General features: G+C 35.9%; 1 protein-coding gene across 1 annotated transcript; it reads right to left on the reverse strand.

Moving 5' to 3' along the window:
- Positions 1 to 6,022: 6,022 nt before the first annotated feature.
- On the reverse strand, positions 6,023 to 99,641 carry Pcdh17 (protocadherin 17). Its single transcript, XM_038310595.2, has 4 exons — positions 96,402 to 99,641; positions 66,992 to 67,050; positions 66,684 to 66,856; positions 6,023 to 10,714 (listed from the first exon to the last, which is right to left on the reverse strand). The coding sequence occupies exons 1-4, from the start codon at positions 98,967 to 98,969 to the stop codon at positions 10,032 to 10,034; spliced, it is 3,483 nt and encodes a 1,160-aa protein (XP_038166523.1). The 5' UTR covers positions 98,970 to 99,641; the 3' UTR covers positions 6,023 to 10,031.
- Positions 99,642 to 144,179: the final 44,538 nt, after the last annotated feature.

A 144,179-nucleotide genomic window follows, 5' to 3' on the forward strand; every position in this document is an offset into this window, starting at 1 on the left:
AAGTTCAAATTCATAAAATGTGCATTGGAACCGCCTACCCTGCGTTACAGATGGGTAAAACAGAGTGTGTGTCAAGAGAAATAAGACTTTTAAGAAACTGTTTGCAGTCACCTTCCCCTAACCTCATTTAGGATGTCAGTCTGACATTTTTTGGTATTTCATGTGTTACTTTGAAAGAACTAAAGTCAGTGCCTAGAAGATCAATAAACTCATTCATTCTGTGGCATCGGGCTTACACATGGTCACTAACTCCTGCTTGAGCAATGTCTTTGTCTGATCTCCATTTCATATCATCATGTTTTTGTATGTGGCTTCCACAAATCCCGATGGCAGAGACAGATTCAACACACACACACTCACACACACACACACACACACATGCACACACACACACACACACGCACACACACACTCACACAAACACACACACAAACACACACACACACACACACGCACGCACACACACACGCACACACACACACACACACTCACACACACACACACACTCTCGCAAAATGACTTTAGTCCTGAGGATAGAAATGGGTCAGAGCAACTGACCTTTAAGATTAGACCTTTGAGACAGTTCCCAAGGCAGATTCCTTACTTCACCTTTGAGAGTTGGGATTCTCTTCTGCCTTAGGGTGTGGGTTCTAAGCCCCTTTATCAGGATTGAAAACAACAAAAGCAACAGCTTTCTCACTCCCAGCCAATTGGCACTGATGAGAGTCAGAGATAAGAATGTCAGAGGGAGAAAGACACTGGCGCTGTCACTCATCAGAAGAGACGAAGCAGAGAAGTCCTTAGTCCTAAGGAATTTAAAATCGCTCAGACGCCTATCTAAACTCAGAATGAAAACACATTATCTAATTAACCTCAAGATCAAATATCTAAACCCCAGACTTGCTTGCTCTTCTTCTTTGAACTGCATCATTTTATATCATACACAGAATTTCTCAAACTGGGAATCATGGGGATTTGGGTATTTTCTTTTTCTCTCTGTAGATAGCCACCATGCACGTTTTATAATGTTTAACAACTCCTTCAGCTTCTACATATCACTATGATTTAATAACAAAACATTATCAGTGAACATTGTCAAACAACCTTAAGGGGGAAAATTGCCCCATTTTGAAATTACCATTGTATGTTCAATGATGTTCTACTTAAGACTGGAAATATGTATGTTAGTATATTCCTAGAATATGTATGCACTGTGATAGGCTACTTCTGTCTTCCTGAACAGGCTGGGATAACATCAGGAACAATTATTGGAATTATTCTAGCCAGCAGAATTCATACAGTGCATTCCAAGAGGTACTTAGAGAATCTAGAAATATTAAAAAGTCACCATCACCAATTCTGGAATGGAAGACTTCCATATCCTTGATTTTCACCTTCATTTTGCTTTCCAACGTATCAAAAATAATTACAGATTTGAAAGGAAGAATTATTTCTGGGAAGTTGGAAACACACATAAATACTCAGCTGAAGTCTTGAAACTGAGAATTTCAAGATTCAGCAGAGCTGGCGCTGCCTCTCGATATCTGGACCATACCCAAGTACAAGGTGCTATTAGGCAGCATCATATAAAGAATGGATCACCAGGCAGCAGCAAGCTGTCCTACTGTTATTTTCCCGAATTCACATTCAGCTTGGCAGGACTTCGGCAGAACTCTCCCAGCCAGTAATGCTAATTCAGGTGTCCTTACATCTCTTCACCTTTACAATAGACATTCTTGTGGCATCTCCTAAACTGCACATTTGGATCATCCTAACTTGATCTAACATGTCTCTCCAAACCCTTCTACCATCCATATCAGAAAATATCCTGACTTATTTTAACGGCTTTGTACACACCTGTTTCTATGTCCAAAATGCATTTCCTATACAGCTTTACTTGTCAGATTGCTGCCCCTTTCTTCAGTGCTCAGTTTAAATCCGCTTTCTCCAGGAAGCTGCTGCCCATCAGATTCCTTACCTGCCAGTGTTTCTGTTCCAATCTCTCTCTTTTCTACACACCAGTGACTCACATTTGTCACATAACACAAACACAACTACGACTTTTATAAATTTCTTAATTTCTCAGGCCATTGTAATTATATAGAGGCAGAAGCGGCATTCAGTTCATGTGTATCTGTCCCATTTTGCCCAAATATGCAAACCATGCTCCATAGATAAGTGCTGAGCTAATTGGAAATGCCATATTCTGCAAAAGAAGAAGCTATTTTTTTACACGCCCATTCATTCCCTTTCCTCTGGTTTATGATCAGAAAGTAACTTTTTACATTTAATCACAATTAAAAAGATGAAGTGTAAGTATAGTATTTGAATTATGGTAATGTTTAAGGAAGATGTGTAGGAAGAGCAATCATAACAGTCTCAGAGGATCTTTCCCTATCTCCCATCAATGTCAAACATTTAACTTCATGAGATCTTGATAAGAAGATTTCTCAAAATATAGGAACTGGTGATAATATAGTAAGATCATGCATTTTCTAGTGACTTATTCAGACTTCCAATGAAGAACTCAGCACCCCTACAGAAATTTTTTCTAAAAATTCCTATTCGTGACCTACTTTCACTTTGTGTACTTCGTGTTAGAAATCATTATGCATTTGTCAATCTTAACACTCCATGTGGGAGTTTAAAAAGGATTGCAAGTTTTCATATAGGCCTAGAAAATTAAAATGGAAAATTTTCACTTAATATAATCATAAGATAAGTCTTCAGTAGCTCCACAAATAATTTGCAGCATATGGACTTATAGAAGTTATTTTAATAAGTAGATGAGAAAGATAACATAGCATTTAGGTAACAGTTAGAGAAAGCTATGAAAAGAAGATAAAGTAAGATAATCCCTTAAAAGAGAGTTTACAAATTTTACAGGATGCTCATTTAATTTATCACAAGATGTAATTTGTATGAATCATATTTTTTTAAAAAATTAAAATTTCCAAACTCTCTTAACATAAACTTCTAGATGTAATAGACTTTAAAATGTAGGACTAAGGAAAAATAGCTTCAAAATATAATTTAATAATAGTTAGCTAATAAGTACCGAGCTACTTAACTGTCTAATGAAATTAAAGAATATCACATCTGATCCATTTTTATTTAGATTTTAAAAATATATAGCAATAAATTAGTGGTAGAGGGATATTAGTATAATTGGTCTTCTTGAGAATAAGATGGGGTTTCTGTGAGTTGTGTGGGAGATAATAAGTTGAAATTAATTTTAATTGATTAATTGAAATCAAATCAGCTTCACTTTTGATGAACTACAGTGAATTTGACTGTGACAGTATTGCTGTTTTTCTGTCTGACCTCTGAAGAGACCCATAGTATACTACACAGTCAGAGTGGAGGAAGAGAGTCAAGTTCAACTATGTTAAGCATCATTTAGCCATATCAAATTGCTTGACTTGTCCTTTATTTTATGCTCTTGAAATTATTAAATTCTCATCCATTTATATGTATGTATATACTTTTAATATTACTAAATCTTATAGAATCATTTCTGAGAAAACAATTAATGACCTTATTGGTTAGGCATATACAAATTTCATGATTTAACATAATTAAATGAACATCTGCATGATTGTTTCCAAGTGAATGCATACTAAATTCACCAGAAAACTGATTTTCTATCATTTGGGGCTGGGGAGAGATAATAACACAAAAGTTGTATAACACTTTTAAAGATGACAATTATCCAGTTATCAATATTTGGTCTGATGTCTTCTCCAATTGTATTCTAGGTCTAATTCTAGAAGAAGATGTCCATTTGTTCTGTAAATTCCATTTGGTAGCTGTAATATAGGATTTGGAAATAATTATAAATAATAGTGAAAGAAAGAGTGTAATATTAAGACAGACACAATTCAATAGTCTGCTCAAGCACTACCACCACACACACACACACACACACACACACACACACACACACACACACGCATGCACACACACACTCACCTTCCAGGACTGCCTGCAACTCATGAGTCTACTTCCTCAGTCTTCCAAATATTAGGGTGACAGACACACACCACCACATTTAAGACAAAAATGATGCCTATGACTCTCATAATGTGTGTTTCTTGTTTGTTTGTTTGTTTTATTTTCTTGGATACTGAAAGTGCCTTTTTCCTTTTCAAATTATTCACAGAAAGTTAGGAACTATTAACATAGTAGAGATATAGGAGTATTAAAAGGAAACTAATATTGGCAACATAATTTGAAAAAAAGGTTTCAGGTGATGACTATTTGGACAAGAAATGAAATGCTGCAAGATTTTAGAATTGAGAAAATCTGGACTGGCCACTCAAATTAGATACTTACTTCTAAGTGCAGGCCTCTTAGCTGCTTCCCCTTAGATGTGTTTTGCTGCTTTGGAGCTCCATGTGAATTAATTATATAAAGCTTTGTAACATAGAAAGTCTTCTAGAGCCAGAATTTCCCTATCTCAAATAAGTTTGTGCAATTATTTTGCTTGATGATCTGAGTGCCACAGTAAACCATGAAAGAAATAAGAATACTTTTCATGTAAACTGTCACAAATGCCAATTACTTCAACAAAATACAAGCTATGAAAAATGGACCAAAGCTCAAAATTTGTGTTTTACCTCTAAAAAAAATGCTGGAACAGAGTAAGTTCTGTGACTTTGTGGAGCTGTAAACTTCTAATATCTCATAGCAAAAATAGGTTATGTTGTTCAAAAATAACTGAAGTAATTTATTTTTTAAGCTAATGGGTGAAGAGTCAGCCTATGTGAGCCACAGTTTTCGCTGCCATCTTCATAGCTGTAATTTCTGAGACTGGCATTTCATGGACATATACTAAGAGCTTCCTGTAAGCTGTGCTCAAGATCTCCTCCTAATTGTGTCATAGCCAGAGAGGGCTCTTCTCCTGAATGATTCCATTCTCCCTCAACCTTCGTCATATGATTCACATAACAGAATTGTCATTGCCTTGATCTGCCCTTACACTTTAAAGCAATGAATGAAATTGGCCAACGGTGTTTGCTACTCCTATGAAAGAGCAAGTCATTTCCTACGTTCATAGGCATCACTAAGGTACAAACTGTAAGAATTCTGCATGCAAAATGTGGTTGCTTTGGAGTTTCTCTGAACCTTAGAACCCTTCTATAGCCATTAGCATCTAGCTTAATGTTCAAGGAAAGAAAATGTCCAACATATGAATGAAACAAAGTGTGGATAGGTAATTATTTAATCTGTGCTAATAATTTAAATTAATGCAATAAAAATTGTGGATGATGTCATAAAAACTAAAACAAAACTGCCTTTGAAGTTATTATGAAGATATTATGAAGATATTATGTGGGTGTGAATTTTAAAAGTTGTCACCTGATGTGAATTAGCAAGAATGCAGGGTGTCTGAGGTAATTCAGGAAAACCAGGAGTAATCCAATGAACTTTCTGAAGAACTGGGCAGATTAAAACTTTCCCAGTTGTTTTGATCACCTGATTGTAACCCAAGAATCACCTTGCAGCCACAGAGTAATATTGGCTCAGGCAAACACATGAATGAGTTCAACAAATGCTTACTGAAATGGTAAGAGGCTTATGATTTTAAAATGTTTAAATAAACGTACACTTCCTGTAAATGTTCTTACAAACAGATGCCTTGAACGTTCATATGAGACAGGGAGGAATTTTATGAAGTGCCTTTTAGCATAATTACGGGATATTATATCAAATTATTGTTACATCAAATGTAAATATGAGAGGTATAAGAATACATAGGTCATAGTTTCATGGTAATTATTTAACTAACTCACTTATCCAAGATATTTAAAAGAATATTAATTCATTTCTGTTAGAAACTAATGGCAGGCATTATTAAGTAACTTTTTAAATCTCCTTTTATGGGAAAGCCGATAATTAGCAAAGACAATTATAATACCATATTTGTTTTTCCAAAATAATTACGGTTAGGGTCCTTGGTGGTGTGCAGTGTAGAATACATCACTTATGTGTTAATGAATTCACAGGAAGGCAACACCACTATTAGTAATAGCTTTTTATTCAGAGTCCTCATTTTCCAGACAGGTCACATGAAACACAGCCATTAAACATTAGCGTTGCGATAAATCCATACAATGTATGCTGCTTTTTGTTGTCGCTGTCCTTGTTCACCAATCACTTGGTGCAGGAAGAACCTTATGAAGTGATGGGACTGATAAATGGAAATAGCTAACCTGCAAAACACGGGGGCCAGGAGAGTCAGACTTTAATCAGGTCTCATTCAATTAGGTTTCAAATCACCACAACTTGATAGCCAAAACTCTCGTGGAATTAATGCTCTGATAAATGCTGTCTCTTGTCAAAAGAATATAATTAGACAATAATGAGTAGGTACATATTATGCTGGTCCTTAGTCTATTTGTTGACCCCAGCAACTTCCACTCCATTAGACAACAAACAGCTTTTAACCTGGTTCTCATAAGCATACTGCTCATTACTACATGACTGTTTTGTGGTGCTTTTTTTTTTTAAAAATTTGAGCAGTGCCTACATCCTTAAAAAGAAAGCCATGTTTTATAATAATTCAGTTAATCTAGGGAAAGAAACAATCAATTTCTCACCCAGGAATTCAGTGAATCTATGGCACAGGTTCCAATTTTTGTCTGTTGTTTGCAATGGGGGTAAGTTTGTTGGTTAATGAAACAATGTGAAAACCTTCTTTGAGATTCCATAAGACATTGCTCTTAAATGTTTACTTTGATATGATATCACACTTATTCTTACTATTTTGAACTTTAATGAAAACATTTTCATTATTAACAGATGGCGAACGATTTCACTACTAAAGTTTTATTTGTAGTTCACCATTAAGCATTTTTTTTAGTATTTTGAGTCTTTTGCTAAATTTCCCAAAATGGAATTTTCCTCTACTTGAATAGCTCTAGAGACATAAAAGACATTATTTCTCATCTTATGTATGTACCCTTGCAAAGCATTCTAAATTCCAGAAACGTCTTCAACTCTACTGATTCTGTACCACCCATTAGAGACATTGTTCCCCAAATGCATGATTTTGGCATCGCAAAGGCTTCCTTGGAAGCCAAGCACCAGAGTTCTGTGATGAAGGCAGGTCTCAGGGAGATGAATAAAAGCAAGATTCCCTCAACTACAACAGTTCAGAGTCCTGACTCGAACTACCACCAACTTGTAAATAAATAATCACTACTAAATACAGAGAATGTATTAAACAGCTAACACTACTAAATCACTGGTGGCCGCTTCTCGCCAATCCCTCACATACTGGCACAACCAATTCTGAGACTCGCAGGGTGTTTCAGTGTCATCAGACACTACACATTGAACAACTGGTTACTTAGAATTAAGAAGTTTTAAAAAATAAACCTATTCTTTGTGTTGAATTCATTTGCACACTGCTTAGACTTTACTAAGTGGTTATCTGAATAGCGCGAGAGAGGCAAAGCTTGGAGAGACTAAAAGGGAAGCGTTTTCCATCATGGTTTTCAACTATCTATCAAGCTAAGTCATTTTGTAGTCTCCTGAAAGAAAAGTAATATCACAGAACAGAGACAACACACTATAGATACATAAATTGGCCAAAATATAGTGTCAATTGTGTTTTACATGTACAAGATCCGTTCTCTTCTAATTTAAACATGTATGGATAAGAGAAAGCAAGAGAAGAGCTGTGGAAAGGCTGTTACCAAGAACCAAGTGTGGTTCTCGAGAGAATAAGGCTGTTGGGAGTCACCCATTTTTACCCCCAAAGCAATTTTTGCGAGTGAGGTACTATCTACAACTTCCGTGAAATGATGGTAAGAGTTCCAGCAGATATTTTTTAATTCCAAAACTTAATTTAGTTCAATGTTTGTTTTACTTTTTCTTTTGTTTTTAGTTTAAGGATTCTATGACATTTATGCTGTTTCTACACTGGCTTGGTGGCCAGAAAAGAAGGCACAAAATTCTCTCCCAGTTTGTAAATAATCACTTTTTTTTTTCTGCTCCAGTGCACAAACAGCCTTTATTTAACTCAGCACCACGTTTTCCAAGGTATGGGCTCAAACTGTTTGCCATGAAGCTGTTAAATGCCAAAAACAAAATTTAAATGCTGAAGGAAAATGTCAATCAAGGCATTTCTCCATCTGCTACTACTTCTGTGAGTGCTAATTTTATTTTTCCCAATTCCTGAAATTAGAGTTGTCTTAGCTTAAGAAGTAAGTTGGAAACTTGCTAAATGTCATAAGAAAAGGTGCAACCAAGTGATGGAATAAAGGGTATTGTTCTCAAAGGACACCAACAAAAGGAGGCAGAATAACACGGAGATAAAGAAAAACAAATTTTGTTAAGACCAAGACCACTTAAAACACAGTACACAATGCATGTAACCAGTACTGGTACTACACATGCATTAAAACATTTGTCATGTTTAGTAATATGATGTACACATACACCTGAACCACTGAAGATACTTTTGAGAACCAAACAATTCTATGATATCTACATAGGCAGAAGCTTTATGTTATTGAAAACATCGTAAAGAATTTTCAGGTATTGGTACAAAATGTAGTTCTTGTTCTTGTGATTTATCATGACTTTAATCAAAGCTTCTACAAGGACTTGCACAGAACTATGACTGACATGTATTTTTTTTTTTTTTGGACCTTTCAGTTAGCGCCATCAGCTCACTCAAACACATTTTGAACAGAATTATGTACTGTAGTACTTGGTAGACTATACATTAAACAAGAGACTTTGCTCTGAGGCACTGCTTCCCACGCTCCATGGGGAAAAAAAGGAAGCAGGAAAAAACAAAACTCATAGAGTTCGACAGCTACCGAGGCAACACTTGCCATTTACAATATAAGCCCAAATATTTTTGCAACACAACTATATATTAATTTAATAAAATACACAATATAGCTCTTATACACTCAACAATTTGGCTCATATGCACGGAATCTGCAATAAATCAATAAAAATATGTCATTTGATGTAAACACATTGAATCTTCTTACATCTGCACATTTAAATGGTCATGTGATCTGTTATGTCTAATTTTTTCACTTTCCTGAGCTATTTTAGTGTCCAAAAATGAATTAAACATTTAAGTCATCTTAATTTTCTCTCAATATTACCACTCAATAATAGCCCATGATTCTGATTTGTTCAACTCTGAAACAAAATCACCACCATTTATGTCTTTGTTGGACACTAAAATGCTAAGTAGACATTTTTAAGTCTTCAAATTTCCTTCTTTAATGAAGTGAATAGGTCTGCATGTGTTCAGGACAACACGGACTATATCTTTTTACATTGAACTTTTATACGACATGAGGTGTCTTACAAATGACCAAGGTTTTTTTCGTTGTTGTATTTTTTTCTGTTTTGTTATTATTATTATATATATACTTTTGCTTTCTGACTAAGGATATGAAATGGTCTTTGTGTTTCTATGCTTGGCAGGTACTTTATACAGAAATGTTTACCACAAATATGTGTTAATGTTTGGTGTAGCTTGGACTACTGCAAGGTCTTTTCAGGACTTTCAGTAGAAGCCTATGATGTCAGCTAGAAACCCCCCACAGATAACAAATAAGACCCTGCTTTGTATGGGGTTTATAGGTAAACAGTTAAGTCAGCATCGATCTCGGAGGACAGTCTTAGAGCAATCAGAAATACTTTAAGTCTCACGCTGAATACCTTCCTAACAGATTGTCAAAAGGTAACTTGTCTCCTCATCCTCGTTTGTCTTCTCTCTCTCCTCCGTTTTCTTCACTCTCTCTTTTCTCGTTTCTCCTTAAGCGTCATTAATTCTGTCCTAATATATGTTTGGTCAAAACCATTGTTATTTCTGTAAAAGAAACAGCAGTGAAAAGAACATACTTGTGGGCACTTCAGATGTTCACTAAAAGCCTTAAAGCAGCACTGTTTCTGGTCCACCCCCGTAAAATGGGTTGTCACTTGGTGGGGGGGGGGGGTAATCATGTTTAAATCAACAGAAGAGACAAGAATCGCCAAGGCCCTTCCCCCCCTCACTTTCTCACAGTGACAGGGTCATTTCCCCGGCAGTCCTGCAAGAGCTTGTCAATCTCTCTCACAACTTCTTCTGCATCCACAGACTCTCTGCCCAGATCTCTGTTGGAGTGATCAAGCTGTTCCAGCACGGCTCCCATCTCGCTGGAATCCCTGCGGGCTCTGGAATGCACATCAGCAAAGACTCTCGCCATCTGATCAGAAGCCATGAAGGAAGAGTCTCTTGGTTGCTTACTGGGCGACAGATACTGACTGTCAGTAGGCAGGTAGGAACTGCTTGCTTCGGCTAGAGCCCCCGGTTTTGCTTCGCAGCCATCCAGGGAGCCTTTTGTGGAGGCGCAAGGCTCAATACATGCCTTGGTCGGGCTGTTAGATGCTGAAGGGACCTCTTGGAGGAGAGGGCTCAGGGCACGTTTGGCTTTTAAATAAGGTTTCACATTGGCAATGAGAATAGTGTGCTCTCGCTTGTCTTTTCCAAATGTACAAAAAGTCTTTTTTCCAGTGGGGTTCACAGTTTCATAAGTCTCAGTCTCAACATTAGCTTCAACTGTGGGTACAAAGAGATTTGTGCGGTAATCTGCGTTTTCAGCCTGATTGGCTGCAGGGAACTGTGGCATCCAACACCTATCAGAATGACCAAGCACTCGGCATTCATCTGTGCAGTTAATGCACTCTTCCGGTTCTGCAAAACAAAAAAAGAAAACAGCAAATCCAATCATTAGAGTTTCATTGACATTTCTACTTGAGGCTGTGATCAGCTCTCAGTGGGCTTGCTTGACCTCTGGTCTTTTAATTAAAAAGGAAAAGAAAACAATAATTAAAACATTTCAGGATGGTTGCATAAACCTGCTGGTTGAGACAATGGTTTTATTTAAGACTATTCTCCAGATATTAACGAATTCCCATAGCCTGGGAAGAAGTAAAAGGTAGCCACCGGAGAATGATTCTCTGTGGAATCACTGTAACCTAATCCCCTGGGGAGTTCAGTCTTTGTTCTATGTAACCTGTCCTGGAAACAGCAAATTTCAAAAAAGCGGGTCAGGAATCAATTTGTTAAATCAAATAACAGGTAAAAAGTGGATCACAAATTTCCATAAAAAGTGCTAAGTAACTTTTAAAATATTTCATCCTTATTTTACTTGTAATTGTTATTTTGGTGACAGTCATGAAATAAAAGGGTTGCTTTCTAAGCTGAGTTTTTCCCCACTGAGAGTGGAAAATGGAATTTTTTTTCTATCAGGCTGTGTTATGAATAAGCTTGTCAAAAGAGCACTTTCCTGTTTTATTATATATGCATGTGGATACTGTTATCAATTTCCTTTACTTTCGGGTTTTGTTTTTGCTGTAAGTAGGTGAAAATGGATTTACTCAAAAGGTGCAGTTCAGAATAATGACACTTGGTGATTTCCTACCCTAAGAAAATAATGTTTTCGGTAGGAAGTTGTACTTCTCTCTTTTGCCAGTATAGGTATGGAGAATTTATACAAAACATTATTTAATGATTACTATTTTAAAGATATGGAAGAGGAAACATGAAGTAAAATGCCTTGGTTGTGCTGGTAGCTATGAATGTCCTATTGACCCCAATATGTTTATCCTGTGTCAGTGAATGACGTTCTCTCAGTTGTTCTTTCCTCTGTGAGTGATTGCTTCCCTTTTGTTTAATGGTGCTGTTTAGATCAGGAACTTCTACTAGGACTAGAGGATATTTACAATTTACCTCTATGTGATGGGAGTAGAATTCCCTACACATTTAGCAGCCCTGGGGATTGCCTTTTAATTGATGCTAGATGATCCCTACAAATAAATGGTGTGTTCTGCAAGGAAAGAGAAGTCTACAAATAATACATTTGAAATAGGAAGCATCAAATTTAGAATGATTTGTAAGACAATATCTCAAAGTCACACAAAACATCTGATTTTATATTTAAAGCCCATGGAGAATGTCTTATCAATCAGCCAAAAAGACCCACGAACTATTTTACCACAAGAAATTTGAGCCATGAAATAATAGTTATTTTACCAAATATCAGAGTGACACCTTGACAAGACAAAATATTGTGATATTTCATAGCATGCATAATTTACACTTGTGAATTTTTAAAAAGTTATGTAGTCTGCTTGCATCTATTTTACCTTGCCATTTTTAAATAAATATTTTCCTTGGAATAAATGTGGTATTCCCTTTTAAACTTATTATGTAAAGCAGGCAAGAGTCTTGCGGAGTAGTCTGAATCATGAGCCAATAGAGAATACAGTCTCTGACTGGAAGCCTGCTAAGAGGAACATGAACCATGTGAGAATAACCTGGACCCCTAGAACATTGTGGAAAGCCTCATTATGAATTTAAATAAGAGTTCAGGTTACAATGTATTTTTAGTGTCTGAACGGTTCAGCATCAGATATTTTCATTACCTAATCTGAATGGCCATCATGACTTTGTTAATCTTTTGTTTCCTTTAGAGCCAGGCATTTTATCTTAAAATCATTTACAACTAATACACTCTTTTTGAAATTTGCCGACATGGTTCTAAATTTCAATATTGACTGGACTTCCATTTCAGCTTTTTAAATAACCAGCACTGAATGAAGTCAACATGGATTTAAGGTCAGAGAAAGAGAAAGACTAATGCAGATTTAAGAAAGCGTGAATCGACCCTGAATTTGAAACCACCATCCTAAAATGACTGTTTGTGCTTCCCCGCTGCACACCACAGCTTTGTACTTGACTCCTTTATGTCACATTCAGGGGAGCAGATTTCGAGTATTGATTATGATACACTACAAGCTATTCACCTTGTGATTAGACCGTAATTTTGACGCCAGCAGTTCACAGACAGTAAGGAAAATCGAATGGCATTTGTGTATAAACAGCAGAAACTATGAGCATAAAGTAAGCTATAACTGCCAAAGTTCCAGTAAGAATTTATGAATGGAATCTTCCTGAAAGAACAGAAGTAAACATTCAAATGGGTAGGCATTAAAGAGTCATCTTTATATTCATGGGATAATTAGCTAGAAAGAACTATTAGAAAAATTGAAACAACCAAAAGTAAAGAGAGAATGAATGGAAAAGAAGGATAGACGGAGGTAGAAAATGAGTGGCTCAGGAAGAATGCAGAGGAGTTAAGAAAGGAGAGCGTTAACAGTAGAGGTGGTAGAGGAATGTAAATAGGAAAGAGGTTCTTCTGCAGGTGTGCATTTGAAACACGGTTGCATCTTCTAGGAGGAGAGGGGCCACATGTTTCATCTATCATATATATTTTAAATCTCCTTCATAAATAAGCTGAGTGTGTGTGATAAAGAAATAATGCAAAGTCTTCTCTGGCGTTACAATTATAGAAGAAGAGAATCAATTTGTTCCCTGTGTCTTAAAAAAAAAATTCAAGGAAAGACATGTAGAAGACTAGAACTACAAAACTGGAGCGCGTGGAGAAGCACATCACCTTTATTGATATAGATTTGGTGTTTGTGTTTGTTAGTCAAGTAGAGAGGCCTTGGGCAAAAGCTCTCACAACAGAGTTGATCTGATCCAATTTACCTTCAAATTTGAGATTACCTAGAAATAATTCACGTTTATTGTCATCCTTACTTCAATACAACATGGCCAACCTTTAAAAGAAAGTGATCATTTTAAGTAAGACTGTAAAACCCTAGGGAAAAAAAAGATACATGTGACAGAAACTGTAGGATTTCAAAACCCAAACAAACAAAACCAAACAAAACCAAAACAAACAAAACAATTCTGAACATTAACAAATAATGAATATAGGTCACAGAGACTGATATCTTTCATATCTAATTCTAATTTAAGGAAACACCTATGAGAAAGAAGTGTCATTTACTTGGTACTAAGACTCATTTTTAGTTAAAGGTAGCGGTAGATGCTTGTAAACCATTCTGAATTTCAGGACAGTCTAGATTGGGACTCTGGACTGCATATATTCCAAGTGTGTGTGTGTGTGTGTGTGTGTGTGTGTGTGTGTGTGTGTGTGTGTAATATATTATAACTAGCACTAAGGAAGCTGAGGTAGGAAGATAGCCAGTTCAGTCTTTTAGCCTGGGCCACAAAGTAAGATCTTGTCAAATAGAAATAAAGGAAGGAAGGAAGGAAGGAAGGAAGGAAGGAAGGAAGGAAGGAAGGAAGGAAGGAAGGAAGGAAAAAAGGTAGATAAAATGTAAAGAATAATCAATACATACCATATTAATTAACAATTTTTCTGTATATTTGAGTGGGAAATCAGTGATGAGATCAATAACTTAACTATTTTTAACTTTATATTTTCATAACATGCACTTAGATCATTGGACTTTTATCAAGTTTAGTGAAAAGGACAGCATGATTTAGCCTTTATACTAAGAATTTAATCTTGGAATGTCAATACATTTTATTAGACATACTTAGCCATTCTGATGCTCAATGAAAGCTGTTGTCAACTACATGAACATTAAAACTAAAAGTCAAGACACTGGAGCAAGCAAGGGTCAACAAAGAAAAGTGAGCCATTGTCAGACACTTTTGTCAGGTGATTTTCTGGTATGCCACATTTGTGTGTGTGTGTGTGTGTGTGTGTGTGTGTGTGTGTGTTCATCCACTATAGAGGAAACCTATTGAACAATCAGCCAGAAAAAATTAATTCATGGTGTGTCTATCTCATTAGTCTTTTCTGTCTTGCTATCAGTCAGAAGCTTATCACAAATATAAAGTTTAAACTTATTCCCTGGTCTTTAGAGAACTACACAGTACACTTAAGAAAAAAAATACTTAGCAATTAACCTGTTACCACTTGGGGTAGTAGTAGAGGACATCAAAAAACTCCCTGCTCTTACTGTTACATTTACTTACTACCTCAAAATTTGCATTTTCTTTTATCTGAGAAAACATGTAGAGAATTTCCAGCATCAGAGTGTGCATATACTTCCAGTTCCCATTCTGATCTGCTTAGAAATACATACATATATTATACATATATTATATATTACATATTATATCAGGATATATATATATATTACATCAGTAATTATATATATATATATATATAATTACTGATGTAATAATAACCATGACACAGGAGTTCAGAAACATGTCTATAAATCAGGGTGTCAGTGAGGATGTTCTACACTGCTGTGGTTGTGGGGACAGATACTTAACACTCTTTTGTGTTTTGTGACTACCAACAAGATGTCTTTATTTCTGATTGTAAACAGCTTTAAATAGGAATAGTGCTCTTAATTACAGCAGTTGTTGGTAGTGTTTGTTAGAACATCTCAAAATAAGACTTGTTTCTTAGCAGATCACTCTTTGAATGGAAGTCCATTTTTATTTACCATTTACTCCTTTTATTTCTAATTTGCTTTATTTTACCAATGTAAGTTTCCATGACACGTACTAGCTGTCTGGAAAGTGGAATAAGCATTGATCTGTATTTCCAGATGGCATGGAACTCTTCAGATCAGTTCTATAGAATGTAAACACGGTGTGCATCTCATATTCTCACCTACTTGTATCCTTGACAAAAAAAAAAGCATTTGACTGAAAATCAGGACATACAACTTCATACATCAGCCTGCTGATTCCCTTTTCTATCTTCAGTACTTATATATAAATGCACATAGCAAGGTGTACATGCTTCTCTTCGAGCAAAATGCATTGCAATTTCTTCAAATATATTCTTACATATCTGAAAAAAATATCACTGCTAACTTAGGAATCTTGTTAGAATACAGTTCAACAAGCCTAATAAAGCAGGCTTTCTTTTCCTAAGTTGGCATGATTTGCAACATCCTGTGAACTGACACTCCTCTAACAGAAACAGGAGTTTTTTCTTCCGTTTTTGGCTATGCTATTATTCACTTACTTTCTTTTGCCATCTACAAATCCCTAGAGTTTGTGGCGATGATGTGAGTCATTACAAACAACAGGAATCTTAACAATTTATATGCATGCAAATTAATTCCAGTTATAACTTATGTGACCCCATTTACTAGAATATTTGATAAAAATAAACCTGGTTTCACTCTTCCTGCCTATGAATGGAATACGGATTTCACTTTCAATATTATTCTGAAGAATGTGAAGTAAAGATATGTTGCCTCCAAAACTATTATTTTCCCTTATAGTATAAAAAAAATAAATGTTCTGCTATTACAGCTGTATTAGATACAGGGTTTTGTTAACAAGGACTCACACAACTCAGTTGCTTTATTTTAGCCACTTTTTAATAAGCGTGGTGTGTTTATTATTCAAGGGAAGAGGAGAATAAAAATGGAAACCTGTCATGTGGGAAAACCAGTCACTTACTTAGCCAGACAATCTTTCACCCACTGCTCTGTGTTTCTCATATTTCTCCTTTGAGCACAAGGAGCTATATTGTTTACAGGTGGAGGTGAGATGTTATCTTGCTGTTTAGTTACCATGTAAGAGATAAAATACCCTGTTACAATATACTCATTTTGGAAGGTGCCTGTTCACACTGCAGTGATTTAATGGGGGGAAAGAATCCTTAATATTAAAAACAATGCATTTGGTTATTTTACTTATTTTATACTAATCATCTATCAATGTTAAGAATTTAGAAACGTGATTCACACAACAAACATACAATGAAAGGAGCACTCGTACTACATTGGAACACACAGTCCACTCAGCTTCCATACTTTATTTTAGTTGTGAGATGCCATTCTCTCTGCTTTAGGTAGGTAGAGAGCACATTGTGAAGAGGAGGTTATTATAATACCATTAAATAGTCAAACCATGGCAGCATTGAAGTACTAAACCTTAAGCGTGCACCTGCATTGCACAATGCTTCTAAATGTATTGCCACGGATGCGTTCAGACACCAGAAAACACTGGCCTATATTATTCAAGTGAATCCAATCACAGCTGGGTATTTGGAGCTGCTCTGAGCAGTAGCACTTACTATTCAATGCTTCTGCTCACCTTCGGGGATGTTTTTAAGCATCTCTGACCTCTTGGACATAATAAAATGGCTATCAGAGAGGCCCTTTTAGAATATATATTGATAATGCATAGCAAGTGCCCAGAGATGAAGAAAAGCTGAGATAAATTGAATTGAAATTTACGTGACGGAACAAGAATAAAACAATATAAGGAAATTTGATATTGAAGTCCTTGGTATATAAAACAATGAGATTCTAAACCACATGGTGGAAATTTATGGCACAAATATAAGTGTATCCCACGGCACCCTTCTCTGAAATTATCATTTAAAATTTAGTTGCCCTCCTCCCTTAGTCCTGTTATGTAGGCACAGCTATTACCTGGGGCACCAGCAGATGCTTGGATGTGAAGCCACAGCTAAATGGAACTGTCTCTTTCCTAACTGGCACCCTTAGGAGAACTGGCTCTCAGAGTTAGTACTGTACAGTGATACAGGTTTGCATACGCATTGAGAAAAGGACTTTTGCAGAATCATCAAAAGCAAATCAATGTAATCCCAGTGTTCCAGTATAGAGGTTCTGTGGGTGCTTCTTCAATTTCTTTGAAGATTGTTGTGCTTAATGATTCATTATGTATTAATGCAGTAAGCAACTACTTTGTGTCTAGGTATTATAACAGGTAGTGGTTTGTGGCAAATGAACCACTTTTAAATTCACAAGTTTGTGACATTTTAACTCAGCCCCAAGGAGCTTAAATTTCAAGAAAGCAAGCAGTAGCTTGGAATTCTGCAGAAAGGAAATGATTCATGAACAATTACATTTTGAACTATGTCATAGTAATGTCAAGGCGCAGATATCTGGAGAATGGTGTAGAGGATAATACCATGAAGGAATTTATACAAAAGATGCTATTTGATCTTCAATTCAAAGGATGAATAGTACTGAAATGGAGTTTAGGGAGAACGTGTTCCTGGTTTAAAAAAAAAGTGGAAACAAAAACAATAATCACATAGAAATGGTCATTTCACAGATCTGTGAGAGATTAGCTTCATTAGTTTAAGAATGTATACTGCATCAACGAATAATAACAACAAATAAAATAAACAAAATAAAATAACTGTGTTGGCAAAATTAGTTTTCGCACCTGGAAACAAAACAGAAGAATTCTGAATGAGATTATAGACTCAGTACAGCAGGTAATGGACAGGCACAAAGGTGGTTGAGCATTTGACCACATGTCTTGTAAGGTTCCTGAATTATCTGAGCCCTTAAATGGGGAAGATATTGAACACCACTTATGGCCCTACAATACTCAGATGCACTAAAGGAATGATATTATCCAAATCACAATGGTTTCAAAAGGCTTGCCTCTTAAGTTTTCCTATCTCTAACAGTACCATGATCCACGGTTCCAAAACCTGTTCTCAGGCATGGCCCACTCTGTTCCCAAATACTGGCTATTCAGATTCTATTTTGCTCCTCCTTTTCTATTTTAAAGACAATTTTAAAGTCAAATAGCATTTTTTTTATCTTTCAGTATAGAACCAATAGAGATTGCAATCATGCATCAAGTGTGCCCTTGTCCTATTCCAACTTCTATCTTTCTCTAATTTTCCATCATCTTCAACCAGCTTTCACATATATAATCAAATATATGAAGAAGTAAGATGAAAAGTGTATAAGAAGAGAAAGAATAATTTCAAATAAGGTACAATGTGAGTTTCAGAAGTCTGTCAAATAATGCAAATAATTTAAATCAACCGAAATTAAAAATTCAATGAAGCCTTTAAAAAATTTCTCCAATCTGGCCAGTGCCGGTGCACGTCTTTAATCCCAGAATTCAGGAGGCAGAGACAGATGGATTTCTGTAAATTTTAGGCCAGCCTGGGTTACAGAGCAAGTTCTCAGGATAGGCTCCACAGCTACAGAAAAACCCTGTCTTGAAAAGCAGACCCAAAGGAAAAAAAAATCCAAAATAAACAATTTTGTTTCAGATAATGAAAATGTAATTACTTTCCCAATAATTTGCATGGTCTATCATAGTCTGTAAATATTTATTACAGTTAATCCCTTGCCTTAAGAAATGATTATGTCCCTTAAGGAGGAAGAAATGTCAGTTTTTAGACTGATCCCGAACCTACAAGTTTTACAGAATAGCTCTTTGTTCCTATGATATATGCAATGCTTAGAGTAACATCAGATCTATTTGTTAAATACCATGTTTGTATAAAAATCTCAAGTTCTAAAGATATCAATTTTAAATGATAAAAAGGCATTTTACCTGGCAGTATTATTCACTCAGATTTGTAGGTCTGAATACATTTCATATGAAAAAAAACTATTAATCTGTGAGAATGCTTTTGAAATCAAAATGTATGTTTAAATAATGATTTTAAATTAGGGAATTAGTGAGTATCTGGGAGGCTTACACTTCATCATGTCTAGGTTTCTTTTTCCTCTCCCACTTTTCCCTTCCTGCCTTTTTATTCTTCCATCTTCTGTGACAGTGTTGTGTAATCTGAACAAGCTTCTCTTTTGTTTGTACTTATCCAACTTTGTATTTGAGCCTCTCTCAGAAAACTGCCATCTACAAACAAATGAATGTCCTCATAATTGTGGGGTCTTGAAAGAGTTAAGATGTTTCCAGAAGAACCTAATTTGCATGCAGTGTGAAACCTATGCTCTTGTATGCAATAGTTCGCAAGAGCTGTTTAGTTTACAAGGACAAATTTAAATTCTAGCAACTTAAATAATTGTGTGAACTCCAGACCAGAGACTATGTAAATATGCTACTATCCTTTTTTTCCCCAGAGGATGCTTTTCTTATGCCTTTATTGCCTCTGTAAGCTAACCCTATCTCTTATAATGGCACCATTTTTGAATACATTTAGGATTCAAGTCATCTTCCTAGCAAAGTGGTAATCCTGTAAGGAAGGTCAATAAAAACATGCCCATTAAGACAAACTCCGTAAGCAGCAAGGAAGAGAGTCTTATTAGTGTCTCTCTCTCTCTCTCTCTCTCATGCCTGCTATCTGATTTCTTTGGGGAAGTACATCTATTTACCAATTTAAATCCTGTTGTTCAGCTCATTTCTAGCACGTCTTTGTTTTCAATTTCTAGACACAAGTAAACAGAATCAATGTCACTCTTAGCATCCTTAGAAAAAGAGTTAAGTCAGAGGTAGCTAATCTTCTGCTTGTTACTTAGGAAACAATCAACACCTTTCAACAGAATATGGTTCTTGGAGAGGATGGATTTTTAAGGAGGATTTTAATTGCTTAGATTGTTTTTCAATGACATGGTAAAAGAGACAGAGACAGGTATGGTTTCAGCTGCTGAATGAGATGTGTATAATTCCAAATGAGCAGATAGCTGCCCTGCTTACACCAGTATTTTCAAAACTGTTTAGCTTATGTATTTATATATGCAAAATGTATATAATAGAAACTGTTCCTGTAATAGTCATTCATCTCTACTAAGGATAAAAAGTAAAATGAAGTGTGCTCCATGGATGTGCTTCCATGTACATGTTAACTCTCACAACGTATGTAGATCATGAGAAATATGTACTTTCATTATCATTGTCTTTAAGGAAATCTTTCTAAGAGAGTATTAAATGGATAGTATCTAAAGCTTAATTTCGAGTGAGTTATTGGAAGTTTGAATCTCAACAATTTCAACTTCACTTCATAAAAACAAGTCACTTATCACTAGTCAGTTGACCCCACCATCACCACTACCACTAAAATCAAAAAATACTGATAGAATTCTAAAAGAAGGTGAGAGTCACAAAGCCTTTCTGTGCTCTTGGAATATTTTCCTGAAATCAGTTGTTGTTAGTATTTGTAAGTATGCTGTAGTAAATGTTTTTACCATGCAAGAATTCATTCCCAAGAATGAAAATTTAAGTAAAATCAATAGATTCAATTTCCATGTTCTAGAGTAAATATACTGAAATGCTTCTTGTAATGGATTTTACTGGCAAGGATACGCCATTTTTCTAGTAACAGATTTAATATTCTGTAATCATTAAAACACACTGAAGAGATGAAGAGGCAAAGAAACATTGGTCAGGAAATTCAGAAAGCAGAGACCTGTGGCCCAGTAGGCCGCTGTGCTGTGTAACCAATCAAGCGCCAAAGGTTCCCGACAATTCCGTATGAAATGCAGGCCACACATCAGAAATTATCTGCAATGGGGTTTTAAACACGTCCTTATCTAAGAGAGCACTTCTTATTTAATTGATAATCAACCACATCCAGAACAAAGAAGAAATGATTAAAGGGAAACATATTTCCCCTGAGCAATACTACTAGGAAAACAAATTCAAAACGACATGAGAACATATTTAAGCTTCAGACTTGTAATCTAAATCTAATTTTAAAAAACAAATTCATATTGACCTCACAGGGAGAATTCATTAGGATGTTCTTCATTAATTCAGGCATGTAGAACTTGAATTTTTACTTCTCTAAAACTGCATGTTCAGTCTTAAGAAAGAGTGATCTGTTTTGCTTCCCAAACTGATCTCAAGTAGCTGGGGTTGTTGTTGCTGTTGCTGCTGTTTTTATTTTATTTTAATTTTTTTCTTTCAAAGGTACTCACCAAAAGGGCAAGTCATTTTAACTACTCAGTGTTGAAAGTGCCTCATACCATGCTGTCATAAAGCTTTAGGCACAAGAAAAGACTTTCTACATCTTAGCGTTGCTAATCCCTCTCCCTTCCTCCCTGTCTCCATTCTCTAGTAGAGAGATATCTATTCAATGTATTACAAAGGGCAGCAGACTGGGAAATAACAAGCATACTGCCTGCAGCCTTAAGCACATCTTCTTGCAATGTCAAAAAAAATGGCATCAATCTCTCAACTAAAGCCTAAAATTATTTTAGAAATAACATTAAAAAGTCAGAATATGGAAAAATCCTGAGCACAGAGATGGAATCACAAATTTCTGCTCAAAGGAGATAACAACTTAAATTTGAATAGCAGTCTCTTCTCAACTAAATTCCGTCCATGCCTTACTTTATGAGCTTCAGGTATGCATATTCTTTAGGCTGTAATTGTCCCAACTGGAATCCCTAGGCTCACCTCAAAATGGAATACAATTTTAACTATTGTATTTGGTAGTTTTCTGATAAATTGTTTAGTTTTCATTTATTGAGTTTATAAAAATGTATATGAACATGAAAGACACAAATCTAGGTGTTTGCAGTATTACTGAAAACTGGAAAATGATATTAGGCTAAAGGTAGTTGGTAGACAGAGACTTCCTGCTTATTTCTTTTGTTTACTGAGTAAACTTATTTTATTATTGAAATAAATATATTTGCATATACCTTCTAAAAATAAGTGATATATTATTAGATTTAACATTTTGTGTACATGACTTATTTCCTTATTGCCTCTACAACAGAAAGAGTGGTAGAATCCTTGCTTGGTATCCATAGGAATGACTGACTTGCCTTATAGAAAGCCAAATTTCTCATTTTTCAGTCTTTTATATAAAATAAGGTCATTTCTGATAAAATTTATACATCTACCTGCATATTTTAATCATCTCTAGGTTACTTCAGACATCTAAGACTATGTAAATGCTTTGTAAATGGTGATTCTAATGTATATAGTTAATTATGATAAGAAAATATGTATATATTGTATTCAGATACAATTTTCTTCAGAACTTACTTTACCTGACTGAGTACATAACCCTTAAACCCTTGAATATGAATTGCCATTTTATAAATATAAATGTTTTATTTATAAGATAGTAGATACTTTTTTTCTGTAAATTGTTTCTATTCTAATTATTTTTATTATATTAGATAAATAATTATGTCATGTATGATACTTTTTAATAATAGATAAAAATAAACATATAGATGTTAGAAAAGGATTAAATTAGGTAAGCCTCCGCAATTGTATTCTAAAATCTGGTTTTATTACATAATTTATGTTAATGGGTGAGCTTTGCAAGATTCACTCTGTTGATTATCTGGATACCTTCAACAATAAACTGCTAATATTTGAAATGATAAGATAACTTTAACTTTGCCATATAATTATCATCAAAAATACTACAAAGTATAAGGCATATGTGTGTACTTTGAGTAAACATGATAAAATTCCTATAACAGATGAAAATGCATGGAAAAGAACTTACCTAAAGGCAAAAGTATAGTACTACCAGTGGACATAGAAGTAAAGCTTGTTCTGCCTAACTACAGCTTTGGTTTCCTGGCAACTCAGTCACAGCTCTCAGTAATCATAGAAATTCAATTTCATCAGTGGCCTTGCAAAATACACATATGTTTTTGAATATGTGGCCATGTGCCTAATAACACATATGATATGCACACATGATATGCATCATCAGAAAGTTGATGTTAGATCAAGCCAAAAATGTACATAAAACATGGGGAATGAAGTGGGAAATTTGTATCCTGAAAGCTAAGAATATTTGGCATTTACATTACCTTTAAAATTAATTTGTAGTAAATTAAAACATAAAAATCTCCTTTTCAACTGGTTAAAATGGGTCACAATCTTTTAAGAGAACTATTTAAGGGAAATTATTTAAGGGAGAGATGAAGATTTTATATAGACTCTGTATGTATGTGTAAGTGTGGACATAAACCTGAGTTTTAAATTTTAATTTAAAATCTCCAAATCAGAGACAAGAGTAATTTTTCACACTAAATTTTACCCATTTAAGGCATTACATTTTAGCTCCAATTTCCATTCATTTCCACACAGGAAGTAAGGCAACCTTTTCTCTATTTCTGGCATAAGTAAAACAAGACAAATAACTATAACAGTGATTTATACCTTGCCAGAATATACTTACATATGTTTTTTCAACACAGCAAACAGCTCGATATACCCATCTTTTCCAATGACTAGGCCTTTTCATATGTACACATTAAATTACTCAAAGGGTAATCAAGTCCCTGAAATACATTCAAATGATTCAGTACTGAGATTTTACAATAATATGGTGAACTAAGACTTCCCCCTATGTTCTTTCCTGCTTTCCACTCAGTTGGACCAGCTATAGCTAACCTCATTGTGTTCAGATTATCTATATCACATCCAGAAAATACTCAGAGATCAGAATATATTTACCACTTGCATCTACTTCACATGATTGTGATGGCATGCTCCACCAGCTACCAAAATTCATATGAATTGGATTCTGACTTGCCTCTAGGAATTCTTATTAGAGTGATGTGCAAAGATTTTTAAAGTAGTGAATAAAAAGCATCTAATAGGCTCCGATAAAAGAAATCTTACCTAAGATGATCAGCAAATGTTTGTCTATAAAAACACAAGAAGCCAGGGAACTAGTTTCTCTGGCAAACGGTTTTTCAGACTGACTATGAAGTACTTTTCTCTACACCCACAACGTACGTGGTAGTCGAGTCTCTCTTTCCTATACAGGCCACTCCAGTGCGTTCGTTTTTTATTTGGCAAAACCTATACGGCCCACAATGTAAACTTAGTATAACTGACAGATTTTTACACAGGAATTCATTGTCAATGGCCCACTAAACTCATATACGTATAGTAAGCAACAGAAACCCTGATTTCACGTATTATTTACATTCTCACTTTGACTCCACACACAAAACTCTTCCTGAAATACAAGTAGGGCTGAGATAGAAGTCGCAGCAAATCACTACTATTTTTCCTTTAGAAAACTAAGATGCATATTTCTGTATGGCAAAGGCACAGTCACAAGAATGCCACCATCTAACAAGTAAAATTCGGACCACAGAGAAGAAAGCTAGCAGATGAAGAAATTGCTCACCTGGAGGAAGCGGATCAACAGACTGAAGTCTAGTAGTGATGGTGTGTAGGGTGAGGATAGCAAAGGAAAGCAAAGTCGGGAATGCTTGAAAAATAAAATATTTTTAGTTAACAAATAGAAAGACCAAGCGGGACAAAAAGGGCCAACTGAATCACGAATCCTTCCTTATCAATTTGATTTTTTTTAAATTAAATTCCAGAGAGCAATCAATTCCAAAACGCTATGGATACTGACAATTCCTGTTTCATAAGATGAAGCCATCCCAGGAAAAAATTACTTCAAAGGAGATTTCCATTTAAATGAGATGGAAACAGTGCCAAGTAACTGCAAGGCTCTCTATCAATGGAACCCTTATCAGCATGATGATACGTCCATTCATTGAGTTAAATACGTTTCTACCTGAGCGAACAGAAGATGTAAACCAGCATATGACCAAAATTAAAGTCCAAAACTATTTTCTAACACATTCACAGATCAAGGCTTGTTCAAATTGTTCACTGCATTTTACAGTTAGTTACACAGTGCAGGCTTTTTTTTCAAATCATATAATATCCATAATTAACTTTTTAAGGATCAATTAATACTGAAGAGTGTATTTGTTTTAGAATAGCTATCTATCAATAAATTCATCTTTACTCTGAAATATATAAGAATACATTTATGTATAGCTTCTAATATACATTTTTATATCGCAATGAATATTGTTTTCATCCAAAATATATATTCTAATACTCTACAATACTTATGTCAAATTACATATGTATAAATTTTGAATGTAACTTTTAGTTAAATGTGAAAAAAGGTAACAATACAAGTTTAGAGACATACAATAATTTTTTTCCTTTTGAAATTTTTGCTTTTCATTTTATGAGCCTCTGACTTAGGCATATCATGGGCAGGTATAATTGATCTACTCCCTAGAATAAAGAAAAAAAGAACATTCTGTTTTGCATTTGTATTACTGAAATGTACAATGAATAAGCAGAATCAATTGCTGCCTAAAAGTCCTGCCAGCAGCAACAAAAAAGTAAAAATAAATGGTTGTTGGTGAGCAAAGGTAACTTCATTTTTTAGAACAGTCTCTCTCTCTCTCTCTCTCTCTCTCTCAGGAGAGGACGCGCTAGAGCTAGAGAAGGGAGGAGGGAGAGCCCTCCTTCAGAAAAGAAGTCGCTCTAGAGCTCCGACTGGCCCACGCTCCCCCTCGACCCTCTCCCTCCCCTCCCTCTCCCTCTCTCTCTCTCTCTCTCCCTCTCCCTCTCCCTCTCCCTCTCCCTCTCCCTCTCTCTCTCTCTCTCTCATGACAAATTCCACATCTTTTGTTGCCCCTTGCCTGGAAAGAGAATATGCAAACTGGGAGGTAAAAGCAGGTTGAGAAGGTACTAAGAGCTCTAACATTTTTTTTCACTATTGCCCCACACATATTTCTATCTCCTGCCAGCTTCCCTTTTAATTTGTGTATTTTTACTATTCTTAAAGCACAACTCCAACAACAGATGGAACATCTGAAAAAGTCTGCCACATGAACATGTGTAAATGTAATATTCATCACAGAAAATGAATCACAGAACTGCAGAATACAGGCTATCTCAAAGTATCCTCATGGCAGTGGCCACTTTAGTATTTTCGAAAGACATCAGTTCGTATCAGAAACAGAAAAAAAAAATGTGTGTAGCTAGTAACATTGATTAATATTAATTGTTATTAGACATAGTATCATTTCTGTTTATGATTCACTTTCCTTATATTTCAATCCTACCAACCGATAAAAGAACTTCCTTTTCTAACTGATAACTCATCAGTCAATATCTAATGCATTTTAGATATAGCCAAACTACTGTATAGTTTCACAATAGAATAGATAGAGCCATATAAAGGTACAGATGGATTTTAATTAGGAAAACTCGGTGAGTTTATGAGTGCACTGTGAGTCGAAACAAGTCCTCCAAATTCCATCTAGTCCTAGCACATAGGAACTTATTTATAGAGTCTTTGAGGATGAAATCACCAAAGATGAAGTCATACTGGATTACAGTTGATCTAATACAAAAGTTGTTATATGAAGATAAAGCAGGGACATAGAGATAAGCAGGGAGATCTCAATAGGACCCTGGCAGCAGACACTGTAAGTGGGTTTGATATTACTGATAACCACCAGAAACTAGGAAGAAACAAGGGCTGCCTGCAAGAGCATGGTGCAACTAGATTCTTTATTTTGTATGTGCTGTTTCTGAATCTGTGAGATCTCACCAGCCGTTATTTACGCAGTCACCAGTGCCTTATTACAACAGCCCTTGCAAACGAATACTGTCTATTCAAAAGGAAACATCAAGTCATAAAATAAACAAAGATGATGAAATATATAGACAGAGGAGAATGGGACAATTGAGTACAAATGAAAAATTGGCCACTGCAAATATAAAACATGAGAAGTTAGCCAGGCGGTGGTGGTGTACGTCTTTAATCCCAGCCCCCAGGAGTCAGAGGCAGGCTGATCTCTGTGAGTTCGAGACCAGCCTGCTCTACAAGAGCTAGTTTCCAGGACAGACTCCAAAGCTGTAAAGAAACCCTGTCTCTAGCTCTTTGTTCCACACGACCCTGTCCTCCCTCCTCCAAGTTCGCCATTTTGTCTGCGGAGTCCTCGGACTACCAGGTGTCCCTGTTCCTGTGCTGAGAAAATCAAATCAGACTGAACCTTCATCTGGCGATGGATGGAGAATAGAGACAGAGACCCACATTGGAGCACTGGACTGAGCTCCCAAGGCCCAGATGAAGAGCAGGAGGGAGATCATGAGCATGGAAGTCAGGACCCAGACGGTGTGACTAATCTAATGGGAGCTCACCAAGAACAGCTGGACTGGGACTGAAGGAGCATGTGAGCAAACCCGACTCTCTGAATGTGGCTGACAATGAGAGCTGACTGAGAAGCCAAGGACAATGGCACTGCATTTTGATTCTACTGCATGTACTGGCTTTTTGGGAGCCTAGTCTGTTTGGATGCACACCTTCCTAGACCTGGATGGAGTGCGGAGGGCCTTGGACTTCCCACAGGGCAGGGCACCCTGACTTCTCTTAGGACTGGAGAGGGAGGGGAAGGGGTGTGGGGAGAGTAGGAGGGAAATGGGACAAGGGGAGGAGGTGGAAATTTTTAATAAATAAATAAATAAATAAAAAGAAAGAAACCCTGTCTCAGAAAGACAAAATCGAATACAAAAGCAAAACAAACAAACAAACAAAACAAAACAAAACAAAAATCATGAGAAGTTAAAGTTGATTTTATTGTTGTTTTCCATGTAACGAGTCCTAAGTCCTTATGGCCAGAGTTAAGAATATATGCTGCTGACTACAAAACTTGGCAAGCATCCAAATTTATGATTATTTGACTTAGGATTCTTTGACCTTATGAAAATGGGAAAACTGGCATGAATCCGGTAGAAAATGCCATATTTTCTATATTTTCATTGTCTTTCAGATAATAATACAAGATTTGATGTCCTCTTGAAGACTCACAGTTCCCTGTTGTTGATAACAGGAAATCCTTGGTGGCAGGTAACAGAATGCTGCTTAGCACAGATGAGCAGTAGGTTGAGAGAATAAAGTTCATGTTCAGTTATTGCCATTTTAGGTTGGACTCAGAAGGTTCAACCCCAGGGAAAGTCAAGAAAGCAATATAGAATTATTTCTCAAAATGTCTATATGATAATTGCTTTGATGTTTTCTAAAAGTGCTGAAGGTTTTCTTTTCATCTGCTGTTGTGTTTTGAATTTATAGACATATAAACACATTTGTAGTTCCACAGGAACTTTACTTAAGATGTCTCTTTGTCCTTTATTATTAAACAAAATTTGTATCTAAAGGTCTTTGTGTCTGAACATTTTTATATCAACAACAATAAAACACTTATAGTCTAGGGCTTTTTACACTATATTTTCATACTGTTCTTTCTAGCTCTCACCTCCTCCCAGACCCTGCCCTCTTACATACCCAACTTCATGATCTTGTTCTCTCTTTAAAGAGAAGAATGGACTGGTGGTGGTGGCACACACTAATCCCAGCATTCAGGAGGCAGAGAATGTCATTCTCTGTGAGTTCGAGGTCAGCCTGGTCTACATAGAGTTCCAACACAAACTCCAAAACTACAGAGAAACCTTGTCTCAAAAAAACAAAAAAGAAGAAAGAAGAAGAAGAAAAAGAAGAAGAAGAAGAAGAAGAAGAAGAAGAAAGAGAGAAAGAGAGAAAGAAAAAAGATTAAAAGAAAAACAAAATGACAAAAGCCACTAAACAAACGTGGAATCTATTTGGTTTTGTCTAATTTCTCCAGGGTATGTCTCTTGGCCTGTAGTAGAGTTGACAGTCACAGTGTTACCCAGTTAAGAATGGTGATTTCCCTTATGAATCACAATTACCTTCTTGGCTAAGCTTAGTTTTTTTGTGTCCACATTCCCTTCTCCATACTGGGATTTGTCTTGCTTGAGGTCTTATGCATTTTGTCACAGTCTCCGTGGGTCTGCCCTGTTTAGTATGGAACATGCTGTTTCTTTAAAATGGTCCAATAACCATGGATAAGCTAATTTATTATATAGACTGTTTCTTTTTTAGTTTATTTATAAACACATTACTATAGATTTTTTTCTTAAGTATACTGTGCTTGATTAGATGATGTGAAAAGGAAGAAAATGGAATGTCAAAAAAAGTTTTTAAACGAAGCAATATTATATGAAATCTGGGGGAAAATGTAAGGATGGTGTTGCTGAATGTGGGAGGAGGAATAAGAGATCGTGCAGATGACTGCAACCAGAATACATAACATACATATACGAGAGTGTCAAGGAATACATTTAACATTTAAAAGTTAAGTAAAAACTTTCTAGCCTTTTGTGAACTGGAATCAACCATATTATTTTATAATTACCTTAGGTACAGTGTTCACCTGCCCTAGTAATTGCAAAGAGAGAGTGAGGATCAATTATTAATCTATCAAGTTATATAATACTCAACAAAATGACTGAACCAAAGGTGTTTTAAAGGTAACAACAGTATTTAAATGTTTGTTTATTATTTTAAGTGTACGTGTATGTACCTGGGTAAGTTTGTATGCAACATTAGGAGACAGAAGCCTGGAGAGGACAGAGTAGGACAGCATCAGAACTTCTAGCATTGTAGTTACAGGCAACCATGAGGCACCATTTGGTTGCTGGGGATTGAACCTGGCTCCTCTGAAAAAGCAGTCAATTCTCTCTTAACCGCTGGTCAATCTCTAGTGTCCCACCAATAATATTTATTACATGGATGCAATAAAATATGGCTTTCTGTTTAATGTTACTGCTCACAGTAGACTGCGTCTACTGTGTGATACCAGTTTCCTAATGTGATAGCTCAAAGCCCATTTTAATATAGTATATATAGTAAGTTAGCTCTGCAACTTCATTTCAAATAATCTTTTCTGAGGATTCAGTTCATATCTTTGTTTTAATAGTTGGCAAATATGGATTGAGTCACTGGGGCCAAGTTTTATAGTAAAAAATGGTTATTAAAATTATTTATAATATTTTCCTATTAATCACTATGATGACCCAGAAAGATAATGGAAAGTTAGAGTTAAAAAATTTACATTATAGAAACTATAATCAAAAGGAACATGTTTGATAAGCTTTTCGTTTTCTACAGATTTTTCTTGCCGACTAGGCTGCCTTAGTTATCAGATTTCATGATCTGTTTTGTTTTCTAGAAAGTCAGGAAGGCCTAAAAGCCATGCTATTCTTAATATCCCTGACAATGGCTACACGGTAGGAAGAAATCTCTAAAATCCTTTAATTTTTTCTATCAAAACAAAATGTTATAGTGATAAGTTCACATAGATAAGTCTTTAAGACTAGGAATGTATATAACTACATTCTCATTCAATTAGTTTTGAATTCAGCAAACAGGTTTTTATGGGTATAAATAAATCCTACAAGGTCAGAAAAAGGTCTTATCTGAAGTTCTCTATGTGGATTTTTCTAACTACACAGCAATAGTAATAGCTGTGAATGGGAAAAAGGTACATCAACTATCATAATAAGACAAGAAGAAAAGCTTATAGATTAGTATACAAAAGCAAGGTAAAACAGAGCGGTTTTGGTGCATGCCTTTAACCCCAGCACTGGGAGGCAGAGGTAGTAGGACCTTTGTGAGTTTGAGGCCAGCCTGCTCTACAAAGTGAGTTCCAGGACATCCAGGGTATATTACTCAGAGAAACCCTGTCCTAAAAAAACAAAAACACAAACAAAGCAATACAAAAGCATAGCAAACTTAGTCAGTTGTTAAATTAGAATGCTAGTTAGCTCAAGATAATTAAGTTCTAATAACAGAGTGCAAAAAGGGGAGAACGGGGGGACCTCGGAGGAATGGGGTGCTTGGGATATAGGAAGGGTGGATATGGGAGCAGGGAAGCATATATCTTAATTTAAGGAGCTACCTGAGGGTTGTCAAGAGACTTGACCCTAGAGGGGTTCCCAGGTTTCCAGGGAGACGCCCCCAGTTAGTTCCTTGGGCAGCTGAGGAAAGGGAGCCTGAAAAGGCCAGTTCCTATAGCCATACTGATGAATTTCTTGCATATCACCATAGAACCTCCACCTGACGATAGATGAAGAAAATGACAGAGCCCCACATTGGAGCACCGGACTGAGCTCCCAAGGTCCTGATGAGGAGCAGAAGGAGGGAGAACATGAGAAAGAAAGTCAGGACCGTGAGGGAACCTCCAGCTGGCGACAGATGGGGAAGGTGACTGAGCTCCACATTGGAGCTCTGGACTGAGCTCCCCAAGGTCCTGATGAGGAGCAGAAGGAGCGAGAACATGAGGGAGAAAGTCAGGAACGTGAGGGGTGCGTTCACTCATGGAGACGGTGGGACAGAACTAAAGGGAGAAAACCAACTCCAGTTGGAATGTGACTGATGGATCATGCGACCAAACCCGTCTCTCTGAATGTGGCCAACAGTGGGGGCTGACTGAGAAGCAAAGGACATTGGCGCTGGGCTCTGATTCTTCTGCATGGACGGGCTCTGTGGGAGCCTTCTCAGCTTGGTCGATCACCTTCCTGGACCTGGGGGGAGTTGGGAGGACCTTGGACTTAGCATAGAGTGGGGAACCCTGATGGCTCCTTGGCCTTGAGAGGGAGGGAGGGGAGGTATGGGTGGAGGGAAGGGGGAGAAGGAGGGGAGGGAAGGGGGAGGAGGAGCGGAGGGAGGGGGAGGAGGAGGGAAGGAGATGGAAATTTTTAAATATAAAAAAAAATAAACCATGAGAAAAAAAAACAAAAAAAAACAAAAAAAATCCATTAGGAGGTCGGGTAGAAAACTATTAGACTCTCACTTTTCAGTAATACATGTGATTTTCTTAAGGAGTATGATACACTTTCATCAACTCAACAATATATATATTTCTCTTCCCTTCTTCTACCTCTACTTTACTCTCTTTATGTGTACCCCACACTTGATTTTCTTTTCTTTCACAATTAGGAACCACCACCTTGGTTTTATTAGTCTGACCTAAGAACTCTTGTATCCACCAAAACCAAAGGCATCTTCCTCCATTAAGACCTCATTTTAAGTCCACCAACACAGAGTTACTATAATGTTGGGCCTAAAAGCACACTGATTAAACTATACGTTAAATTGTTAGTGTTAAAGTTGACAGCCCTATCAAGAAAGTACACCTGTTTTGAACTTTCAAATTCACTACTTGGCTAACAAATGTGTGCCCTAAAGAAGGATGAGCATCTCAAAAGTGGGTTGACTCTTCCATTAATGAAACTGGGTAAAATAACCTGAAGATAGGAAAATGGAGATAAGGCTGAGCACACTTATATCCGTGCACATGTCCTCACACATGTTTCTGTCAGAAAAGAGGCAAAAAGGCCAGCATCACAGGGAAACCAGTGGTATCTCTAGCTGTGCCATCCCCAATAGGTTTGCCTTTTCCCACATTGTGAATTGTCTGCCAGCACCAAGGGTTTGGGATATGGAAAGTATACATAGAACAGAGGAACACCCCTTTAATGTCTGTATGCTTCATTTGTATTTAATATAGACATGTCACTCATATTTGATAAAAAATGAGTGTTTACATTTGGTTCATGTAGGTTATTTAAATTTGGTGCTTATCGGTCATTTATATTATTCCACATGGACCATTTATATATCTAATCCATGGTCCTGAACACTGAATGCATGTGGGTCATTCATATATGGATCCCATTGGGTTTTCTATTGGGTGCTCACGAGTCACCTGAAGGTCAAAGATACTTCTTCTCTCGCATGCAGATGCAATTAATGCCATTGATTTCATGCAGCATGTAAAGGGGATCCAAGACTTTAACCACTTTCTGTGTTTCAGCTAGAATGTTCAATCCTGGGACTTAGATTTTAAAAATTCTGAGTAAACAAAATTTAGCAGCAACATTAGAGAAAGGCAGGTTGAATTTAACTGGGTTCAAAATTTTACCTGATGGAATATGTCCTTGATGGAATTCCCAACGCTCTGTATTGTTTCATTTTCTTATCTATAAACTGGGGAAATTCATTCTCATTTGCTTGTCTTGATGACAAAGTGCAGCCAGCTGTGCCAAGCCCTCAGGTTGGAATTCAGTGAAATGTAGTATTAAGCTACCATGCTAAAGCAAAGTTGGCATGTCAATGCAAGTGCAGTGTAATTCAGACAAACTCCAGCTGAATGTGGGCCATTTGTGATGCCATTTGTTTTGTGCCTCTAGCTCTATTTTTGTTATTGTTGCTTACTAATTTTATTCTGCTCATTTAACATAAGCATACAATGTGCAATATGCATAGTTTTGGGGTACTGTTTAATTTATAACCAAAAGAAATGGGAATATATATTTAACTTTCATTTCTTCTGTTTCATAATGAATAGAATTGGATATGGAATATCATTGATCATCTCTCATCATGACTTTCTATTTTTGTTCCTAAATATATGTATGTTTGTTTTATAAGAATGAATGCTGACCTGTATGTATGATAGTGCACCATGTAGGTGCCTGGTGCATTTGGAGTCCAGAAAAGGGCATCAGTTTCTCTAAGAACTGAAGTTACAGGTGCTTGTGAGCCACCATATATGTGCTAGGAATTGAACTGGGTCCTCTTCAAGAGCAGCAAATTCTCTTAACTATTGAGTCATCTCTCCAGTCCTCATGGTTTTCTCTCAGAAGACTATTTACAGAGATACTTTGCTTATACATTTTCTTTTGCAAAATTATTAAAAGAAAGAATGTAGCAATTTCTCTTAATTGTCAAAATTATTGAAAAGATAGCAATGGATTTGATAAGGGACACCCAAACTTTAGAATCTGAGGAAAATTAGAATGTGTGTCAATTTATACTATGAGGTAATTGTTCCACTCTCCCTCTGTAATATATGGAACATACAATTGGGAGGAGAAAAAATAATGCTATAAAAATAAAATTTGGTAAAGCATAAAAGATAATGATACATGCTGTCCTTCTAACATTTTTTTTAAATAAGCTCTATTTGGATTTAAAAATATATTCCAGCAGACTTTAGTTTTGAAAGAGAATAATGAAGGAGGTGTATTTTGGCCTAACATAATACTAATCATTTACATTTCATTCATTAAAACTCAATAAAATGGCAGAGATAAAAAGTACAACTTATTTACTTTTTAATTGAACTTTTTGGATCAACTCATATCTTCAGAATTGCTCACCCTGAGCTGTTCTAGCCTAGCTTCTTCAAGTTTCCATGAATACAATGGATTTTCAACACAAAGAATGATATTTGCAGTTATGGATTTATTTCATGTTTTTCCCCACATGCTTGATTAATATCGACAAAATTCCAAACAAAGGAGATTTGGGGAATATTCATTTAGACAATCTAGCTTTTCCAGTCTCTCAAAACACGTATAGACAAACTGATCATCTTCCCTTGAAACTCTGGTTTATTTGAATTCCAAAATGAGTGTGAGACTGTTTTTGTTTATTAATGAGAGGCAATTTTGATGTCATATAATAGGACGTCTATCTTTCAGATAAAAATATTGAGATTCATGTCAGTTAGTGACAAAACAAAACTTATTCTCCCAAAGCATCTCTCCCTTACCTACCATCAATCTGTGTACATTCCCTACATTTCTCTTTGGTGCAGTCATCTAGAACAAGTTGAGTACATATGGTTTTGTACTGCCCAGTAAAATATCAGAAGTTAGGAGTTACTATTGAAAAACATGCCTAAATAATAGGTACAGAGCTATTCTACGGTGACTGTAATACATGGTAACTTGTAAAACATGAAAGGACACACAATTTCAATGCTTATTAACAACCTTACTTTGATATGAAGATGTCATTTAAAAAACAGGTTTCATTTGAGACTAGTAATCTAAATATTATGGATAATAAAATGAAAATTTATGAATAACAAAATGAAATCTTAATTTCTTATAATTGAAAAATAATTAGAAAATTAATTAACTAATGTTTCTATCTTGGTACTTATAAAATATAAAAAGAACACCTTTATTGATTTTTATGGGTAGCATAGATAACCCACAAACAAAGTCAATGAAATGGTACAAAGAACAATACAAAATATTAAGCTAATCATATATTTTAAAATAAAATTTAAAATTATAAACTGAAGCAACAAAACTCTGTCTTGAAGAATCTAATCAATAGATAAGCAGTAATGTGCAGCAACAATTAAAACTGAGAGAAAGGCATAAGATTCAGAATGAAAACATTAAATATGCAAAGACTGAAATTAAACACTTGCAATGAAAAGGAAAATACAACGTGCAAATGGGGAAAGAATTCCTATGGCACACACTGAATAATCAAAGAAAGACAGATCAATAATCAAAATTACAGAAAGAGCTGAGAGAATACGCTCTTAAAGGCAGGAAATTATTCCATCTCCCCCACCCCTAATTTAGAAAAGAGAAAACAGAGGTATGGATTGTTTTATATGCACAAACTTTTAAAACACAAATCAATGGAACATAATGGAAGTTTATATAAACTTCCAAATGTCTCTTTGACACAACATCAATGCCTTCAAGGGAAAGCACACACATAACAGTAACACAGACTGAAGTCATTCAGATTTACCACGGCTAGTAATTGTCTAGGACACTGAAAGATCCTGGCAACAGCTAATCTAATAATTCTGCCATTATCTCTAATACTTCAGATCCTTGCCTGGAGCTAAACAGTTGTCAGGATGCCGTTCTGTTTACATGTAACTGAACCTGATTTGGGGGAGAGATGTCAAGGCTAGTATAATTACCTACTTTTTCTTTTAACTTTATACCTGCAATAATGGTTCACTGATGTGTTATTCTCATGGTCTATATGATGCGATGCTAACGTTCTTTTTCTTCCTTCCTTATGAATATTTGTGACTGCTCATTCGAGTTTTAAGCTCCAAACACCTGCTTTACCGATGTTTATAGCATCACCCCTGATTTTCCTATCTCTAGCGTCTAACATCATCCCTGATCTTCATATCTCTATGGCGGAAATAACTCCATCTCAGAGTGGGAGAGAGTATGCAGGGGAATTCTTAGTAGGTTTCAGTGTGCACTGATTTCTGTGTAATACGTAAGTTCACTTTACTACATAGGATTCAAAGTATGTAATTGAAAACCATCATAATGTGCTTTTCTGTTTTTCAGTAATACAAACACAGGAAGCTGTCTAAAATTCATAATATTGGGTTTCCAGGCAAATGAAGTAGGAGCAGAATGATTCTATGAACTTCTGAACACAAGTATTTGAACTCTGGTTCCCTTTAAGCGCAAAAACAACATGATAGGCGCTCGGCATCACTTTCCCCATGTACTCAAGAGGACAGTTTTACCCCCTTAATATTTTTCCAGGAATGAATGTTATTTAAAATCAGAGCATGAAAAACAAACGTTCAGTTAAAAACAAAACAGTTTTGCAAACTCTAGATCCTTCTAAACAGTCTCTTCATAGACATGCATGTGTGTGTGTGTGTGTGTGTGTGTGTGTGTGTGTGTGTGTAGAGGCAGCCAATTCAATCTACACAGAATGTTTTTATTTAGGACAATATGAAGTGGGACATATTTAGAAAAATTACACTTTGATAAAATATCTGTGTACAATATCGCACCCAAATATATCCTACTACTTCATCACAACTGCAAAGAGATCTGTACCCCAATATGTGAAATGGTCTCCTAGAATAGCCACTGAAGAATAGCTAGGATGAGCCAGGCGGTGGTGGCGCACGCCTTTAATCCCAGCACTCGGAAGGCAAAGGCAGGCGGATCTCTGTGATTTCGAGACCAGCCTGGTCTACAAGAGCTAGTTCCAGGACAGGCTCCAAAGCCACAGAGAAACCCTGTCTCGAAAAACCAAAAAAAAAAAAAAAAAAAAAAAAAAAAAAAAAAAAAAAAAAAAAAAAAGAATAGCTAGGATGCTGAAATATGTCTTAATATATTTGAAAACATATGATGAAAACAGGAATTAGAGTTCTGGACTATTTGACACAGAGGAAATTTCAATTTATATACCACACCATCACCATAATAAGAGCTCATGTGCTCATGTACTCTGGATTCTTTAACCCTATTCTAACTTTCTTTGTAACCCTCACCATAATCATTTTTGCTTGGAGCTGCAAGATGTTAAAAGATTGTACTGAATTTCAATATCCTACTTTTTTCAAGAATAACTGACTTTGGCCTGAAGATAGTCATATTCTATATAAAAGATGTAAATAGATCCATTTTATCGAGGTAGTATGATCTAGAAACAGGGTTTACAGCTAACTTTTGATAGAAATACGTCAATACAGGTGAAATTAGCAGACAGTGTATCTGGAGAATTATTCGTGCTGTATATATAATCAGCCACCATCTTAATCTGTAACATGTTTTGCTTTTTTGGAAAAATCAACATGTTTTATATGTTTATTATGCAATAAGATGCAAAACATATTAACGTGACTCTTCAGTAACAGTGTCAGAGAGAAGAAAAATCATTTTAAGTTTCTAACCTGAAACAATCATGCAAAAATTTTCTAAGTCAAATTCTTTTACATTGCTAACCAAACAAAAATATTTACTTATATCAGTAAATAGGGAATCTTCCTTAAAACTGTAAGCATGAAATAATTGAAACAGACTAAATTCATGAAGTCTCCCCATATTTGTCACTGAAATTCTGTAAAGAGAGAGGCCTAAAAATGATATCAGGTGTAACAATGCACAGATTGTCTCTAAATATCAAACTCCTGCATTAGAGAAAGCAAATGATGACACCTGAAACAATAGTCCCCTAATTTCCTCAAGCCTACATAAAAATCCAAAAAAATTGACATTTAATGCAAACCAAGTGGGCAACTATCAGTTTGCTGAGTTCCAGTGAACTGGCTGTGGGAGCAACATGAGTCCACATTCTTGTTGCTATCCTTCATGCTCAACTCCTTCCTTTAAACAAACAAATATATAAGGAACTTCTCCACCATTTAAAAGGGGGAAAATAACTTAAGTATTCATCGTGACTCTTCAACGTATAATTATTTTATAATTTCTATTGTCAATATCCAAGATGTGTAAAATCACGTGTTTTGCTTGAAAAAGAGAATCATTAACATCTTTATCTGGTGTTAATGATAAAAATATGCTTAATTCACTGTGAATAATGTGAAACATATAATTTTTGGAGGGATACAGCTTCAGAGAGATTGCAAAATATTAACTAAAAGGCATGTAAAATTAGTGTAGTTATTTTCTTTAAACTGTTGTTTTCAAAAAGTATAACTCTGTAATTCCATCAGAAATAACTACTATTTTCCATTTCAAAAATTCCTTTCTTTTTTTGTTTCTGTTCTCAATCATTTTCTTTAAATATCATATCTAAGATGTGGCACACTTATATGGAATTTTAAGTCCTTTCTAAATACATAAAAGCAGCATAATTTAGGTATCTAAAAATAAGTATTTACTTTTATTTTAATATGTCAGTAACAAGTTTTTTTTTCTTTTCTGTTTTTGATAGCCAAGATATAGTCTTTTCTATTTGCTGTATATTGACTATTTTCTAAATGTTGCCTATTGTAAGTTAAAAGTAACCAATTGGAAAGCTAAGGTAGAGCCAATGGACAAAGCACAAAGTGTCAATCGGCATTCCCTCTTTCCTAGCAAAAACTTTCACATCAGCATCAACTTAACAGAGTTACAGAGTTTACCCATTGCTTTCTTCTAGCAATAGACTTGAGTATCTTGAGAGAGATAGAAATTGATATTAAGTCTGGATTTTTAAAAAGGATCCTAAATCTAAAGAGGTACAGAACCTTGCTGTGCTTCAACACTTTGTGGGTTGAATGAGAATTTGAGTTTTCTGCTTCATTATCTACCATTCTATTAAATTAAAAAGTGCAGTGGAGGCCGAGTCATGGTGCACACCCAGTGACTGCCTGGATTTACTAGCAGAGTGGGAGCCTCTTTGTCACAGTAGATATCTGGGAGGAAACACCTATGTGTTATGAGGGTGAGAGGAGTCAGACACTTGGGAAACCTTAGATGATTTTAGATCCAGTCGTCCAGAGGTTTAAGTTTACCACAACTTTCTAACCCAGAATGCGTTTATTTAAAAAAAAACCTCAATTTTGAGGAAAAGATTGTTATTAGACAATAAATTAAAATGTAATTCCCTCTGAAGTAAGTAAAGTACCTTTTAATGATTTCTAATGAAGACATAGGTTACCTTTAGAAAAAAATTCCTTCTTCTTTCTCTCCTTCCTTTTCTACTCCACCCTCTCTCTTGCTAATTCATCCATTTTCTCCTCGGGTTCTGTTTTCCTCAGCCTCGGTTATAACCTGACTGGATGTCTATGGAATCCTGGTTTTGGTATTGTGTCAAATTGTGTCAAAGCCAATGAGTTCAGCTTCAAACGCTACAGGAAAGGTGACAGTTTCCAAGCTACATATGACAGTTTCTGTCCTTTTTGACAATGTTAAAGCAACGTTTATCAGCCTAGCTGATATTACCAGTTGGTAGTGTATTCTTCATAATAGGGAGGTTTCTCAGATTTTCCTTCTCCATACTTCTCATTTTAAAAATGTACAAAGACAAATGTAATTGATTGCTTTTCCTTTTCAGGAAGCATAAAGCTTCCACATATGCCAGTACTTGGATGACGGAAACTTTCGCTCACTATAACAGAAGAGGGTCTAGCTTGGAAGGCATACTGCAGCAGTGAGGAGGTTTGTAAGACACAAAACATTACACTCTATGTGGCACGAAAGATCACTATCTTACTACTCCTCGCCGGGGAATTATGAAAACATCCTGACCCAGCTTCTTCGGCACACAGGAGTTGCCATAGGATCCAGATCTTTGATTAATAAACTCCAGAAGGACACATCTGTATACCAGGCATGGCCTACATAGGACCTCTCTGAGGACTGAGGAAAAAATAGAGCATCGAAATGGAGCAGTCCCGTTACAGCATACCATAACTGTTCTTACAGTGTGAACAGAAATAGAAAAGCAAAGGTTAAAATTAAAAAAAAATATTAAATGATGGCTTGATGAGTAGAGACTTTACATACAGAGAATGTGAAATATGTGTGTTTGTAAAATTTACATATGTGTATATAACTTACCTTTGTATCCTGTATTTTGAAGACTGAGAAGAGTATTAAATGAATTCACTCAGACTGTGTTTTGAAAACTAGCATTGACCTTAAGCCCCAATTTTTCTTACAGTTTCTGGACATTTAACTTATAGAAGAAACTTCTATGTATAAGGAACAGAAAGTGTTGGGAGCAGTGAGACCCCAGATCCTGAATTTCTTGTAATCCCCTGATCTGAGTGCCTTCAGCTGCTCTGAGCACGAGACCTTCAGGAGTTCCTGATGGCAGGAGAGTGGTTTCTGGTGGGTTTGTCTGGGGCGTGGCTATCTCTATATAATCTGCCCCTGAACACAATAAAGGGGGCATTCTTGGGGAATTCAAGGATGACCCGTGTAGTTGTCTCTCTGTCTGTGTGAGTCTTTGTGTATTTTAACTTTCTGCCCCCTTGCCCGAATCTCGGTAACTGGGTGCCAGCGCAGACACGGGCGCGCGGTGCGTGGCAAGAAAGCCCACATTCTCAAAATATCTCTGTATATTCAATACTGATGGGATTTAAACCATTCTGTTTATGGTAACCCTGTGAGATATTGCTGACATAATAGATACAGATAAGATAGTTGTGGTGGCAATAATATTATATCTAAAAAGTATTGCAAAGATAAAGCCTCTCCACTGGGCATTTTAATACAAACAACAAAAAACAAACACGATCTTTGGTCAAGAGAACAGCTTATGATTCTTGTGTGCGAAATGGTTCGCTTGTTTCTGGTGATCTTGACAAGTACACGACTTTAACAACATCAAGGTAGAAATCATTTAGTTTTTTATATAATTGTATCTAGATAGAAACAGAAATATCAAGGCTAGTCATAGTAGCAGAGCATATAGGCTCAGTGATTTGAAGGTTTAGACTGGAAGATGGCATAAGCCTACAATCTGGGCCACATCGCCTCATGTCTGATATCTCCTATCTCTATATGTAGACTAGTACTATATTATATTACATTACATTAATCATACACACATATACACATATGTGTTTATATATAATATATATTTTAATATAAAATATCCAACATGTATTTCTCAAAGTTTATTATTTCATTCTTTAAGCAATTTGTCTAAAATATACCTCATTCAATGCTGCAGTATTGTTTTTGGTTGTGATGCATCCACAATTCATGAATTGGAAGAATCCTTACAAACCATTTGTCTATAGTCTCTGAAAGCACAATTTAAATTGGTATATAGGAAGAATAGCACTCTAAAAATGTAAGTTCAAAAGATTTAGAAAAAAATATTTTAAAATTGTATTGTTTTTCTAGTAATACAAGCACTTCAAAACCACATATGTGTGTATATATATGTATATATAGTAGATTGATAGGTAGATAGATAGATGATAGATAGATAGATAGATAGATAGATGATAGATGGATGGATCAAGAGAAAATTAACACAAAATCCTTATGCAATCTAAATAAATGCTTATTTGACTGAAATAAAATGTTGTACAGTTTTTTAATTTTTCTTATCGGAATATGTTCTGATACATAGTTGAAAAATTTTTTAAGTATCAAATAAACCTTTTTGAATAATTGTTTCCCTGCCATAATATTTGAAACAATAAAGTCCCAAGTAATTTGATTTCCCTCAACTTTGCAAGTATTATATAAACTATTTTTTTATTTTCTCTCACTCTAACCCATCTGTAATCCCTCAATAACATACTGAACATTAAAAATAATACATGAAGCCGGGCGGTGGTGGCGCACGCCTTTAATCCCAGCACTCGGGAGGCAGAGGCAGGCGGATCTCTGTGAGTTCGAGGCCAGCCTGGTCTACAAGAGCTAGTTCCAGGACAGGCTCTAAAAAAGCTGCAGAGAAACCCTGTCTTGAAAAACTAGAAAAAGAAAAAAGAAAAAAAAATACATGAAACCATATGAATTCATAATATATCTAAATTCTAAAATTGAACAATTACATTAGCTAAAGTATGTGGGATCTTAATTATTGATACACCCATTAAAATTCAGTGAACACATCAAGCTTTTTAAGATTAATTTTTCTGTTTCACATACTATTTCATCTAATAATAGCATCTAATATTGATCATGAAAAATATTGATGTATGTTTGAGTGTTTACCTTTCCTTAACACAAATGTTCTTAGTCTTTGAAAACTGGAGATCGTGAATTAGTAATGCTAGTGATGTCATCGCCAGTCTTCAAGTCAGTAGTCTAGGATCGTCACTGCAATTCAGCTGCCTTACATAGAGATTTCTTTGAGTTATCAGAAAACCGAAAGGTTTGCGTAAGTATTTTATTTCAAGTGAAAAAAGAAATCCTTAAACATTCTATGGTGTTTCTGTTTATAAGAGAAATTAACACAAAATAATTTGATCATAACACAAGCTCAAATAAATCTATCTTCAAATATATTATGTAGATTTAATTATGAAGTGAGTGTTTATATGTGTTCATATAATTTGTTTTTAGTGGAAACAGTAACGTTGACAGTGTGATCTAGTTTTATAACCTAAGCTTGGCTCATTAAAAGAGCAATTTCTTCCTCACTTTCAAAGACAAAGGCTTGAGAGGAGCCTGAAAAGGTAGGGACAAGGAAGAAACACTGTATTTGAGCTAAAATTAGTGAAAGTTAGGTTGTCTTTCATCTTCTGTTCTGCACTTAACATTGTGCCCATTTCATTTTGTATTTAAAGATATATCCCAATAAAAGATAGATGTGAAACACATTTTAAATTCCACAGCATAGAAGGAGGTTTTATATATTAAAACACTTAAATTACTACAGAACTAGTTGAACAGGTTTATAGTGCCTCTTAACTCACTTTAATAGGAAAGCTTAAATGTCTTGTTTCAGTGTGAATGGATCACTACCGTCACCCTTCTCAACCTGAGAACATGTTAAACTTTAGAAAGAGATTGAAGGAAATTAACTCTTGGTAAGCCATGTTATCAGAAATGGTATCAACTTACATAGAGATCATTTAAAATTATCACTACGCTTTCTGGGAATAACTGAAAAAAATGAATATCACTCATTTCCTTCTCAATTTCATAGCAAACAATTTAGTAATAGGCATGAAATTGTTATTCAATGCATGACAATGCTTACTAGCAATGTTTGGATACCAGAGAGCAGATGATAAAGAGAAAATGTTGTCAGCCTGTACCATGAAACATTATCAAGTCAAAATTATCTTCCTGAGTTTTATAAGCCTTTTAACTTCCTGTTCTCATTGGCATTTATTAAACCATAAGTCATCTTAAATTGGTTTACTGGTATTAAAATTTAATAAGCTCAACTGTACTTTCAAAATAGAAAGACACTGTTTTATCTACACTCAAACATAGGTTTGCCTTGAATTAAAGTGACAAATTCCTTTATCAGTTCATATCATAATAACATAATTATTTAGTAAAAGCAAAATATACAGCTCAATATACTTCCTATATGTGCAAATATTTATCCTAAAAAGGCATTTAATCTCTGAATTCAAAATTAAATTATCAACATTCGTATAGATTTCCTTTGAAGTTTATCCCTTCTACTAAAAACACAAAGAAAATACATAAAGCTAACTATTAAGCTATTATATTTTTAAATGATCTGTACACATATTAAATCTATGTATAATAAGTATATTTTAAAATAATATTTTAAAAATAAATATACTAAATGATTTTATATTTAAAACATTCAATAGAGAACAATGTTTGTTTTTATCAGCTTATGTTTTATTTTTCTGTTGTAGTTAGGCTTAACTACCAAATCACTAATTTCCCCATTGTCTCAAAAATATTTGTGTATTGACCGACAGTAGGTCAGATTTGTCTTGATATATGAACTACAGTGCAATATGAAAATATTCTTTTCACCATTAAAAAATGTCCTGCTTAGGATAGTAAATTACACGTGATTATCCTCCTTCCAGAATTACAAAACCACAGAATAATATGTGAAGCTCATCCAAATGAATAAACTGTTTTCCTCGTTTCCGCTGTCTTTTAACTCACTGAATAATACTATTTTGATTGAAATAGTTAAATATGTAGTTCTCATTATTTTCTATTTTATTTTGGAGATGAACTGACTAATGGATTGAGAAGTACTAAGCCAAGACTTGTGAGCTAATGTGACTTTCTGGGTGAGAGTAGATGAAAACTCACGCTGCAGACATTTTTCTGAGGATGTAATTTTTAACTCGAATGCATGTAAGTTAAATGTCTGCGAAATGCTTCTGCCAAAATGTTGATACTGCATTTAAAAGCCACAAGGGATAGACTTTTCAAAGGTTATGCAGTTATTGTGTCAAATGAAGGGCATGCAGTAGAGCTGGCACAACGCAATTAGTACACACATTGTGCTTGGATCACCGTGAAAGCTGTCCAAGGCATAGCTAAAGGGAGCATGATTAATAACACAAATATAAGTGTTACAACAAAAGATTTGCATTGATGGTCATTGTTCTATCATTCTTACTATGAGAGCTTTCAGGTCTTTATATAAATGTCATAGTCTATGATCCCAGGTATACACTAAACAATTCCACCTGCTTTAAATTCATGATTGTTTTAAATTTTGTCTATCCTGTTTAATTTCAGTTTCGTAATTCGCTGAAATAAGGTCTATTTGCTTCTGAATATTCTTGTAGTCATTTTAAGTTTTTATTTTTGGACTGTTGTGTGCAAATCTTGAACTTAATAAATGAGCTTTTATATTCTTGTTGCATAAAAGACCTCTAGTGAGACTCCTCTAAACTCTGTACGGAAATGCAGCAACATATAGTAATTACAGAAACCGATTTGTAAGAAATAACTTTTCTCCCCAAATAATGAAGACAATATAAAACATTCAGCTTGAAGATAGCTAAAATAAGTGTCTCAAACTAAAAATCATTATTTTAATATCATTTTTGAATTCTAATTATATTTATTTCTTAATTCCTTTTACCTTACTGGCCTAATTCTGTATGTGAAATTTTTGAGAATCTTAATTTGTTTTGGAATCCTGTGAAGTTTTAGTTTTTGTTAAAAAACTTTAAAAGTATTCATATTCTTTCAAATAGCAATTCTTTTCAAGGTATCTAATCTTGTGAACATAAAAAGAGGTATTATTAGAAAAGATATCTTTAGAAGTATATTATTGCCAAATGTAACTAAAATAACCCATTGTTTATAAACAATAATTATAAAACGTACAGACATTTTCTTAAAACATTGAAGCATAGTTCAGCAAAGATATGTTCACTCACAGTTTTGACTATTAAATTGAGTGAGACTAAGGAATGATAGAAAAAAAATATAAGGATCGAGGATTTGCTCAGAATATAATGTGAATTGTATAGAAAAAGGCATAGGTTATATGAATTATGAATGACTCCCTAAGTGCCTATATGAAAAGCTCATTATATTCTATGCATTTAATACATATTTTACATGCAGAATTATGACATGTATAATTGCATTGAAAGTATGTATTAAAAAATCTATTGAGGAATAAATTTCATCTAGATGATTCCTTCTCGGAAACAAGGCTAGGAAACAAATTGTAAATACTGCTTCTTTAGGTAATAAGCAGGACCCACATGTCTCTCACTTTTCATACAGTTTCATACATTCCAGTTTCCTTTCCACAGGTCGTCTACATTGATTTCATGCTAAGTTGGGTGGGACTGTTTGGTTTGTCATCCTTGTGTTGACAATTGGTAGTCATATTGGTCCTGCTTTCTCCCTGCAACTCCCCCTAGAGCTTCTGGATCCGTCACTCATTCGCTTCCTATCACTATTTAGCTTTCATATGTTGATGAGAAACAGTTAGTCTCCGAAATCTGTATCTGTCTTATTGTCAATATTCAGTAGGTTTGTTAAAGGAATGAATTGTTTTGGCTGGGAAATATTTATAATGATCAATGTTCTATAATCTTATTTGTCATGCTATTTTCCACAGCATCAATAGAACAGCTGAAACTTCTGAAAAGCACAAGTGTGCTTCCTCTCTAAAGAAATTTGAGGGATTAATTTCATGAAATTAATCACTGCTTTTTCTATACCAAGAAAATAACCACAGGAATTTGAATAATGTTTGCCACATCAGTCATACGGTTGCAAACTTTCCGGTTTCCACAATATGAGGTGCTTAGAAAAATCAGAATTAATCTAGTGTGCTCCTTCTATGTGTGGATAAGGCAATTAAGACACAGTCAAATTAGGTCTCTTAGCTGAAGAGAGTTATATAGTCGGTGTTGTTACTAAATCAGCAGTAGAGTTAAGTGTACTGATTCCTGATCTAATATTCAATGTAATCATGTAGAGCATTTGAAGTCTCTTCTGTGTACTTCTTTGTTATATTTAAAATACATTGATATAGCATATAGCATTTGTAAAAGTACCCATATGAATCTGAGACTTAATTATTAGAAGGAATTTAAGAAAGAATTCAACAGCTTATATTATGGGAAAAGGGTCTTTAGTGAAAACAGTCACTAATCTGACTGATAGAACTAATTGCATTAGTATTTATAGATACCAAAAGGGAAAATTTTACTACACTTATATAAAATGTGATCTCCCTCAAATGTACATACTATACATTTGTAAGAGAATCCCCCATTCTCTAAACGTTGCAGAAACTGAGCTGAATGAAGTGGAATGATACTATTACGTACTCAAACCAGATAAAAAAGTTTCAAAATGCTTGTATCTCACGATAGCATCAATGATATACATTTAACCAATCTCTGCAGCTGATTTTATAGATACCCTTAAAGGATTCCAGCTGAAACTCTTGCAGCTGTGAGAAGGGCAAGCATCTGGTAGGTGTGAGGACCTAGACCCAGTTGTGGAGCACTTCCACTGTCCTGCCTTGGGTGATTGTGGCATACAGTCAAGTAGTGGACACTTCCTCTTTAGAGAGAAGTGCTCGTGGCCAACTCTAGTATCCATTTTACTAATGATGCTGTAAGTTGTATTTCATGGAGTCTGAATGAAACATGAGGTAGAGGCCTTTACCATGCAAATGAAAGCCTACCTATTTTTAATGCTTTGCTTTCCAAAGACATTCTTCACAGCTACTCTTCTGATACTGTTACGAGATTATTTTTTAAACAAGGTCTCAGATTCCTTAAGGAACTAAGAAAGGAGTAAAAATAGTTATTGGAAGTTGGTGAGCCAAGAGTACAGGTTGATGAGTAAGTAGGTAGGAACCTAGATATATACTAGAGGATGTTATCAACCGGAATTGAAACTAGTGATGATAATACACTGAGCATTTCATAAAATCTGTAACAAGAAGCACAAAATTGCTACACACAAAAAATTATAAAAATAATAAAAACAACCTACCAATAACTGTTTGAGGAGATCGATGATAGACATACTTTTTCTTGAACTTTATACCATGAGGCATATACCAAATCATTGTATGGTGCTTCCTATGCATGAACACTTTTTATTTAGCAATTAAAGAAATAAAAGTGAGAAAGGATGAGCCTAATGATCTACTTCATTTTATAAGGGGAAAGGTTAACTGTACCTGGGACTGTTTCAATTATTAAAAACTTTTAACTAGAACATTTCAAATACCCATTTAGTGGATTTTTCCATACATGTGAGTAGTGTCAGCTCCCTTTCCTAAGTCAGTACTGGTATTTTATGGGTCACTTCCTAATTTCAGCGTTATAACCAATCTGTGGAAGTTGCAGAAGCAATTCTTTTTCCACTTATAAAATGCAAAGCCCCAGGTTGCTTTTAATAATAAAAAAGTAAAGCTGAAAATAAATGTAAAGTTGACTTATCAAAACTTCATTCTCTCCCATCAACTCAAACATTAAACATATTCTACTTTAGATTATTATAACAATTAATATGTGAGGGGTATGATAGAGTTTTGTGGTAGAATGATAGCCTAGTGTTAAGTTGATTATGATCAGGATAATTATGCATTTATAATAAAATAGTGTTCTAGATAATAGTCCCAGCATCATAACAGAAGGACTGTAGAACAGTGGCAGTCAGGTCCAAAGTTCCAGGTATTTCTGATTATTTATGAAAAAGTTTGAAATTGGCTAATGACAGAACACTCTTGGAGTAAGTTCAGTTTTCCTTTAGCCTTGCAAATCCGAATGAATCTTCTTTTAGCCTATCTTGTTTGAACCAATCAGGGACTGTATATTCTAAGCTGAAGATAATATGCTATTTCCCACTTCCAAATCCAGTTCATCATGTTCCAAATTTCCTCTCTAAATTATCCAGACATTTTCTCCTATAACTTTATAACCAAAAGGCTTGTCAAATATTGTTGATGAGAACCGGAGGAGACAAAAACAGGAGAGGCAGTTTTAGTGACAGTGACCTTCAGAAAGAGCAGTTCTGATTTTTCCCTAAGCCAAAATCTAGATATGTCCTTGGTTTTGTCCTGTCTGGAAGTCAGAAACGCTAGCGGTGCTTAGTTGTTCCGGCTGCAGGCCTGCTGTCTTGCTATCAGTCTTCCGCGTGGCAACAAAGAGCACAGTTGTCTAGGAGCTATCATGATGGTGTGAATAAAGCTCACACGAGACAACTGCCTCTGGATGGGGAAGTTGGACTGACAAGCCCCTCTTACGCCTTGACCAAGCCACTAAAGCTTCACTAATGCATGCATGGGGACCTGGACGACAATCTTTTCTTGGGACTCATGCTTGTTATGCCGGGGATCTCCTTGCTTAAGGTGAAACTCTCACTTGTGAACCTACACTAGACTCCTAAATCCTTGCTCTTCCTGTCCAGTTCATTTCTCATGCTCAAGATAAAAGCACCCGGACATCACTCGCTTTCTGGCTTCAGTGACTGTGGATTTTCTTTGGCACTAGCCCACACCTTGAATGTCTTCTCAGTAACTTTCAAGAGCTGTCACACTTCCTCTGCACACCGCCGTCACTGTTAGTCCTTTATAGTGTCTAGGGTATATATTTCAGCTCATAATAGCTACCACATAACCTCTCATCCCCCTTGGTTTTGACTTAACATGATGCCTCCTAAATTTATTTTTGCAGTCATAAAGAGCATCTTCATGTATGTTAACGTCTTTAATTGAGTTGTATGCAGAAATGTTTCAGTAATTGTCCACTAATTATTAAAATGTTTAGAATCTTAAGTTAAAAAATACTAAGCAGTTTTGTTTCAATATATTTTTGTTTTCATAAAAGCCTTTAGATGTGGCATAATTTTATATTTGCAGAAAATTTGAGAAGATGCAATAGAAAACTTCAAATACACCATCTGCCTAATCACTGTAAGCATCCTCCCATTCACCCCTCATTTTACTAAATCATCAGCTCCCATCACTCATTGCCATTCAGATAGTAAGTCTGAGTGTTTGGTTTTTATGTCTTGTATTTGAAAGATTGTGTATATCACCAACACAGTGTGAAGCCAAGCACTATGTTTAAAATCCTTTGAATATCAGAAATACCAATTGAGCAAATGAGCAGAAAAAAAGGCAGAGATAATCTTATTTGTGGTATTTTTATCATTAGTGCCTTGCAACCTGTTTGTGAAAAAAAAATCTGTGGAATTCTCAATCAAAGGCACACTTGTGAAGGTAGGAAAGAATTAACCCCTACACATTGAAAAACCGGAAAAGCTTCCCTTCGAACATAATTATTTCCAGATATTTTCTATTGTTCAATATTTAAACAGATAATGTATTCAAAAACACAAACAAAGTTATGTGAAATACTAATATCATGAAGGAAGCAAACTAGCTTCCTACATAACGAAAGTGTATTAATTGCTCTCTATTTAATAATAAAGGCTTGTGAGGTGACACAATATTGATTCAAGTTGACTTTCATTGTGACATTGAATCAAAGCATGTAATAATTTGACTTCTTGTTAAAATTATTCATGATGCAGATTAACACCCCCAAGGTAGTATTAATGACATTGTTGTATTATTTAAGTGAATTTGAGTGGTTTGACTTCATTGAACTGACATCAGACAAATCTTAGTTCTTTCTGAAGAAAACAAGTGCTATCTGCTCAAAAATGAAAATTCTAACAAATGTACTGCACTTTCAAATGAATTGGGGAAGGATAAGTAAATAACTTAATGAAATGAAAGCATATATTAATATTTATGACTCAACAGCATAAAAACTGATTAAGGAAAGTACTTAAATTCTCTTTGTAAAAAGCATAACAAGTATTTATGGCATAAAATAAGTTATTTGCCTATAACTTACTGAGAGTTGTTTTTCATCTGTTTAAACTTTATTTATAAAATGATGTTTAATAAAATATTAGCATGTGAATGCAAAATAATTACATTGATAAATAAAGATCTTAACTAGTCTCATGCCAGGAGGTTTGTGTGAAAATTCATTATTATTTATTTGTTTATACATTTTGTACTTTCAAGAAAATGTTTCCAGTGATCTGAAACACAATCCATGCACATCACGATATATGTGACAGAATTCTACTCTGTGACTGTTTGCTCATTATAAATGTAGAAATATTTAAGCTTTTTGGCATTCGACCATAATTGTATCAAAAATATTATGCATATTTGACCAGTATGTGTGAGAACATAAGACATGGAATAAGCTCAGTAATTAAACATAAAAACTAAAATCACAACGCAAATAAAGAAATGTAAGAGGAGACTTGACAACTGGAGTTACAGAATACTTCTTTTAATTTCTCAATATACTACCAAAGGGATTTCACACAGATAGGGATGCTACTCTCAGTAAATACCCAGGAAAAAGGCAGAAAAACTCTGGCCTCTGGAGAAATGGTCTTTAACCTTTTTTATTTAAAGTGCATATTCTGCTTAAACTCAAGGGGATCTCATATAATGCCCTGAAGAGGTACACTTAGCCTTTAAGTGAAGAATTTCTGACTGAAAACCAAGGAAAAAGCAATCAAACATATGTTCTGTTTCTTAGAGAAGCTTACCCTTTGGCAAATAATTTGCTTCTCCACCATTATTTTTACTGCATCTTTATTGCTCTTGATGGATGGACATAAACTGATCAATTTTAATATACATATATGTGTGTGCTTGTGTGTATCTATGTGTGTATATCATACATATATATGATAGGCTGCATCAATATTACTTATCACAAATAAATGAACACTCCTACTTGGCTACTCAAAAATCTGGTTATTTCATTGCAAATATGTCTTTTGGGTCTAGTAATATTACTATACCCAAATACCAAAATATTATAAATAGAGTGCTATTTCTGAGTCCTGTGACATAGTTACCAGACTCTCATTGAGAGTATTTTATCGTGTTAACTCACAGGATGAGTTTTTATATTGCTGATTTGTCTTCCCTTTTAAGTACCAATTTGATGAAATGTTCTTCCAAATGTGTCAGTTTTCTACTTGCTTTTGGTAAATACTTTAGAGTATATATATCGTTTATATGCTTTGCATATACTTTATTTAAATTATTTTACAGAGGAGCAAATGTAAAATAACTCATTACATTCTGAGAATGTCCTTTCATATTAAAGGCAGCCATGTGCTTTTCTGAAGTAGATTGTGCACATTTTTACATTCCCATTTCGCTTACCCATTCCCATTGTATCACAATGTCCTCTTTGTATTATTTTTGACAAACAACACTATGCATTTGCCTGACATTAACACAGTTTTAACATATGACCATCTCTCTGGTTCTTGGGGAAATGATTGTATCATTATGTCTTTACTTTCTATTTTTCTTTCTTTTCTGTTTAGTGCTTCAGTGTTATTTCGTCTTTCGTTTCATATTTTAAGACCATTTTTATGGATGCATCCTATGCTGGATTTCACACTTAAGTCCTCCAGCTTTAATTTCCCTCTTCCCGAGCTGTTGTATTCCAGGGTGGTTACTTTGGCTTAGAACCTTCCCTATTGCACACGTGAGTTACAGGCACTATGAAATATAGAAAACCCATAAAATTAGAATTAGATATCCTGACAAAATTTTAAATTTTTATCCTCAAAATCTCAATGACTAGCTTTTTTCTAGTATTTTTCTCTACAAAATCGACACAGTAATTCCTATCTCATGAAATTGTACATATTAAATAAGAAAATAGGGAAATTACATAGTTAAGTTCTTTGAAAACCCTCTTTCATATTGTATCTATTAGTACTGGCCTCCCTGAAGCTGAAGAAAGAGTAAAAATGACCTCTGTATAAAAATCAAGCTACTGCCCCAACTTAACGTGCCAGACTTAGTTGACTTCCCATGGAAGCTCTTACCAGTTGGGAGGAATGGATAGGGGCTGGGCTGGAGGGGAGAGGAGGGGTAGGAGGAGGAGGACTGGTGGGAGAACAGTGGGTGGAATGTAAAATGAAATTTAAAATAAAAACAAAACAAAACAAAAGAGGCCCAAGAATATAAAAAGGCAATAAATGAATAAATAAAATCAAGATCCTCCTCTATTCACCCATGGACTTCCAGCTTTCTAAAATCTGTTACTGCTCCTGTGCTTTATTCTTGGTAAGTAGTCAGCTTTATGTCCTGTTATTTTCTCCTGCTGTTTTAGTAGACATGGAGAACACACTGAAGGATCAGAGAAATCACCCCAAACCATATAGTGCATGCAGTCTATTGGAGAAAATAAATCAGTGCAAAAAAAAAATCTTATCATTAGAAGTCTGCATATAGAAAACAAAAAGGAAAAGAGATAAGGGGGGAGAAAGGGAGGGAGGGAGGGAGGGAGGGAGGCAGGGAGAGAGAGAGAGAGAGAGAGAGAGAGAGAGAGAGAGAGAGAGAGAGAGAGAGAGAGAGAGAGAGAGAGAGAATCCTAAGCTGGGGACTTAAGAAATCACTAGTTCTGATTTAAAGTGCTGCGCGGGGAGTGACACAAACATGCTGTTGATAAGTTTTAAAGTTTTCATTGTTCTGGTTTGGCTTTTCCATTTCCAGTAGTTAACTAGAGGAGATATATAATGTAATTTACATCTCAAGGAGATAGATGCCCATCTTCTTAATGGTTGGAAATTAGACTGGAGAAAAACTAAGCCCACCTGAAAAAATACTAGTAGAGAAAGCTGACAGTCAAGGCAGTGAAGTACTGCAGGGTCAGAAACTGGAGACATTTTCTACAGAACTGAGCAGGCTGACCACCAGCGATAGACGGATGCTGCGATGAGGAAAGAAAAGAGAAAAATAGATTCCTGTGTGTGCAGCTGATTGAAATGACAGGTTGGATGGGAGGATTGTAAGGAGCTGGCTGGAGATATTTCCTGTTGGAAATGGAGCTATGACGCTCCCAGAGTTGGGGTAGACAGAACAAAGAGTTGAGCCAAATTCTGTTGCCACCTTTTTTTGCTGCATTTTCTTTTTCTTTGGCACTGAACAGGGACATGAAGATCTTGAATTTTCTCTTCTTGTTTTTCTAACTTTTTTTCTTTTATTTTTGAGATTATGATATATCATTTCTCCTTCCTCTTTCCTGCCTCTAAGCTCTCCAAAGACTCTCTTTTAAAGCATGACCTCTTTATTCATTAATTATTGGTAACACTCATATATGTATATTCTGTATATACATATATATTCCTAAACATAAAATGCCATGATCTATATTACTTTATGTATGTTTTCAGGGCTGAGTTTTCTCAATATATGTAGCCTACAATATAATACATTCTATTCTTTAACGGGGCACTAAAATTTATTTATACAACAGATTTGTGAGAAGTTTATTAATAATACCGCTAATAGCAAAACTTAATAAATGTGATATTTTAAAAATTTATTTATTTCCTTCAATTTAGAAGAAGTGTCATCCATTTAAGTCTAAGAGGTTCTGCATGTGGAGATATTGCATGCACACAAAAGAACAAGCAAAACCCAGAGACTTGAAACCTTTTAACTTGTATTAAGCAAAATAATTTAATGTAATAATGATAATGGTGATGATAATGATGAACAGAGTTAAATCAGTTGACTATAGATGATATGGAAGTACTCCCCATAAATCTATTTATATTGGCAGAAATAAATCAGTTCTAATTCTTAAAGTGTCATAACCTATTTTTCACTTAGAATTGATACTTTTATTAGCTTTCAAATGTGCCTTTTATGTTATTATTGCAATTGGTAAATAAGTAACTAGGACAAAAACTAAGGGTGAAGGCCTCGTATCCTACAAGAACTGAGGCTCTGCTAAGGGCAATGCCTCATGCCTGGCTCCCTTGACCTCAGGCTTTTAATCAGCAAGCCACCTTTGCATCCACATCTACTGCTGCAGGACTTATTGGTTTAAAGGTGCTTTGTGCACTCTTTCAAAGCATATGCCCATATATGTTCTGTTTTGTTATTTTCCTTTTCAGTTACCTGTTACTACCAGTTTATAATATCTGATAACATTTAAAATGTTATGAACTTATAATCCTTCTAAAATAGCATTAAAATTGCATTTACATGCCTAGGTGGGCATGGTGGTACAAGATTTTAATCCTGTCAATCAAGAAGCAGAAGCAAGTGGGTCATTTTATAATTCTAGGCTAGCCTGGGCTACACTAAAGTATATAGATATAGATATAAGTATAGATACACATATATATGTACATGTGTATATATGTATATATATGCATATATCGATATATAATGGTAGGGGCAACATTTGTATTTGAGATGAAATGAAATTTAAAAAGTCACTTTGAGTATTATCAACAATATATGATAATATCAACTATTATATGTTTTGGGTTATTTGTTATTTCTTAGGTATTTTATTTATTGTTTAGAATGAAGCAATTATAAGACACAACTAAAATTCAAAAACTAAAAGGGAAGTAATGATAGCTCTCCACTTTTGAAACCTATTGTGAGATCTCTTTGGCCATGGGACTCTTTCTTTCCAAACACGATCTGGGCAGTTCTAAAACTAGACCTGGTTAAGTATCTTGTCTCAAAATAAAGTCTTTAACCATTAATACAATCAGGCTTATACTCCAAAATATAGCGATAAATCTTTTCTGCAATTAGACTACAAACAGCTCCTTTGTTCTAGTCTGTCTCTACACTCCAGAATTCAGGTAATGGATGGATATCTGCTTGTTAGCTGTTTCTAGGCTGTACCACCACTTGCCAAATCTCCAGCTCTTTGATGCTATGGTTATTCCATCTTCAAATAATCAAGTAACTTTTTATCTCAAAGTCTCCACATCAAGATACTACTCAGATTTAATCTGTCTTTCCAAACATATTCTGTATTTATTTCTACAGAAATTAATTTTTATATTTGCATAGCACAATATATACATGAAAATACAGCTAAGTGAACACAATCTTTACATCCTGGAAGACTAAGAACATTGTAGGTAGAATGTCAGAATATCATCTCCATGAATTCTATAGTATTTTTACTAAGTTAACTTATAGAAATATTATTTAAAGTTTATAAGATAAGCCCTGAGCAAAATTCACATATAGCCTCATAAAACCATCTTTAAAATCTAATTGAAATTTCCTTAAGGTTCAATCTACTTTATGTTGATTTTAGCAGTATGAAGTAATACTTATATGTATCATGAAATTGTTCTGTATAAAACATTAAATTTTTCCAGGGCATTTCTTGCCATCAGCTCTTAATTCTTTAAATACTATTAACATATAGAAGCAAAAGTTCTGAAGTCTATATAAAGAATCCCGTACAGTATGTAATAAACAAGCAAAACAATTAAAATTAGAAAGGAAATACTCAAGGCCCAGACCAAAAAGGAAAAAAAAGAAAGAAAAGAAGTAGCATCAATGTCTTCCCCCTTATGAATTTCAAAAGCTCAAAGAAAAGAAAATCCAGAGGAGGCTAATCAATTTACTTAAATATATATCTTGTTAAAAATAATTTCAGAGGATCTGGCCATTCCTATCTGCTTTACTCCGAATGATTCTATACCTAAACCATTTTGATGGTCAATATTGTCTTAAACCTACCAGAGTGATGTTGATCATATTAAAACTATTTCAAAGCAACAGATTTGTTTTCCTTTATTAAGCACAATGCTGACCTCCAGTCTATAGTCTACTATGATTTCACAGCACAATGGCTGTAAGAATTTCTCAGGGGAAGATAACTTTTCATTATAGTAACACTAGAGTGCTCAACATTATAGCACATCGTGAAGAATTTAAGGAAGAAAAGGCTACAGCACACAAATTCACTACAAGTATATATATTCCTTACACACAATTTAAAAATAAGAATACTCATGTTGGATAAAACTGACTAGAATTAGTATTTCTGTTATTTATTCACCCCATTTAGTGTGAATATTTCTGCTTTTCACTACAAACCAGTTGTTGAGTTGGGCTGCTGTCACAGGCTGTGGTCTCAATCTTTAATAATATGTTGAGGAAACATCACTTTTCACAGTTATGAAAAATTCTTATTTCCAGAAACTACTTTATTTGGGGAATTACATGGCATATCACGATATCAGCTTTTAAAAGTTTCTAAGATAAGAGATTGAAAAATGAAGTTTGCATGTTAATATGCCTGATTTGATGTATCAAAGTTTCCGACTTTTTTCTTAACGGGTATAACACAATAGCCCCCCTGTTTTGACAGATGAGTACCTCATCTCAGGCTCTTTTGTAATTCCCTCATTATTTCTGGGTTTGCACAGATCTGCTTGTCACTTATATAACAAACGTTCCAGGAAGAGGAGTGAAGTAAGATCAGCTCTGCCTTAGACATCATGGGGAAGATTTAGAAACACCTCTTATGAGCAGTGTTTCTGTTAAACCTTCACATCCACCTTGCCAAATTTGTCTCTCTTTTCTCTCTGCTAAAGACAGAGTTTCTTCGAAACCCTACTATTTCAACAAGTATTTTGTCTCTAATCCAGTGCTTCATTTTGTGTCCTTCTGATTAGAGCTCTTACATCATCACAGTTTGACTGTGAATAATTGAAGTATTTTCCACTGTGGGGTTTTCTTTCCTAGTTGTCTTTCTTTCCATACCCACTGGGCTGCCACCTCCCCTTCCCTAGTATTTGCTGTCTCTCCAAAGGCAGACACAGACTCCGATTTCTGGCTACACTTCCATGGTACATGCTTCTGACGCGCCTCTTTATTTTATTTTTGAAAACTCTGTCATGGCTGTTGTTAGGGAAATCAAATGTGACCTGCTGGTTTTTAGAGGAAAGCCGTTCTGTGAGCCTCATTTTGGAGGCATTTCCTAGTGTCTCACATTGTTTCTTCTTTACTATTTTCAGCCACTAAGACAATGTGTCTTCCTATCCAACATCCCCCACCTTTCCTTAGTGACCTTTTACTTCCTGTTGTGACTGATAATTCATTCTTCCTGCCCCTTCTCTTTTAAATACGTTAAACTGTTCATTATCCCTCAAGGCTGGACGTATTTTGCATATCCAGTGGCGGTTTATATGACTCATGGAGTTTATATTACCTTTCAAAGTAAAAGTCATGTTCATCCTTTAAAATTTAGCCCAAATTCTTTTTTGTTTAAGTTATATTAAACAATTGTCAACGTTGTGTGGCCCATTTTGCAAGCCTTACAACCCTCAATTTACAATCCTTATTTGTCACATTATGTTAAGTGTGGAATTATCTACTCTTTTCACTTATTCTACAGGTTCCACAATGTCGGAGAAGTCACAAGAAATACCATCTTCACGGGAATCAAGTTCTGTGTAGCTGGAGTATCTGCTTATTCTCCTCAGTCCTTCCTGTTTGAAAGAGTGACTTCCACACACCAGAAACTCCTTAAATTCTGAACAAGGAGTCAATACAGCAGCTAGAGCAGTTCTTGCTGGGTAGTGCACACAACCAAAAGAGGTGCTAAAAATTCCAAGTGTAGTATTTCAATGATTGTCCCTTTCTTCAAAAGAAAACGTAATTGCTGCCCATAAGGCCAGGATGCTAAATCACACATTTCAAACTGAGTCCAAATTTAGTTAGTGACCCATAAAATATAATCATATCAGTATCATTTTATTTTTGAAGAAAACAGCATTGCCTGACTAAATGTATTGATTTGACTTGATTACCAATTGTATTTAACTGTCAAATTCTGAAAACTCTAGGCTATAGTTAAATCATTTGAGTAGATGTCCCCAGATGTTGGAGTCACCCAGAACACATGTAATCGTTTCCTTTCCTCGGAAAATGATTATTTGATTTTATGTCTTCTGAAGTTTAAAATATTGAGTTCTGTCTATTCTAATCTGGTCCGTGTTTCTTTTCCAACAAAAATTCTCAGCAAGTTAACTGGATTCAGATATAAACTATCCAAATGTCTTCCTGTTTATATATCTCGACCTCTCTGATTACCAAATGAAATTTTTATATGCTTGCACTGATAATTCCATGTTAGTGTCTCAAATGTTTCTAAACTATGCCCAATGTAAGTAGTTTCCGTGTAAATTCACCCTTTCTCACCACTTTAGCAATCTGAATAATTGCCTACTGAGTCCCAGAAGTCACACTCGTAAATTTAAACAATTTACGGAGTTTAAACTACCATCCTGCTTTAGGAAGGCTCTCTATAATGCCTGAAAGTTTTTATTTATTTTTTAGGCGACACTGTTGAGACCGAATGATAAAGTCTCATCTAATTAACTACTTACTAATTTCTATTAAAATAAGCACTGATCATTTACAGAAACGTAACGCTGAAGTGTTTGCTGTACTGAGCTTTTAGGTAGGTGACAAAAAATTGAATACTAATTTGTTATAGTTCTAATGCAAGCACCAAATCTTCTTAATCATCTGTGTTCATTCCTGTTACCTCTTCACTGCCTGAACTGTCTTTTTCCTTCCATCCTAGCTGTCTTCCTGTCTCCCAAGACATTGCCAGAAAGCGAAACAAACAAAACAAAACAAAAAGCTCTCTGAAATGGAAGTCTGAAGCGCTACCCCCGATGAACCAGGGACCCCCCTCATGTTTCACATTACTGGGCTTCCAGCCACCTCCCCAGTTGCACATCTTCACTCCTCCTCCCACTTTCCTACCCACCTGCTCCTAAAAGCAACTTTTCACACATTGCTTGATTTCATCTGTGTTTTTGAGAGTGTCCTGTCACCTCCCTTCCTCCAGCTTCACTCTGCCAGGTTAACAGAAGGATTTGCTCAGATGTCTTCTACTTCAGAAACCCTCACGGTCTTTAATCTGGATGGGATTTTCCTTCCAAAATTTTACTTTTCACGGAAAAAAAAAAAAAACAACCACATTACTCTGATATCATAATTTATATGCCAAATTCTCTTCAATAGTGTATGATTTGGAGGATTCAGTCTGGACCTTACATCTTCTTACCCATTAGCAGAGTTAGTCTTTATTAAGAGAATGAGTAAGTAAACAAATGACAACCCCTCTGCAAGCACCATTTTTCTATGTCAGACCAAAAGTTGGGAAAAGTAGAGTTGTTGTGCACAGTAAGAAACGCACACAGTCCTAGTCTTTGGGAATAAATTTTACAGTACTGTCCATGACTGCATCTAGAACAATATGTGTCATTATCCCTTGGGAGTTTCATACAATAATATGCTGTGTAATCCACAATCAAATTGTAAAATTTGACTACTTAAATCTTCATATTCACAAGAAATAGACGGTCTAATGTGACCATTAGGGAGTGAATTTTCAATTGTGTGTTAAAGAATGACAGTGTAGAATAGAAAGAGCTATAGCCTAGAAAACTTGCAAAACTGAAGGTACTACCTTTGCTATTTCTATGACATCTATAGGATCTGTCTTCTCATAAAAGCAGGACTGCACATGGAAGCTTTCTTCTAAACTTAATGATTGATAGTGCCACTTTGATTAAATATCAGAAAACCTCTATGCTGGAGTTTTGTTATCAAAGTGAAGAAATGCAAAAGTTTGGGGTGGGGGGTAGTTTTAGTTCTATTAATTAAGCAAAATTATTTTATTCCGGATAAATTAACAGAGAAGATAAAATTTCTGGTGAATTCTTGCAGTTGAAAGTCATACTCTTAATTTCAAAAAAGTATACTGAATACTAATAAAAATAATATTTTTAAGACCCACAAAAAGTAGATCTTTGCCTTTCCCCTCCTGCTTGCGAAGTATAATAATTCTAAAATAAAGGAGGCTTTCCTTTTAGATTAGAGAAGTAGTTGATGTCAATTTGTGGGAAAAGTAGTTTATATATATATTAAAGAAAACATTCACAAAATAACATTGACTCTGTCATCAATCTTTCCACTATTCATAGGAGTGTTTAGAATAAGCAAAAATATAGGAGAATGAACCCTGCCTGTGTGATATCAGCTGCTGGGTACTAGAAGCAGATAACATCACTGAGGAAAGGCGGTCCCTGAAACTTAGCTCACTGAAAGACAGTACAGCTATTCGAGTAAACAAACAAAGCCAAAGTATAAAGTTCACAGTAGACTGGATGTTTCCTATTTTTCCTAAACAAAAGATCAGGTGAACGCTGAAATCCCGAGAAGGCAGTCAAGAAAGGTGGACTATTTATGCTAACAAGCTGGAGGATAGGAATGGTATCAGAAAAATCTCACATGAGTGCAAAGTCCTTGCAAGCCTTGGCAAATAATAGAATTTTTTCAATGTCTCCTTTGAGAAAGTAATGTCTTTGAAATTTTGTGCACGACTTTTTCCATGCATTAAATATTCAATGGCTTCTTTTCACTCTTCTTATAAAACACTAATTTTCAATTTCCTTTCTAAGAAAAATTTATTGTTAATGAGGTTATAGCAGCATTCTTTTTATTAGCACCATAGATTGGCAAGTGGCTGCTAAGAGGATGGACTAGGTCATGACCTCTTCTTGCTGTGCGGAAGTGGATTTGCTTCTGCACCCCTGGGAAAGTTTCGGAAGAGGAAGGAGTGTTGTTATGAGTCAGAACTACAGGAACAAGAACACAGAACACTTGAGAATACAGATTTGTTGGCCTGACTGAAGTTCCTTGTTAAAGAGAATTTTGGAAGTAGGTTAGATACATGTTTCACTCCCAAATCTGAATTTGGATTCTGTCCTTGCCTAGGTGAGAAATAGCCTTAACTCCACCTCTTCTTTCCATTATAGCTTTCCTGACTAGTTCTCTATGGCAAAGGGCATGTTAAAGACTTACTAAACTGTCTTCTTCTTGGGTGTAATTAACAATACAGTGGAAATACAGTCATATTCAGGAAATTAGTGTAGGTGACGTGATAGGATAGGGATCAGTCTCAACAAAACTGAAAAATCAGAAAACGAAGGCAATTCACTTAAGATAACCTACATGTACTTTGATTGTAGAGCCCACAAGAGATATTTAAATACTAAACGAAACAGACAAGAAACAGTAACTTTAGTTTTTGAAGTTTTAAAAATGTTCTTTAGGGAGAGGAAAGTAAATTATTGACACAATTAAGCTTGGACAATGGAATAAATTGTATCAAATGAAGACATTTGACATTTTTAGTCTCAGGGTTTTTTTGTGAAATTTTAATAATTGCTTAAATCAAGGATTCTACTGTGAAGTCTGCTTTTTTAAATTTTTTGTTTGTTTGTTTTTCTGTTTCTTTGAGACAGGCTTTCTTGGTGTAGCCCTGACTGTCCTGGAACTAGCTCTGTAGATCAGGCTGGGCTGAAACTCCAAATAACTCTGACTGTCCCTGTCTCCCAAGTGCTAAAATTAAAGGTTGTGCACTGTCACTGCCTGACATGAGGTCTGTCTTAGTAGACTGCAATTTAAGAAGGCAAGATTTCTATAAGTAGAAAAAGGATAGAATATCCATATATTAGGACAACCTGTGGAAGTGTCTTCTAAAATGAGCTAAGAGAACAAATTGCAACCTAACAGCACCTAGGAAGCAGAAGAGTTACTGGAAACCTGGTACAGCTGGACTTCTCCCAACGAGGTTTTAGATTCTGTGATGTGGACCCTGCCACTTCTGGTGCAGGTTGCCAATAAAATTGCAAATCAAAATTCTATTCTGCTAGCTTCTCCTGACTTGGCATCAGTGAAGTCATAAAAAAATTCACATGTATTGTTTATCCTTGGAAAATTCAAAACTTACATCAGGCAGGCATGTGACTAGCATGTGTTTATGAAGACATCCGTTTATTTATTCAGGAACCAAACAAAATGACTCTCATGCAGATAATGTTTACAAATCATTTGAGATGAAAAAACCTTATTTTTAACATTAAAGTCATTTCTAAGACGTCTAATGGGTAGAATCCAAAGGTAAATACTTCTTTGAAGAAATCAAAGTGTGACTAGTATTCTGAAACATAAATCTAAATTTGCTTCAAAAGCTCTTGAAAGAGATTTATTATTAGCAAGTCTATATGTGGCTCACCTTTACAAAAAAACAGCGTTGTATGTACTCTATTGGCCTTTGATGTAAGTAATTTTATACTAAAATATTAATCAATGAAAGGAAAATTATGTATTTTGGTCTTGTTATTCTTCATAAAATAGTTTATTGAGAATAATAGTAATATTTACTGCTCTTACTAAGCAGATTTGCTATTAAACTTCTACTAGCTTGTTTTGCATGGCTATTTATTTGTCTGTCATCCTTTTATGCATCCCTCACTTTTATACCTGTATACATGTTTGATAAGTTCTAAAAGGGCACGTGGAAAATATATTAAATATATTAAACAAATGCAGAAGGAGGGTACAAAATGTAGTCAAAATAAAAATAACTTAAGTACATTCTTTGAGAATGTTTTAAAGAGTGGTAAATGCTTAAAATAGCTTATTTCTCTTGGAGGTTTTATTAACATAAAATCCTTAAAGCTATCGTCAACTGCCGTACAATACATCACACCTTCAATTAGCTGCTGAATCCTTTCAAGTATTTTTGTTAAAATAATGGGCAATGCATACTAGTGCTCTCTATTTGGTATTAAGCTGATGGCAGCAAAAACACAGAACTATCAGAAGCACATTGGATGGATGAAAAAAATTAACTCCGCCAAAGTGGAGAAAAAAGTATCATTTAAATTAATTAAGACAAAATCTCAAGAAGTCTATGTCATCTCAGAAAGAAAATCATTATCATTGAAAGTATTAAGAATGTTTTTGAAATTTCTTTTCCTTTATGAGTTTGAAATAATATAATTAAGAAATAAAATGTTATTTTTTGAAAAATGCATTCCTTAAACAAGGAAATAATCCAAAGGAAATGACACAAGAAAATAAAATACAATATGGTGATGATTTTTAACTCGAGTCACGTAAACTAGTATCATAAATTTTGTAAGACAAAGAAGTAAATAAGTTGTTTTTGTGTAATTTCTATTCCAGTTTTCTTTAGACATTATTGGGTATACTGAAAATTAGGATTTAACATTTGAACTTTTCATGAGATCGCTGTTTGGACATGGCTGTCATCATCAGTAAAGAAAGCTGTCTTCTACACGTGTTCACTCAAGTATTTGTGGCACTGCCTGTCATGATGCTTTTCAAACAAATTAGCAGAATATATTGACCAAGAAAACAACAATATACTTGCCCAGCAGTCCCAACTTCTTCTGAATAAAGTGTTCATCATGTAAACTGTGTGAAACACAGATGAAAAAGTCGGCTCTGAAAGTGTAGTTTTGATGTCCTATACAGTTTTCCTTCAAGTACTGCCTTCATTGTTTACGACTGGTCATGCATTAAAAGTACATACATTCATTAGTGTGAGCAGTACGACTTAGCTATTGGTAAGTGCTATGAAAATAAATGGATAAGGTTAAATGGATAATACTTAACTAAATAAAGTGAGTGTCTCATGCTCAATCAGTGCATACCAGGTTCTCTGAGTTCCTTCCCTAGCTCAGCAAACATCAACTCAGGTATTAACTTATTTATTAATGGTTTCTTGATACTTCATCAAATCAATCAACTGAATCAAAATGGCCAAGAAACAAATTTCTTCCATTTAGAGGAAACGTTTTATAGAAAACATACCTTTTTTGCTCACATATATTCCTATTATTAAACTTTAGCCTCTTACACAAGTTGATAAATTCTAATAACCTTTATTTTCTTATGTAAGATAAAAGGAGAATGCTTTTTAAAGATATTTCAGGTCAAATTGGTTTATGATGTAATAAAGCTTCCATTATATATGCTTAGCAGTAAAAACATAGTAAATTCTAATTCTGTTCTCTGAATCTAAATAGCTGGAAAGAAAAACAGACATACATATACATCAGAGAGACAGGCAGAAAAGGTAGATTGAGAAGAGAGAGCTCTCAGCTGTACTAGTTACATATGATTATTTGCAGTCAGCATCCAGGGCCATTTATTGTGTTTTTAAACATTTTTAAATTAAAATAGATATTTACTAAAGTAACGAATAAAAGAAATGAATAGATGAACAAATAAAGGAAATAACAGAGCTAAGCTTATTATCTTTTTCAAACAGAAGTCAGTGTTCCTTCCTGCCTAAATCACAGATCTCCTAAGTCTGCCTCACAGATAGTGAAGCTTTCCTGTGAACTTCACAGCAATGTGTACAAATGACTTTCTTTACAAGCGACATCACTATCAGCAACGTCACTTCTGTCATAGCAATTGTTTCGTGAGTAATGGCCATTGAAATATATGAGTACTTAGACCTTCTTTTAAGAATGATAGTCATAGTCCTAAGACATTATTTTTTGATATGGAAGATGAAGGCAGTATTTTACTATAATTTATATTTTCAGGAATAATTAGCTAGACATTTCATTTTCTGTATGAGAAAATATACCAAATATACTATTGTTATGGGTCAATGGATAGAAAGGAATCAGAGTTAATGTTTGCAGTGGTTCCTGGGTTTTGTGTTATGCTTGTTATTAATAAATGCCTTTCAAATATGTCACAACCTAAACGAATTCATTTAGTGTTTATCACCTTGAAAACTATATTCCCAGTGTTACCTCTTGAACTCCTTATTCACCACACTTGCAAATGGGTCAGTTTTGTGCTGTGTACTCGTATAATGAAATCCAGTAGTAAAATAAAATGTGCCTCAAATGTTCATATAAATTGTAGAGACAAAATCTACCATCACCATCTAAGTCTCCTCAGGTAGTCATCCTTGGCTCTAGGAAGTGTGCATACTAAAGAAATATTCTATTTGCTTCTAATGAGAAGAAGTTTTGAGACAGTGTTGCTTCTCCACCCAGCCTGCTATTATGGTGAATGCATAGAAATAGCCATTCATCTAAACCATATTATTTAAACCAGGATTTATATGAGCTCATCCTTAAATACAATAACATTTTGGGGGGTGAGCAATTATTTCTCGTTCTATGCTGAATATGCATTTCCTTTGGTTTTGAATGTATCTAAATAAGTAGGCATAGACATCTTGACAGGAAGGTGAATGTATGTTTACATTGAAGTTTCATTATGATTTGAAAAATCCCTAAATACTGCAATGCAGACAAAAACTTATTTTGCAAGAACCACCGCTAATGATCTAGAAGCTACAGTGTTCTCTCTCACTAGAAGGATCTATGCTAGCATATCTTAAGCAGACATAAATATTGTTGATATCTTGAAGACTAATATTTAAGTAATTTAATTAGCATATATTTATAAAATTTGATTTATGGACAATTCTTTTCAGTGTATATAAAACAGCATTAAAATTTCTACATTGTCTTACACAGGAGAGCATCTTAGTTGTCTGTGAAGGAATCATTAGCAAATGTCGTATAGTATTTGAAATAACTAAAACATCAAAATTAGTATGAAGTGTATGAAATGTACTGAAGATAATCACTTAGAAGTGTAATACATACATAATACCTTGTATATCTTTTTCATCTATATTAGTGTAAACAAGTTTACGTTTTTTGATGTTTATGAGAACATATAAATGTAAATTCAGAGCAGCCGAATCTCTCTCAAGTATTATTGCATTCTTGAAAAATCTATTTCAAAAGTATAATCAAAGTTGAATTTAAGCCATCATGGATAAGAAATATAAAATCTGTATCAAGTTCTTTAATCTAAAATTGTTTTCCAATTTTAATAATATATAACGATAGCATAATGTTCCTAAATATTAAGCTGGAGCATGCCAAATGTTCCTTGTTAGTCAAACCCGAATTAGACCAGGTTAGGAAACGTCCGTAAAATCAGGCCTAATGTGAAGAGACAAGTTCCCATTTTAAGAAGGTCCATGGGCACTATCTATTGTGTCTGTGATAAGGAAAAGCTTTGCAGTTGAGGATCCCCGTGGGCTTCGCACTTTTCTCTGATAGTTTATCAACAGTCTAGTCCATGTGACAAACAGCTGTGCTAGTACCGATAGCCTTATGCAGATGGCTTAAGCTTTACACGTGGGAAGCACGGGAAGGCATCACTCACCTTGCTCAAGTGGTTGACTTTTAGTTGAAGTAGTTTTCATCTTGAGTGCCTCCCTAACAGACATGTCACAGCAGGAGCCTTTGTTAGTGTCTTGGTCACTGTCAGCCTGATCACTGTCCCCGTGCCCACTGTCTCTCAGGCTGGCTCTTTCTGGGTCCTTAAACGTGGAGCTACTGAAATACATATAAAGAAAACAAGAGGAGAGAGTGTTGTCTCGACCAGTTTAAACCTGCCGTGTAGTCTCTTGCAAAGCAATTTTGACACAAATGCAAATGGAGAAGCCGAGAAAGTTATTTAATAGGCCTTACCTTTGAACAAACTGCTGCCTGCTGCCCATGTAATTGGGCTCTGCGGGAAAATTGTCTGTCTGTGAACGAGAAGGAAAAAAAATACGTATAGTTGTACACTGGACAAATCTCCTGCAGAGCAACAAGATTTCCTAGTGGAAAAATGATTAATAATTCAAAAATTCCCTTAATCTTCAGATTTGTACGTTTTAATTAAATTGGAAATTGCTGACATGTGATTATGTACTCAGAACAATTAAATGATTCCGGTCCACAAATTACCTGTTAAAGTAAACAATGAACCTGTCGTAACTGGCATTATCCATTAGTACCAGGATGGATAACACTATCTATGCTGCTTCATCACACAGATATTAAGATTGAATATTTGTGGGAGGAGTGGGAAAATGACCTAATTTCTCCATATTAAAAGTGTGCATTATTTAATAACACCCATTTTTATACATAATGGCATCATCTGCTGGGATTCTATGCCCTTTCTGGTATAATGTCATGTAAAGTCATCTGCTCCATTAAAAGATAGATGGCCTTTCCTCAAAATTTTCCTCGGAACAGATACAGCATGTCATGAATGGCTGAATTCATTTTTAATTCATTCTTAAGCTACATCCCAACTACAAAACTTAGATGCAAACAATCCATTGGGAAAGACTAGCACTTTCTCGGTCTTTCAGACAGGGTGAAATAAAAAATGTTTAAAGTTACTTAAGTGTTAATGGTAAAGACATTGAAAAGCCTGTCTTGTCGTTTTTACTGCTTCCAAACTGACATGGAGGCCTGCCAACAAGAACTGAATTCTCCTTGTATCTTGGAACAGAGTCTTTTGGGAGAAATAGACTGGATCTTTCATAGATTCCCCGATACTGTACATTCACACGCGTTACTTCTTCGTGCAGCTGACTCGGTGACAATGCTTCTTCTGTTTTCTACATTCCTTCACATCACACAATTAGGTGCTGGGGCAGCGGTGGGTTAGTACAAGACCGTCCAGCATACAAGGATCAGACATGCGGAGCATGCAGCCCATGAAACAAGAGGGCCAAGGTAAGGCTCAGTGCAGTGAAATATACAATTTCTTTATCAATAAAGCTAGTAAAAAAAAAAAGAGTAGGGAATTTTTTGTTTACTTTTGTTTTTGTTTTGCTTTCTATGCAATAATTGAATTTATTTTCCTATAGGAAGTGTTACTGGGAAAAACAAAAACGGTTGAGGAAAATTAATGAAAATATAAAGTTTGCCTATATGACTGAGATTATCAAAAGAGATTCACAATTTTTCTAATCTGTAACCATCTTATGTTAATGACTATGACAGTGACCTTTCTAAGATACATGCAAGATTAGGTGAACTGTGTGGGTTCATGTTTGACTCTAACTGGACTCAGAGGACAATCGGAGGCCTGCAGGTTGTCACCATCATGTACCTGAATCTGGACGCAGTGGAGCATCTTCATTTTATTCCCATAACGACAAACTAACAACTTCTAGGAAACGTTTCCTCCCAGTAAAATGAATATGGATAAACAAAAGAGATGGCTCAGTTTTTACAAATGTGCTGGCTAATTGTAAGAGCGTCCACAAACTTGAGAATAGTATAAACTTCATAAAATAGAGTTTGTTATTTAAGATGGTGAAAATCTGTATCCAGTTAATTATTACTGCCAGGAAAAAAAAAGCAAATATAATAATCTCAAAAGGCTTCAGAATGACAGAGGCCAGTCATGATAAGAATAAAGGAAATGAGTAAAGCGAAATTAGAAGTTAGTTGGAAAATACTGGTGTGACTGTAAATAGGATTATGACTCCTTGGGTTTTAATTAGGGGAAGCTTAAGTGTGATTCCTGTTTGGTGATAAAGACAGAAAACTTTTCTCCTCTCATCTTTAGGACAGCTTCTGAAAGTCCACACATGTTAGTAAAGTACATTCTCTCTTTGAATAAAGGATTATAAAAGATTGTGTGTTCATAAATGCACGCATTGGTGCATGTAAACACAATACCTCTGTACTGTTACCTATAAATGTTTAGAGGAAGGTGGGGAAATGAAGGGAGAGAAAATATGATTTAGTGAGGGAAAGAACAAGAAAAAAGTAAAAGCAGAGGGGACAAGCTGGGGAAAACTACTGGGAAAAAGAAAAGAGAAACAAAAGTATGTATGAAGCAGGCAAAGGATAGAGGGAGGGAAAGAAAGACAAGACAGAGAATGCAATGCATATAATTCCAGAGCTTTAAAAGCTGCAAAATGAGAAGCTTACAATTTTATCAGAAGAAAGTGCAAATGTTTAGGAATGATGTGTACTTGTTCATTAAAGCAACTTGGGAAGGAAGAGACTGTATTAGCTTCTGTGTAATTAGCACAGAGTAGTCATTTAGCTTTTTTACAAACATACAACTAATTCACTCTAAAAGAACACACAGGTTTAATATAGACTGTAAATGCTTGGGGTGACTGAAAATTCATTTAACATCATCTGCCTATAAAATAACAGTATTTTCCTGTGAAAGAAAAAAAGTAACTCACAAGTATCATTATTATTAATTAAATTTAGACAGAGATTCTCTTCCCAATAATATAAAGGACTTTACTTTAAAATTTGCGTTCTGGTTTATACAGGAATGGTTCTTAGCTTGTAACTCTTAGAAGAGACGAAAATGAGCTCAGGCCTTTAACTGTTACAGCTCTTGAACTCTCTGCAGAGTCTGTCAGTATTGTGTCATAACAAAACAGATCTGAAGTTAAAAAAACTGAATATGATATGCATTTTTTGGTATGGCTATTTTAGTTTTTGTAACAATAATACTTGGAAATTCTTTGCTTTTGGAATAAATAAACAAATCAATACACCCAAGCAATCAAACACTTAGACTGATTAAGTGGGCAGAATATAATACTCATGTACTCACCAAAGTACATTGGCATTAACAAATCATGTTTATAAAACATGTTATGCCTAAGTTAAACCACCTTCTAAGGCATGCTTATCCTAGTTGCATTAAGAAGCACAAATCCTAAATGAAAAACAAAACAAAAAAGCCTATACAGGAAGACTTAATCATGTTAGCCGAAATGAGTAACACTTTATTGTGTAAGAAGACGTGAACTTCAAGTTGATCACAAAAGCAGGGAGAAAAGATTTTATGTTATTATAATAAATGGAAATTCTGAAAACATCAAATAATCAACATCAATTTTAAAATTCCTCAGTAAGTGTGAAAAAGTCCCTCACGTGCATTAATTGGGAATCATGACTGTCTAATATATTAATAAATTAATACTAATCTAATGAATATATGAATCAACATATACAAAATTATATCATAATTAATATTAATGTTTAAAATGATCAATATATTGCAATAACATAACAGATATATTATATGTTGTGTTCTTAACATAGATATAATATATGAATATACCTTATATACTTTATAGTCGCACACATATAAAATGATGTGAAAGCTTTTCTCCCAGGCAATAAGATTAACTTTCACATCTCCTGGTTACTGAACTGAAAGTTCTACCAAATTTAGAAGGCATGTGACATGAATAAAGTTCATTCAAATTGGAAAAAGATAAAATGTTTTCAGGCAATATTATCGTATTTATGTTTAGCTAAGACGGAGTAAAACATTAGACAAACTGAACTCCCTAAAATTCATAAATGACTTGTGCCGGGTGACTTTATTCAAGAATGTCATAAAAACTGATCATTTTTCTTGGTTCTATAATGGATTATTGACAACCAGTTTCACAAACAAAATGTACTTTTAACACCTTATGATATATACTAACAAAATACATATTTAACGTATTTGTTTGGTACATGTATGTGGAGCACTAAAAAAAAAAACCGTGATAATATGGCCTCAGAATTAAGCGGACAGATGAGACACTTCTGCAGTAGGAACCCTCCTCATTTATTTATTTTATATAATGTAGATGAGTGTTTTGCCAAACACATGCCTGCCACAAGTCAGAAGAAAGCATAGGATTCTGTGAAACTGGAGTTACAGATGGTTATGAGCCACCATGTGGGAGCTGGAACCTAAATAAGGGTTCTCTGCAAGAGCAATAATTCACTTAACTACTGAGACTTCTCTCCAGATAACAACTAGCATATTTTTTAATCAAGAAACTTTTATAATTTTATAATATTATTTTATCATTTCCCCATGGAGTCTCCTTTTATGTCTTTTTCTCCTTCAGGGTTGAGGTTAAGGTGAGGAAAAGAAGATAGAGTCCAAAATTTAAGTAGGGTCTTAGTTTCATTATGCTTTTATATTTTTTAATCTTTACATTTTTATAAGGTCCTTACTAAATCCCAGAAATTTTCTCACCTCAAGCATTGATTTCATTACTTGGTTTTTGGCTCAATATGATTTTTTCCCATTTACGTTAGAACCATAAAATTATTTCTCTAATTTCAGATATTGTTGCTCATAGATTGTTGAAGGCTAGATTTTTTTGTGCAACCTATGATATCAGCTAAGCGCTAGGGACATGTACTTTGATCTGAGAAATGGACTTGGGTTCACAAACTTTCCATTTGGTTAAGAAAAAAATAGGAAGGCATGAGGCCATCAAGAAAATACCAATAGTTTCCAATTTGCGGGAACAACTAAGTCCCCTCCAAAGGTCCCCAGAAAAAACCTGCCTCGGTTTTTAAAAATCATCCTCTTAATAGGAAAGGGTAACTCAATGAGGTTAGTATATGATTATTCTGGCTAACAAAGCATGGGGAATATTGTTTTGTAGTTGGTGAACAAAATGTGGTTACAATAACACCAGATTTCTTTCCAACAATATTTACAAAAATGGTGTGAACGGCGTTGAAAAGCTTGTAGCAGAACCCAGTTTCCCAAAGCTCACACAGTTCTTCTCTCTTCTTTTGGCAGGGGCATATCTCAAGACTAGTATCCTGATTTTTTCTAAAAAAATATTGATTAGAGATTACAATCAAACAGTGTCGTCTTTGTTTTATTCATCTTAAAACTATTTTACAGAATACAAGATTAGTTTATAATTTTATCCAAATTCCTTTTCATTATTATTCCCTTCATTGTTATGGTATAAATTGGATTTAAAATAATTAAAATTTTATCATTTACCTTAGAAATTGGTACATATGTTCTTGTATAAAATCCAAGGCATTAGCCTTGGAACATTGTCAAAGTTGCAAATTATATTATCTTGACAAAGTTCTGCATGTACGATAAACTTCAGACATTTACATTAAATATTTTTAAATGCTCACAAGCATATGCTACTAAATGATTTCCAAAAGCAGAGGCCACTTTATAAGGCATTATTCAATTGAAAAATGTTCCCCTTCCAAAGATGACTCCCAGCATTCCGAAATGTTTCAGCTCTGTCTGTTTTCTGCTTAAGGGTTCTATCCCTTTAGGGCCTTAAGGTGAGTATCTTCGAGCTGTTTGATTTGCTGACGCTGTTTGATCGATCTTTATGTCTCACACTTGTCTTCTGTCCAAATTAATATGGGCTCTCATCACAGATTTTTAGCATTTGACTCAGCAGCTTTTTAAAAGGCACAAAGAGAAATACTCTGCACTGAGAATGTTTGCTCAAATAATGTGCAATTGTATGATCATCCACCACAGAGCGAGAAACGACCTCACCTATCCAGATGATGGTACTATATATGCTCCGGCTGTTATCACTTGCTTCTCACTATACTGCAATATGAATGTTTGCAGGAGCACATAGTTCTATGAATTCTTAAGCATCTGTAGCTTCAAGCAAATAAGCTAAGCATCACTCTTGCTTCTTGTTCTTTCTGACCACTTCTACTCACCTACAACTACTGATCTTGTCTCCATAATTATATACTATATATAATAGTAACATCTTACAAATGGAATCAAATGGTTTATAATATTGGAGAATTAGGTTTCCTTTTTTTTTTTACTTCAACCTAATTTATTGCATTGGTAGTTCATTTATTATTAAAAATAATATTTCAGGATAGCAAGATGGCTCAGTAGCTAAAAATGCTGCCTAAAGATTTCTTTCCAAAGGAAAAAACTGGGAAAAGGAGGAAACTAGGTACTACAAGTTGTACCTTTCCCGACACATAAACACAAGCTTGACCATGTATGTGCATACACAACTACACACACACACACATGCAAACACACAGACACAAATAAGTGTAATAAATTAAAAACTATTTTATTTTACATACATATAGCTGTTTATTCCCCTGTATGATATCTGGCTTGATTTCAGTTTGGGAGAAAACGTTCTACAAATATTCACATGCAAATATTTGTAATTATAATATTGATGAGGGGAAAATCTGGAGGCAAAAATTTTAGGAATTAAAAACATACTCAATTTTATAAGAAATAAATTACCATATATTCTCCAGAATAGTTATATATATTTGCAATCTTAAAAGAATATAAAATATATTGGTTAATTGCTGTTCAACATTTTATATAGTAAAGGGACCATGTAGTAATGCTTAAATTGAATTTAAGTAGAATCTCCTTATTGCTAATTATAGATGTTACATTTTCATGTACATATAGGTTATGGATAAAATACGATGAATGGATTTTTCAAATCTTTTTATTATCTTTTCATGTATCTATCCATCTATTTATTTATTTGTTTGTTTTTTTTGTTTTTTTTTTTTTGAGACATGGTTTCTCTGTAGCTTTGAAGTCTGTCCTGGAACTAGCTCTTGTAGACCAGGCTGGCCTCAAACTCACAGAGATCTGTCTGCCTCTGCCTCCTCCCGAGTGCTGGGTTAAAGGTGTATGACACCACCACCTGGCCTGGTCATTTAATTTTGAGAGTTCATTGTAATAAAAGTATCCCCCAAGTCAGTGGCCTGTCTTTAAAACTCATCAAGCGTTGTTAGCAAAACTAACAATTATAATTTAACAAAGTTTTTTTTCTAGTTTCTCGGGACTTTGTTTTTTAGTAGTGTCTGAAAGTTCTGCTTAAAAACAATGAAGATATTTTTTGTTTTCTTCTTCTGGACTTTTTATAGTTCAAGGTTTTACGCAAAGATCTGTGATTCATTCTCTGTCTCTCGTTCTGTGTTTGTGTGCATGTGTGTGTGCATATGCGTGTGTAAAAATTGTGAAGTGTTGATCAAGGCTTATTTCCACTGATGTCCTAGTGAATCGACGTTGCATTTTTGTCAAAAATCAATTTGTCACATTTGTGCAGGCTGACTTTTGTGCAGTCTCTTTTGGTCCATTGATCTCTGTTTCCATTCTTGGGATAAAGCTGCAGTGTCCTCATTAGTATAGTTTCAATACAGCAGTGGGACTCCATCTTGAGATTTCTTTTCTGAAATTGTTTTTGCTCATCTACTTCAAGTGTGTTTCTGCACAAATTTAAGAATTACCATGCTTGTATCTACAGGGACTCCTCTTACAAATTGAATGGAATTAGGTTTTACTTATTGATTACTTGGGCGAGATTGACATCTCTACTGACTTCTGTGTTCTGATAAATACACATGAGCTGACTGTCCATTTAGACTCTGGATACAGAAAATGAAATCGTAAGTGGAAAAAGTAGGTCTTTCACTCTGTTGTAAACACGATAAAGAAATCAACCTATTTCGCAAACTAATTGGGGGTTGAGGTAACATATCATACGTTTGCTCCAAGTCAGTGGCTCTCTGCACATTGCTAAATCCCGCTGGAGGTGCGGTGAAATTTAGATGCTCAGGATTCAGTCACAAGGGAGCAAAAGTTTGAAAAATTCCTTTGGATGGGGGACATGAGGTGGACTGTACACATTGATGCCAAGGGTTTGAAAACAAAACAAGTTGAATGCTTCCTTTAATTCAAAGGCACTGCTTTCCACACTGCTAACAAGCATTCTTTTTGCAGCAGACTAAACACCAGGGAGCCTTAAGAGGGAAATAATTCATTTTCAGTCTTTTCATACAGACTTTCCTTCTGATAGTTTTGCCTTCGACAGAATATATGGTGCAGTTCTTTCTACATTGCTGAAGCAGGCAACAGCATTTTAAGCCACTACTTATAAAGTTATCTGACAGCACCCATGGCTTTGGAATTTCTAAAGTGCATGAAGTACGGCAATAACTACATTTATCAGTAGTTTTCAGAATAATACATTTTACACAAATATGGTATGGTAGACATTTGTGCTTTCTTACTAACGGGGTAATAAAACACTGGATTTTGCTTAGCTTACCATGCTAAGCAAAAGCTTGTGTTCTTTAAAGTAAGAAAACAGGAATGGTTTTAACCCTGTAAAAGAATTTTGCATCAACTGTTTGTTCAGTGAGGATGACTTAGCCGAGTTTAAGGTGATATGGCGCTGTGTTAAAACCCTCTGCAAATGTTAACTGTTCTATAAATGACACTGATAACTTTAATAATTTAGGTGCCAGAATTTAATTATGCAATTTATAAACCTTTAAGAAGATCATCCTTGACAAGAGTAAAATTGAGATGCTGAAAGGTAAGATGAGCGCTGTTTTGTTATCTAAAGACAGATACAGCGCAGAGAATGTAACTCATTCCCTTTACAGGTTTGCTGACTTGAGTCCTGACACGCAGGGACACTGATCCACCACTAAAGGCTAGGAGTGCTTCTTCCTTGGCAGTGGTATAGCATTTGCTGTTACTGGCTGTCTTATGGAAGAAACAAAACCAGATTTAATGGTTCCTCTTCTAGCACCCTCCCTCCTCCATTCAATACACTCTGAAGGCCTTCTTCTTCCTTTGTGATTGCAGTCCAGGTGACAGGGGAAGTTCAGCATCGGCTCTATTCTGCCTTTTGTTATTGCTCAGTCTCTAGAGACTGGCTTCTTCCCTGCCTGCGTTCTTTCCATCTCTGTAAAGAGAACTTAAGAGTGCTTTCCTCTAGAAGTGACACATAAACTGGGTTCTCTACAACTGAGCCTGCAGGACTAAACACTCAAACATTGTATGTGACCAGTAGAGAGGTACTGTAATTCTGAAAAAGCTTCTTCCAGTGGCATCGAGGCATGTAGAGATAGGAAAAGTGAAGGTGATAAATAAGTCATATTATTTTATTTATCACCTCTAAGAATGTTAAATCTTTTGATAGAGAAGCATTCCCTTGAAATCAGAATTAGTTAATTTTAATGTGTATTTGGCCAGAAACATTTTTATGAGCTGAATTAGAGATTCAAACCAGTTTTTGGTCATCTAATTCACTTAGGAAATGTGAAGATGCTTGTAAACCCTTTGACACTGAGTTTGAGTGTCTGTTTTCTGGAATATGTTTCTACATTTGGCAGTGGTGGATTAGGAATGCTCTGTCTCATGTTAGGATCTACGAAACAGTATTATTGGGTGTTTATTATTCATTCATCTCAATTGCCAGAGTAGACACACTGGAGTTATTGTCCACATTCATTTTAAACAGAGAAACTGCTGCTAAGGGACTGCCAGAGAGTCGCCTGTCATCTACCCAATTCATTTCCAAGCAGTGACACTTGGCAGAGACTTGCCATGACTCTCCAGCTCTATGCTGTCTCTCTCAGATAAGGATGGGAAATAATGAGCCATCTCAATATTTTTAGAAATAAGCTAATGAGAAATTAATGTAACTTGCCTTAAAGGTCTTTTAAAAATACTGCTATACACTAAGCAAAATAGTACTATTATCATCCTCAAAAAGTGCCTCTGCCTTTATCTTTCCACGCTTTCATGTTAAAGTGTTTTCATATATTGAATGCATATATACATATATACAAAATTCTAATAGCTGGATTGTTTTCCTCTGACTAGTAATTTAAAAAGTGCCATAGTGGCCATTGGCAATGTATTATCAAAACTCAAATGCATGCATTAGGCTTAACCATATGCTTGCCTACCAACATTATACTGAAACAAATTGTCAACATGGGCAATTCTAAGCACTTACCTTAGAAATACAAATCAAGTTTAAGACATAAAGTTTAACCAGTAATTATATAAAATTCCCAAGCAAAAATATAATTAAAGAGAATAGCTGATTTTATTTGCTTATTTTGTCATGATACCAAAGTTAAAAGTGTCAAGAATGTAATACAGTTCAGTCATCTTATGAAACAGGATATTAAATAATCAGCCAATAGATAGAGTCAATTATTGTTCTGATGAGGGTGCATTTTGTAACTGAGAGCAAAAAGTAGATGGGAGAATTCTTTTTCTGTGTAATTTTGTATCATCAGCTCATGTTATCACCATTACAGTTGAATTCCAATTCTTATTTAAATAAATAAATAAATGGGAATTCAATGTGAAATTGGTACATGAATTTCTGTTTATTTTCCTTTGTCTAACTCTGCATATGCGTAGGGAATTAATTATTGATAGGTATAAACAAGTTAGCCAACTCATCAACTGTCAATGCATTTTACCACGGTTAGTAAATACTTATGAGTAATATAAAGTCTTCGACCTTTTTATGGATTTCAAAGATAATTTTTTGTTAAGCAAAAACAAGTCCCACAAGGGATGCAGAATTTTGAATTTTCAAACTGTTGATCCATTAGAGTGAATTCCTGCTTCAAGACAGAGTGATTTAAGAATAGAAAAATATGGAGATAAAATAGACAAGCAATGGTGAACTTTTGTTTAAGAATATTTCCAGATTTGCAGACATTACTAAGTGTTCACAGGATATTACTAGGATATGATATCCTGGGATTAATAGGGTATCATTTTTCTATTAAGTATAATAGTAAGTATAAAATTCATTATGTATGATTCCAAAGGAACTGTCTCCCCTAGTTAGGGAGTCATAATAAAATTAAAATCAGGTTTACTGCTAATACTGATACTGTTAAGGAAAAAATTGAATAGAAGTATCTCGCTTTTTATCACCCTGTCATTTAAATATCCAGTCCTAAGAGTGTGCAGATTTTACTTTGCCTGGTTATGTTTTCCAAGAAATTTCTTCCTCCAAGGGAAGAACTGTCCTGATATGAAAATTACTTACTAAAACCGTTGCTCAGATCATTGAAACTCTGGCTCAGCATTTGAATCTGCTAGTTTCACTTTGTTGGAACAGTTGAAAACTGCTTAGAATTAATATGGCTCAAATTATTTACAGACACACAACTTAAAACCGAACAAGCAACTGAAAACATCAAGATTGCTGAGTCATTGGTGCCTTACAATAGTCTTTAACCCAGGGCTGTTTGTGCTTTTAAAAGCAAAACTGTATCAGAATACTGCCATGTCCATGTAATCCCAAAATGCCTATGGCTACCTTTATGCTTCAGTAATAGAACAGAGTCAGGACATGAGATTGCTTTAATCACATACCCTAAAGGGTTAATCATCTAGCCTTCAAGGAAAAAATATGTTTTAGATATATCTCAATTCTTAGATAATTGAAGTATTTAGCATATTTTTCTGTACTTAAAACAGGTATGAAATGTTAATGTTTGCACTATTTTAGTTAGGTTTAGCCAAGAAAAACAAAAATAAATAACTTTTTTTTCTCTCTTGGATATAGATGTTCCTCATCGTGTGTCCATTTGAAAAGCACCTGACTGAAAGAACTGCTTATATTTTTAAAGTGGAAGCCAGTGTTTGCTGATTTGTTGCATGTTTATATTCAATTCTGAAGTACTTAAAACCATGCAAATAGTACCACCATGGGAACACCTGAAAATAAAATGCACTTAGACACACCAGGCTTCCTGAAGTATATTACAAATTCCTCTAGAGAACTCTTATGATAAGCGTAAGTAACTGGGTTTTGTGTCTCTTCCCCCAGTGACATGGTTCTCAGCTCTGTTACATCAAAGGATGCACTGTCTCGCATCCATGGTGTGTTCTTTTGATGCTATCCTTGCTCTTCTGCTTGACGAGGTGATCATATCCCTCCAAGTTCAATATTTCCACTCATCCTCACCTAGAGTAACAATAAGGATACTATCCTTGCTTTTTTAAAGGAGAAAATGCTTTCTGTGGAGTTGACTGAAGCCACTATAAGTCAATGTGAATTAAATTTCCTTTAATTCCTCATGTCATACATGACTCATCTGACTTTTATGTGTACTAAATTTACTATTCTATTTTACTCTTTTCTATTTATCATGTTTATTTGTATTTTATGGGCTTATGATTCTTCTCCAGTTGATAATTGTTGATCAAGCCTCTCTTCCAATACCAGGCTACGCAGTATCAAATGACTTTGCTCCTATAATGATTATGCTTTGAATGAGCACGTATAAAAACATCAGTTTGGGCCGGGCAGTGGTGGCGCACGCCTTTAATCCCAGCACTTGGGAGGCAGAGGCAGGCGGATCTCTGAGTTCGAGGCCAGCCTGGTCTATAAGAGCTAGTTCCAGGACAGGCTCTAGAAACCCTATCTCAAAAAACCAAAAAAAAAAAAAAAGTCAGTTTGGATAAGACTGAGAAAACAATAAGCAATTCTGTGGGTAAATATGAGAAGCACAGACTGTTTCTGGAGTTTCCAATTTGAAACTACTTCTACTATATGAGGCAAGCTAGAGAAAGAAGCCAAGGCCCTGTGCTCTCCACCAGTTCTGGAAATGTTCAATGTACTGTGTGTAAATGATGTAAAGAATTTTCCTCCAAATTGATCTGAGGCTCAGGGGTTCACTTCAGTTAGCACCAGTTATCCACACTGTATTGTATTCTGATCATATATGCTCTTGAAAATAATACGCTAAATAGCATAAGAATTCTGATTCTTACATCAGAGGAACTTCCCGTATGCACGTGGATAAAACCTTCAAACTTCAATTTATAAATAAGAAAAGGCATATGGATATGACTTCAAATGCAATCTTATTTTTAAATTTGATTTTTAAGTGAATGTGTATCCATGGGTTTGTGCAAGTATGTGTATGTCTGTGTGGTAAAGCAAAGTATGCTAAGCTAAGTGTCTTGCTCAATAACTCTCCACATCGTATTTCCAGAGAAGTTCATGCACTGTACCTGAAGCTCCCTGATTCAGCTAAGTTCGAGTGGCCAACAGTCACTATCCCCTCTCCCGTGTCTGTCTAAACTGCACTGGGAATGCAGGTACCATTAAGTGTCACTTGTGGCATCATACCTGGGTACCAGGGCTGTACACTAGGTCTACATGCTTGATCAGAAAGCAAATTATCCACTGAGCAATTTTCTAGTTCTTGTACTGATACTTTTAATATCCACTGCTTTATAGTTCTTTTGCAGAAATGTCTGTTTTGGCATGTTGTGAACCTTCTATCCCCTCAAGGCCTCCTTGTTTAAGGAACAGAAAATAGTTTATTAAGGAAACTTACATATTTTATTTCCCTTCAAAATTTAATTTATTAGCTTAAGAAAACTGAGATACCTGGAATCCAAATTTAGCAATGTATTTTTTTAAAAAAAAAAACTTAGTTATTTTCCTAAAATATTTATTTATAAAAGAAAGCAAGAAAGACAAATCATAACTTAGAGAATATAAGACTGAGTATTTGCAATACAACAAATTATTTCAGTAAAGTTAATACATTAGTCATAAGTGTTCTAAAATAAAATTCTTATATGATATGAATTATTGATTTTCTCTTACATGGTTGCTAGGATTTAGGTCAACTGTAATGTCAGTTTTTTTTATTAATTATGTCTGCATAATTCTTCCTTGAGGTTTAGCTGCTCAGAGTTGTTTTATCATTTTTGAGAATAATCAGAGTGGTATGTGTTAATGTTTCTATAATAGCTAGTTACTATGGAAAATGTGCTTCATAATATGAATGATCATATTAAATTTTATTGTTCTATCTACCATAAGAAGAAAAAATGTTGTTATAGTTCATAAGAAAACAAAAATAAATCATAAACAAGGAAGCACCTATGCCTAGACTTCAGAGCTATATGTTTTTAAAGGAGGAATCATGGGAATAGAACTTTATTGTAAACAATCTGTCTATGGAGAGTAACTGATGAAATTAATCATATCCATTGACTGACCCAGAATTCCCCCATTGAGAGACAATATAAAACTGCATTATCAACATGGAAAGAAGCCTGTGCCTTATTTATACAATTACAAGAGACCCACAATTTAATATAATACACTCAGAGCATACATTAAAAAACCAAGTTGTCTGTGAACACGTGCATTTATATAAAGTAGAAATTAGTCTGTTCCCTATATCCTTGTACTAGGCCATACCTAAACCTTAAAAATCTTTCACATTATAAATGTTTAAAGGCATATTTTTTGTATTTTTTTCATCCCATTTCATCCCATCAAGGACTGGCACAAAGCTCAATAGTGAACATAGTAACCTCTCAGCAGGGGAAATGCCAATTCACAATAAGAAGAATCAATAAAAAAACACAGACAGTCTTAAATCTGTTTAGATTTGAGTCCCGTGGATTTTGTAATTGAAAAGAAACTGTAGATTTCTACAATGAAAGGCTAGTGGTGGTCTTTAGTGTCAGATTAGCAAATTAAAGGTAACTGAAAATAACGATGAAACCTGTTCTATTTTCAGTTGACAGTTACGTAATGAAGCCTCAGTATATTCCAGAAACAATTTTAGTAAGTTGTTTTAAGTAGACTTTTTACAGTAGGATTTTCTCATTAAATTGGGGTAGTTTTGTTTAAAGAAACCTGGAGACACTGAAAACTATCAACAATGGAAAATGACTTCAGGAGGAAGTCACGGAGTTGGCGTATTAGGGCTTTATGATAGGTAAGTGTGTGTTCCTTAAAGGATAGACAGTCTTTCAAAGACTTAGTCAAGCCCATGCAGAAAAGGAGGACCTAGTCCCATTCTCATGTGTAGGACATCCATCCCATGAGGAATTTTACAGGACCCAGTTCAGGGACAGAGTAGCTAAAATCTGGGCACAAGACTGCTAGTAAGTACCCGAGTCTGAGCAATGCAGGTCTGGAAACAAAAATTTCGTGGAATAGACGTATCATTTTACAAAAGCCAGAGCCTGGAATCTAATAAATGGACATCTCACCTGTCTTCTTAAAGTTTTCAATGGGTTTTAAAAGAAATATTTCATATTTTAGTTTGTCAGTTTCTTAGTAGTACTCTATACTTTTCTTTGGAAGGACACACAACACAGTTTACATAATTTTCTCAAAAAGAAATAAGACAGCAGTAAATATTTTCCATAAAGCCTACTTTCTCCTGACTTTTCGTCAAAATAGGGAAATTAGAGTTGTCATATACAGGTTGAAAAATAAGGTTTTCTTCTCCCTGCAAGTACATGCGTTGTTTCAAGTATAATCAGTTTAGAAATGCTAGGCCTTTAATATAGGAAATAAAAAATGAAACACATACCCTAATCTCATTAAGTTTAAGAATCCTGATACCATTTCTTTGAGGAAACAGAATCACAGAAATACCAAAATGGAGCATGAGGACCATAGTGCATAAGAGCTCAAGCTAAAAGCATAGCAATAAGCTTGTTTTCCATTATTGCCGAACCAGTAAATAAGCATAATGAAAATCATGACACATTATTACATTACTCTGCATTGCCTCTATTCATTTAAAAAACCCAGACGAATGCATTTAAAATACTTCCACATGTCAAATGACAGTAAGCTTTGCCATTGAGAGGACGTGGAAAGGAATATTTTAAGATGCCTGGTCTTACGTGGCTTATATCAAGATTATGATAGGAGCACAAGGGATCCGAGCAATAACCAATTCACAATAAAAGGTAGTAGCATAGCATCCAAAACATTTACATATTCCACTTGTAGTATGTGTTATGTAGTCAATAAAGACTAAATTTAAAAAGCTTTATAGGAAGCTTCCCTGTCAGTTCTCCCTTGGATGGAATCTCCTCTTTCAGTATCTCTGTGATCTAATATATCGGATTACATTAACAGGACAAGTTTGTAAATAAGAAATATCTGAATCCCATTATTGGGGATAGGCTGCCAAAACAATCAGCCTCTAACTTAACAAGTTTCGAAGGATTTAGAAAAGCTGCGAAATGGGATTATAAGGTTAAACTATGTACAGCTGGCTTGCCACTATATAAATATTTCAGAAATTTGATCTCATGGACTGAAAAAAAAATCACCTGTGTTATCATGAGTCTTCTCCAAGTTAGATGGATTTTACTGAGCAAAGAAGTGCATGCATGTTGACAGGAAATCTTCATCGATTTGTATAATTCACTTCTTATGATAGGCACGTAATTTTATCATGCTTCTGCCTTTTAAGTGAGGAAACAAAAGCAATCTAGGAAGTTTCTATACTATCCTATGTATGGTGACAAAAAAGGGCAAGGAGGAGTAAAATTTCAAAACTCATGATAACTACATAATTTGCTAGATTTTTTTCCATAGGCGTTAGCATGCAGTTTTATTGTAGTTAAATGTTTTAAGCATAAATTAAGGATATCATGGAGCCAGAGAAAAAGTAAAGAGGAGCGGGGTCTGTCATAAAATACCAGACACAATTCGAGCAGTCCCCTTAGTTAATAGAGACCTTCATGATGAGGAGCATCAACTGCTTTTAGCCAGACGAGTGATGGAACAACTTTGTGAATTCTTCGTCAAATAAACACCAGGCCATTAAGTTTGATTTTAGTTTAGCAGTTATTACAAAAGGTAATTAGGTTAGAAGCCTGCAGGGAAGAGTGCTCACCAAAGTTCCCTAAAATGTTCAATGTGAATACACCAGCTCTGAATCTGTAGTTCAAAATGGAAGCGAAAGGTCATGGGCTCAAATTTCTAATGACATTTCCTGGGAGCAGATGGGTGCAATGAAAGCTAAAGATTGGATTTTCAATGCTTTCCTGAACCATGCTGATTGCACCCTAATGTCCTAACAAGATGATGGGGGATTGCAATTAACCACGTGAAATGGCACTCCACTCCTCAAATCAGGATATTTCCAGGGGACACTGAACCAAGAATCCTTTCCTTCGCTTTCCCATTTCAGTGTGTCATTATCCATCCTGAAATTCCAAACCCACACTCCAATGTTCTTAAATGACCGACATTTCCTTGAAAATTTAATTTCTACATTAAAATCATGGATGTTTCATGTAAACACTAAATTTATACATACTGAAACTCAATGGGAAATTTCAAGTTAAAAAGTAGGAAGTGTTTGACTAAATTTAAAAAGGATTTTCTTTCTTCATATCATAAATGAATATGCTGGTATGAACTGATATGCCTAGCTGTAAACAGAAAAGTTTACTAAAAAGCAAAATTTAATGTAAGCATCCTAATTGTTTTGAGGTGTCATGTTGCATGGGAGTGTTGTCAATGTATCTTTTAGTGCACATTCCTGCCTGAAGGATTAAAAAGGGGGACTCCTATTGTAAAATTTATTTTATTGCTTTCATATAAAGGAAAATCAACATTTTATTTTTAAAATGTATACTCTTTCCTAGATCTTAAAAAATGGAGAAATTGCTTATTCTAATTAATATTCCAAATTTTCTTGTCTACTTAAGTGTATTTTCAAAATGAAATACAAGAAACTAATTCGATCTGTATATATTAATCTCTATATTGAAAAGTTAACTACATCAATCTCAGTTACAAACATAATTCAGCTATGCTACTCTAGTGATAAATACCATCATGTTTTCATATATACAATCATGAAATTCATATATATATATATATGAATTTCAAATAGAAAACATTCCTTAGATTTAAATATGCAAGAAATTTTAATAGATAAATGAAATACATACTTTCCACTGGAAAGTCATAGAAAAAAATCAACATGGCAAAGATGAGAAGAACAGTCAGATTAGGCAAAAGTAATACTTCCGTATAACTACCTTGTGATTGTGCACGTCTTTTTTCTTGAGGCTAGGGATGGAATGAAGGGCTTGGACATGATAGAAGTGTGTTGTAGCACAGAGGTAGGTCCACAGACACCGCCTGAGAAAGCGTCAAAGTCTGTAACTCAGCCTAGCCTAAACCTTGGGATGTTCTTGCCTCTTAATGTCCCAAGTAGTAAAATTGCAGTCATGCCCATATAGGTGTCCTAAATGGCAGTTCCAAATGTTTAAAAGCATTTCATTGTTGTTAAAGAGATGACAACTTTACAATTGTAAATCTTGTGAAAAAAAATTCACAAATGATTGAAAACATGTGTTCTTATAAAATTTCCGGTACTCCACAAATCATTAGAATTTGCAGATATAGAAGATAACTCAGCTATGTTCTTTTTAAAAAGATTGCGTGACTATATATGTGTAATGTTTTAAGGAAAAGACATATAGAGAGAAATGAACAAAACATGGAGAGGTTTTGGCAGTCCTGGTTTCCGGTCTGTAGTGTTAGGTAAAACACCTGCTTCAATCCTCTTGGAATAACAAAGAAAACGGGCTTCCTGGCTGCACCCACCTGCACTGACCACCTTCGGTAAGATGATTGTCAATGTGCTTTTCTTCCAAAAGACCAATGTTGAAGAATGAATTCATGGATAGACTTGGATCACAATGCTTAGAGAAGTGTGGACATAAATGTCAGCAGTGAGTGTTCACTCTCTGCAGGCTTGTCTCCTGCACTACTTAAAACTATTAATTTAATCTCCCAAGAAATCTCTGCCATCTGTATGAAATTTAAAATATATCAAAAACATTAAAATTATATTTATATGTCCATTTTCATTATTTTCCTTTACTTTCTGTTCCAGTACTCTGGTTAAAATAAGTACACATGACAATATATTTATTTTTCATGCTTAGAGGTGACACCAAGGGCCTTGTATGCTAGGAAACTATCCTACAACTAAAATATACTTTTAGTTCTGAATGAACTTTTAATATGATTTGAAAATTCAATTTTTTGTAGCTTTTATTTTGTCAAGCCCCCTTATCATTTGACATGAACCTTGCTAACAAAACTCAGATGGATAACAATTAAGTTCTAAGATAGCATAAAATAATTAGTTTTAAACTTTAAAACCATTTTATAATTTATTCCTTGATTTAATTATTATGAATCAAAGAAGTGTACGCTATGACTAAGAGTTAAATAACAAGATGAAAATAGGCAGCATGAAATTCCTATAAATGGTTTTTAATATAAGCATGAAATTTACATCAGCACCTACATAGTGAACAAAATCTGAAATTTTGTGAACATTTTTCTGAGCTTACTTTATGCATATTTGATAATTTCAATATAATTTTCTATTAAAATTATCATATAACAGACATCATGTACCAACCAAAGCAATAAACCATAGAATTATACCTCAGCAATTCTGAATAGATGTTTATAGTTTAACCATTACTTCATCTTATTTAAAAATTATTTAGGAAAGTATTTGTGTGTGAGCACCTCAAAATATAAACAAAATGATTATTTCAGATTATTAATTGATTACAGCTAGATGAGACAGCTTTAGTAAATTCATATAACACTGGCTTAATTGTAATGCTGTGTAAATTATAGCAAAGAATAAGAAATATTTAAATAAGTAACAATCAACACTATTGTCTCTTTGAATTCCGTATACATATGCATGTGTATGTATGTATACTATAAATAATATTAAGAAATACTAAGAAAGCTTGGTGTGAATAAAATCTGCAACCTTTGAACACCAACTTTCCTCTATGAACTTGCAATATATCTGTGTACACACATAAAAGTTCTTAATTCTCTTATTTAAAAAGTAACAATATAAAAAAAAACTGTCAAAATATATTGCCCTCAACTTAATTATCAAGAGGTTGCTATTTTCATTTCTATTCCCATATATAATTTATCTTCTTATGTATATATGTATTTTAGACTGGATATTTATTGTTCAAGCTTTAACACACACACACACACACACACACACATATATACATACACAAATAAAATTGGTGATCATTGGAAACTTCTTAAGTAAACAAGTTTTGATTTCATTACAATGAAAACCAATTTTTAAAATTTATATTTATATCACACACTGTATGGGCTGTATCAATATAGATTTGGTACCTATCGTCAAGTATTCTTCTACCTGGACAAGATAAGTTAATTAATTATTATTATTCTAATGCTGAAACAGATATGTAAGACTGTTGGAATTTAAAAGAATTCACTAAGCTGTGTTTAGATCCATTAGGTGTTTATCAAGAACGGGGTTTACCCAGCACCACCACTTCTGCAGGAAAGATTTGGATGGAAAGAAAGAAGTTGTTAATACATGAGTTCTAATATCTTTATTATTAGCCTTCTAAACTCTTGGGTTCCAGGGAGCCTTTGGGAGCAAACATAAATTACTACCGCAGCTTCTACTCACTTGATACACTTTGATTCTGTTTCTCGGGACAGCAGGATATTCTTACTGTGTTACTTCAAACCTAACTTAGGCCTGGAAGGCCAGGAATGGAAACATATTATCCACTCCATTCCTGAGTTGTTACATGTCAGCTTTTTGCCTAGGGCAAAATTTAATGGCTGATTTGTGGATCTTTATTTCTGGAGACTTGGTGCAGAAACACTGACATGACCTTTATCCAGAGCAAACACTCGCTCTAATAAGTAGACACCAAACCTAAAATCGCACAAGGAAGAGAAAAATCCTGGCAGGAATTAATCTACCGTTTTCACACATCTGCCCAAGGGAGGTATTGTAATTGCAAAAATTTACTCTAAGACTGCTGAGACTCATAGTAATTATGTTTCTTTTTTTTTTTTAATAGAAATAGCCACAGGTGGTAACAAATTGGGTTTGAAGATGGGGAACTGGGCACACATTCTAACCCAGATTACTGTGTAATTGTCTTGATTATTTTAAAAAACAAAAAAAAGGAAAGTCTCTTGCTCAAAATCAGAAAGGAAAAAAATCTTAAATGCATTCCTCATCTTGTCTTCGTTTCTCACTATTCGGACATTTGATATCAGCACATCGGCTATCAGGACGACATCTCCGAACAAGCCTCTAATAACAACTCTTAAAAATAGCACTAAGTATTGGTTTGTTTAAAAGGATCACGTCTTCTTTTCAAACTTATTATCGCCTAGGTATAACTAAGAGTTTTCATCCAAGGGTCAGGACCCAAACACTACTAACAATGACATGCCATCATTAAAGGTGCAAGATTAGAGCTGTTTACTTCAGTCAATACTGCACTGTTTTCTGTTTTCATACATATCTGCTCTCAAAAATTCTACACAATATTCTAGATAGAATAATTAACTGTTTTCTTAGTTTATAGAGGCATTTCACATATTCTATACCCAGTAAATGTCAAGTATATCTTGAAACTTGACTTCTTAAATGACAGTATTTTGAAGTAATGAGGTCAGATTCCAATTTGAGATTTAAAAAAAAGTGAGGGAGATTGTTATTACAACATAAAGCTGTGCAAAGATTCAAGAGATAATAAAATTAAACAAGCAGCCAAATGATTTCCATGAAAAAGTGTTGAGATGACTTTTTCTGTAATCCTTTATTTAAGCACAATGAAAATTTTAATAAAGGTGGAAAATTTTTTCTGGTTTCTTATTATGCATCTATGTTTGTTCTTGGTGCAACGAGTTTATCTTGTACAAACTTTCCTAGCATATATGAAGACTGAAAAATAAGCTAGAAAACAAGGCCAGGGTGTCCCAAAAAAGAGATCACCAAAATGTAAATGATATATATTCAATTTTTCACAATGTAACCCTAGTATTTAAAGCAATCCATTTTAAAAGTTGTCAGAATATTTGTGTGACTAACAATTTTGAAAATATGTATCATTAAGGAATTGTCAGGCTTGGGTTAGAAAATAACTCCTTTAAATAAAAGCCAATTCTCTTATCTTCCAAAACAGAGAAGTGAGATAGTTTTCTTAGTACGTTGTTGGTAAATTTATAGGCAACTGACTCAGATTCCTTAATTTCTTATTATTACAGCATCTACTAAAATAAAGCACTGATAAGAAGCACACAGTGTCACTTCATACGTGAGTGGAAATTATTTGTCTTCTCTATAAAAAGCAGCTTAATTCTATACCCAATTTTTGTGCTGCTGCAAAAAATAAAATAACATTGAATATTCAGTCATATGATAATCTTATGGTAGTGTGATCAAATAATGTGTTTGAAAACTAAACAGCTCTAGCAAAGACATTTATATTGAGAACTATGGTTTGAAAAACAGTGTTATGTATTAAGGGAAAAAAAATGGATAAGTATATTTACAATGGAAGAACAAATTTATGAATTTGCTAAAAACATAGTCTAGATTATGATTATAAGAATAACAGAGATTTATGATCCCCGAATCCCTTTAATCAATAAAATAACTGTAAATTTATACAGAAATTAATTTAGGATACAATCAAACTTTAATCTTGGGTTGAGTTTCACTGGAGTATATTAAAATTGTATGTGCCCAAATAATCATAAGAGTTCAGGCAGAAATGATATAAGTGCATATATTTATATCTCACATATTAACTATGTTTTAAATTATTATATGAAAATAAAGATGAAAGATACAAGTATATAACACCATAGTTATGCAGAGGACTTGAGTTATTTAGTCAGTTCTCAAGTGTTATTACAAGTTTTATATGTGAATGCTGTTGAAATAGCAATGGAATCTTTTAGAAAATAACACTATCACCTACACATTTATTAGCATGGTTTATAACCATGAAAAGAAATGTTTACAAATGACAGCAAATATCTACAAACAATTTTGAATATATACCCCTGAAACTTGAAATCAAATCTAAAAGCTTTGGCTTTTAGCTGATAAAAGAAGTAAACAAGAAATTGTCCTTTAAATAGTCGCTTTAATGTGCTCCAGTAATTAAAAATCAATAAAGATATTACAAGTTTAAAAGTATTAAATATTGCCTTGGCAGAGTATTTTTTGAATCAAGCAGGATCTTTAAAATTATATTATCTTTACCATACCAATTTTATTTAGCATTAATATGGTTGATGAGACTATTTCAAAGAATTTAAATATAAAGAAAATAAGATAACATTGGTCGTGAACTATTTCAAGATGCCTGAATAAAATGTATTCCTAAAATCAGTAAAGTATTTTAATATATTCCATTCTTCTAATCAGACCAAAGTCTATTTATGTAGATTAGTTACATATAAAGTTTCATTTTTCCAACCTGTATTTATTCTTTGATCACAAAGCTTGTTAACTTAAATACTCTTTTATTGTCATGATTCATTTTCTCATAATTATGCTGTTTGACTGCCTTATTTTTTGAATAAATATATGCAAACGTGCCAATCATATTCAGCATAGTTATGGTAGATGCTCAATGGAACCATAAGAACCATTTCACTACAATAACACTGTCTGGAATAGATCCAGAGCAAGGAAAACACATACCAGTAATCAGAGTGTCACTATGTCCAGAACAGATAAACAATACTGTCTCACGTGTATATCAACAGATTCCCTCTAACGCTGCCTGAAAACAGCCTCATATTCTATTAGGATGCAGGGCATGTAGGTGAAACATGCCTCCTGTAAAGCCATAACTTGCATTTATATCTTGCTGGGAGTTTTTCTCTTAATGCTGCACAAAAAATTGCTCAGCTGATTCCTCTGCAGTAGCAACGAAGCAGGAGCATATTTCTGCTTAGTCACAGCGAGAATGTTGATGCCATTAAGGACTTCTTTATTATAGATGATTTATTTCCAGAGACCAAAGGATAGCAATACATCACTGTCAAAGCTAGCGGTGAAAGCTATGACTTGCAGTAAAATACTGTATGCTGCCATTGAGGGGAATTCATGTCAAAGTCTCCTTTACTAAAGTAGGTTGACAATAGATTAGTGTAGGTCTGATGAACTTCGAAGGTGTCTTGTAAGTGGGTGGCAGAAGTCACGCTATCATCAAAATGATAAGGAAAAGATGAACTGTATGCTTTTCTCCAACAATTATACATCATTGGTTGAAGGAATTTAATCCAAAGAAATCACTTCACTAATGCTTTACTGGGATCTGACTTTAAGGGAATGCCCTGTGGGATTTATTAAACAGACATATTACCTAGGGGAATACATTCTAGAGCAATGACTAATATCATAATTAGAAGGTGCATTTGTAAGAATGTACCCACTATTGAGTGTATTGCAAGACTTCCCTGCTTCAGGGAGTTAAGTTTCATTTCCTCACTGGCCTGAGCCCAGCTGTAGGGACTTCTTTCTCTTGGTCTTTCATCATCAACCTTACACCATATGTTTTTAACGTTTCCAGCTACCCCACCAGTCCCCAAAGTACCCAACAACATTTGACTGACTCTTGTTTTTACTTTCCACACGAGCTTTAAGTTATCATGCCCATATTTTCAAAGGGAAACATAGGTACTAGCTGTTCTTTATAGAGTGAATTGCTTTGCATTAAAAATCTATAAAATGAGATATTTGTGCTTGTGTGTTTATATACATATTAGGTACTGAAAATATTCAGATGCATAGATAATAATAAATGTATACGTATACATATAACTACTTTCCCCAAAAGATTATTTCTTCAAATTTTAATAAGCATAGGCAGGGCCAGCCTTACTAAAGGCAAGTAGACTTTTATTAATTTTAATATCTTCAGATATTTTAAACTCATGAACACTGTTTATGCATTTCTGTTGCACTACATTACATAAATAGTACTCACAATGAGAAATCTCAGATCTCAGACCTGGCAATCGTGCTGTCTCATGATGTAGTAAGACACTGCACTTAAAAAACACTTAACATTCATCCCCAAAAGTTGAATGTTTTCCCTTTTAAAATAAGCATAATTATTTCATTGAGGTGATAGTTTGGAGTTATTTTAGGAGTAATTATTTTAAATGCACACATAAAGCTATTTCTAGGCACTGCAAGTTTGTGAAAACTACACATTACCTATTATAACCCTGACTTAATAGGCAGAACTTTCTGTGAGAGAACAATATAATTAATGGTTATTTCTGTTCTAAGGAATGCAAACTGTTTTTTAAAAAATTGGAAAAGTTGAGGTAAGATTTCAGGCCATATTTTTATCTTATAACATACAATTTCACATAAGAAAAGGTGTTAAAGGTATAACTTCAAAATCTTTGATGTAAGTGTGCACATAACACTGTGTATCGAAATAACATGACTCACCCACACAAGTAAAGTAAAATAAAAAAATTGAATTGGTTCTACAATCAATCAAAATGTAACGAATTTTCATTCCAAGAGGATGATCCACTTGACTGTCATTTTGGAAAATTTGTTGAAATCTTAGGTAATAAACTTCTTATTTCATGAAGCGTTTTGTGCCACCTGATATTAAAAATAAATTTCTGTGTCTTCTAGTTTTATAGTTTTTTTTTCTTTTTGGGAAATAGAGAAATGCATACACATTTACATTGGAGGCCAAGTATCCACAGAAGCACGCATACTTAAGAATAATATTGGCTTTTTAATAGGAACACTAGTAGTTAAGTTTAGGACCTTACAAAAAACTTAACCTCTCCTACAAAGAGATGTCAAACACAATGCTTGGCTAAATTTTAGATTGTTTAATACTCCATATATTTTCAATTCATAAGGAAGCAAAGATGTTTGATAAGTGTATGCTTGCTCATTAAACTAAAGTAGAAATTAATCTTCCTATGTTTTGAGCAATCTTTGAGGGGGGAAGAAGAAAAGTGCAAAATATCCCAGGAGACAAGCAGTATGACAGTGCCAACCCTTTTCCTGCTCAATCCAACATAATCCTCATAAGTAAGGATTATATACTTTATGAGGAGTGATGAATGCGGGAGATTAATCATGAAAATTGAAGCAAAATATCTTCAAAATTTGAAGTGACAGAAAAAAATATTTATACTGTGGATCTTTTGCTGAAATCATTAATTTAAGTGAATACAGGCCACGAAAGAGCTTGTGTGGGCCTGGGGACTCATATGAACAGGAATCTAAGTTCGAGAATATCCTGTTAGAGAAGTGGGAATAAGGACAGACAGTGGATGACATCATTATTAAAGACTCTTCAACCTTCATCTTTTCTAAGACACAGTTAACTCTTTATGGTATCTTGTTCTTTTGCAACACAATCTCAATTTTACGTATTTGGACTGGCTCTAGGCACTTACCATATCCTTCTTTACTTCATTTACCTTCAATATTGTGCTTAGTTCATATTTGCTATAATTCTGTTGTAAGCCTTAAAGTTTCAAATGAACTTTATTGCTTTTTCATGAGAGCTCTGAAGTGAATGGACATGATTATTTTTTTAGGTTGATTTGTAAAATTATGTGGTTTTGAAATTTTATCTTGGGAAAAAAATTTTCTGGGCTAGTATACTTTCTTCTATGAGAATATATTAAAGCTGACTTTAGTAGGTACGGTAGGAGAACACAGATATCTAAAATAAAAAAAAAAAAAACAAGGCAAAATCCAGGGGACCCTATCGTCAAAAAAGATGTCCCTGCCTTTTCCTTTTTTCTCAGTGAGGACTTCACTGAAAAACACCTGTTGAGAAATCTCCAGAGACTTAACTTACTATTTTGTTTTGTTTCCTCGAGGCAAAGGCTCATATATCTCAAGCTAGCCTCAAACTCTGGGTATAACCAAGAATAACTTCGAACTTCTGATTGACTGATTTCCTGTCTTCATCTCCCTTACCCCTGGTATTACAAGGGTGGGCTTGTTCTTAGTAAGCCACGATAGCAGTTATTCAGAACTGGCAAATATTTCTATGTTAATGCTATATTTTACATTTCTCCATGAAATAATACACATGGAGATACTGCAATGGAAAATGATGTCATGTTTATACAATAGTTTACCTTACCTACTAAAAATATGTGTTTCCATTCGTCAAAACAACCTCTATACCTTAAAATAAACACAATTTTCACTGTAACTCTAATACTCTTGTGCTGTTAAGGACTTTTTTTGAAAGATGTCTATAGTCTAAACACTTTATAGCCTGATTTTATTTGTACAAATCCACAAAGTTTAATAAAAATAACATATCTTTTCACAAATCTTTGTTAATAAATATATGTGCACCTACGATGAAACAAAAACTGCAAGCATAAACCTAAGGTCTGGCGAACAAAATAATTTCAGACTGAAATCAGTTTTTGCTTTAACTGTGATGGGAGGCTTACAGCTCCACAGTTCCTATATTTCATATTATGTTGTACAAAACACAGCTATGAAACTTTCATAAATAACCCATTCCTAAATGAACACTATGCACCTTCAAAACGCCATGCAAAGTCCTGGAAAATAAAGATAAAACAGAACTACTAGCTGTTGGTCCAACTTGATTTTGGGGAATAAGAGTATACCTCTAGAAAGAGACATAAAATTAGTAGCATATTTACTCTTCAGGTTAAATTATGCACACACTGACAAATGCAATTCCTGTAGATTTTCTTAATTCCTCTGAGCAAAATGTGTTTGCAGTAGAATTGTTAAGGGAAAGAAAGGGGGGCATAGCAACTGGCTAATTTATTATGGTTTTCATAATATCAATATCAATCATGATTTTATAATTCATCCTTTAAAGGATTGCAAAAACATGAAATGGGAAATAACTGTTAGCTTTTTACATTGAGATATTTTTTAGAGAAATCAAGACTCTTTGGGGAGAAAATGTAAGCTCTAAAGTTCATTTTGTACTTTAATGGAATAGATTAAAATTTAAAAATAAAAGAATACTGAGACCGTCTTCTATTTTCTGCTTAAATTATGTGAGGGGTTGGATAGTTTTTGCAATTTTCTTGGCATGAATTTTACTCTTAGGGAGAAGTTACGACTACCACCCATAACCAAAGACCATCTTCAAGGGCAATGTGGTTAACACAGTATAAGCACCACATCCCTCCAAAGCTTTGGATATTTCTATTCAAGAGTCTTCTCCACTTGTCTGGCTGAGAAGCCAGACTTGCTGAGAGTTTTAAAGTACCAACTTGACTTGATATTTTTTAATGCTGGAAACTAGATGAGAATTCAAGTCACAGCACTTAAAGTAGAAGATTAAATCCTAGCCCTTTGTGACAATCTTGCCAGCGCATAGAGAAAAGCTATACAATATATTTACAGTTCCCAAATGACTATATCACATCCATAAATAAGCATTTTATCATAATTCCCTCTGTAGAGATGTTAGTGATCATAAATATCAATTTCACACAATTAGAGAAAGACATTCTGAGCAGCCAAGGTTTCATAGTTACGAATTTCTTTCATGTTTTATATAAACTTTAAATCCGTGGTTACAAGATTATTCATATACAGTGAATACTATACAAGGTGGAACTCGATACTTCATTAGTCAACAGCACCATCCCTGATGAGTCTGGTTCACTTTGCTGTCATGGGCAATATCTTCTGCTAAGTATGAGGACATGGAAGGTTTACGTTAGCAGGGCTATAAAGCTTCAGCACTCTATTTGGACAATAAAACCTTTTCCGCATAACAATATGGACAGGTGACTGTCCATTTGCTTCAAAGTAACTTCCACCTCAAGTGTCACTTTTAATTAAGCAGAGTTGAAAATTCAAGCATTGTTCAATTGGAGTAATTTGCAACAACACATGCATATAAATATTATGATAACCAAGAATTAATTTCTACGTGATACCACTCAATAGTGAATAAAGGAAACCAGACAGTGACTAGACCATCACACCAGTCATCCTTTTTTAAAGGAATAAATGCCTATGCTTTTGGCAATGATTTTATTTTCATTTTATATTAACATTCTATGTTTCAAAAAATAAACAAGTAATGTGGGACTCAGTGCAACTACATCCTCTGCCATCAATTATCTGTCTTTGGAGTAGACTGTTCATTCCCTACTTACTACAGGGAATTTACAAGGAAGTTGTAGGACTAGAGAGATTCTTGTCCAAGATGTTTCCTGATCACTGTGCCTAACACGCCCAATGCACTTTAGAAGTCACCCATACTTCCAAAACTTCAACTGAGAGTTTAGTTAAGGAATAAGTGGGAATGAAGTCCCTAAACCACTTTCAAAGTATAAGACTGATTTCTCGGGAGTGTGTGGGGGTGTGAAACTTTGTTCAAGTTGATTCAGAGTACTGTCTTGGGGACTATTCTGTACTCCAGAAGTTAACTCCAATTTGGGATAGTAATTTCATAAGATTTTAATGGAAGAAAACTCATTCAAGAGAATTACTTTTTTATTCTACCATAGGAATCTTATTATAAAAAGAAATGTAGAATAAAGTATAAATATTGACAGTTGCGATCATTTTAAAATCTGTAAAAATAAACTTTAAAAATGCCATAGAGGTAAGGAATGCATTTTAAACTACTTGCACAAGAGGGATTCTGAATAGAAAATGGTGTGCTCACAGGGACAAGGGTGTGAACCATGTTAAGTTAACTACTAGCCACCCCAGACACATTGCTGCTGGCCATGAGGCTTTCTGCTAACCAAAGGTCTTGGGAGGGCACTCCCAACAGCTTTCAAGTGAAGTCCCCTTTAACCTAAAAGTCTCCTACCTGAATTATGGACATCCGAGTGGCAGGGGTCTCGCTCGAATTAGTCCCTTGTCCGGTGAAGCTGGTGTGGCAGCCTGCGTGCCCCTGCGGGACAGTCAGGTTGTTGGAGGCTGGCTTAAGATACATCACCTCTGACCGGGGCGAGCTGAGGGGCAGGCGGGTTTGGTAGTCGAAGTACATGGGGGAGGTGGCCAGGGAGGGACTGCTCACCACGTTCATGACGTTCATGGCGTTCCTCTCCTCCACCTCGCTCTGCACCAGCATGATATCGTTTTTGTTGATTTTCTTCTTCTTGCCCTTCCCCCCGCCTAGCTGTGGGTGGCTGTACTCGGCGATGCGGCAGTTGTAAGTGCGAATCTCCTTGTTTTCCCGTTTGCACTTGACAGCTATGGTGATCATGGCCGCTAGGAGGATGATAGAAATCGTGCTTAGAGTCACTATGAGAGGCAGCGACATGTCCCAGTGGTGCTGCTCCCCATTCACTCGCGGTACCCCTTCAGGCAGAGAGCCGCTCACTGACCGAATGATGAGTTTGGCCACCGCGGACAGGGTGGGCTTGCCATGATCGGTCACCTTCACTACAAGCTCCACCACGGGGGTCACATCCTCCCAGAAGGGGTGCAGCGTGCGGATCTCGCCGCTGGATGGATCAATCTCAAACAGGTGGTCGTCGTTGCCATCCACAATCTCATATGTGAGACGCCCGCTCTCTCCAAAGTCACTGTCCAGGGCGCGCACGGTGCTTACCAGGTAGCCCAGGCCAGCATTTCGTGGGACCTGCAGCTCAGCTGTGTCGTTCTGTAGAGTGGGTAGCACAATCACTGGAGCGTTGTCATTCACGTCTAACACTGTCACCCTCACCGTGGCGTTGCTCTCCAAGTGTGCTGGCGCCCCAGAGTCCTTAGCCAGTACCTTGAATTCAAAAGCCTTCGTTTGTTCATAGTTAAAGGAGCGCAGGGCATATATGGCCCCATTAGTGGGGTTCACTGACACATAGGTGTAGATTGACACGTCGCCAATGTGCGAGGGCAGAATGGAGTAGGACACTGTCCCATTTTGGCCCAGGTCGGGATCTTGGGCGAGCACTGAACCGAGGTATTCTCCTGGAATGTTGTTCTCATGGACTTGGAGGACGTACAACCCTTTGGTGAAACGAGGCGGGTTGTCATTCTCATCTAGAATCTTGACAGCGAAAGACTTGGTGGAGTTGAGTGGAGGGGATCCCCCGTCCCGGGCCACGATAGTCACGTTATACTCGTCCTGTGTCTCGCGGTCCAGCTGACGGTCAGTAACGACGGTGTAGAAGTTGTCGTAGTTCTCTTCAAGCTTGAAGGGGACCGAACCGGGACCCCCCAGGCTTCCTCCACCGCCAGTCCCTCCTCCACCTAGTACCCTACACTGCAACTGCCCATTCTTGCCTGAGTCTCGGTCAGTGACCCTAACCAGGGCTATGACTGTGCCAGGCGGGGCGGCCTCACTCAGCGCCCCCTGCCGCACGGAGACGAAACCAATGGACGGCGCGTTGTCATTGCGGTCGATAAGCTTGACTGTGACCTTGCAGTGGGCTGGAATTGGGTTAGGTCCTAGGTCTCTGGCCTGCACGTCGATCTCCAACATGCCATTCTCCTCATAGTCCAAGTTGCCCTTAACGCGGATAAGGCCGGTTTTGGGATCAATGGAGAAGAGCTCCCGCACGCGGTCGGGCACATAGCTGCTGAAGGAGTACAGCACTTCTCCGTTGGGACCTTCATCAGCGTCGGTGGCATTCAGATCAATGACCACGGTGCCCAGGGGTGCGTTCTCGGGCAGTTCCACCAAGTATGACGGAGCCTCGAAGACTGGACTATTGTCATTAGAATCGATCACCTTCACATTGATCTGCACGGTGGCGGAGCGCGGAGGCTCTCCGCCATCCAGGGCAGTCAGCACCAGAGTGTGGTGGTTCTGCAGCTCACGGTCCAAAGCTTTTTGGATGACCAGCTCAGGGAACTTGGTGCCGTCGCCGCGGGACTTGACGTCCAGTGCAAAGAGGCCATGATCATCGCGGGTGAGTAGATAGGTGCGGAGACCGTTCTCGCCAGCATCTGGGTCGTGTGCGCTAGTAAGGGGGAAGCGGGTGCCGGGTGCCGCGTTCTCTGAGATGTCCATTTCGATCTGGTCCGAGGGGAAAGAGGGAGCATTGTCGTTGATGTCCTGTATCTCTACCTTGATCATGCAGATCTCCTTGTCATTAGCGAACACCTCTAGGGACAGTTGGCACTTGGCATTGTGGCGGCACAAGGACTCACGGTCGATGCGCTGCTTGGTGTAGAGGAGCCCGCTGTCGGCGTCCACGTCCAGCAGGTGAGGTGCGGAGTTCTCCAGCACCCGGTAGCTGCCGGACTTACCTCGCCCGCCGCCGCCGTTACCGCGCTCAGCCGGCGGAAGCCCGGGTTGCAGTCGGGCATCCTTGCCTATGTTGCCTATCACTGTGCCGGCCCCTTGCTCTTCTGGCACTGAGTAGTTGAGGTTTTTGAGTGTCAGGGCAGGGGCCCACAGGAGAAAGCAGCAACAGATGGAAAGGTACATCCCAGACCGGTGGGGTGGGAACAGGAGCAGCCGGACTGGAGGTGCGAGCTGGTGGGTGCGCGCCAGTCTGGAACCGGGGCGGAGCGTCGGAGCTCGGAGCGAGCCACAAGTCTAGTCCTTCCTTCCCTCCGCACCCGGGCTGAGGCACCAGTCAGTCTCTCCTTATTCCGCTCAAGTTGCCCGAACCTGTTGATCTACAGCATTCGCACTGGGTGAGAAGCAGCCGCGCAGCGAGGCTGCAGCAGCTCCGAGCTAGGCGGCGGCTTCCTAAGGCTGAGGGCGAGCCCAAGGCTTTGTCTCTTCCGCCTGGACTTCAGAAGGCTCAAACTTGCTTGGTGATGCTGGCGATAAGAAGGAAATAGAGTCTGGGAGAGATGATAATGAGCTGAAGAATTGGTGGGTTTTCTTCGCTCCCGCTAGGCGCTGCAAAATCCACTCCCTCAGGCAGCCTACGGTATATACTCTTCGAATCGGGTTGGGGGAGGGCTTAGGGAGGTGTGTCTCCAGGCAAATCGGAAAGTGGAATCCTTAGTTACTCGTAATCGGTGAGGAAATTCATGGGAATGAGTAGGGACGAAGAAAGAGTCACAGACACATATGTATATTTGAGGCTTCCCCTGGAACGCAGAGAAATGTCTGCTCGTTGTGCAGGATGGTCGGCTTTCAGGCAGTGTATTGCTGCATTTAAAGATCTAATCTTGCATTGCTGGCTTAGGCAGCGGCGGCGGCAGCGGACTGCATCTCTGAGCCAAGTCTTTTTTTTTTCTTTTTTTCTTTTTTTTCTCTCTCTCCTTTCCGAGCAGTCAAAGGGAGGAGAGGAAATGCAGCGCAAAAAAAACCCCCTAGTGTCCCGATTTGTAGTTTCCTCCCCCTACCAAGCTCCTCCCTCTCTTCCTCGGAGAAGGCTCTCCCACAAAATCAAAAAAGCCACAGCCTGATCAGCATTTGCGGTGAGAGCCTATTGGGAGGAGAAAATGTAGGGCTATATCTCCGCCTTGGTTCGTCGAACACTCTGGTGTATCTACGCCAAGCCCGGAGCTGCCACTACCATCCCATCCTCTTCCTGCAAGCAAGGACTTCACTCCACGCAGTTTAATTCCAGTTTGCTTCTCTTGCCAGGCGAAAGGAAATCAACAGGCAACTCATGGTTAGACGTGCAGATCTGAAGGGGGGGAGGGCAGAATAGAAAGGAGGGGGAAGCAACCCTCCCAGCCCTAGCACACACACTCGCCCTGTCTCTTGCTAGAAGGGAAACAGTCTCTGCATTCACAGGGCTGGGCTGTCAAGTGGCTCTTTTCTTTCTATTCAGCATCTCCTTCCAGTGGCCCAGCCTCCCAGTCCTTTTCATCTAGCAAGGAAAACCTTGGCGAGGAGCAAGACTGGTGACTATTTGAAGAAAATAAAGTGCGGATTTTTTAACCCCCTTATTATTATTACTATTATTATGATTTTAAACAGGAGGCGTAGGGTGGAGGGGACACATCAAGGTTTGGCGTGATGCATTCTGCAGCCTGGCTCTCACGGTCTCTGGTCGGCTTGGGGAGGGCAGAGGGTGAGGAGCTGCGGCCACCGGGGTTCTGCCAGGGCGCCCACCCGGGGGAAAACTACCTCCACCACCAAAGGGAGGTTAGGCACGGCTCGATCTACACATTATTTCTGCTTCTCCAGGCGCCTCGGTATAGGGGCAGGACACATCCAGAAATGCAGGTGTTCTGATCTGCCGGGTGAGTCAGAAGCAGCGGAACGTATTCACTCTGCCCTCACGGGCCTCCCTTCACAGACATTAGTTGCGGCTTCTTCCTAACGCTTTCTCTGACTCACTCAATAGAAAAAAAAAATCAAAAAAAAAAAAAAAGCTGGATTCACAGGGGGTGGGGGCAGAGAAAAGGAGAAAAAGAGAGCGGGGGGAGGAAGGCAAAGCTGAACCCAGCAGCACTTTACTCTACCTCTTTCGGCCGGAGTCCGAGGCTCTGCAAAACAAGGCGTCTGCTTTGCTTACGAATATTTATTTGTTTGTTTTAAAAAAAAAATCTTGGTTAGGCGTGAGATGCCCCCAAATCTCTCAGTCTTAGGGGGGGAAAGCACGTTTCCAGTAATGATTCACGGCTTAGCCCAAGATCACAGTTCAAGATTTTCCTCCCAGTGGTCTCTATTCACAAAGTCCAGCAATCGGTGTGCATAGCTAATTGTGCAGTCTGTTGTGGAGGTTTTTTTTCTTTTTCTTTCTAAATCCTCCTTATTATTTTTTTTTTCTGTCACGGGTGGTCTCTTTTCAGTCTGGCGCCTCTCAGAATCACCCCAAAGCCTGAGAAAGACGTGCCGATTTCAAACCGAATAAATCCATCTCCGCCAGCCAAGGCGCGGAGGAAATGGAAGGTGAAAATTCAATTCAACAGTTGGAGTAGCGTCTCCGTCTCCGGGCTGGCCTCCGCCGCTGCGGCAGCCGCCGGGCTCGCAGTCCGGATTCTCTCCCCAGCGTCTCTTGCTGACTGACTCTATTCACCTCACGCCGCCGCTTAAACATTGATACTGATTCTCTGCCAGCCAATCCGCGCGGGGAGCCAGACCCTGCCTCCTCGGCCCACGCCCAATGGGAGGTGGAGAAACGGCGGGCGGGGGCGGGGCCAGCAGTCCCAGCGCTTTAGAGTCATTGACTAGCAGCGTCGGACGCGAGAGCTCTGCGGCCAGCCGAGCCCGCGCCTTGTAAGTCTCTGAGCAGTCGCTCGCCCCGGGCCTTAGCTACAGGGCGCGGCAGCTGGGCAGTCTTTCTCTAGGAAGAAGAAAAAAAAAAAGTTGGACAGTGACTCGATTTTATTTGGGGATCGGCTACACAGCCAGGCTTGAGAAACACCGCATACTTTGCAGAGTGAGGTAGCTGCGGTCTTCCTGCTGCATTTCTGTTCACACACGTTCGAACACACATGGTCAGCTTGCACATACACAGGCACACACACGCGCACACACGCACACACACGCGCACACACGCACACACACGCACACACACGCACACACACGCAGGCCAAGGGAGTTGCAGGTTTTCTGACTCCTCGTCCACTCATCTGAAAGAGGTGCGGAGTGTGTGTGCGCGCGCGCGTGCGCTCGCGCGCCCGTGTGTGTGTGTGTGTGTGTGTGTGTGTGTGTGTCGCGTTTTCGCACAGTTCCATGTGTATTTAAGTGAGTGCCTGTGAAGTCCAGTGCTGGAGAGCCAACTGTGCCAGCTAGCTAGGGAGCAAACACGCCCCGAGCAACAGTAATCAATATGTAACTTTGCCCATCCTCAGAGAAATCCCCGCGGTCCCCAGGCACCCGTGCAAGGAAAGTCACTTGATTATGAAAGTGTTTCAGAAGAAAAGCAGACGCCGGTGGAGAGAGAGGCAGTGTCTCCTCGGAGGAAAAAAAGCGTCTCTCAAGACATGTTTTGCAGTTTCATGAAACTGAAATCTGCTGAACACTATTTAGGGTTCTACCCTTCAGCTATCTATCACAGCCTACACTGAATATACTCTAAGGTCCCTCGACGCCCAGCAGCTTTGTTGTCTGGTTCACCTCTGTTCATCTTACTAAACTTCCAAATAGCAATATGATAATTTTTCCAAATCAAATAGTCATTTATACAATCTCTTAAGTATAAAAAAGGAACTGTTAGGCAAGAATTTACATCACTAGGGGATCAGTGATTCAAAGATGCCTGTTTTATAAACACACACACACACACACACACACACACACACACACACACACACGGCTTTAAATTCCTCATCTTCTACAACTCAGTCTCAAAAGTTGCTTTTGCCTAAACTACTATCACAAATGTCCACGAGTCAAGACCGGTTTGCCTGTGATCTGACAGACTGGGAAAAAAAAAAAAAAGGAAACTGGTGCATTGAAATAGAGAAGGTGAGTGTTTTGATTGCTGGAGTATTGATTGTAATTCATAAATACTGAAGTTAAGTTGCCGTTTATAAATTGTGAATGACTAACGTACAAATCTGTAACATGAATCATTCAGGATTTCAAAGAAAATCAAATCCAGACCAATTACAAGAAAGTTCTGGAGATTGTTTTGGGGATAATTGCTTAAAGATTCAGGCAGAGGAGCTATTAATTTCCCGGAGCTTCAAGGAGATAACCTATAGTCTGATTTTGCAATCTGGTCTCTTTCCAAATTTACCACACCCTTGGGAGATCAACAGCTCAAAAATTCAAAGAGAAGTTCTTTTTTAGTGAGCTCTTCAAATTCTAAGAAGCTCCTGTATTGTCTTTTGTAAATAGGAAGTTTATCATATATACATGTTTACTAAACAGGGGCTCAGCCTTGCCAAACCTAGGCTGCTTTGCTAAGTGGTCTTTTTTAACCATACAGCGTTGTACAGCCTGAGCTTTATGTCTCTGGGGTTAATAATGCTGTTGGTCGAAAACATGTACTTTAGAAGTTGAAGCTTCAAGTCGTTCAAAGCAGAAACTGCCATAAAGAGTAGTGATCACACATTCAGACATTCATCTATCAATGGTTGTTTTTACTTCTGCCTCTCCTCAGCCCGCTCCAGCTTTAAGAATAAACACCAGGGCCTTGCAAAACTAAACAAAAGCTGTAACTCTTAGCTCTGTCCTCAGGAACACTGCAAAAATACCTTTTCCAAAGGACCATTCTAAAGTTATTTTAATTACATAGAAATGAGATATCTTTGGATTTTACCATAATGCAAAAACAAAACATCAAACAATTCCAAGGAAGGTTATGATAGTATATTGATTAGGCTTAATTCAACACAAATCTATGCAGTTGAGGGAATACTAGAAACACAGTATCTAAGAAAGAACTTTATGAGTTGAAAAATATTCCTCCCCAGAAGCTTGTGTTTGCTGCAACCCCCCTAAGGAGTAATTATGCCATACTGCCCCCTAGTGTTTGCTGAAAGAACTACATGCATATGGTGAAAGCCTTAGGGTACCTGGCCAAGAACAAAAGAAACATAGGAATCATATTATATTTCATGTGCCTCTAGAATTGAATATGGTTATAGAATACTGACTTGTATCCTAAGTAACTTTTTATCTTTATTTTCTGAAATACTTTAAACCAGAAATAGGACTGACTGATATCTCAGTTTCATTTGTCTTGTTTTCAATCCTTTGTGATAACCACATATAACTTAAACAATCTTTAACAGTTTTCAAAGTCTGTCTTTTTCCTCCTCTTATGTATGTTTTGTGTTCACAATATATTTATATAAGGATTCCTTATTAACTATTCTTAAAATACTGAGCTCAACTAGGGAAAAAAAAGAGATGATGTAAGTATTAGGCAGTGGGGGGTATGCATGTTACACACGTCACCATGCTAAATTTGAAGGACTATGATGATGTCTAGACAGCAAAGCAACCTCATATTTCACAGGAGCAGCTTGGATGATAATCACTATTTGTATTTTCAAACTAGACTGAATCTGAAGCCAACGTTTTATCCTTCTCTCTTGAAATGCATGTATTCTGATCATCTAAAGATCTCGTATGCTTATTTAGAATCTATGTGAGAACATGAAAGGACTGAACATTTTGTTAATTATTAAAAATAGTGTAGGTCAAATGAATGTAAAGGTAATTGATCGATGTGTTGTAATGACTTCAAATAGAAGTATTGCATGTTAATTTTACAGACCAGTAAAGAAGAGCAAAGACTGCAATGACACTCAAATAATTGACTTCACAGTATTGAAGGAAAGTCTTAAAACAGGACTTCATGGAGCTTTTGTACAATTTATTTAATTCTAGTTCAGAGACACAGTTTAAAAATGCATAATTATATGTTAAAGATGCAGTTTCAAAAGTTTATTCCTGTAGCCAGAACCACTATTGTGGCAATCTCCTGTAACTTTTCTGCTTGGCTATAATTTTTAGTTTAATAGTATATAGCTCTTCAGAAAACAAAAGAAGCTGCAAAATCCTCTGCAGCCACTATTTATAATATCGTTTTTTATAATTCTGTCTCTATCATTTTACTTTCATTGGTTTTTTTAATGTATGAAATATTTCAAACTAAATTTAATGACAGAAGGTTTAGGTACTAGAAAACCAAACTCCAATCAAATTTCAATTCTCTGAAGAATGAAGTACTGTATTTTTAGCTAATGCTCTTCATCTTTTAAAGACCCACGTGGTTCCCATCTTATACTATTACTGACTGTTGGCTTAATTTTAATCAAAGCGTTGTCTTTTAACGAATGATGAAATGTCCCTACTCAAAATCCTTCTACTTAGTGGTGAATACGAATTAGAACAAGCAATGTAAATTTTATAATGTAAATTTTCTCTCATATACAGTAAATTCTAAAAGTGTTAAAAATTTATATAAAGATAGTAAGGCAAGAACTTTTAAGACTTTTTATTTTATTAAAATTATAAATGCTGCTATTAAGATATATGGGTAAAGTAAAAATCCTTTATTTAAAATTTCTTCTAAATGATATTTTTCTTATTATCTGTGATGGTATGAAAGCATATTCAGATGTATGTACCTTCTTTACTGCAATATAACAATGGAATGCTTGAACTAAGCCAACAAGGACTTACAAGGTGAACCTGTGAGGAATTAGTTCACAATTCACACAATGAATGAAGCAAACTTACAACTTGCATCTATATATTTTCCTTAACTTTTTTAAGTCAGAAAAAATAAATTAATAATCAATTATCAATTGAGAAACTCTAACAGGTCTTAGGGCAACTATTTTGAATTATTCAGAGACTAATTCAAAATTTAAAGGTGACAATTTTATTTATTATTTATTTTAAAAAGTTATTTAATATAGAATTTCTCTTTTTCTTCATGAGTATTTATGTGTGCTCAAGGTGTGTGTATGTGTGTGTGTGTGTGTGTATTTAAGTGTGTATGTACATATGTGTAAGTAGATAGATAAACTAAGCCACACTTAAAATATATATCAATATTTATGAATGTACTGATGTGGAGCAATCCCAAAATGTTACTCCATATTAAATATATTAATGCATATAAAGATGAGGATTAGCTTAAATTCTGTATATTAACATTTAACACTAACATAACTTGTTGAAATGAAGGTAATGTTACTTTTATAAGTGGCTGGCACATTTATATCCTTTTCTGTCTTGCCAGCCAAAAAAGAACAGGATATATTAATTCCATAAGCTCAACACTCCTGCCCCACAAGAAGTTACATACTAGCTCCCCCTTGTGGTCACTTTGAGAGACATTCGGGTATTTGGAAAATTTGCTGCATAGGAAAATTAGATTTGTTTAATATTGGTGTATTACCTTTTAAAATGCAAAGCTTTTGAGTGAAATAGTTAATTTATAGATGTGACTGCTAGATCATTAAATTGGTTGACACTGAAAAAAAAAGATACTTTTATGATTTCACGCACTGTGCCGAAATCTCATTATTTTTCAGAGTTAAATATGTTAGGGCAGGGTTGAAGGAGGTTGGGAAATCAGCCCTTGGAGGGGACCTGGGAAATTCGGTTCAGTAGGTGGCACTCTTTCCTCAGAGTCAGTTTTATAGTGGTGACCTGAAAAGATGTTTCAAAACGCTGTGTCACAGGGCCTGCCTTTCAGGTGAGGCCAGCACCAGCTGCTTCTGATCAGCAATGGTGCTAAAGGCTCCCACGTTTTCTCCATTATCCTGAGATATTTAACCTGCTTGTTATATTGCTATCATATAGAGATCGATGCGAGAAGTAGCTGAGCTCTTAGGAAAACAAATACATGTTCTACAAATCCTCTGCATTTTAATTACCTTTATAATCGTTAACCTTCTCAAGTTCCTGCGACAAGGTCCTACTTGGGTAATTGCGGCCTCCTTATGCAAATTCCCCTTTTAGTGAACTACACTTACTATTTCATTTCATCTTTAAAAAGGCTAGAAATATTTCAGTTGCAACCCGAGTGCTGTCAGACAGTTATTGTCTGTAACTCTGGACACAGGACACTTTTGCTTACATAAAGCACCTCTATTTAGCCTTCTTCTTGTTCAAAAACAAGTCCATAGCCAGATAATACTCCCTGGGTTTTCCTGAGTTTTGAAATCACGTTAAATAAATCAATGCAATGAAACATCATTAAAAACCACTGAGGTTGAATTGATTTTTTTTTTTTTTTTGGAGTTTCTGAACTCAGAAACTTTAAGATGGTCCATACACTTCTGAATGATAATATTCAGGGAAAAGGCCACGAATCACTCACAAATGACCAATACTGGTAGAAATGGAATGACCTCCAATTTTAATTAAACACTGAAGGGTGTACCTCCAACTTTGATTAAAATGTGAGTGAAATATCTTTATTTGTCATACACAATGGTGTTTAGATGTTTGATATGTGATGATTGTAAATACAATAGTGAAGGAAAATATTAATATGTTTGAGTATAAACATGTTGAAGAAAAACTATATTGGCAATTCTTCTCAAGACAATAGAGATTAAATTGAGAAATATATTCACTATAGTTAGATGAGCCTGAGAAATCTACTTTCCCTTGCCTGATGGTACAGGAATGGAGAAGGCCATAAAATGAAAGATATAATGAAAATAGCATTTATTGCACAACTGTGACATTGGTACAAATGTGAATTAATGATCTTTTGAAAACTTTTCAATAAGAGCAGTGGTAATCAAACAATTTTGTGACAAAGACCCATTCAGGAATCCCCAGACTGCTACAGAACCCCTTCCTAATAAATAAGGTGGAAATCTCTAATTTAGATTGTACAAATATCTATACAAACACTGGAAGAATCACATATACTTGATGGGCATAAGCAATATATGCAAACATCACTATAGTTTTAGAAAATTATCAAAAGCTGTCTTTAAATCAGGCATGTTGACTTATACCTATCATTCCGTCACTCAAGTGGCTGAGGCAGGAAGATTGCTATAACTTTCACAACATGACCAGTGTTGCCTACACATTTTTATTGGAGACCCACTCTCAAATAAATAGACAAGCACATAAATATATAGCATCTTTGCTCTGCTAATATCAAGGTCTGAAGAGAGGAATATTTGTATAATGCGTGGCACTTGATGAAGCATATGTCAAAGAATTAAAAATTTGGTTTTTATTTTCTTATACTATGACTGGGAATCTCCTCAGTAGTAGAAAATATATAATAGATTAGAAGTTATGTGTCACAGTGAGGGACATAAGTGCTTGCCTAGCCCACAGTTTTTCACTTTAGTACTCCAGGATGCTGGCTACAGCATCATGTCTCTTGAGAGACTGAGATCTTTCTTCCTCACATGGGTGGAAGGACTGTATGATTCTATATAGTTAGTGATGAAGGGATCTGCCAGATAATGTGAACAGACAAGAGTATGATCAATTGTGAAAATGTAGAAGTTTATTTCATGTTTCAGAATTTGAACAAAAGTAGATCAGCAGTATCCTAAAATTTGTAACTAGATTCTTGTGTCATGGGTTTGTTCAAGAATCAACAGGGTGCATGAAAATTCAATGTACACATTTTGTGGATTTTTTTACAAATGAAAACACATTTAAAGCATTTTTCACAGTGTGCCTAATCATTAAAATTGTTTACCAGATTGTTCAGAAAACAAAATAAATGAATGGAAGTCATTTTAACACACAGAATTGTGATCAGTATATTATAAAGCTCTATGAGTTTTTGAATACTACTTCACTACAACTGAGTTAGATTAAGAGGGATAATTTAAGAAAGGGGCCGGAAATATGGCTCACATGTTAAGAACACCAGCTTCTTTCTCTGAGGACCTGGGCTCATATCTCAAAACCTCTACAGTGGCTAAGAACATTCTATAACTCCAGTTCCAGGGGTGTCTAATGTCCTTTTTTTGGGGCCTGCTTTTGCAATGCATGCATCCAAATGGTGCACAACCATATACAAAAATGAAACACCAGTACACACAAAACATAATTAGCTTGTTTTAATTCAAGAAAAAGGAGCCAAAACACTTGACTTTAAGCTTGTCTATTCATAGAGAAAATATCTAACATCAATCAACATCCAAGTCCTTTCTTTTATTTCAGACTAAATAGGTGACAGTGTAGCTATGCTTTCTTTCTTGCTTTTTTCTTGCTTTTTTTCTTTCTTTCTTTTTTCTTTATTTCTTTTTTCTTTCTTTCTTTCTTTCTTTCTTTCTTTCTTTCTTTCTTTCCTTCTTTCTTTCTTTCTTTCTTTTTTTTCCATCTCACATCTTGCAACTAAAACAAAGGCAAAGAAGATTGGCCATTCCTATGATAAGAACAGCAGTGACTTGAAGAGCTAACTGTGATTTAAGATTAGAGTCATTAAAAAGTATCGATCGAGGCATATCTATCAAGTCTTGAATCCTTAGAAACATTCCCTGGGAATAGGAGGGAGAAAGGCTGGGGAAAATTAGATATTAATTTCAAGTTACAAAAATTAAAATAAAATAAAGGGGTTGGTGTTTTAGTAATAGGGCGAGTACATATTTTTTCTGGTAGTTCTATGAACCATGATGGAGACCTCTGTCCTTGTTTTCATTTATATTTGACCAGAATCTAAAGTGTGCTAACTTGCTCTATGAAGATGAAAAAGTTACATGGATCTTTGCAGAAAAATATGTTATAGAGGCCAGGTATTGGGGAACTAAAACATATTCTCTTATGAGGCAGAATTAAGACAGAAATATAAGTAAATCCTTATAAAAATAAAGCCAGTGTGGTGGTTTTAAGGAGAAAATTTCCCCATTGTCTTTAACATTTGAACACCAAGTTCCTTATTGGTGATGTTTTGTGGTGAGGTGGTATAGCCACTGTTAGTATTCAGACATCTGTACTGGACTGACCTTGAGTTATACATCCTCAGTTGTAGCCACTAAGAGCCCTGCCTGTGCACATTCACTATGTTACCATTTACAGGACCCTGCCCAACGACTATCTCTCTTTTTTCTCTCTGTCTTTGTCTGTCTGTATGTCTGTCCATCCATCCATCCATCCATCCATCCATCCATCCATCTATCTATCTATCTATCTATCTATCTATCTATCTATCTATTGATCAATCTATCTCCTCTCTTCTTTTCTGACATTTCTATCCCCAGAGGTCTGACTTCTTTCTCCCCTCTCCCCTTTTCACATTCACTTTCACATAATAAAAACCCCTTCCACCTGAACTCTGTGGCATGACATCATTCCCTCTCATGCTGCTTTTTCTAAATTACAACAACCACACTGGAGAACGTATGTCACTGGGAGTGGGATTTGAACTTCCAGTTAACTTTATATGCTTTGTGCTTGTGGATAAAGATAGGATTTCTCATTTCTGGATACGATTCTTATCTTTTGCTGCCATGCTTTCTTTGATGAATCATTCTGCTGAAATTGTAAACCAAAATATACTCATCTACTGGTTGTTTTTGTCATGGTATTGATTTTAGAAAAAGGAAATTCATTCATATAGAAGTTGGTACCAGAGAGTGAATGTTAATTACTTTGAGGCATGAAGAAGGGTTTTTGGAACTTTGGACTGAAAAAGTGGTTGATTGTTTTAAGCAGGGATCACTGTGGCATTCTCGTGTCAATGTGGATGAGAATAATGCTGTGAACAAGGTAGACTTATTGATCATGACTAAAAATGATTTGTAATCAAACTCCCTAAATGATCACAACTATCCATCAAATGATCAAAAAACCACTTACCAGTCCCTTGGGAATATGGTGTCATGTTTTTAAGATTACTTACTGTTGTCTGTTGGCAATGGCATCTTTAGAGGATCCTGAAAAATTGAGATAAAGACCAAATTCTGAGAGAGCTAGCTGTTGTCTAGTCTCGGTATCATAGGAGAATACAAGACTTAGCTAAAGTCCCAACTGGAGCAGTCTAAGAGGTTGGAACACCTGAGCTAACTACTTGAAGTTGTCTTGAGCAGTTTTTAGCTCAAGGTTCATCTTTGCATGGTGTTTTTCAGCTTAGTGCCATTAACACAATCTGGATGTATTAATCATGGTAGGTGGGTCTTCAACATCCTTTAAAAGCTGCTGTTAGGAATAATATAGGTTCACTGAGGAAAACTTAAACAATTTAAAGGTCAAATATATCAGATATCAGAAATGTTAAAGGACCACAATCTATTAAATAACAAATTTTTATTATTGTGGTACACAAACTTATTTTTTAGTTACTTGATTCAGACTTACGCCCAAAATTACGTATATAAAGATAGATGAACCTATTTCTAAAATACAATTTCTTTGTGGCTATTTTGGGGCTAAGCTAGCCAGGAGGCTGGGATGAACAGCGGTTCACTGCAATACTTAATCCCCCCCATTTAAAAATTCCCAAGTGTCTTACCACATCTTGTGATGCTGGCAGCATAGGCAGAGATGCTTAGGGGGTTGGATAGTCAGCTGTGCTGCTCGCATTGTGTGAGGGGACAATAGTGTCCCAAGCTGTACTAATTTTACATTCAGGCTGGAGACCTATTAATATGGCTGCTCATGTGCCATGTGGAAAAGAGTGTAAACTGTCTGAAAATTTAATGTAAGGAAACTAGTAGGAGAATGCAGCATAGGATAGGACTGTTTGGCCTTCCATTAACTGCAGAGGGTGGGACCTAGTGTAGTTGAGACAGCCTTGTGACTGGGGGTCAATATGGGGTGTACATTGCTACACAACAAGTTTGGTGTCAGGCCCATAGGCCAGCTGGTGTGGAGGGGTGGCACAGCTTTGGTAGTTTTTCTGCCTGAGGTGTGATTTAAAGCCCCAGGCTGGATGTCAGATATTGTTTTCTTTTTCATCATTTACTGAACAATAAAACTTAGGGATAAATATTAAGGATTAAACCTACAAAATCCACAGAACAACAAAGACAAGACCCTCTCCCTCTTCCTGACTGCCACAGGTGGGGTTGAGGCTAAATTGTTTCCTAAATTCCTGACTTCAATAGCCCTGAGTAGTTGATTAGGTTTTCTGCACCAGGAATGTTGTCTTTCCTGTTGAGCAGGTCTTAAGTCCAATTAGAGAGCTTTTGGTTGCTACCAAGATATGCATACCACCACTGCACCCTTAGGGTTATTGCACTGTAATGGTCATTGTTGTGGTTCATAGGAATCACAGATACATAGAACTGTTGGTTGTTTTGGAAGCTTGCATTTTACCTTCTGGTACTATAAAAACTACTCCTCGAGGAGGATATATTTGAGTCAGTTCCAGCTGAGGGGCCTAAATACCCTATGACTAAAGTACATGGTGTCTTCAGCAATAGGTATTTACCTTCCACCCCCCATGTACAAGCAAGAGCAGTATTATTAGCATATAATATTTTGAGAATCTCTCAAACAAATGAAAGCAACACAAAAGAGAACTTCTTATGACTGGTGTTGGAATATTTATTAAATGGTCTTTGGCCTTTGAGGAATCATTGTCAGCCTAAAGATCACTGGCATTTTTATATGACCTATAGTTTTCTAATGACCTTGGGACAGCATATAGGTGAGCTGTTCAGAGTAATAATGATTCTATTAATTTTGTTTAGTTTTAAACAAGTTAGCCAACATCACAAAAACTATTTTCTCAAAAATGCTAATGAAATATCCAATTTTTTTCCACTTTTGTGGGGATCAGATAATAGGGAATTTTTCACAAATTCTAAACAATTTTGATCCTTTTGTAGGTAAATATTTACAAATACAGGTACTGTGAGCATATAAGAATTTTAAAGATATCCTCATAACAGATACAGCAAAGAAGATAAAGTAATTTATATATTAAGTATTTATCTGTTTATTTTCAGCACTGAGGACTGAATCCCAGCTCCATAAAAGATCAGGTGAGCTTTCCACTACTGAGTTTTCTCTCTGATCCAATTTACTTGCCGTGGCTAATCTCTTGATTATCACATCTACCAGTGAGTGTTTTAAAATTTTAAAAATTTAGAAATTTGACATCCATTGAATGTAATATTTTCATTGAAGGATTTTAATTGAAGAAAATATATACCAAATAGCAACAATATTCTTCTGGCAATTGCCTGCCTTTCACTTCTGAATGCTGAGACTGTAGGTTGCACCACACCAGGTTCTAGTTTTGCCTTTTTATAACAATAGTTACCAAGCAAAATATATTATAATTATGATATTGCTATAGAATTCATTTTCCACATAGTGAGACACTGATCATGTCATTTTATATGAAAACACTGTTCTTTGCAATGAATATGCAAGATGAAAATATGACAAAAGATATATCATCACCTATGTAACTGACTAATTTACTGTATATGATATATAGAGACATACATATGTATAGTGCTTTAATTTTTAAATATTAAAATTTGAAAAATTTAGAAAATATTTACACATTTGAAAAATGTAAAAATGAGATTAACCTGGAAGAAAGTAATTAGCTATGTCAAAATGAATATATATTACTAAATAGGTATACCCAATTAAAAGTTATGGAAATAATATCTCTCAAAATAGCATTTATAACAATAAAGGAAAACCATGGGCATATTTAAGAACTGAAAAGGTAGCATTAGACAAAAATTAACGGTAATACCTAAAAATTTATAAGAATTCTTAATTTGAAAAATATTACCAAGGACAACTATGAGTTAGTATGAAGTGCTTATCATCTACAGTCTCACATGTGTGAGCATTTCGCACGCAGTTGGTGGCACTGTTGGGAGGTTATGGAAGAAATAGGTCAGACCTCACTGACAGTGGATCCCTGAGAGATGGGTCTTTATGGTCTATTGGACCCTTGTGGTTCCAACTCATTCCTAGCTGGAATGTCACAAATATCATACCTTCCTATTGCCATATCCGTACTCACCTCAGTCACCACACCTTCCTTGCTTTGAAGGATTTCAACAATTCACATGGTGAACCCCAATAAACCCTTCTTCCTACAAGACATTTTTGTTGTTTTGCTTAGGTCATAGAGACAAAAATAGTAATACAAGGACATATCTAGATCAAGTAACAAAATTTAAATTCATATTATCAAACAATAAAATTGGAATCATATTTTAATATTCTTTTTAACTTGCTTTATTGTTTCAATTATCCCCGTAAAGTTAATTCCATTTGTTACTGAACAATCAGTCCCACCAATTTTAGCACAGTGCTTTATGCATGTAAGCTATACATATAAGTGTCTTGATGCTGTGTTAAGATATTTAAAGTTATGCTGTGTCAATTAATCAACTACTTTTCCTGTTTTAAAAGAAAGACTGAAGAAAACATTATTTCTGTATTCATTAGCTTGATCTTAATATTAAAATCACTCTATGGTGCATTTTATTAGGGAAATGTATTTGCTGCTAAAAAGTTTAATTGCACTTCAGATAGCTTTAGTCAGTATAATAGCAATATTTGTATATTCTGTTGTTCAGACATTTTCTGTTATGCTGCATCCGTTTTTCATTTAAACTATGATCCAGTGCATGCTCTCATTGCTACATTAAGGGAAATGATGCCCATCCAGTGCCTCACGTAGGAAGCAGCAGGCACTGCATTAGAGCTGTCAATCTTCTCCTTGAGATTTCCTTAAATCTGTATTTTAGTCTGGCTGTTGTGATCAGATTAAGAGGTGAGGCTCGAACAGTAACCGAGATAAGGCTGAAATCTGTGGGCTATGGATAAAAATATTTCTAGAGTGTGCTGCGCCCAAATAACAAAATTTATTAACCTGCCTGTTAGTAACATTAACACTTGACTGCTGTGCTTCTGCATAGTGTCTGGTTTAGATCCTTGTCACAAAACTGAGGACATTGCTTGACAGTAGAGACTTTCAGGAACACTCCAGCAAGCTTCTGTTGTGTCTGTTTAGGAGGAATATACTTATGTTTGGAAATATAAAGAACATAATAGATTTTTGCTGGTTACATTTAATATTCCTGCAATTAAATATTAGATTCTGATAATGAAATAAATAAGTGGAACTCAATGGAGACTTCCATATGCAGCAGAATCTATACATCCTGGAATATGAGATTTTAGAAAATGTAAGTTTATTTTTTATTTTGTTGATTTGTTTTTCAAGACAGGGTTTCTCTGTATATCCCCGGCTGTCCTGGAACTCTCTGTAAGACAGGCTGGCCTCAAATCCAAAGATCCACTTGCTTCTGCCTTCTGAGTGCTGGGATTAAGGCATGCACCACCACTGCCTGGCAAGAATGCAGTTTTTACATGTTTTGATCTAATAATAAGCCCAAAATATATCATAATGAAGTGAATCAATATTGCATTTTTATGCTAGTTTTTTATTGATTTTTTAAAGTTAAAGTTATTCTTTAAATTCAACTGTAAGAAATATAGTACTTAAAATAGTCTCAATAAATAGGCTAAATGTTTGTGCATTTTATTTTATCTTTTATTTATTCCTCAGATATTTATTAAAAAATAATGCTCTAACAGTTGATGACGAAAGATAAAATAACTGATAAAATGTGTCTTAATATGATTTTTCACCTTCTGAGCACACCAGAGCCACTTCATGTAAATTTCAGGTGTCGTTTCAGAGAGACAATAGACTATGTCCCCAGTTAGATTCCTTTTTTCCAACACGAGTTTGCGATCAGTGGAATGTATGAGGAGGTGTAATCAAAGAGTAGAACTTTCTAATTAAATAGTGCCTTTTGCGACTCGTCATTAGACATTAATTACTGTTTAAGTTGGATTCCTTTTGATTTCTAAAGGGCCCTGAGTACCACAAAAAATATATTGCATCATAGTAATTGTTGATAATTAAAAACAAGAGCCTTACTGCATCAGTCCATCACACATCTTAAAAAGGAAGATCATTTTCAATGTTAATGGCTGCCTTAGATAAACATACTGGAGGCTTTTGAAGGAAAAAAATAACAGATGGCATGTTGAGCCAGTTGCTGTTGGATGGGCAGTTTGAAGGCTGTTAATTGTGATGATTTGTCAGGTGTTTTCAAATGTACAGTCAGACTTCTAGGGGCTAACTAATGGTGGAGGGTGTACGTGCTGTTTTAAAGGCTCCACACCCAGTGGGAATCGTAAACCTAACTCACACCATGGCTGGAGCTAGAGATCATCCATCAAGCTCAATGCTGAAGAGAAACTGACCCAGGAGTTCAAGCAATATTCTCATTTGTGGACCCGTGGAGAATAGAATGGAAATTTAACTTTTTTTTTTGTAAGAGCTCTGGATTTAGGTAGTATATCTGTAGTAAAAGCTGCCACTCATTTATGTGACTAGAAGAATTTAAACGTGTTATTTATGTTCAAGGGATAAAATAAATGAAAAGGATTCAGACTGATTTTAATAGCAGGAAACTAATCCTTCTTAAAAAAATAATCTGTCAAAACGTATGGACATTTAGCAAAAAAAAACTATTTTATTCGAATGTGCTGCATTTATGTGAGATGAGTAGTGCGATATTACAGAGACTAGATCTTCACAGAAGTGGATACTGAGATTTTTCTTTAGTTGTGATAGGAGAATCACATATTCCAATCCTGGGTGCCTTATAAGAGAAGACATTTAATTTTAGTACAATTTGCCTCAGGTTAGAGTTATGGTCTGTGAACGGAATAAAACTAATTGGCCTGAAAACGGAAGTCAGCTTGCCCATGACTTCATCAGCAGTGTACACTGTGCAGCTGAGCTCAGTGCATGGCCTTGGAAGTAGTAAAACGACTTTCAAGCACTTGATTGTATGAGCAGAGAGTATGAAGCACTGAAGAATGGAACGTGTTGCAATTCATTTTGTCATGCCAGGTAGCAAACATGGGCTATAATCGTACCAAAATGTCTTCTTCAGAAAATTTTGAGATATAAATAATTCAAATATCTGTCACTTTCCTTTTCTCCCTCCAAAAACTCCCACACACCCTTCTGCCCTCCTTCAAATGCATGGCATGGTCTTCTTTTAAACTAATCATTAATCCATGCTTATAAACAAACACATATACAAACATATATATTTCAAAATATAACGTATTCAGTCCATATAAAATATTATAACTTGTATAATATTTTCAGGGCCATCTATTTGGCACTAGACAACTAATTGGTACGTTTGTCCCTGGAAAAGGCCGCCTCTTCTGTTCTTAGCTTTCCTCAGGTGCCTGTAGTTCTCTGAGTGGAGTTGGGGTCTCAGGGGTTTTCCCCTTGTGGTTGGCATGTGTTTGGTGACATTCTTGTTCAGCTCATGTTTTGGGTGGTCGTGTTGGTGAATCTTTATGTGTGTATCTTCTAATGTTACTTGGAAACGACTCTCACAGCAAAGTCCCTGGCGCTCTGGCTCTTACTGTCCCTTCACTTCATCTTTCATGATGCCAGAGTGTTTTTAGGGGGATCCACTGGGATAGGTTCCATAACTCCACGTTCTGTTGGATTGTAGGTTTTTTTTTTTCTTTTGGTTTGTTTGTTTGTAGTAGCCCCCATCTGTTGCAATGAGAATTTTCCTCGATGACAGGGGAAGTCTATAATTACCTGTGGGTAACTCGTTGCTAATTGGACTAGAGATCCACTTGACAAGAGGGAAACGATTCCTGGTACTGGAAACCCAGCTAACTACTCAGTGTTACTGACGTCATAGCAATTGGAGGGGAATCTATAAGCACTAACTTTCTAAATGGGTATAATCTCTACCGGAGTCTATAAACATTGTTCTCATAACCAAAATATCTTTTAAAATTTTTTATTTTATTTTGTTTATTGTCTTTTCCCAAATGTACTAAAGAAAATATTTTTCTAGAAATAGCATTAAAGACTTACCTTATATTTTATACTGAGTCATTTCATGGTTACTGGAAAAAAAAAACTTAATCACAAAATTTTAAAAGGAAATTGTGTTATCTCCATAATGGTGAATAGATGGAGACTACAGAAAAACTGTATAGACCTGGCCTATCTTTCCAATGTTTGGAAGCAAACACACTGGAACTATAATGGACTCCTACTTGCCAGACTTTCTGATGGAATAACTGTGAAAATACTTTATACCAAGTCAAAATGTCCATAATATAACTAAGTAGAATTTAAACATAGCAAGGTGCAGAATGGTATACAAAATTAAGAGACAAGACACAATACTAGAATAACAATAATTTATATATATGAAATCATATATATAAAGAGGTGATATGAATTGATGATTATTTATATACATATATATTATATACATATGCTATTTCTATATAAGTTGAAAGTAATTTTATCATTTAGTATTTCCAACAACACTTTCAAGAATAATTACCTGAGTTTAAAGATGAGAAAATTAAAAAATTGAAGCCACCATTCGGAGACAGCTCTATCACTAGCCAACAAATTCTTAAATCAGAATCATATTTGAATTGACACAATTAATATTAAAAGAATATTATTATTATATTTTGAGGTAGTATTTTAATAAGATTTTATTTGAATAAAATATATAAGGAAGCAAAAAATTTTTAAGATTTTTTTGAAAAAAGTGTTAAAATATAGATAAGTGTTGAAAATGTATTTGTACACTAAACCTTGTAAATATGCACAAGGGGTTGATTCCTTATCTCAGTGTTCGTCTGTGAATTTAATCACTGTAGAGTTCTACCTTTAACACAGTACTTCCTACCCAAGCCATTAGAATCTATATAGTTTTTCATCTGGTATTAGAATTGGCAATGTAAGCCCTTTCTCTATGGTTTTTATCTCACTAATATACAGAATAAATGAAAACTCTAGTTCATAATACTTGCATCACTAAAAATCTTCATACCCACCCATTGGTTTGTGGAGGAAACTTTTTATCATTCACCTCCCTTTTTGATTTGTCTAACTTTTCTGTCCATGTTTCCCATGGTTAACTTGACACCATATATAAAAGTTCCCTTTTTTTCATTAATGTCCCTTAAGATCACATATTTTTGGTCCCTTCTATAAATTCTTGGTCCCTTCCATAACTACTTTGGGAAATATTATATTCTTACTCTAAATTAGTATAACATTTTGTGGATTTCCCCCGAGGGCATCTTTACCTGTTATGTTTTTTGTTTGTATTTAGAAATTAAGTAAGCCTAAGAATTAGGTCAAAATTGACAATGGGTGGGTGGAATTTTGATTGACCTCTTTTGTTTGTTAAACTGACTCAACTAAATTCAAACTGCCTGGCACCCTGGGATGTTCATGATCAAATTATTTGAAGTAGGAACACCCAACCTAAGCGTGGATGGGTAACTGCTTTCAGTTGGAACTCAGATAATAGAGAAGAAAACTCTTTGTTTTTTTCCCCCCTTCTTTGCCTTCACTCTCACGGATAAATTTATCTACCCTGTTACTGCTCCTGCCGCATTCTTTTACTAACATTAGTTCTTGCCTGAGGGTTCCAATTGGGATTAAAAACTAATGCCTTGAAGGGAATTCTTCCTGCCTTCACTTCCAGACTGGGCCCAATGACACAAGAAGAATTTTGGTCTCAGAAACTCGTTATTGGAAGCCCTTATTGTAGTTCTGTAAGTCAATCTAATAATGCCCTTTTAATAAATATGCATTCTATTAATATTTTTTTCTGGGAGAGAGTCAGCACTAATGCAGATTGTAGCAGAAAAAAAGGAAGAAAAACTGAAACTTCTAGGATGACTACGCAGAAACTAGTCCCTGGCTCCTGATATTTGTAGATAACTTATAGTTTGGTATTAGACATTATCTGATAAACCTTCCTTCCCGTTAAAGGTGAATGTTTTTAGAGAGTTCCATGAGGGTAACACTGACCTGGAGGGGTTAGATAAAGGGCAGAAACTAAGGACAATGATTTATCTCAATAACAAAAACTTTACAGCTACTAATTCCCCTCCTTTTCCCCGAATGAAGTCAGGTGGTAGTGATAGTCTGCCACTTTATCTGTTCTTTTAACACGTCCATGAAGAAAAATAAAAGAGAAATAATAAAATTTATTCTTTTATTTGGATTGATTTTGTGTTCTTGAAATTGAAATAAATTCCATTTTGGAAGACCCAGAAAGGGCAGACTCAGATGTAATCTAAACATGAAATGCAATATACTTGTCACAAAGGAGTCAAAATTACTATTTAGAGATTACTCTGTGTTTTCAAAAGTAAAGATGCAAAACTGCTTCATTTAATAAGATTAAATTCCAGAAATATATCTCATTAAGACAAATTAAAGACAAAATAAATGCTTATTACAAAAAAATCTTGCTTACATTACAAAGAATTAAGGCATATTCCCTTAGAAAAATCAGTAAGAAGACCTCAAAAATTAAAACAGCATTTAGTATTCTTTGCCTTGCTTATTTTTCTGTGAGAGCCTATCAGTTAAAATGATGAATTTTAACCTCTTCCACTTCTCCCAGACAAGAGATAATTCATATTCTTCAGGCCTGTTGCAGCTGGCTCCTCATACTGATGAAGAAATTATTGTTTTTATAATATTTACTGAGGCTGAGTTACTGAACCTTCTTCAAGGACATTTACTTTACTTTTAACTTGTAAAACTCTGAGAACCTTTTGGGGAAAATGATGAGAAGAAAAATGCATTAAATTATACAGTTAATTGTGTGGTTTAATGAATTTGAATTAAGTCATAATATATTATATTCAGTACAATGTAGTGATGAATAGAATATAAAAAGGTCATGGTGTCCAAGAATAGTAGGATCAAGAACTAGAATGTTAATGGATCAAAAATGTCCTGCATAAAGATGTCTTTTTGCTGTGTCCCAATTTTGTTCTTTTCAAAATGGTTATTCTCAAAACTCTTCAATGAACTCAGTTTATACAACTGACTTTTTAGTCTTCTGTGTCTCCAAGAAAGTACAGCATTATGCTATATGTTGAAATCTGCTATTTTCAGAAATAATTAGTTAAATAATCATGTTCTGAACATTAATTATCTGGAAATACACACAAAACCCTGTAATTAAGAACAACTTCTTGACTCTCTTTTACAGCGACAGGCATTGAAAGATACTTCTTAGAAAATGTTGACTCATCTGTCATAAAGAACTGCGATGAGGTGGCTGTCCATGAACAATAACCTACAAAGATATGTGTATTTTCAGCACACTTTGTATGCTGAAACTAGTCTACATGACTTCCAGTCACTTCTGGTCTAAGAGTTTGAGGCAGAAAAATATTCCTGCTGTGTTTGAATGTGTAATGTCTCCCTGAATGCTTATGTGTCTGAATTGGTCGCCAGCTATCGGCCCTGTTTATACGACTAGTGGAAGCCTTAGGAGATGGAGCCTTCGTGAGAAAGTGGAAAACCAGAGTGACTTTTAAAGTGTTATAGACTATCCCCACTTTCTGTTTTGCGTGTTTCTTGACTCGGGATGAAATGTTATCAGAAGTCTCTTCTTCCCGTTGTCATGTGTTTCCACTACAAACTGTTTCTGCTCTAGTTCTCATTTAAATGCATCCTTTCTTCTGTTAAGTTCTTTTTTTGTTGCAAGATTTTTTATTTTTCTTACTTATTATTTTATTTATTTATTATTATTATTATTGAAAGTTCCTGCCTCCTCCCCGCCTCCCATTACCTCCCCCTTCCCCCTCCACTCCCCCTCCCTCTCTTACCCGAAGAGCAGTAAGGGTTCCCTGCCCTGTGGGAAGTCCAATTTCCTCCCCCCTCCATCCAGGTCTAGGAAGGTGAGCATCCAAACAGGCTACCCCCCTCCCCCCCAAAGCCATTATGTGTAGTAGGATCAAAATCCAGTGCCATTGTCTTTGGCTTCTCAGCAGCCCTCATTGTCCGCCATGTTCAGGGAGTCCGGTTTTATCCCATGCTTTTTCAGTTCCAGTCCAGCTGGCCTTGGTGAGCTCCCATTAGATCAGCCCCACCGTCTCAGTGGGTGGACGCACCCCGCGGTCCTGACTTCCTTGCTCATGTTCTGCCTTCTTCTGCTCCTGATTTGGTTCTTTTTTTTTTTTTTTTTTTTTTTCGAGACAGGGTTTCCTGTAGTTTCTAGAGCCTGTCCTGGAACTAGCTCTTGTAGACCAGGCTGGCCTCGAACTCAGAGATCCTCCTGCCTCTGCCTCCCGAGTGCTGGGATTAAAGGCGTGCGCCACCACCGCCCGGCCTCTGATTTGGTTCTTATCAGATATTTTGTCACAAAGATGAAAAGAGTAACACATAAGACCTTCAAAACTCTTTTCCCTAGGATCTGTGTGTATGTTATATTTTTTAATTGGAGCAAATTATACTGTCTGTATTATTTTTCTAAATGACTCTATCACCTATCATCAAAAGACTAAATCTTGTTTAAAATAAAATCATGAACATAATTTGCTGATGCACATTTATAAATTGCAAAAATGAGTTGAGAAAATGTAAATTATTCCAACTTTAATATTAAATATTAACTATTCATGGTCAAAAGCATAAAAAGTGCCACAACTGAAAAACAGGATCAAAGATATTTTTCTCTTTGCTATTGGCAAAATATGTTCATTAATTTTGTAAATCAACATAAAATCTTCAATAAAATTTCCTTTTCTGGTGTAAACACCAACTATCATAAGAAATATTTAAATAGCTTATATTTGAACCTCATTAAAATTTGATCTCAACCTTTCTGTCACAGACTTAGTGATTCAAGTGAAGGCCAATTTAAAACTCTAATTGTCTTCAGGAAGTGATTAGTGAGCAAAGAGTGTATGTTTAGTTACAGCAGGTCAAACTTCTGCTCTTTACCCATGACACTTAAGAATGTTTGTCTTTAATACACTAACATGCAAATGTCAGGTACAGGTGATTACTGAAATGTATCTTTGTCCATATATTTTGTACTTTATAAGTTACATAGCTCATGATTTGAACACTTGGGAATCCCTGTAGGACCCCACACTTGTCATGATTCTAAAGATGAAACACATAACAGTAGGAGAGGTGTTGGCAAGATGGTTTAATAGATGGCTTGTTGTACAAACATGACGACTCGAATTTAGATCCCCAGAACCTACTTGAAAAATTACGTATAGCGGTGTAATTCTGAAAGCTCAGCCTTGGGGAGGAATAGGAGGTGTAGAACTGTGTAGATCCCAGGGAACTCACTAACCAGCCTGTCTAACCAGTCATTAGGCTATAGTTTAATTAAAGACATTGCCAAAAAAGAGAATAAGATAACAATAGAGGAAACCATCCAAAGTAAATCACTGACATGCAGCACACATAAATAACACACACACACACACACACACACACACACACATGCATGCACACACACAAACAGACAATTCCACCAGTAAGATGGAAGTCTCTTGTCTTAAATGCCTATTACTGTCATCTCTTCGGTAATGGTGATGGTGTTGTAGAGAAAAAAAGCTAGGAATAAATTCTGCATTTCATTCAATCTATTCAGCAGATACGTCTGGCAGTTTCTATCTTATGTGTAATATTTTTCAATATTTCATTTCTATATTATTGGCTAATTTACAATTTTTCAATAAGTACAAATACAACATTGCTTTCCCGCATGGAAGTTTGACTTGAATATGAAGTACTTATTTATTACATTACTAATCTATACCTTGCATTTAGGGTTATTATCATAAGTTTAAATTAAATTTAGAGGAGTGTTGTGTAGCATCCCAAGAGAAACATGCACACCTAATTCATCTAGACCTACTTTAGCTTCTTTTTAAAAATAAGTCATTAAGAATTTTATTTATAAAAAAATTCTTTTTTATTTTTTTAAAAAAGAAAACAAACTATCTTTTTTCATTATACATACCCAATCCAAGTTCCTACTCCCTCCCCTCCTCCCATTGCCTCCACTTACCCCCCAGACACCCACATACAGTCTTCCAAAGGGTAAGGCACCTTGCTGTGGGGAAGGTCCAAGTCCTTCCCTACTATATCTAGGCTGAGCAAGTTATTCATCCAAAGAGAATAGGTTCCCAGAAAGCCAATACAAGCAGTAGGAATAAATCCTGGTGCCGCTGCCAGTGGGTGCTCAGACTACCCCAGCCATGCAACTGTCAATCACATTCAGAAGGATTCGTTTGGTTCTATGCTTGTTCCTTCCCAGTCCTGCTGGAGTTGGTGAGCTTCCAATAGCTCAGGTAGATTGTCAGTGGGTGTCCCCATCATGGTACATCAACCACTTTGCTCATATTCTTATCCCTCCCACTCTTCAACTGGACTTTGGGAGCTTAGTTCAGTGCTCCGATGTAGGTCTCTGTCTCTGTTTCCATCAGTTGCTGGATGAAGGTTCTATGGTGATATTTAAGATATTCATTAGTCTGACTAAAAGACAAGGCCAGTTCGGACACCTTCTCCTCTATTGCTTAAGGTCTTAGCTGGGGTCATCCTCATGGATTCCTGGGAATTTTTCTAGAGCTAGGTTTCTTGCTAACCCCATAATGGCTCCCTCAATCAAGATATATCTTTACTTTCTCTCATCTTTGTTCTTCCTCCATCTCAACTATTCCATTTCCTCAAGTACACATCTACCCTCCCTTTCTCCCCTCCTCTTCGCCTTCTACCCTCCCATCCCCCCCCACCGATATGTTCCCAATTTGTCAGATGATCTTGTCTAATTTGACTTTCCAGGTGGATCTATGTATGTTTTTTCTTAGGGTTCACCTTGCTACTTAGCTTTTTTAGGATCATGAACTATAGGCTCAATATCCTTTGTTTATAGTTAGTATCCACTTATGAGTGAGTATATACCATAGTCATCTTTGTGGGTCTGGGTTACGTTACTCAGGATAGTGTTTTCTAGCTTCATCCATTTGCATGCAAAATTCAAAATGTCATTAATTTTTACCACTGAGAAGTACTCTAATGTGTAAATGTGCCATATTTTATCTATTCTTTGGTTAAGGGGCATCTAGGTTGTTTTCAGTTTCTGGCTATTGCAAATAATGCTTTTATGAACATAGTTGCACATATGTTTTTGTAGTATGTTTGAGCATTTTTTGGATATATGCCAAAGAGTTGTATTGCTGCTTCCTGAGGTAGATTGATTCCCGATTTTCTGAGAAACTGCCATATTGATTTCCAAAGTAGTTGTACAAGTTTGCATTCCCACCAGCGATAGATAAGCATTCCCCTTACTTCTCATCCTCTCCAGCATAGGCTATCATTGGTGTTTTTGATGTTAACCATTCTGACAGTTGTAAGATGGTATCTCAGAGTTGTTATGATTTGCATTTTTCTGATGGCTAAGAATGTTGAACATTTCCTTAAGTGTCTTTCGGCCATTTGAGATTCTTCCATTAGGAATTTTCCGTTTAGTTCTGTACCACATTTTTTCATTTTATTGAACTATACATTTTTTTCTGCTCCCCTTCTTTCCTTTCCCCTCTGCTTCAACCCTCTCCCATGTTATATACTGCAATTTACATTCCTTTTGTGCCTGCTAAACACTGGCATTCCTCTTTGTTGTTATTGTTTTTCTGCTAAACTAATCAAGAGTTTATTTTTAAAATAACTATAACATTTATCAGATCAAATGCCCATAATAATTACAAGTTTTGAAGATTGATTGAATATTTTTTATTCATTTATTTTTTTCATTCCAGCCACAGTTTCCCCTCCCTCCTCTCCTACCAATTCCTCCCCCCACCACATTCCCCTCTTCTCCTACTCTCCCAATCCACTAATCCTCTTCAGGAAATTGTAGATCTCCTATGGTTATCAACTAATCATGGCATATCAAGTTGCAATACGACTAGGTTTCTTTCCATAAATCTGGACTGGGCAAGGCGGCCCAGTATGAGAGTTTCAAATGCCAGTAAAAGTGTCAGAGAAAACCTCTGCTTTCACTGTTAGGAGTACCACAAGAGGACTAAGCTATATACTGCTGCATATTGTGGAGTGTATAGGTTAGTTTCATGCAGGCTCATTGGTTGTTGGTTCAGTCTCTTTGAGTCTCTATGTGTCCCATATAGTTGATTCTGTGGGTTTTCTTGCTGTGTCCTTGATCCCTCTCATGCCTACAATCGATTTGCCTCCTCTTCTGCCTAATGTTTGTGGGTCTACATTCTTTGCTCTCTGATAACAACAGGGCTAAGTACCAATATATGAGTATAACAGAATATTATCAGGCATCATCGCACTGACATATTTTTCCCTCCAGTAGAAACACTGGCATTCCTTAAATATCCCTTATATTTCCACTGTAGTTAACGTGCCTTCAGCATGTCATCTATATCTGAAAAGATCACATCAGGGCTTTCATAATCACATTCTGTGATGTTATCCCTTCACAATCTCTTTTAGACCCATTGAAAATATCTCTACAGATTCTGTTGAGATCCTTTACAATTGTAGATAAAATACTCTTTTTTTAGGCAAATAGAAGACATTTATAATTGTATATGATATATATGTTATTTTATTTTTAAAATTGTTTTGACTTCTATTCATTCTTCATGGATATCACAACATGCATTCTAATTCCTCTTATATCTCCTCATCCCCTCACAAGTTCCCTCTGCCCTTGCAACATTCTCCCCCAAAACAAAACAAAATTAGAACCCTGATGGCTCCTTGGCCTTGAGAGGGAGGGAGGGGAGGTATGGGTGGAGGGGAGGGGAGGGAAGGGGGAGAAGGAGGGGAGGGAAGGGGGAGGAGGAGGGGAGGGAGGGGGGAGGAGATGGAAATTTTTAAATATAAAAAAAAATAAACCATGAGGAAAAAAAAAAAAAAAACAAATCCCAAACTTAACAATGAAAAAAAAAAAACAAAAAACAAAAAAGGAGAGGAATCTCATCATGGAAGCTGTAGTGTGCCCTGATGAGTCACAGTTTGACTTATAGTCCATTCATCTTTATTTGCAAATGTTTGTTGACAGAGTCATTGGCCTGGCTAGAGGCCTCTGGCATCTGCTATGTCAAGGACAACCGGCTCTCACTGTGGCTTCTCCTGGATTTCCTATTGTTTTCTTGTGTCATGGAGATTCTGCTGGTTGGTATCTGTAGGTTCATCCCCTTCACATTCTTCAGCAGATCATAGATGAGGTGAATGTTGGGGTGGGCTAACTCATAACCCTGGTTCTGGGCCAGGATGGTAGCTGGGTTTATCAGTCCACCAGTTTTCTGTCATTTTTCATTGTTTGGGCAAGATTTGCAGCACTGCCTTAGCTAGTCCACCAAATGCTGCCTGCAACAAGGTGCAGGGCCAGTTCTCTTGCTCTCAGGTGTTTGTATCTAACTCACCATACTTACCAGCAGGCAAAATGCAGGGTCCTCTCTCCTGCTTGCTGTGCCGACATACGAGTTTGGGAAGTGAGGTAGGGTCAGTTCTTTTGCTTTCAGGCTCTCAGGGTTGACTCCCCTGTACTTCTAAAAACAATATCACTTCTAGTGTGTTGCCCAGGCAAGGGACTGAGCTTGCTCTCCTGTATTCTGCCGTTGGTGAGAGGCAAGGTTCCTTCTCTCGCTCTTGTGACTCTGGCACTAGCTCTCTCATTCGCTGCATGGGTGAGAGGAACACGTGGGTTGGCCATCTTTCCCTCACCCATGCCACCACATAACAAACAACGGGGAGGGTAGGGCCAGATTTGCTGATCTCATGCCCTCATGGTTGGCTCACCCCCTCATAACAGGGATCAGCTCTAGTGTGCTGCGCATTGAGGTACATGACTGTGGTAATGGATGTGGTCATCTTTTCCAAGTGCAGGGGTTCAGCTGTCCTGTTGCAGTACCCAGCAAGGGACAAGGCCAGCTATTTCAGAGCAAGTAAAGAGCTGGGCTGGTTGAGCACAGCATGGTGCCTATGGTGCCCTGTGCTACCTTGGGCTGTGGACATCATTACAGACTACAGCAGGTCCAAGGACACAGACAAGGCCCTCAGCTGTTCAGGCCCAGATATCACAATGGCTCTGGTAACAGCACAGGTATGGCCCCAGTGGCAATATGAGCCTCAGACACCAGTTTAGTATCAGGTGGCTGACGAGGCCTTGGTCAATTGTAGAGCCCTTGGTGCTAACAGGAGCCATGGATATCACCCGAGACCCTGGATGCTGCAGGGCCACAAACAAGTCACTCAGGTAAGCATGGCCCTGGTAGCTCCATGGCGCTTGGATACCCCAATGGCCACACATTACAACCTAGACCCTGGACATGTGTGTGTCATTTGGTGGCAATATGGAACAGGGACTTCAACACAGACCCTGGCTGTGGTAGGACCATGGACCTAGATATTATCCTTGGCAGCATCCAGGGCCTAGACATCATCACTACCCTATGTGGCAGCACAGGCCTCTCAGACTGGCATATCCCCATGGCTTTGTGTCCTTTGGATACTACCGTGGTACCAGGTAGTAGTCCAGGCTACAGGTCTTTGCACTGGCCTCACTGGCAACAGGAGCTCCAGACATCAACACAGTCCCTGTTGGCTGATGCAGGGCCTCAGACCTAAACCTGGCACTTGGCAGTATCCCTGCCCTGATACCATCTTTGACTCAGGTGGCTAGCAAAGCATTCACGTCAGCCTGTTCCTCAACACCCTCATCTTTTCTTATCTGCTTTCCCCCTCCCCCAACCTCGGAGCCATCCTGCCTCTTTCTCCCTTTCATTTCCCCACCTCGTAGCTGTTCACAATATGGTGCTAGACTGCCTGGTGCCAAGACTCCTGCTTGAGTCACAGGTGGCACTTGTTTGAGTCCTGCCCATCCCAGCAGCAAGGCATAGCACAGAGGTGTTGCGTTGCCTTTCTTCTCTTGCATGTCAAGGTCAAGCCACAGGTGGAACTTGGCTTGATGGTGCCCGACTGCCAAGTGTAAAACAGGCTCATGGTTGATTGTACCCTGACCAGACCAAGAGGTTTCCCGGGGTGGGCGGCGGGAGGTGGATCTGTGTCCACTGCTGGATCGGACCCTTATTTTGTCTTTTTACATTCCTAAATGTCTTACATCACTACTTCCTATGCTTAACCCTAAAGATTTGAGAGACAAAGGTAGCAATTACATTCCACAGCATCTAGCAGATTGTGGTGCAAGTAACACTCAATAAAAATGAACTCTACTGCCCTACTCTTCTGTGAATACCTTACATTTAGTTAGTGTTGAGTGGAACATCTGAGTACTTACGATTTTCCTGCTAGTTCAGAGCCTGCATTGATGAGATCTATGAAAGGAATCCAGACAACAGGCCTATCTCGAGTTTGTTACAAGTGAGTCAAAAATGGGCCAGTAGGAAAATGTTTAATAATTTCTGTAATCTTTTATTTTATGAAGTGACAAAAACAAACGTGTCTTTTTATCACTTGAGAATCACCACAAAATGACTGCGGTCAAATAAATAAACTCATAGCAATAATTCATAGTAGTTACAAATATAAAACAATCTTCTAAAATAATACATTATATAACACACTTTATAAATATATTCTAGTATATAACTTAATATTCTAAAATTATTGCCTAATTTTAGGGACTTCAATTTAAATTTCTTAAAATGTGCCATGGAAATCATCAGCATAATTTCTCTGAATAGCAAATAACAATGATGATACTGCAGTTCTTCCTAATGTGATAATTCATTATTTATGCTGTTTAAGTGTTATGCAGGGCAGCTACCCTATCATCAGCAGTGGAGCTAATTCAATGTACATGGAAGAACAGTTTAAACATTAAGCAATCAATCAATCAATCGTTTTCTCATCGTACTTAATAAGTCTTTGGTCCATTTCTTCCCTATCTTCTGAAAAAGTGAACACAGTCAAACTGGAATTTTCGAAAAAATGAAACAAATTGTCCTATGTATTCCATAATCTTTATATGTACATAGGCTACAATTACTGAACAAAATTTTCAATCCAGTGATACAATTTTAAACTTATAGCTATTTTAAGTCTTAGTCTTTGGTCATTATCAATTGTTAGCATCAGCACTGCAGATGTTTTAAAACATTTGATTGTATTTTGTAGATTGACAGTTTGTTTTATTTTGTTCCTGGACCAACAGAGTATAGTTTTTTTTTTTTTTTCTTTTACTAACACTGGACATACATTTGCAATTTTATCTGCTTTCTGATTTACTGTTTTTGCTGCCTGGGAGGCCAGGCTCCATCAGTGCAGGATTCCAAGGGAATTTATGAAGTCAGAACATACTTTTCTATCTGAGGGGGTAAAGGGAAAAGAAAGCTCACACACTCTTGTGGCTTACTTCAGACCTTTTCTTCTCTCATTCTTGATGTTTTTCTTCTAACTCCATTCTTGATGTTTTCTTTCTTTCTTTTTTTTTTTTTTTTTTTTTTTTTTTTTTTTTTTTTTTTTTGGTTTTTCGAGACAGGGTTTCCCTGTAGTTTCTAGAGCCTGTCCTGGAACTAGCTCTTGTAGACCAGTGTACCGGCAAGGTACCAGTGGTTATAGGGTTTAGGGAAATAACCACGGTAGTCCTTTATAATAAATCAGTTTTAATACAAGGGAAAAATAAGGGAACTTACAGATCCAAGGGTCCAGTGGAGCAGAAGGTACGCAGGGGAGAACCAAACGGGCTCCTTCCGGTGCCCCGATCCTATTTAAGGGGAATGCTACTCCGCTGGAGCAGCCACGCCCCTGAACGCAGGGATTGGGCCAGCTGCCCCAACAGACCAGGCTGGCCTCGAACTCAGAGATCCTCCTGCCTCTGCCTCCCGAGTGCTGGGATTAAAGGGATGTTTTCTTTCTTAATCCATTTTAGTTCTATCTTTATTCTTTCCTTTACAACATATATACCCCATGAAAAACTTTCAGATAATATAAAATTTGCCATGTTGCATTCTGTTTTACAAGTGTCTGATTACAATGAGTACAAGTAAAAAACAGCTTGTTTTTCACATTGTTTACATAATTAAACATTTTACATGTTACAGGTAGAAAACAAATTATCCCAAGAACTCATGTGCATTCATAGTTCAGCAACCTGATATAGATTAACTGTGTAGACAAACAAGATATTCTTCTCAGTCAGATCTTTTACTCAGGCTGTGTTTTGCAGTTACAAAGGAAAGGACAATTACATTGTTACTTATCTTGAAGCGTAATCTTATAAGAAATCTTAAAGAAAGCACAAATCTAAACATGAAAAAACAATCAGTCTGCTCTACTTTAAAATCTTTAGAGTATATATCGACTTATATCAGAATATTGAGGGCAGAAATAGGTATAAGGAATTAATCATCTTCTTTGGTCATCTACCAATCCTAGCAAGAAAGCTACATCAACTAATGATAATTGGGCTGCTTTGTTCTTGTTCCCTGATCTTAACAAGTTTCTCATTCAATTATGTGCCTTTCTAAAACTTTAGATCGTCTTCTTGAGATTTTTCACCTCAAAATTGTTTAACAAATACATCTTTGAGTTATTTTCAAAGCTTTGTTTTAGCCATGATGTACTCTAAAACCTGTGAACACATCTCCCAACATTAAGATTAAAATTTAAACTAGCTGGGCCACTGGAATGCAAATGTTTTCCTTAATCATTAACAAAAGCCCATATGGCTCTTCAATAGAAACACATGTGTTCTAGCTGTGTGACACTTCCTTCTTTTATTTATTTTTCTTATCATCAAAACTCTATTTAAACTAACATTAATATTATCAAGTAGACAGTACAGCTTAGGAAGAAAACATCTTTAAAATAACCCACAGGTAAAAGTGTCCTGTAGAACAGATGTTAGCGTGAGATAAACACACTACATTACAGGCAGTGGGGAATCTCTCCACACCCATTCACCCCCATGCCAGATACCAGAGAATGACAGCAGTGGCAAACATGTAAAGCCCTAGCAGAAGCAAAAGACATTCTAGGATCTGTGGTCCCAGGGCCTTGCCTAGCTGAGATTCATCCATCAGGGAGATTCCTCCTGGTGGGCTGACACCTTGAACTTCAATTGCCACCTGCAGCTCCTCTGACATAGCCATCGGTAATCATTAAATTTATGTCAACAGTTTAAACCTTCAGGATATGGTATCGCTTGCAACCACAATGAAATATGAACTTAATTCACATTTAACAACAAAATATTTTTGATTGTTTTATACCAAGCAGAATAATATTAGGGACGAGTAACTGCTGCATCACAAGCAAATTTAGTACAGAAAAAGATAATTTACCAAACATTATCATGTATTCTCTCTATATAAATATTCTCTGTTCTAAGTAAATATACTTGAATAACTTTATTTACTTGCAGCAATTAGTTATCCCCAAATAATGAGGAACTCCTTAAGAAAGAAAAAGTTCTATAGAGCATGATTAAACATATTGGTCAAAGAATCCTTTATTTGGACTTCAGAGTATGAACAAATAACCAAGAACACACACAGACACACACACACACACACAGACACACACACAGACACACACACAGACACACAAGTTGTTCCCCAAGTACCTGTAAGAAAGTTATAAACTCATATCAATAACTGTACAAAATAGAACATGACTAGCTAGTTCATTAAAGAACTTTAATTAATTTTAATCTGGGGCAACCTGCACTGCCCTCTTTTCATCCACAAAACATGCAAACAAACTGCATGCTGAACATCTTGTACTTAGATTTAGACCTGCAAGCTAGTTTTCAAGTTAATGATAATGTAAGGCATAGGAAATGCCAAAAGCAAAATTCAGGACCCAGGGAAAAGACTCATAACTTCTATGAAGAATTCAAAAAAGTAAACTCTGAGGAGTTCTTTTCTTAGTATTGTTGTTCACTGGAATATGGCAGCAAAAGAGTAAAATTTTCTTTGCTTTGGTGCCTATACCAAGTTCAGATGCCCAGACATTTTGCAGAGAAGTTTTAGGCTCACACCTATCATGTTAATTTGTTGACTCTACATAGTAGGAAAAAAGTCTGTTCTGGATGCAGAATCACAGAAATGAAAAATAAAACCATGGGTATTTATATATTTTTAAAAACTATTAATCTCTCTGTGTGTTTGCGTGTGTGAGTGTGTGCACAATTGCACACATGTTGTGTGCATGGGCTCCTGTGCTGTATTACATTTCTAGAGATCACGGAACAACTTAGTGTAGTTAATTCTTTCTTTCCACAGTTCCATGGTTATTATGGGTAAAACTGAATGACAAAAAAATGTCACAGCAAGTCCTTTACTCTCTGAGTCATTTGCCAGCCCTGTATCTACATTTTACAATAAATTGAATGGCTTTTTGCAGGTGTGTGTGTATGTTAACCAAAAACAAGGATTACCAAGTACATAGATAATAGCAAAAAAAAAAAATAAAAAGAAAATTACATTGATAAATAATTCAGGAAGAACATAGTACATAGTAAAACTTTGTAACAATAGATTATACTAACAAATTTCTTCACATTTTTAGAATATTTATGTTTATATATATTTATAATATGATATATGGAGAGAGAGAACCATATTTAGTTGTAGAAAAATAAAGATCAAAGAAAGCAAACAAAAATCACTTTAGTTTGGTCATAGATCAATGAATCAACTGTAGTAGAATCCAACCTCAATGCCTTGATAAGATGGATAGCAACTCATTTTAGCTGTAGTGCCCATGGACTGTTCTACAAATGTGATATATTAGTAACTCACTCTAACTCGCAACAAAAGTTTATGAGTTTATTCTCTCATTGTAATTTTAAATAGAACATTTTAGAGGCTGGTAAATGTGAATTTGAATATCTTGTTTAAAATTCCATATCTTTGTAATAAACTGCCACACTTCAAAACCTGGTGGTCTTGTAACTGAAGACAATACCTAAACATTGCACTTTGGTGATACTGAAGATGAAGTTAAGGGATTTGCAGATATCTAGGGTAAATTATTATGGGAAGAAAGATGAAACAAGGGAAGGAGAGAGTATGGAAGGAGGAAGGATGAAGCAGGAGGGGAGTTAAAGGAAGAGAATCCGAATACAGAAAAGAGACTGGGTAGAGCCACAGCCAATTTAATTCCAAGTTAAGGAGATTTGTAAAGGAAAAATGAAAGTGGATAGTGGTCTTTCAAATGATTGAAAACAGTGCAGAATTTTAAAGACACACCTGTATAGTCAGTGCTAACCTTAAAGACACAAACCTTGAAAAATTCTTGAAATAAATTGCAACAACACTAAGTAATTCTAGTATCACAAAAGTCAGAATGACTGAACACATGCAACATTAAAAATACCTTTATAGGGAAAACAATATCTTTGTGAATATGGAAAAATATCAAATGCACTGATATTACTTTAAAAAATACCCACCCCATTTTATGCTTTTTCAAGTATGTGTGAAGTAAGGCCCAATGAAACTTGCCTCAAAATATTGAGTGTAACAACTACTAAGTCACTATGTCTGTACTTTCTTCCTAGAAAGAGAAGAGCTCATTCCTATAGGAATTTAGGATGAACCCTAAGAAGACAAAGATACTAACTTAAAAAAATTAAAGAAGAGTGTCATGTAGCAATCTGAACAACATTAAAACTTGAATGTACATAAGCATCAATATTTACGGAAGTAATGAGTCTATGGCTTAGACTAAAATTGCATAGATAATTCAAGAAATTGGTTTAATTATTTAACTTGGAATAAAATTTGATATGAAAGAATTAAAGCAAATTAATAAGAATTAAACAGTTGATTTGACATATATTTTCAGTAACCTTATTTCTTTACTTCGGAGTCAATCATGTCAGTTTGATATATAATAGCTCATAGCTTCAATACTCAAGATCCACACATAATTTTATAATTTTAGACTATATCTAACTAGTCTGTCTAGAGAGCTGAATTCAGTATAGTAGATAATATACACATAAAAAAAATCACTTCATTTTCCTCTGCACAAAAAGCTGTTGAGTGTTATTTTATTTAAATCAGAAGCTACTTTAGATTAGTCTTCTGTGTCTTTAAATTTTTATATGGTATTTTATGGATTTAATTTACTATTTTCTTGTATATTCACAAGTAGTAGTCCTAAAAGTAGTTATCATGTAGTTATACACTGTGTGTATAACATTTTTAACATCCTGGTATTGAAGTCTTTAAACAGCAGGGACTGGAAAGAAACAAATCTGTAGACAATTTAACTCCTGTGCACCTTCATTCATTTGTAATTGCGTTTGCTAGAACTGAGAACTTGTCTGCTTTTTCCACTTATACTATTACTTCTTGCTCCCTTTCTCCATAATCTAAAGCAGAGTAAAATGAAAAAACAGAAACCACATGTAAGAATGAGCTAGCAGTAGCAGAGAATGTCCTGTTGGTTTACTCAGTAAAGCATTATATGATCTTACTTACCTTTAATTCTTCATATTTAATACAAATATTCAAGTTGTAAAATTCTCACTCTATTTTGGTAGACATTTTTTAATCGATGCATTTTGGAAAAAGACTTTTCTTTAGGTGAAGGACTATGTGTAAGAGTGGAGGTTTAAATGACAATGAAATTAGGTGAATTAAAAGACAATGGAAAATAAGTATAATCATTGCTATGGTCACCCAATCTTAAATTGACTTCAAAGTCAAATAAAAAAATCGATCTGACAATTGTGGCAGCTTTTGGTTCTTCTTCATTTCCAGTTTTGTTTGCCAATTTGCATTTATTCAACTGTCAAAAACAGGCAGTCCTTCTTATCCACCCCTTAAAACCCTTGACATAACTAGGATTCTGTCATATAAAATCAACATAGGAAAATCAAGAGAACCTACCCCTTCTTAACAGTTACACATAGCTACATTCATTTCAAAGCATCCAGCCTTCCACTCAATGAAACTTGCAGTCGAGTTTAACATATCCAAACTCTGGTGACTGCCAGAGGCATTAGAATTGCACTATTGAAAATACTTTCAGAATCCCCAGGGGGTCTCATGTAGGGTGAGTTTCCTGGTGGTTGATTAATAGTCTGCCTTGTCAAACACCGCTGAGCTTTCATGGTGTTTATCCTAGCCACCCCACGTACAGCAGTGCAGAATCAGCAGAGGAAGTCTACTCTGAGTCAGTATGTACACTTTACAACAGTAGCAGTTACAGAGCTGCTTAAAAACCCAGCAACAACAGACTACGGGGGATGCTAGCCTTCATACATAAATGCGATTAACTTGGATTTTCATTCTACAGCCAGTTTCTGTGGCTGTTTTTGCTCTTTTGTTATCTGGGGGCGTTAGGATAGCTGATAGCTTTTGGAAAGTGACTTAACTATAGTGCCAGCCATACAATCACCTATTTTGAGAGTTATGATTTCCCTGGGGTAGTTAGAGTACAAATTGTTATTGTAGCATTTTTTAAGAGATGCTTCAACTACATAGTGCTCCAGAAATAAAAATTTAATAAAGACAAATGACGACATATGTGACTGTGGTATTTGATATTTGACATTTCCACATAATGTAGAGCAAATATTTTATAGGCATTTCACTGTTTTTGCATCTAGGAAAATGAAGCAAGAAGTCATTAATATACCATCTTCTCAAGAAAACTTCTAAAGTTATTTCAAACTCAGAGGTTCATGTTTAGAATCACCATTGGTATGTGGTATTGAAGTCCATTTGAGTTTGCTTTTATTTTTTATTTATTTATTTATTTTTATTTATTTATTTATTTTTTTTGGTTTTTCGAGACAGGGTTTCTCTGTGGCTTTGGAGCCTGTCCTGGAACTAGCTCTGTAGACCAGGCTGGTCTCAAACTCACAGAGATCCACCTGCCTCTGCCTCCCGAGTGCTGGGCTTAAAGGCATGCACCACCACCGCCCGGCTTTGAGTTTGCTTTTATACTCAATTTTAGTTCATTAAAAACATGACCTTCGATTTGCAAATGAGAGGTCAAAAAATAATCAATCATTAGGAAAAAGGAAACAGTGAAAATTAATGGCAGTACAGAAATGTTACTTCTTTACCAAGATCCTTAAGCCTGCCCATACTTCACTGGGGCTCTTTCTCCTGAACAAATGAACTAAAATTGAGTTTGCCTGACCATCATTTCTACTCCCTGAACTCCCCCTAGGTCCTCCACATCCTCTCCACCAAATCTATAATCTTACTTTCTCTCTCTCAATGAAATATAAACTAGATCTAAAAATAGTTATGTAAAACCAAAACAACTAAACCAGGATGGGACAAAAGAAACAATTAAAGAGTAGAAACAAAGCCAAAGAAAAAGCTCAAGAAACACGCAGACATAGAGAAATACAAGTTCATACATGCAGAAATCCCATAGAAACATGAAACAAGAAACCACATTATGTGCTATATACAAGAAGGATCAGGATGGTAAAAAAAAAAAATCCTAGACAAAATATTATTAGACAAAGAACTTTCAAAAATGCCAATGAATTTGTTTTATATTGGTAATTAACTATTGGGCATGGGACCTGGACTTTTAAGTAAGAAAGGTTTGCACAACCAGTACAGACTCCTTTGGAAAACAAAAAACAACAATAAAATAAAAAAATGCTTTTTTTTTAAATTTGCTAGTGGCTTTCAATTGGGGATTTTTGGTAGTATTTCATTATATTTTAATAAATAAAGCCCCACTGGTCAGTCTTACAGACAGGGCAGTGGTAACACACACCTTTAACCCCAATAGCCACACTAGCTACCTAGAAATCGGGCAGGGCATGTGGTACATGCCCTTAATCACAGCCCTAGAGAGTATTATAAAATAAGTTTCATTCTGAAATTTCTGGAGTCAGGATCTCCATTTCGGACCGAGGTTTAGGTAAGAGCCAGTGCTCTGCTTTGCTTTTCAGATATTTGGTTGAACCCCAGTTTCTCTCTCTGGGTTTTATTAATTGTGCTGCAGTCATGACTTATGAGATAGGGATGGAGGTTGGAGCTTGACTCCCTTCACACTTGGACCCCATAAGCCCCTTTCTATGGTCATATGCATGCTGCCCACTTTCTGGAAATTCATATGTGCATCCATCCTGCTATGTGTAGAAACCTGTTTCCCTTTCCTCGTCCTGGATTTTACCATCATTTTGCCTCCCCTTATGCAGAATTTCATGAGACTGGAATGGAGGGATTTGATGGAAATAACCCATTTAGGATTGAGTGTTCCAAGATCTTTTACTCCCTGTCTATTTGTGGGGTATCAGTATTATTTTTCATCTACTGCAGGAGGAAGTTTCTCTGATAATGGCTGAGTGAGACACAGATCTACTGATAAAACAAACTATCCTTTAGGAGTCTTTTTATTGCTATGATTCCTTAGCAGAAAATGAGTGATTGAATTTCATTGGATACTTGACCTACCTAATCTTAGGTTTTTGGCCTCCTGTGCAGTGCCAGGGATGGGTTCCATTTCACTGAGAGATTTGGTTGCTTCATCCTACTGTCTTTGTGTTACTCTTGCATTGGCACATCTTGCAGACAGTTCACGTCGTAAATAGAAGAGTTTGTAGTGGGCTGTTGTTGACTTTGCTCCTGTAGTACCTTCCAGTACCATGAACATTGACATGAACAATACCTTCCAGTATCATGAAACGTACCTTCCAGTACAATGAGCATATGTCTGGAGGTGGTACAGGCTGTAGGTAGGCACCAACGTAACTTCTCCATTGGTCAATGAATTATGAGAGTGTTGTCTTCAGCAATTATATCATATCATTAGTTTGTGAAAAGAAACCAGTATCCTTGGCAATAACCTGGTCTTTTTGAGGGGGGGTTGCAATGGGGTCTTTTTGACCAACAATTCAATTTAATGTAACCCATTCTCAGAATTGGAAGCTTCATTTGGTGACAATTATATTTCCTGCTTTAGGAATTTTCCTTCTTTGTACTCTCTTATTTTGTTTTCCTTTAATTTAATTTAAGGTTGCCTTTTCTAAGGACAGTGTTTAGATGGTCTTTGCAGCAGGATTGCTTATTAACTACACGGTAATGAAACTATTCAGAGTTGTAAAGAATATGGAGTATTCTACTTGGTATATAGCAGGGTCAAACTTATAAGCTCCTTTACCTGATAGCTAATTAAATTTTAATTCTGCTTTGAAAATTTAGTTTTGTATCACTTAATAGCGTAATTTTCATGAATATTAAATACATATATCTGTTTAATTAGTTTTTTCTGTAGAAATTGACCAGTCTGTTTTGTTTAAATACACTTTCTTACATCTATGATACTCCTGTAGAGATGTGTTTTACAGTATGGAGAGAGACTTTCCCCTCCACAGGGTTAACTCTTCAGAGTAACTAATACTTCTTATCGGATACATCTCAGTTTTCTTAGGTTCCTATCAGGCTTATAGATGGAGCAGAATGTTCGTGGTCACCAGTGGGCTCCAAAAGGTTTCTGAAATTTATGATATCCAATTTCATGGTTTGTCTGCTTGTCCTACAGCCTTTACTTACTTTTTTCAATTAGAGAAATGTACTATATAGATTTATGTTAAGTAACATTCTTTCATCATTCAAATTATTATTAATTATTATTATTATTATTATTATTATTATTATTATTATTATACTGAAAAGCTACTATTTTAATAGTCATCATTCATGCAATACTATATAATCCTTGTGGTGTATTGCAACTTTAATTTTCATTGGAAACCAACTCTACTTGCAGGGGGAAACTAAGAAAGAAAGAAAACCATGGAATTTTAAACTAGTATTAATCTGTATTTCCCTGAAGGCAAAGAATGTTGAACATTTTCAAAGAATCTCCCAGAAATTTGTATTCCTTCTTTATAAAACTGTTTCTTTGGTCTAGATGTCCAAACCAGGGGATGATGCTTTCTCCATTGGAAGCAGGTCTTTTCCTATTGAGCAGTTCTTCCTGGAAATGCCTTTATAGACTCACTTTAGAGTCCTAAATTTTTCTAAATCTCTGCAGACTAATAAGAAGATTAACTACCACATTCAGAGATAAAAGTGTTTATTTTAAAAACAATGAGAGAAGCCTAGTAGAAACAAATTTTGCTTACACTGGCTCCTCCATATCAGATTCAACTGTTTAGAAATACCTGCAACCGTCTCCTCCATATTGTATTCTATTGTATAGAAACCTGGGAAATTTTGTCCTTTTCTGAATTTCCAAAGTATATGTTGTTCTGTAATGAAAGCCTGAGCAATTGACTATAGCCAATAATTTTAAAATGTAATGCAGAAATAAGGGCAATTACTTTTCTAGAAATAAATTTAATTTCCAAGATTCCAATCTTAAATTATCCAGAATAATGTGTGTGTGTGTGTGTGTGTGTGTGTGTGTGTGTGTGTGTGTGTACACATAAACATGTATATATCTAATGATTTAGAACTGATCATGGCACAAATAGCAGTAAACTATGAAAGATGAAAGTACTATATATTTGAAAGTAAATGCTTTCTCAGTAAGATACTTATTTTAACTGATGTATACTTATGTCTCAAGTTTTGCACTGATAACATTATATGTTTTAGGATATTAATACGTGAAATATGTATGGAACAATTGTTTTCTTTGAGGTTTGTTAATAATTCAATAACAGTTTGTAAATGCAAGAAGTTAAAAATTAAAAACTGTCAACATTATAATTTATGTTTTCTTGTCTAATAACACTGTTTCTTAATAAGCATATTCATTAATTTTAAAATTTCATCTATTATTTTCACATGTTTAATAATTTTCAGGACACTCTGTACATACTTTATTTCATAGTGTCTTCTTTATAATATTGAAAGGCAAAATGTATCTACCTTTTGATTCTTATGTAGGAGGAGGCTCACTTGTTCTTCCCAGCCGCCTGGCTAGTTTAAACCTGAAATAATCACACAGAAACTGTGTTAATTAAAGCACTGCTTGGCTCATTAGCTATTACTTTTTATTGTCTAACTCTTACATCCTAATTTAACCCATTTTAAGTAATCTGTCCATCACCAAAAGGTCGTGGCCTATCAGCAAAGTTTTAGCATGTTTGTCTCTGGTGGCTCCATATTCTCTCTTTAACTCTGCCTTCTTCCTCTCAGAATTCTTCCCTGCCTACTTAAGTTCTGCCATGTCAACAGGCCAAGGCAGTTTCTTTATTCATTAATGGTAATCATAGTACACAAAGGGGGCTCCCACATCACCTCCCCATTTTTGGGTAAATAAAAAGGAAGGTTTTAAAATTACATACAACAAAACAGTTATCAAGTAAGAATTACAGTTACAATATTTATATCTACTTTATTTTTCATCATGATTAAGGAAATAAGTATAAATTTTTTAACTCCATCAAAGACTCCTGAAGTATATAATATTACCTAAGAAAACAGGAAATGCATTGTAAGCAACTTCCAAAACTCTAAAAATGACAGAGATATCTTGCCACCTGGACAGTTACCCAAAGTTCTTCTGTACCACTGGGGCATTCATCTTTGGCCTACAGGCCCACAGTATCCAGCAGACTTTTCCATAAAGCAGGAAATTTTAAAGACAGTTCAGTCACTTTCTTCTGTATCCTGCAGAATGTCTCGCAGACTCTTTCATGAAGAAGGAACCCTGAAGGGATCATCTCACTTTTAGGCAAGTTCAGCAGTCATTTCTCTGTGGGTCTTACATGTCCAGTCTAGCAGTCCAAGAAAAAGCAGTTTCTTGCCCAAATGGCTAACCAACTTCATAAGGAGCCTCTTCAGTGCCCATCATCCTCTTGAAGTAGCTTGGTGTTGCCAGGAGTAGATGTGTTTCACTGTCATGAAAAGTCTTAAGTTCTTAAACACTTTAAATGGCATATTCTGAAAGTCTTTGAAAGATTTGAAGAATACTTATTGAACCGAAATATGTCTCTGTACATCTAGAAAATTTAACTAACATCACTATAAGCTTCACCACCATAGATGATTATTTATTAACCTATATTTCTTAATAATACATTACATTTTAAATGAGCTACACAAACATAATACCTTAATCAAGATCAGAAATACATATACATATAACAAAACTGACCTCAAATTTGTATCAATAAACCAAGATCCATACCAATGAAAATCTCCATAGCATATTCCCCTTTAAATGTAAACAAACATTTATAGACAATATTTGGGAATATGGGTGTAGTTCAATAACAGTTTGTAAATGCAAGAAGTTAAAAATTAAAAACTGTCAAATTTTAATTTATGTTTTCTTGTCCAATAACGCTGTTTCTTAATAAGTATATCATTAACATTTAAAATTTCAGCTATTATTTTCACATGTTTAATAATTTTCAGGAAGCTATTCCCATAACATACCTTATTTAATAGTGTCTTGTTTATAATATTGAAAGGCAAAATGTATCTACTTTTTAGTTCTTATGCTTAAATGATTTCTACTTTACCTTAGAAGTAAATTTTAAACAATTAAACCAAAACATTTTATAAAAATATAAATCTCAAATTGATAGATCATTTTCTTTCACATTGTAAAGTCTTCTGTGAAATACAATGAACAATTTAAGAAAAGTCAAGTTTTGAAAATAACAATTTTCAAAATTGTTTGAGAAACTTACCTGTACTATGGTAGCATATACTAAGTAAATTAGAACCATGAAGTTCATGGTGAGCAGGTAGTTCAATTGATCAAAACACTAGTGATGATAGCCTGATAAAACAGATTGCATCCTCAGAATCTACATAAAAAGTCAGATGTGGCAGTTGCATCTGTACTCCCAGCACCCCTATGGCAAGTTGGGAGGAGAGGACAGAAAAATTGTCTGGAAGGTCATATGCCAATTAGAAGGGAGCACGTAGTTCAGAAGCACAAACAAGACAGATAATGCTTCAGAGAGGTGGAAAGTTAGACCTGACTCCAGAAAGTCATTTCTTACCCACATAAACACAGCCTGCAAGCATATAGTCACACTCACACACACACAACACTGGCAAGTAAATAAAAATGAATGGATGAATGAATGGATAAATAAAAATAGAATTTAGAAACAAGGGAAAATTTCTACAGACATAAGTACAATTTTCCTATTAATAATTTGTGTTTTGGGTTAGGACTTTATTGTCAGGGCCCACAGCTGTGAGTCCATTCCACCTTGACTAGAGGTCAGAGTTTGAGCTTGTTTTGCTATTTCAAAGTGGTTGACAAGTGGCTACAAACCAAGAGGTCCTGACCTAGAGTGGTTGATTACTATTTTGAGTACAGAGGTGTATCAGTTCCATCCTGACCAAAAGTCAGAGTTGCTCTGTTTATGAAGTCTGTTGCCTCCCCTCCCCTTTTGGAGTGGGGTATAAAAAGACATATGGAAAATAAAGGGGTGAATCAGAACTCACTGAATTTCCTTCCCGATGCAGTTCTGTGTTCTGTCTCTCATTTCTCTCTTATCTATATTCATTTTTGTTTAATAATTCTAATTATCATGCTACTATTTTGGAACTTGTGAATCCACTTGAGGCTAGTCCTTGACACATTACATAGAAGTGGTTTCTGGACTCCTGCCTGGGAAGCAGATAGGCTAAGTGTATATCTTGACCTCTTCCTCCTTTTCTTCAAATTTATTCCTTCAGTTTCTTCCCCAAGACTATTGCTGATCATGAACTAGACCTCCCCTTCCTCCCCCACACCTCCAGTTGATCACACAGATACTCCCCTCTAAACTTCACTCAAAAGGATCCTAAAATTCTAGTTACCAACTCCAACAGGCGTTTCCTGGGAACCTGCATGCCACCACAGCAAGAGAGCAGGTTAGGCTTGCCAAAGGTCTTCACATCTTCTTCATCTCCACTACATCCGTTCATCAGTCTCATCTTCCACTCTACAGCAGACAAATATACTATCAGAATGGATGTGAACACAGGATCCATCCTTCTGTTGCATCTGAGAAACACACCTCAAAATCAAGGATAGGTATCACTTCAGATTAAGAATTAGAAAAAAATTGTCAAAGCAATTGGATAGAAGAAACAAGCTTAATATCATTTTAATATCTGACAAAATAGAGTTCAAAGAAAACTAATCACAAGAGATTGCAAAGGACACCAGATCCACCAAAAGGACATGGTGATCTGAAAATCCATGCACCCAAACACAAGGGCTTCAAAGTTCTAAAAGAAAAATTACTTAAGCTTTATTGACCTCACACACAGATAGTGACTGACTGGATCCAGACAAAAACTATACAGGAACGTGCTGGGGACAAAAGACATAGTAAATTAAATGTACCTAACAGACATTTATAGAACATTTCACATGGGATAAAGAGAGAGTATCCCTTCATGCCTTCAGTACACCATAGAGCTTTCTCCAAAACTGATTACATACTCAGACTCAAAGCCAGTTTCAACAGATGCAATATAATTGAAATAACACCATACATCTGATGAGACCACCATGGATTGAAGATGGGTGTCAGCAATAATAACACAACAGAAAGCTTATAAACTCATGGAAACTGAACAACTCCCTAC

Source organism: Arvicola amphibius, chromosome 13 (assembly GCF_903992535.2).
Source record: "Arvicola amphibius chromosome 13, mArvAmp1.2, whole genome shotgun sequence".
Taxonomy (NCBI): Eukaryota; Metazoa; Chordata; class Mammalia; order Rodentia; family Cricetidae; genus Arvicola; species Arvicola amphibius.

Excerpts from the sequence above, each read along its gene's own strand:
- Pcdh17 (XM_038310595.2), bottom strand. The coding sequence starts at position 98,969 with ATGTACCTTTCCATCTGTTGCTGCTTTCTCCTGTGGGCCCCTGCCCTG. Across the intron at positions 66,857-66,991 it reads AGGCAGCAGTTTGTTCAAAG|TAGCTCCACGTTTAAGGACC; the intron begins GTAAGGCCTATT and ends TATGTATTTCAG. Across the intron at positions 10,715-66,683 it reads AAGTCAACCACTTGAGCAAG|AACCGGAAGAGTGCATTAAC; the intron begins GTGAGTGATGCC and ends TTTGTTTTGCAG.